This window comes from Mauremys mutica, chromosome 11 (genome assembly GCF_020497125.1).
Source record: "Mauremys mutica isolate MM-2020 ecotype Southern chromosome 11, ASM2049712v1, whole genome shotgun sequence".
NCBI classification, from domain to species: domain Eukaryota; kingdom Metazoa; phylum Chordata; order Testudines; family Geoemydidae; genus Mauremys; species Mauremys mutica.
The window spans coordinates 47156665-47299880 of record NC_059082.1 but is presented as its reverse complement, the minus strand read 5'-3'; the positions used below and the strand labels follow the sequence as shown (position 1 = coordinate 47299880).

The 143216-nt window shown below is 51.6% G+C and overlaps 1 protein-coding gene across 1 annotated transcript; it reads left to right on the top strand.

Annotated features, from left to right (window-relative positions):
* Nucleotides 1-23226: 23226 nt before the first annotated feature.
* Nucleotides 23227-116554, top strand: FBXL16 (F-box and leucine rich repeat protein 16). The gene is made up of 6 exons (XM_044980418.1): nucleotides 23227-23317; nucleotides 89998-90716; nucleotides 100100-100608; nucleotides 110245-110329; nucleotides 110938-111001; nucleotides 114374-116554. Exons 2-6 carry the CDS (start codon nucleotides 90012-90014, stop codon nucleotides 114520-114522), a joined length of 1512 nt encoding a protein of 503 aa, XP_044836353.1. The 5' UTR covers nucleotides 23227-23317; nucleotides 89998-90011; the 3' UTR covers nucleotides 114523-116554.
* The last annotated feature ends 26662 nt before the right edge of the window (nucleotides 116555-143216 follow it).

Sequence of the window (143216 nt, the reverse complement as noted above, 5' to 3'; positions counted from 1 at the left end):
TTGACGAAAATGATGCAGAAATCCAGGCCTTACTTGCTGAGAAGCACCGCCTGCATCGTGCATATCAGAACGACCCATCCTCAGTGGCAAAGAAGACCACCTTTATCAACACTCGCAGAACAGTACAGAACTGACTGCGCAAAATGCGAGACTTGTGGCTGAGCACCAAAGCAGATGAAATACAGGCGTATGCGGACAGGAACGACTATAAGCAGTTCTATGAAGCCCTCAACACACTCTATGGTCCACAGTCTTCTGGGAGCTTTTCCCTCCTGAACTCTGATGGCACTGTGCTCCTTACAGAGAAGACGCAGATTCTCCAGAGATGGGCTGAACATTTTGAAACAGTTCTCAACTGCCCCTCAGTCATCAATGATGAGGCCATTGACAAGATGCCCCAGGTTGCAGTCAATGACTCCATGGATGCTTCACCAGAAGAGGACCAAGTGAAGAAAGCCATCAACCAGCTGTCAAGTGGCAAAGCCCCAGGGTCAGATGCCATACCAGCAGAGGTGTACAAAGTCGGTGGACCCATGCTGCTACGGAAACTCACTGAGCTGTTTCAATCCTTCTGGAAGCAGGGATCCATTCCACAGGAATTTAGAGACACGTCCATCGTGCCAGGTATGCGACAATCACCGTGGAATCTTGCTGCTCTCTACAGCGGGGAAAGTTGAACCGATTGATCACTCACCTGGAGCAGGGCTTACTGCCAGAATCACAGTGCGGCTTCCGCAAGGGACGTGGGACTATTGACATGATCTTCGCAGCGCGTCAGCTACAGGAGAAATGTCAAGAGCAGAATCGTGAACTCTACACAACTTTTGTGGACCTCACAAAAGCGTTCGACTCTGTCAGTCGCCAGGGCCTGTGGAGGATCATGTCGAAATTCAGCTGTCCAGACAGATTCATATGAATGGTACGTCAATTTCATCACGGTATGATGGCTCATGTCCTGGATAACGGTGAAACATCTGAGGCCTTCTCAGTCACCAACGGCGTCAAGCAAGGGTGTGTTTTAGCACCCACTTTGTTCAGCATGATATTCTCTGCCACTCTGACTGATGCCTTTCAACACTGCACTGAAGGAGTAGGCCTGAAGTACAGAACTGACGGGAAACTATTCAATCTGAGGCGACTGCGTGCCATCACCAAGGTGAAGGAAACTGTACTTTGAGACTTTCTCTTTGCCGATGATTGTGCTCTGAATGCTAGTACAGAGCCAGAAATGCAAGCCAGTATGGACAAGTTTTCATCTGCATGTTAATGGTCTCACCATTAACATCAAGAAGACTGAGGTCATGCACCAGCCAGCTCCCCACGCTCCATACTCAGAACCGTCCATCACTGTAAATGGACAGAGACTTCAGGCAGTGGACCACTTCACATACCTGAGCAGTACCCTTTCCCGAGCAGTGTCAATTGATGATGAAGTAAACTGCAGAATTGCTAAAGCCAGCTCTGCATTTGGCCGATTGCGCTCCAACGTCTGGGAACGCCAAGGGATCAGCCTACCAACGAAGCTGAAGGTTTACCGAGCAGTGGTGCTTCCAACTCTGCTGTATGCCTGCGAGACATGGACTGTCTATCGGAGTCATGCACGAAGGCTCAATCACTTCCACATTTCCTGTCTGCGAAAGCGTCTAAAAATCAGATGGCAGGACAAAGTGCCCGATACTGAAGTCCTTACCAGAGCCAGTCTGCCGTCAGTTCACACACTGCTGATGAGAGCCCAGACCAGATGGGCCGGACATGTCGTGAGAATATCAGACGAGCGCATTCCTAAACAGCTCTTCTATGAAGAACTCACCCAGGGAAAGTGCTCCCATGGAGGACAAAAGAAGCGGTTCAAGGACATGCTGAAGACCTCTCTGAAGTCCCTCGAGATCAACATCGCCACATGGGAAACCCTCGCACTGAACCGTCCAGCATGGCGCAGCCTCATTCACACAGGCAGTAATACCTTTGAGGCGAGGCGTACTGCTGAGGCTGAAAGAAAGCGTGAGCTGCGCAAGTCCAGAGCTGCCCGCACATCATCGACAGTGCCATCACATGTCTGCCCGACTTGTGACAGGACGTTCCACGCCCGAATCGGACTGATCAGTCATCTTCGGATGCACAGAGCCCGGTCATCGAACGAATGAGTTGTTGAGGTCTTCATCGATAACGATGGACGAACATCATCAATGTAAGAGAGCAGTATGATTGTTCAGAGCTCCAATATGAAACTGGAGAAAAGCCTGTTGATAGTTTAGAGGTGAGAGCAACAAGGATGGTGTCGTGGTGGGCGTCTGCTATAGACCACCAGACTAGGAGAATGAGGTAGACAAGGCTTTCTTTGGACAACTAACAGAAGTTTCCAGATCACAGGCCCTGGTTCTCATGGGGGACTTCAAGCACCCTGACATCTGCTGGGAGAACAATACAGCAGTGCGCAGACAATCCAGGAAGTTTTTGGAGAATGTTGGGGACAACTTCCTGGTGCAAGTGCTGGAGAAACCAACTAGGGGCCGAGCTCCTTTAGACCTGCTGCTCACAAACAGGGAAGAACTGGTAGGGGAAGTAGAAGTGGGGGGCAACTTGGGCAGCAGTGACCATGAGATGGTCAAGTTCGGGATCCTGACAAAAGGAAGAAAGGAGAGCAGCAGAAGACAGACCCTGGACTTCAGAAAAGCAGATTTGACTCTCTCGGGGAACTGATGGCAGGATCCCCTGGGAGGCTAATATGAGGGGGAAAGGAGTCCAGGAGAGCTGGCTGTATTTTAAAACCTTATTGAGGGCACAAGAAAAAACCATCCTGATGTTCAGAAAGAATAGCAAATATGCCAGGCACCCAGTTTGGCTTAACAGAGAAATATTCTGTGAGCTTAATCACAAAAAGGACACTTACATGAAGTGGAAACTTGGACAGATGACTAGGGAGGAGTATAAAAATATTGCTCGAGCATGCAGAGATGTAATCAGGAAGACCAAAGCACAATTGGAGTTGCAGCTAGTAAGGGATGTGAAGGGTAACAAGAAGGGTTTCTACAGATATGTTAGCAACAAGAAGATGGTCAGGGAAAGAGTGGGACACTTACTGAATGGGGGAGGCAACTTAGTGACAGATGATGTGGAAAAAGCTGATGTACTCAATGCTTTTTTTGCCTCGGTCTTCACAGACAAGGTCAGCTCTCAGACTGCTGCACTGGGCAGCACAGTATGGGGAGGAGGTGAGCAGCCCTCAGTGATGAAAGAACAGCTTAAGGACTATTTAGAAAAGCTGGACATACACAAGTCCATGGAACCGGATGCAATGCAGTCGAGGGTGCTGAGGGAGTTGGCTGATGTGGTTGCAGAGCCATTGGCCATTATTTTTGAAAACTCGTGGTGATCGATTTTGAAGCACTTGGAGGAGAGGAAGATGATCAGGAACAGTCAACATGGATTCACCAAGGGCAAGTCATGCCTGGCCAACCTGATTGCCTTCTATGATGAGATAACGGGCTCTGTGAATATGGAGAAAGCGATAGACGTGATATACCTTGACTTTAGCAAAGCTTTTGATACGGTCTCCCACAGTATTCTTGCCAGCAAGTTAAAAAAAGTATGGATTGGATGAATGCAGGGCCGCCCAGAGGGGGGGGCAAAGGGGGCAATTTGCCCCGGGCCCCGCGCTCCGCAGGGGCCCCCAAGAGAACAGCGGAGGCTCCCGCCTCCGCCCCTCTCCTGGAGCCTCAGCGCATCAAGCGCCGAGTCTCCGCCGGGGCCCCTGAGCCCCGCCCCGCTCCGAGCCCCGCGGTGAGGGGGCGGGGCTGGGAGCTCCGGGCTGATCTCAGCTCCCTCTGCTCGGCGTGGAACTCCCAGCCCCGCCCCCTCCCCACGCGGCTCTGAGCGGGACTGAGCTCAGGCCCCGCCGGCCACACGCTGCGGCTGTTCCGGCGAGGCGCTGAGACTCCGGGTGAGGAGGGAGCTGGGGGTAAGAGGCTGGGGCTGGGGCTGGGGCCGGGGTGGGGGGGAAGCGGGACCCGCCGCCGAAGCACAGCCCGGTCTTCGGCGGCAGGGGGCCCCTTCCGTTCCGGGACCCGCCACCGAAGTGCCCCGAAGACCCACGGCGGGGACCCCCCTCCGCCGAATTACCGCCGAAGACTGGGCTGCACTTCAGCGGCGGGTCCCGCTTCGGCGGTAATTCGGCGGCGGGGGGCTCCCGCCGCGGGTCTTCGGGGCACTTCGGCGGCGGGTCCCGGAACAGAAGGGCCCCCCGCCGCCGAAGACCCCGGGCCCCTGGAATCCTCTGGGCGGCCCTGGATGAATGGACTATTAGATGGATAGAAAGCTGTCTAGATCATCAGGCTCAATGGGTAGTGATTAACAGCTCGATGTCTAGTTGGCAGCCGGTATCAAGCAGAGTGCCCGGGGTTGATCCTGGGACCAGTTTTCTTCAACATCTTCATTAATGATCTGGATGATGGGATGGATTGCACCCTCAGCAAGTTCGCAGTTGACACTAAGCTGGTAGGAGAGGTAGATAGGCTGGAGGGTAGGGATAGGGTCCAGAGTGACCTAGACAAATTGGAGGATTGGGCCAAATGAAATCTGATGAGGTTCAACAAGGACAAGTGCAGAGTCCTGCACTTAGGATGGAAGAATCCCATGCACTGTTACAGGGACCAACTGGCTAAGCGGCAGTTCTGCAGAAAAGGCTCTGGGGATTACAGTGGAGGAGAAGCTGGATATGAGTCAACAGTGTGCCCTTGTTGCCAAGAAGGCTAACGGCATATTGGGCTGCATTAGTAGGAGCATTGCCAGCAGATAGAGGAAAGTGATTATTCCCCTCTATTCAGCACTGGTGAGGCCACATCTGGAGTATTGCGTCCAGTTTGGGACCCCCACTACAGAAAGGATGTGGAAAAATTGGAAAGAGTCCAGTGGAGGGCAACGGAAATGATTAGGGGCCTGGGGCACATGACTTATGAGGAGAAGCTGAGGGAAATGGGGTTATTTAGTCAGCAGAAGAGAAGAGTGATGGGGGATTTGATAGCAGCCTTCAACTATCTGAATGGGGGTTCCAAAGAGGATGGAGCTCGGCTGTTCTCAGTGGTGACAGATGACAGAACAAGGAGTAATGGTCTCAAATTGCAGTGGGGGAGGTTTAGGTTGGATATTAGGAAAAACTATTTCACTAGGAGTGTGGTGAAGCTCTGGAATGGGTTACCTAGGGAGGTGGTGAAATCTCCATCCTTACAGGTTTTTAAGGCTTGGCTTGACAAAGCCCTGGCTGGGATGATTTAGTTGGTGTTGGTCCTACTTTGAGCAGGGGGTTGGACTAGATGACCTTCTGAGGTCTCTTCCAACCCTAATCTTCTATGATTCATCGTTTCTACACAGCACACCACTGGCAAAAATGAGTTGTTTCTGCTAAGGAAAAGTGTGGCACTGGAAGAATAGGAGTGGCTGCAAGTCAGCCTTGAGAGGCATTGTCAGAGCTGCATGTGGGGAACCCAGGACTGTAACAGTATAGGATACTGCAGGTCAGAACTCAGAGCTATGTGTAGGGAAAAGCAGGGGTGTTGTAGGGCTTGATTTGGAGGGTTAGCAGAGACTTAGACCAGATCAGTATAGTAGAATTTTATACAGCTGTAAGTGACTACACCATGTAGTGGAATGGACAGTCTGTCCCTGTATATTTGTTCTTTCCTGATTTGTTGGTTGGTTTCTATAATCTGAAATAAATCGACCAGCCAGAGAAATGCACACTTTGCTCTTTGTGTTTGAGGAAACATAACATTTTCCACTCTTTGGGCCAGATTGTCAGTGAAGTGACACTGATTTATACCAGATGAGGATCTGGCCCTATATGCTGTGAATTCCTTAGTTTATCTTTCCCGAACCACTGAAGCCAATGGGAGCATTGCCATTGACTTCAGTAGGTGTAGAATCAATCCTTAAACAATGAAGTAAGTTTCACTTTCATTTCTAGTCAATTTCACTTCTGGTTCTTAGTGTTGCAGTGATTGGGTTGTAAACACTATTTGTTTGACATTATTAATTATTATTATTATTATTATTAATCACCTGTTTGTACAGCACCTAGCACCATGCAGTTATGGTCCTTGGCTTGCCTGTCAGGTGCTACTGCAATACAAATAATATCGTATAACAATAACATGAATTAAAAATCAATGGAAAACATTTCTATTGGTTTTAGGTGTTGTAAATACTTGTTGTTTTAACTAAATCTACACTTTTTGGCCATTTTGTTTGATGAGAGTCCCTTAATATTAATGGGTCTTTAAAACAAATTGCTGTTGTTTCACACATGCAAAAGACCTCCGCAGAATCCAGATGCTGGTACTATATATAAGCGTGCGCATAGCATTCTTTTTAAAGTGTTATCCTAGAGCACCACTCACATTGTCAGAGTGAGGCCCTGCCAGCCCCTCTGTATGTTGGGATGGCAAAGCTGAGCCATTCTGACTGCCAATGCCCTCAGAAATTCCAGCTCAGACAGCAGTAGAGCTTCCCCATATTAACTTTACTGAGCGACAGGGGCTCAATTCAGATATCTCACATGGGTATTCATAGAATCATAGAATCCAAGATCAGAAGGGACCAATATGATCATCTAGTCTGACCTCCTGCAAGATGCAGGCCACATTAGCCGATCCCCCCACTCCTTTAGCAAGCGACCCCTGCCCCATGCTTCGGAGGAAGGCGAAAAACCTCCAGGGCCACAGCCAATCTACCCTGGAGGAAAATTCCTTCCCGACCCCAAATATGGCGGTCAGCTGAACCCCGAGCATGCGGGCAAGACTCTCCAGCCATACCCTCTGGAAAAAGGTTAAGAATATCATATCATTGACCCATTGTACTATTTACCAGTGTGGCACTTAATTAACCTATTGAGTAAGCCCGGTATCCTATCATACCATCTCCTCCATAAACTTATCTAGCTTAGTCTTGAAGTCATGGAGGTCCTTTGCCCCCACTGTTTCCCTCGGTAGGCTGTTCCAGTATTGCACTCCCCTGATAGTTAGAAACCTTCGTCTAATTTCAAGCCTAAATTTCCTAACTGACAATTTATATCCGTTTGTCCTCGTGTCCACATTAGCACTGAGCTGAAATAATTCCTCTCCTTCCCTGGTATTTATCCCTCTGATATATTTAAAGAGTGCAATCATATCTCCTCTTATCCTTCTTTTGGTTAGGGAAAACAAACCGAGCTCCTCAAGTCTCCTTTCATACGACAGGCTTTCCATTCCTCGGACCATTCTAGTGGCCCTTCTTTGTACCTGTTCCAGTTTGAATTCATCCTTCTTAAACATGGGAGACCAAAACTGCACACAATACTCCAGATGAGGTCTCACCAACGCCTTATATAACGGGACTAGCACCTCCTTATCCCTACTAGAAATACCTCGCCTAATGCATCCCAAGACCGCATTTGCTTTCTTAACGGGTTTCTATTCCAACGAGTCCCACAGTGACTACTAATTTACATTGGTGTCAGTGAGAGGAGAGTTGGGCTAACGATTGCCACATTGTACAATCACAGCCTTGTCCCTACCACTGGGCCTGATTCTGCTCTTACTTCAGATTTACACCAGTGTAAGCAGGGGCGGCTCGAGACATTTCGCCGCCCCAAGCACGGTGGCATGCCGCAGGGGGCGCTCTGCCGGTCGCCGGTCCCGTGGCTTCGGTGGACCTCCCGCAGGCGTGCCTGCGGAGGGTCCACTGGTCCCGTGGTCCACTGGTCCCGCAGCTTTGGTTGCTTACACTGATGTAAATCTGAAGTAAGAGCAGAATCAGGCCCAGTGGTAGGGACAAGGCTGTGATTGTACAATGTGGCAATCGTTAGCCCAACTCTCCTCTGAGTGTAAGTCAATTGAAGTCAGTGGAGTTGCACCAGGTTCTATAGCAATGTACCATCAAATAAGATCAGAATCAGGCCTTCTGCCTTCATCACTCCCTGTTCAACCCTTCCAGTCAGCTGGCTCTGGACAGCTCCCTCCATCCATCTCCTCACTGGTGGGGGCAGAACTTTGTTATTTTGTCCTGAATCCAGATCTCACTTGATACTATTGTTGACCTGTTTGAATCCTGCCTAAAAAATTGACTCCTCCCACTTGCTTGTGCTCAGTGCTATCAGCTCCCTCTTCGCCCCCATCTTATCTAACCAGTGCTCCAAGCATGGCCCTGCTATCTGAGCTCTCATCTAGATTATTGGGGGATAGCTCAGTGGTGTGAACATTGGCCTGCTACACTCAGGGTTGTGAGTTCAATCCTTGAGGGGGCCGGGAACTAGGGCAGAAATCTGTCTGGAGGTTGGTCCTGCTTTGAGCAGGGGATTGGACTAGATGACCTCCTGAGGTCCCTTCCAACCCTGAGATTTAGTTTTCATCTCAGATCATACTGCATTTTCTGTTAAATCCTCTCTTGTGCAGGTGATCACATGCACACTCCCATTGGGCCAAGTTCTGCTCTGTTACCATGGTGTAAATCCAACACAACACACTGACTGCAGAAAGCTTCAGCCCTTTTGCTGGATATATTACACTGTAAGTTTGTGTCAAATGTGCTGTCCATTCTCCTCCCCACAGCCTTGTCCATTCTGGCATTTTTGTTAAAACTTCCTGCTGTGGGCCCATCCCCCCAGTGCAGAGTTACAGATGTTGGGGGCTCCTGCCTTGAATGGGGTAAGATCACAGGAGGCCAGATCTTTGGGTCTGGGTTTGTAAGCTGCCAGGATGTGGGCAGCCTACCTAGTGGATGGAGCAGGACCTTGTCTGGTGGTTGTGGTGGCAGTTCAGGGTAGTGGTGAGCATAGATCGAGGAATCAGGCACCAGACTGAGGGTGAAGCTGGAGTCAGAGTGGAGGAGCCAAGCCAAAGGTCAAAACCAGAGCCAGGAGCAGGCCAGGGAGGCAAGACCAGACTGGAGTGGACAGGAGTCAAGGCTATAAAGGGGCTGGAACAAGGGCTGGAGGCAGGAGCAGGGCAAGCATAGCTGTGGGCATGGTATGCGTTGAGTGGCTGCTGTGCCGCTGCAAGGCTCAAGAAGCAGCCCACAGACTCTCTTGTCCATGCAGGAAGTATTGCAGTTTGAAGAAGGCTCGATGGACCCAGCTGAGCTTGCTAGGTTGCCTAGCAAGTAGGCTGAGAGACAGATGTGCTCCTGACATGGGTAAACTCCCTTGTCATCATATAGCTCTGCCAGTGGACCTCACTCCTGCCTTTCAGTCCCACTGCAATTCCAGTCCTGCCTCCAGCCCCATCCATAGGTCTGCTGATCACCTCAGTCCTGACCTGCAGCTCCTGTTATTGGAACAGGGCCACATGGAATGGGTGAGCAGCAACTCAGGCTGCCCTGACCCTCCATAGCAGCTAGGTAGTGGTTTCACTTCCACTCCTTGACCTGGGGAGAAGGTCTGGCTCAGTCATTGTGGCAGGGCCACCTGGGGAGGGGGGAAAGTGGGGCAATTTGCCCCAGGCCCCAAGCCCCGCAGGGGCCCCGTGAGCCCTGGCCGAGAATCATAGAATCATAGAATCTCAGGGTTGGAAGGGACCTCAGGAGGTCATCTAGTCCAACCCCCTGCTCAAAGCAGGACCAAACCCAACTAAATCATCCCAGCCAGGGCTTTGTCAAGCCTGACCTTAAAAACCTCTAAGGAAGGAGATTCCACCACCTCCCTAGGTAACCCATTCCAGTTCTTCACCACCCTACTAGTGAAAAAGTTTTTCCTAATGTCCAACCTAAACCTCCCCCTCTGCAACTTGAGACCATTACTCCTTGTTCTGTCATCTTCTACCACTGAGAACAGTCTAGATCCATCCTCTTTGGAACCCCCTTTCAGGTAGTTGAAAGCAGCTATCAAATCCCCCCTCATTCTTCTCTTCTGTAGGCTAAACAATCTCAGTTCCCTCAGCCTCTCCTCATAAGTCATGTGCTCCAGCCCCCTAATCATTTTTGCTGCCCTCCGCTGGACTCTCTCCAATTTATCCACATCCTTCTTGTAGTGTGGGGCCCAAAACTGGACACAGTACTCCAAATGAGGCCTCACCAGTGCTGAATAGAGGGGAATGATCACGTCCCTTGATCTGCTGGAAATGCCCCTACTTATACAACCCAAAATGCCATTAGCCTTCTTGGCAACAAGGGCACACTGTTGACTCATATTCAGCTTTTCGTCCACTGTAACCCCTAGGTCCTTTTCTGCAGAACTGCTGCCCAGCCATTCGGTCCCTAGTCTGTAGCAGTGCATGGGATTCTTCCGTCCTAAGTGCAGGACTCTGCACTTGTCCTTGTTGAACCTCATCATATTTCTTTTGGCCCAATCCTCTAATTTGTCTAGGTCCCTCTGTATCCTATCCCTACCCTCCAGCGTATCAACCACTCCTCCCAGTTTAGTGTCATCTGCAAACTTGCTAAGGGTGCAGTCCATACCATCCTCCAAATCGTTAATGAAGATATTGAACAAAACCGGCCCCAGCACCCCTTCGGGCACTCCACTTGATACCCGCTGCCAACTAGACATGGAACCATTGATCACTACCCGTTGAGCCCGACCATCTAGCCAGTTTTCTATCCACCTTACCGTCCATTCATCCAGCCCATACTTCTTTAACTTGCTGGCAAGAATACTGTGGGAGACTGTATCAAAAGCTTTGCTAAAGTCCAGAAATAGCACATCCACTGCTTTCCCCTCATCCACAGAGCCGGTTATCTCATCATAGAAGGCAATTAGGTTAGTCAGGCATGACTTGCCCTTGGTGAATCCATGCTGACTGTTCCTGATCACTTTCCCCTCCTTTAAGTGGTTCAGAATTGATTCCTTGAGGACCTGTTCCATGATTTTTCCAGGGACTGAGGTGAGACTGACTGGCCTGTAGTTCCCTGGATCTTCCTTCTTCCCTTTTTTAAAGATGGGCACTACGTTAGCTTTTTTCCAGTCATCCGGGACCTCCCGCGATCGCCATGATTTTTCAAAGATTATGGCCAATGGCTCTTTCCCTGGCCTTTTTAATTTTTACTCACCCGGCGGTGGCGGGCCCTTCAGACGCAGAGCGAGTGAAGGACCCACCGCCACCACCACCAAAGACTCAGAGCGCCACCCGGTGAGTACAAGCGCCGCAGCGGGTGGCACCCATTTTTATGTCCGCTCCCCCGCTTTGCCCCAAGCCCCCGGAATCCTCTGGGCGGCCCTGCATGGTGGGAATTCCCAGCAGGCTGCTCAGTTACTCACGCTGTGTTTTGGGTGAGCTACCTGAAGTCCAATGCCTGGGTTCTTTCCACCATTTGTGAAGCAGGCTTGCAAAGCAAGATGAGTCTTACGTTTCACCTGGTCTACCAGATGATAGACTAGAGTGAATTCCATAGCTCAGGGCTTCCCCTTCCCACCCCAGAGTGTTCAAAGTTGGCCCCCCTCAGCTGCAGCACTCCTATAGAAGGCAGCTATGGCAGAGGCCTGAAGAACTGCAAATAGAATAGCATAGCCCCACTCATGCAATGTGTGACCCCTTTACCTGGAGGGACAGGCATCCTCTGGTGTGTGAGGTCTGCTCTCTTCTAGCCCAAAGCTTAAACAGTCCAGGTCACCTGCCCTGTGCTCGCTGCTCTTACCACCTACATTACCACATTCACAGAGCTTAGTGAATGATAGGGAATTGGCTTAGTCATGTACCATTGCTTTCTACTGGATGCAATCGGAACTGCTCAACTGTGTGTAATGAGCCCTTTATTGCCAACAATTAAAGGCAATCCTTCCTTCAAGAGCTTTTGGAGCAGGAGGGTCTGGGTTGTATCCACTTGGCTACCTCAAAGCTCCAAGTGGCCACTGTTTCCAGTGTAGTGACATTGGCCACCAATTTGTTACTCCCTCTTTCTACTAACCCTGATTAATTTTCTTTTCTTAATGTGAATTGTAAGCATCATCAGCCTAGAGAGAGAGAGATCCTGCTGTGAGCTGTGCAGATTCACACAACCGAACTGAGAGTTAGCAAGAGAGTTTGTCATCCAAACATTTATTTTTACCTGGTCTGACAAAAAAACCAAACAAATGACCAAACACAAACCAAAACAAACAGCTGCCAAACAAGCATCCTCTCCAATGGCAAATGGAGCTGCCTATTGATTTGCAGCAGGGCTAAAAATAACTTTAAACTCTTCATCCAGAGCTGTGAAAAATATTCTATTGCTAGGAGACCATGGTTACCGGGAGACAGACATTGCTAGGCTACACTGGTTGCCTTGGTGACAGCTGGGGGCCTGAGTCATCTGCAGTGCAGTCTATCTTTGGCAAAGGCTGGTCAAATAGTGATGGGGTTCCAGCTGACAGCTCAGCTCCATGTTCTATTGATATTTGTTGCTGGTTGAGAAGGGGAGTGGGGGAGGGAGCTCCAGGGAGAATAAGTACAAATAAATGTACCAAATAAAGCAGTCACTAAGGAGAGAAATGAGGCTGCTTTTGCTTTCAAATGCTCCAAGTATGTTTGTGACTGCTGGGAGGAAAGTATTGAGGGTCAATTAAATGCCAGTAATTATAAAGTAGATTTGTGTGTCCTCCAAGATCCAAGCACATTGATTGAGAGGAAGAGACTCACCCATTCGCTGGCATGTTAAATCCTCTTCCTTCCCTCTCCCACTCTGGGATTACAGCTGTAGTAGATGTAGTACCTAGACAGACAGCTAGCCCTAGTGTCAGTATTACAGGACCCAGTCAGGATTTGGCCTACAGACTCAGTTCTGCATAAGTTAATGGGATCATTACCACTGACTTTGGGAGAAGGATGAAGCCTTAAATGAGTTGTTGCGCTGCATTTGAAGCTGTGCAGGGGGTTGAAATCTCCATTATGATGCATTAGTCCTGAAAGTGACTTCATTTAGCAGTAGATAGAAATTACCCATGCTCACTCAATCTTAGCAGGGCTCCCTCCTGAAGTGAACAATCCAGTCTCTGCCTCAGATTTGCTGGCCTTGATTTTCAGGGCTCTACACACCATGCCCCAACTCACTGGTGATATTGGTGGGCCTTGGAAGGAAAGGGGGCTTTATGGTTAAGATAAAGTAAGCAGGGCCAGCTTTAGGAAGTGCAGGGCCCAATTCGAACATTTTCGGCAGGGCCCCGGCAGGGATGACTTAAAAAAAAACATGTAAAAAAAAGCCTTTCATTTCTTAGCAACCAGTTCCCTATAAAAAGTTCTGATTTAAGGGATGTGCCATAGTATGTTTTTTTTGTACCAATAGGGTTACCATATGTCCATATTTTCCTCCTGGATGGCAATTTAAGAACCAAAAAGACTGACATGTCCAGGAAAATACAGATGTATGTTAACCCTACCTAAAGTTCTTTTTTAAAAAGATGGGCCTGAACTAGAAATGAGCTCCGTTTCACAGGTGTGAGTCCCCACCACTCCCTGAGGGTGTGCTAGGGTGACCAGATGTCCCAATTTTATAGGGACAGTCCCAATTTTTGGGTCTTTTTCTTATATAGGATCCTATTACCCCCACCCCCTATCCTGATTTTTCACACTTGCTGTCTGGTCACCCTAGGGTGTGCACATGTGTGGGTCCCAGCTGCTCCCTGCCCCCCTCATTGAAGCAGGTGTGCAGGGTTACTGCCATGGGAACTGCAGGGCACCAGTGGACATGAGGCTGGCTGGAGGCAGGGCAGGGGCTGACTGGAGGTAGGGTCTGGCTGCAGCCAAGGCAAGGGGTGCAGGGCTGGCTGGAGACAGGGGTGTGTGGGGTGGGCTGGTTGGCTTCAGGCAGGGCCACAGGGAGGTGCGGCATGGGTTGGCAGGGCTGGAGGCAGAGGAGTGCGGGACTGGCTGGCTTCAGGCAGGGGGGTGTGGCAGGGGTTGGCTGGAGACAGGGCAGGGGGTGCAGTGTTGGTGTGGGCAGAGCAGGGGGTGCGGCAGGGGCTGGCTGGAGACAGGCTGGCTGCAGGCAGGGCAGGGTGTACGGGGCTGGAGGCAGGGCAGAGGGTGCGGGGCTGGGTGGAGACGGGCAGGCTGCAGGCAGGGGGTGCAGGGCTGGCTGCAGACAGGGGCTGGTGCAGGCAGGGGGTATGGGTACAGGGGGTACAGCCCACCCTGTACGATGAGTGCCTCCTCCTCCTCACTCCCCCACCGGGGTAGCGGGGGCTATTTAAAGGGCCCTGGGCTCCCCTGCTTCTACTGCCCCGGCCCTTTAAATAGCCAAGGGAGCCCTGGAGAAGCAGCAGGGCTCTGGGGGCTATTTAAAGGACCAGGGCGGCAGAGGCAGCTGGAGTCCCCCCACTATCTCAGGGCTCTGGGGGCTATTTAAAGGGCCCGGGGCTCCCCTGCTTCTACTGCCCCTGGGGAAGCGGCAGGGCTCCAGCGGCTATTTAAAGGGCCGGGGCAGTAGAAGCAACAGGAGCCCCGGGCCCTTTAAATTGCCCCCTGGGGAAGCCAGGCCACCCCGGTACAGCGCACTGGCTCTTGCCAGTACACCATACTGGGGCTTGGGCGCAGGGCCCTCTTAGGGGTGTGGCCCGATTCAGGGGAATTGGTTGAATTGGCCTAAAGCTGGCCCTGAAAGTAAGGGGCTGGTAGGCACTGGGAGATCAGGGTTCTAATTTTGGCACTGTGGGACAGGGAGATAAATCACTTCCCTTTGCTGTGCCTCAGTTCCCCTATCTGCAAAGTGGTAATGAGGGGTTTGTAAAGGTGAGTTCAAAAGCACAGCAAAGAACACTAACCTGTGGCTTTTTTTATTTGCTTCTTTATGATATATGAAGAAAGGGCCTTATTCTCTTTTCACTTACACCGTGTATATCTCCACCATGAGCTCAGACTCTGGGCTTGCGGTGGCCCTGCAGCAGTGGGACATATCCTCTCCTACAGCCCTCACCATGTGGTCTCTTCTACAGTGCACTCCCATCGGCCAAGGTGAGGAGACTTGGCTGCAGGAAATCAGGGGTGGGATTTCCTGCCAGATCTCTAAACCAACCAAGACTATGGAGGGGTGGGGAGGCCAGCTCCTCCTCTGCCCATCAGGGCTCTGGGAGCTGGCCTTCACAGCACTGCTGTTGATCTGTGGAGTCAGAGAATGCCTTCAGCAACACAGAAATCTCATCACTGCCTTAGAGCGCTATCCTGGAGGGAAGAGTGCTGCCAACTGGTTCATCATCACTGCTCTTGCTCCTCTGAGCTGCTTCAAGTGAGCAGTGAAGGTAGTGGAGCCTGTTTATTTTGTGCTGCAAACCGCTAGGTGGTAGGGCATTAGGGTGATCAGAATGGAAGAAGGACTATAGAAGAGCAAGATCTCAAAATACTCTTGGAGCCCAATCTACCGCTCTTTTCATTGACTTCAGTGCAGGCTGGATGGGCCATTGCTAATTAGCAAATACAATTATTATCAGCAGTTAAGGTAGAAATGCCTATAGTTGAGGTTGCCTGACTTTCCATTGTAAGATTCTGTTTTCATTTGCTTATCACTTTGCCAAACTAACTGTTCAGAATGAAATTTTCCATGCTAGATATTGGCCTCAAGTTGAATTGGTTTGGAAAGTTTCAGCAAAAATGGTCTAGCCATGTCCAAGAACAAGATTAGGGAAAATTTGATTGTATTACCAAAGTTACAAATTGTAAGAATTTTTTAAAGAAGCTTTAGTGCCTCCGTGCTGTGGAGCAGGGACTTGACATCTGGTAGGAGGCTGCTGTGGAAAAAGGAGTTTGTGATCATGTAATTAAAGACTATCATAATCCATATGATCAAAGTGGGATGAATTAAAGTTGCACAAGCAACCTTAGTTCTGGCATTTCCTAACTTTTGAGGGCTTGACTTTGCAACCGTAATGTTTTTTTAATGCAGGTTTCTAGAGAGAGAGAGAGAGAGAGAGAAAAATGGCTTTCTCTTTGATGGATTTGGAAGTTCACTCAAGTGTATGATTCCCCTTTTAAAGACTAGTGAATTTGCAAACTTTTCAGTCATCCTCATCTGATAATGATGATACACCTTGTCCGTAGCAGAGATTACATCATACTGACCTCATGCAAAGTGTTGCAGCTTGGAAGTATCCAGTGCATTACAGGGCCCCTGAGACTATGATAGCATAAAACTGGCAGTGTCATTTTTTGATGCTAACTAGCTAAAGCAAAGGAAGAAAGGCTAATACCTTGGGATAACCAGTGACATGATCCAGTCAGATGCACCATAAATGTTGTGTATTAACTGTTTCCACTACAGAAGCTGAGGGGAGATTAAATGGAGGTGATGATAAATCCTGGGCTGTCCCAGGTTGGGAGAGATGATGGAGCCTGATAGAATTAAAAAGGGTTATGAAGATCTGTATCTCTGTATGACGTGGAAGAACTCACAGCCTCCTTCAGCCCTCTCTCTCATCAGGAATATGGGCTTGATTCTAATCACGACTGGGGCAGATACATCCCAACACTGGTCAGAGACTCAGAGGAAGTAGTTTTGCTTCCCCTTATATGAGGCCTGCTCAAGCTCAGGGAGCCTGAGGGCTGCACTGACTTGCACTCCTTGCTGCCATAGCACTGATGGGGCTTGCAAGAGCAGAGAATCACCAGGGCACAGAACTGTCCCTGCCACGCCTCTCCCCTTTTCCAGCCAACCCCTAACATTCGACCATCCTGGAGTGCCCCCTGCACCAGGGGCTCCTGAGGGGATAGTATAAAGCTGGCTCAGTGCCTAGCGAAGACCCCCTATACCAGCCTGGGGGCTGCCTGCTGTGCCAGTGCAGCTGGGGCTAAGGAGCTGGGCGGGGATGGTGTCCCTAGCCTCTGTTTGCCAGAAGCTAGAAATGGGCAACAGGGGATGGATCACTTGATGATTAACTGTTCTGTTCTTTCCCTCTGAAGCACCTGAAATTGGCCATTGTTGGAAGACAGTATATTGGGCTAGATGGACCTTTGGTCTGATCCAGTATGGCCGTTCTTATGCAGGGCAATATTGAATCTGGCCCATTCACCTTGCTGCAGTTAGTCCAGATTTACACCAGTGGGGGTGGAAGCAGAATCTGCCCCCAGGGAGTGATTTCTCTTCTTTCCTCCTGCAAATTGTTCATTTCATGCATCCTTCATTGTTGTCCAGAAGGGGGTGCAGTCTGGGCTGATAGGGAGCTTCAGGCAAGTTTCCAGGCCTGATTGGCTTCTATTTTCCCTTCGGCACATTTTCCCTTCTTGCTGGCTTGGAAGAAACTTTGGGCCATATGAAACACTGAGGCTCGAAGGATTAGAAAGAGTGAGGGGAATGCATCTGAGTAAGTGATGTCCATTTCCAGGATGCAAAGGTGAATGCTCACAGGACAGCTGGGCCAAGCTGGCTGAGAAAGGAATAGCAGCACTGATATATATGAATGAAGGATATCCAGAAGGATTAAGAAAGACAGGAACAAAAGCACTGTGCTGCTCAGAAGCATTTTAAAAACTATGGCTCCCAACATTTCTGGAAGTTTTGCATGGGCTCAAGGGCCCATCCACACAGAGCTCCTTATAGGATTGTAGCTTATGCAGAGGAATCACTTCACTCACCACTGAAATGCAGCCACCTCTAGTGTGGATGCAGCAGCTGATCAGCAATGCATAGCAGCACTGCGCAACAGTTGAAGGCAAGGAGTGAAGACTGCTGCATCCACCTGAAACTTCAGGGTAGAATTTAGGGAGCAGAATGTAATTACCCTGATTTCAAATTGGACACTGGACAGCATTTGAACAAAGTGCAGTGGAATCTGTAATAGCCATAGAGGGATGAGGAGCTCATAAGAGATGGCACGTCTAACTCTACAGAGCTGCCTAATGTCCTGGATACCTCAAGATTACTGCTCGCACAGCAGGTCACTTTCCATGAGGCCTGACCTTTGTGGCCATTAGAACACTGTGCCTCCTACACCTTCACCTTTAAAAGATTGGTGTGTGTTGATTCCAACACTACTGATAATGACTTTTTTTCCAAAGGACAGACAGATGATGTTCTTTGGAGCTAAGGGACAAATCTTGTCCTTTAGAATCCAATGGGAGTTTTTCAGCTGGCATAATTTATACCAGGCTTTTTGCACAGGGTGATTGAAATAGAATTATTTCATGGAAGGGGGCTTTGCAATGATCTCTTATCCCTACCTCGTAGAATATTTTGACTGTGACTTTGTAAGTGCATTATTTCTCACTGGATAATAGTGATACAGGTTGGAACGATTGGCAAACTCTGCCCACAGCTGCAATGGGGCCCTTATCCTGTTTTTGGATCCATGTGTATGGACCCTTGCACCTCTCTGGGGCCCTGTTGACTTCATTGTCTGCATGAATCTGATTGTAGGATCGGGACTGTAGATGCTGTGCAAAGGAATGGTCTGATTTTACCCACCGTGAGCAATCTCATTGGCTTCAGCACTGTGCCCACTAGTGTTTGTAGGACTGGACCCTAGAGCTGTGTTGTACACGCCACTCACACCAGAGAATTAGACAGTGAGGATAAAATTCAGTGTTCAGCTGCACTGATGCAACTCTGCTGAGCCAGCTGCTGATCTCAGTGTTCTTTGTTTTTATGTTCTGTGTTTTTGTACCTGACATCAGTAGAGCTCTTCTGGATTTACACCTGGATTTACACTGAGATTGAGCCCCGAGGATTCCCAAATACTCACCCCAGAGTTCAGACACAGTCCTAGCAGGTATTTCCCCTTGTTCTTAGTCATGTATATCAATGAAACAGGACCAAGTGGTTTCATAGCCCTAAGCTCTCTTGGTAAGGTGGGAGGTAATTTTCTGTGAATTGGCTGGTCACTCAGACCAGCATTGCCATCTTGCAATATTACGAGGTCTTTTAGCTCTTCTCCAGTTCTTGACAGTTAATCTATTTACAATCATGCTGGATTTCCGTTAGAACCTCTCGTATGGCTCATTAACATTTCATAGCTCTTCCTTTTAATGGGGATGCATCACATATACTAAATATTGCTGCAGTGGAATTGTTTGTATTTCAAATGGCCTATTCAATTGCCTATCGAAGGCCAGCTTGCAAAGCTGACCTGCTGCCCACATGTCTGTTACATCTGGCTCTATGCCAACAGGCTGGAGCCTTCTCAGGTAGGGAAAATTGGTTAAGGGAAGAAATCTCAGGCCTTAGATAGCATGGGATCTGTGCTGCATGTATGTTCCCCTGATATAGACACATCCCTGCATCACAGTGACAGGTCGTTATTTAATTACAGGCATTTCTGTGGTGGTCCTCACTGTAGTGTCTAAGCACTTCACAGGAATGAGTGACTGAATCTCCACAATGTCCCTGCCACATAGGGCAGTATTATTCTCCCTTCCATGTCCCTACAGCTGGGAAAGCTGAGGCACTAAGCAATTAAACAACATGTTCATAGCTTGTGCCAGCGCTGTGACTAGAACCCAGATCTCTTCAGTCTCAGTCTGCTGCCTTAATCACAAAAGCAAACCAAAATCCTCTCTTGCTGAGCATAGACCCAAACTGTCTTTTGAGACTGCTTAAGGCCAATCAGCCAGTAGGGTTCATAGTGGAGGAACACAAGGCTGATCCTTGGATGAACTTCAGCAATTCTCAGTTCAGTCGGCTCCGAAAAGAAAGACAGAGGGTTTGGTTTTTCTCCTTGGCCTGCCCCTGTGAGGTGCTGAGTATTGCCTGCAGTGACATGTGGGTGCTCAGCACCTCTCAAGCTGAGCAAATAGTCACACGCCTGCAGCCAGATCAACGTTGGTGCAGCTGCACAAGTAGCAGAGAACAGAGGCCAGAATTTCACATCAACCATGCTGATTGGCAAGACATGGTGCTGTCTTTGGGCAATCAGAACTGCCTTACAGCCACCATTAAGAATGATTTGCCCTTGCCATCCTGTGTGGTTTCTTTGCCACCTCCCCAGCCTTGGGGTTTAATGTAGGATAGTGGTTTCCTTTGTGGGATTGTCAGGGAAGTGAGCAGTTTTGCAGCAATGATGCAGCGAGCATAAACAAGAGGCAAATCTACACTCTGCCAGGTGTGTAAAACCTGAGTCGGGAAGCAGAAAAGTGGTGCTTCTGTAGTGCTACCGCTCCACTGTGGTTCAGACTCTGGACACTGAGGGCTGTGTCTGTGTATCTGTGTTTCAGAGCTGCATGCTATTTTCCCCTGGGGTGCTCCTCTGGAAATCTGTCGCACCTCCCCTATTGTACTTCCCTTTGAGGAAGATTTAGATCAGACCCTTTAACCAGGTCACTGCTGAGCAGAGCAAGACACTTTCTTTCCTGCCACAGGCTCTGTGTGTTACCAGGACAGTGTCCCTACCCCAGCCCCAAAATTGGCATGCCAGGAACTGAACTTGGCTCTCCCACTTTGCTGCTGAAATATGACCATGTGTCTGTGTGCGCCTATGTGCCCAATCCTGCAGACTCTGACTTGCATGCTTAGCCCAACATGTGGGAGTGGGTGCTACATGCAGGAGGAAGGGTTTGCAGGATTGGGATCCTTATGGGTCTGTGTTAATGAGTGTTTGTGTTTGGGTGTTCCTGTACATTTATGTGTGTACAAAAAGCGCTGGTTCTGAATGGTGCAGAAATCTGGCAGGAGCAGCTGTTCCCATGAGACTTCAGCCAAGATGATAGAAATCACTGCAGGTGAGCTAACCTAGTGAGATCTCCATCAGACAAAAGGCTGGAAACTGTCAACAGCAGTGCTTTTATTATGATTAGTGTATCACCTATAGGCCCCAACCAAGATCAGGACCCCATTGTGCTAGGCACTGTACAGACATACCTAGTAAGAGAGAGTCCCTGCCCCAAACAACTGATAGCCTAAATAGAAAAGACAGACAAAGTGTGGGAGGGGAAATTGAGGCACAAGCAGGTGAAATGACTTGCCTAAGGTCACCAGCAAGTCAGCAGCAGATCTGGGTTACTCTCGAGAGATCACTTCTGCCATTCAGGGCCAAAATCTGCAGCTTGTGGGAGTTCATGGCTACCATCCTGAACTTTGCTTTAACCTCAGGCCTGAAACCTGACCCCAGCTAGCCTGATCCTGATTTGAACAGTAACTCCAAAGCCCCTCTTCAGAGGGTGAATGGGCATTTGTCTGCCTGTGTCATAAACCTTGTTTGCCTCAGTTGTGGTGTCGTGCATGCTTCTGTGTATGGGTGTGGTCTCTGGGCCAGTGCCCCCTGTCAGTGAACATTGGAATAATCTCATTGGCTTCAATGGAGAGACCTCAATTTACACTAGCTGAGGATCTGGCCCATTGATTTCAATGAAGCTATGCTGATTTACACCAGCTGAGGATCTGGCCCCCTCTCTGGATTTGCCCAGGCAGTTGTGTTTGTGTGATCTGAATGTGGAACTCATTCCTGATGCAGGGATGGAGCGCAAACAATCAGTACAATGGGCTGATTGCATCCTGACCCTAGTGTATCTCCAGCTGCATCTGGGATGAGCATGGCCCACTGTGACCACACTTCCTGCTGGAGCAGAATCTGTGGAGCCCTGGGAGCTTGCTGTGTCTATCTCCAGGAAGCTTCCCAGGTCTGCAAGGGCCCCTTGCACTGGAAAGTATGGTACCAGGGAAACCAGGTCATCTTTAAGCAAAGCACAATAGGGAGAGAGGGGGACAGAAGTGGGGAATGGAGAGGCTGGGGGGACCTTATAGACAGAGAGAGCAAGTGTGTGTGGGGGGGGGGGGGTGAGTGAAAGAGAGAGAGGGATGTTTCTATTTTAAGACCTCTGGTCTATTCTCCACCCCTCCCCCACACAACACATTACATGCCTGCCAGATTGAGAAACCTGACCTGCCTTTTAAATAATCAAGAAGGGAGCAAGGCAGCCAGGCCTCTGCAGGGCTGGGGAAGGCGGGGGAGGCAGGTTTCAGTGGCAGCTGGGGTGGGGAACCTTTAATGAGTGTCCCTGGCTTGAGTGTGAGGGGGGGTTGCCCCCATGCTCGCTGACCGTTCCCTTCCCCCAGGTTTAGTAGGGACACTGGCTGAGTGGCATGTGTGTCCAAGAAAGCTTGTGGGGTGAGGGAGTTGGCATGCTCAGTGTGTTAAGGGACAGCTAGTGGGGTTCAGAGCTCCAGCTCTGGCCTTGCTAACCCTCTGAGTCTGGGGAAGTTTGCTGTCCCTTGGGCAACATATCAGAAGAGTGGTCCATGCAGGCCCCCAGCCTATGAACACAGACGACCACTGGAGCATGTGGGAATGAGGGCGTTTGCTTCCCTTCCCAGTGCCCGGGGTAGGAATTCAGCTGGTTCTCCCATCTCCCTGACTTGAAAGCTCATCTGTAGATGGACCCAGATGGCCTGGAAAGCTAGCTAGCAGGTGTGTTACTCAGCCTGATGGTCATACCCACTGGCTCTGTGGCAGGAATGTGGATCAGGGGTGAAAGGCACAGCTGGGCACGTCATGCCAGTGACAACCCGGAAGGACTCATCGGGAGCAGCAATATCTCATACATTTCATGTGAGTCACAACAGCTCAGCTACTCGCCACTAACCCTGCTCTGTACGGGAGCTCGTGACAAGCTGCCTGTTTCATTACCCGAAGAAGGGTTACAGTGAAACGACAGCGCTGGTGAACACTACAGTGCTGGTGAACACCGGTGCCCCGAAAGGAGAGAGGGGAGTACCAGGTGCTTTGTGTCCAAAACCAAATATTCAGAGTTAAAATATCTATCTATCTATCTATCTATCTATCACCTTAGTATTCTCCTATCTAGCTGTTTTGTCTTTTTGCAAATGTAAGGCCGTATGATTGACCTCAAGAGGGCAATAAGGGAAGTTGGGGGGAAGCCAATAAAAATCCTAATCCTGGATGTTTCCCACAGTGAATGGTTGTAATCTCTGAGGATCCTAGCCAGGAGGTGGGGAGACTAGCCAGCCTGCAGTCATGCATTAATGATAATAATGGCTGTGTCTCTTTAACTGGGTTTGGTCTACGACACTCTGTGTGTGTGTGTGTGTGTGCACGCATGCCAGCGTGTGCGTGTGAGACAGCTTGCATCTTTCAGATCGTGCTCTCTGGATACCAGCTCCGGGTTTGTTGGGGAGGAGGGGAAGTATATTTCAGTCCCCTGAGATTGCTGTCTTGCTTGCTTGCTTGCTTTTTTTTTTTTTTTTTTTTTTTTTTGGTGAGACAAATTCTCTCCCACCCTTATTTTGCAAAACATCAGAGTGGTGGGTTCTTCTCTGAAAGACTTGATCTAACGACGCTGTGTGGGAGGATCTAGCTCCCCAGTCCTGTATCTGACCCCGGCTGGGGGCTGGTTTATATCAGAGTGGGTGATTTGTTCTGTTTCTTCTCCTGATGCTGTTCTGCACATGAAAGGAGGAGCAGCTCCCGAAGAGGCATGGCATGAGCTGGAAGCAGCCGCTGGAGGTAAGGGCTGTATCTCGCTGCAGATCCTTTGGCGTACAAAGCTCCTTATGTCAGTTTGTATTGATGTCCCTAGGAAAACATCCCACCCAGAGGGATGCAGCTCGGTGCTACAATGAGAACCAGGGAAGATACAAGGGCTGTAATTATAGCCTTCCTTGATGATCATTGCCTAGTAGAGCTTGGGTTCTATAATGGCAGGCAAGCATCACCTTTCCAGTAGAACTAGGCTCCATTCATTTCCATCCAATGCAGTGTTCTTTGCTCTGCCCCGTGCTGCTTCTCTGACTGGCTGGGGGAAATGCTTTGGTGTCAGCCTCTTTTTTCTCTGCATTGAATAGAAATGGTGGAAGCTGAATTCCCAGATGCCAGTGGTTTGCGGTTGATTTATTTATTTATTTATTTATTCACTCCATAGACCTGAGGCCAATGCTGTGATTCGTGTGGTTGGCAATGTGCTGAATGCTTTGCTTTCTCAGCCCCCCAAGAGCATTTGGGTTAGCATCCTTTGGGGTGGAGTAGCTGGCTGGGCCAGTGGCTCAGAGCATGCTAGCGGGAGGGGGTTTCTCTTGCTCCTCAGCACTGTTCAGGATCATTGTCCATTGTGCTGTTCCCTTTGGCCATGCTCTGGCTCTGAATTGATGTGGCAATCACTCAAGCCAGTGAACCAGAGAGAGTGGCAGCGAATCAACCTCCTGGCTGACTGTTATGGACCCCACTACCTCACCCTGCCCACTGGTGTCAGGGAGGAGGAGTGGGAGGTGTGATGGCCGAAGAGAAATCTGGGCCCAGAGGGAAGGCTGGGGCATTGCTGCTGGCTTTAGGCTGGAGGCCGTCTGGCTTGTGTAACTTCTGTAGGTGGAACAGGCTTGTCAGGCCATAGAAATTTTGGGAAGTCGGTGTCTGTGCAGCTGGCCCATTGAAGCACCAGAAAGTTTTGATTGTGGGGAGGGGGCACTGGAACAAACTCTGCGGAGGAGTGTAAGAGCAGAGAGATTGCTCAGGGACTCAGCCCCCTGCCTGGCTGTAGCACACTGAGTCAGAGGCTCACCAACTGGCAGCATGGGAAGATGGAACCTTTCCTTCCTCTACTGGCAGCTGCAGCAGGAGCTTTTATGCCATTGGCCTGGGCATAACTTTTCACACTGAAAGGGTGGTGGAGAGAGGGAGAGAGAAAGAGAAAGACATAAGAACGGCCATATTGGATCAGACCAAAGGTCCATCTAGCCCAGTATCCTGTCTACTGACAGTGGCCAATGCCAGGTGATTCAGAGGGAATGAACACAACATGTAATCATCAAGTGATCCATCCCCTGTCACCCATTCCTAAAGTCTGGCCAACAGAGGCAGGGCCGGCTCTAGGATTTTTGCCACCCCAAGCAAAACATTTTTTGGCCGCCCCCCCTTTTTTTTTTGTGCCTCCCTGCCACCGGCCCCGCCCCAACTCCACCCCTTCTGAACTCCTTCCTCAAATCCCCAGCCCCTCTTCCTCCCCGGGCATGCCGCATTTCCCCCCCCCTCCCATTGCTTCCTTGGGGCCCCCCGCGACCTCCCGCCATAGCTCACCTCTGCTCCACCTGCTCCCCCCGGTGCGCCGCTGCTCTGCTTCTTCCCCTCCCTCTCAGGCGAGGGAGGATGGAGAAGCGGAGCAGCAGCGCATTCAGGGGAGCCAGGCGAAGCAGAGGCGAGCTAGGGTGGTGGGGTGCAGGAAGTAACGGGGGGTAGAGGAACCGCTCCCCGCTCCAGCTCACCTCCGCTCCACCACTGCTGCCTCCCCCAAGCATCCACCGCTCGGCTTCTCCTCCCTCCCAGGCTTGCCGCGCGCGAAACAGCTGTTTCGTGCAGCAAGGCTGGGAGGGAGGGGGGAGAAGCGGAGTGCCGGCGCATTCAGGGGAACAGGCAGAGCGGACGTGAGCTGGGGGGGCGCAGGAAGTAACAGAGGGTAGAGGAACCACTCTCCGCTCCAACTCAACTCCGCTCCACCACCGCCACCTCCCCCGAGTGCCCCACCACTTGGCTTCTCCTCCCTCCCAGACTTGCTGCGCGAAACAGCTGTTTCGCACACAGCAAGCCTGGGAGGGAGGGGGGAGAAGCGGAGTGGTGGCGGCTCACTCAGGGGATCAAGCGGAGGTGGAGCAGAGGTGAGCTGGGGCAGCGGGGGCACTTTTTCCCCATGCCCCATAGTCGGCATGATGGCTGGCACCAGAATGCCACCCCTAGAAATGTGCCGCCCCAAGCACTTGATTGTTTTGCTGGTGCCTGGAGCCAGCCCTGAACAGAGGCCAGGGACACCATCCTGGCTAATAGCCATTGATGGACCTATCCTCCATTAATTTATTTAGTTCTTTTTTTGAACCCTGTTATAGTCTTAGCCTTCACAACATCCTCTGGCAAAGAGTTCTACAGATTGACCTTCATCCCCACGGCTCAAAGCTTGAGCCAACCTTTCTTGCTAATTCATCTCTGGACCCTTCCTGTGAGTGCAGCTGGTTACTGCAGATTCATCCCATTCAAGGTGCTGGGTTTAACCCCCACAGGGATCCCAGTGGCTTGGCCTTTCCACCCAGCTCCCCTGTCCTCCCCGCTCTTGGAGAGCACATTGCTTTAGATGCATAATTGCAGGTTAGGTGTAGGACAACTCCGCTCTCAGTAACCTCTGGGCGAGCCCAGTCAAACCCAAGTAGTTGCAATTGGTGTAACTAGGCCACTGTGTATGGAGGGGTGTAGTGGGGGGAGCAGAAGTGATTGATAAAGCAGTGGCCTTTTCTGTAACCATCCTACTTCCATAGATCCAGGGCTGCTTACATTCAGTGTCGTGTCTGCTGTATCTATTTGCTTGAGGCCATCATCCAGGACCATGACATCAGGGACCCTTTCTTCTGGTCCTGACCTAAAGGGAAATCCACCTTCTGGGAGCTCAGGGCAGATGCTGAATAGAGCAGGAGCAGCTGAGGCATGGAAGGGAAGGCAGAGGAAAGGTAAAAGAGAGGGAAAGATGGCAGCAAGGTGACAGGAAGAGAGAGAGAGAGAATTCTGCTCTCTGGAATGATGTTCACATTGTCCCCAGCTGCCCTGTGTCCATGGTGTTTTCAGCCCTGTTATGCCCAGCTCTGCTGTCCCCACTGGAGCCCAACCCTGGACAGCAAAGGTGAAAACCCATTGAAAGGGTCAGGGCTGGAGAAGGAGGCGGGAGACCTGCAGGCACATTGAAAGCAATGTCAGCAGGATGATTGGCAGTGCCAGCAGTGCTATTATAGGGGCATAGGAAAGTCCCTAACGAAAATCAAGCAGGGTATGCTGGGAGGTCAGGCAAAACAGCAACATTCTGTTAGGCCCAGGACTGGCTTGTGGGGTTGGGCATGTCTTTCTCAAGCAGGAGCACCAAGACATTTATTCTTCAGTTTGTGCCTCTGATTCCCCTACTCCCTGTATATACCTGATGTAATTGCAGGTTACTCCACTTGGCTCTGATGCTAGAGGCAGGAACATTTGGGTGTGTTGGGCTTGTCTTCACTGCAATTTGAGTTATAACTCAAGTGTTGCCCCTACCTCCAGTCCTGTCCACATCACTCAAGTGTGGTGATGGCTGGCCCGTCAGGGGCTGTAGCTAAAGCTCATCAGCAGCTAACACGACCACTTTGCAGTGTGGCTGCAGGGTAGTGCCCCTCAAGGAGTGCATGCCCTCCAGTGCCTTCCCACAGCTCCCCTTCATGTGCCCAGAATGGACACGATTCCACAGAGCAAAGAACTAGGAGGCATGCCCCCGAACTCTTAGCACCACATGTGTGAGTGCAGGGCCAGGGTGGAGAGTTAGTTTGTACTCGAGCTGGGGTAACTGAAGAGGGTAACTCCAGTGAGCTCGGCAGTGTGACTACCCTTTGGGAAGGTCCCGCTAGGAAGGTTGTTGGACTGATACAGTGCTTTGCCCACATGGTTTGCACCCACTTTGATAAGTCCACATGTCTCTAGCCCTCTGTATGATGGTGTCTAAGTGCCCCACTCCTTCCCTGCTCTGACATGTACCTGACACAGTCCAGCTCCACAGCTGGTGTAAATCAGCCCACTGACTTCCACAGAGTGACACCAGTTTATACTAGTTAAGGATTGGGCCCAGAGAGTTTTAGCCTGGAGGGCCTCATACTTCATCTCAGGCAAATCATGCAAGGGACGAGCCACTTTGCTTGGCTAAGTAAGAGACAGGATGGGAGCTCTAGTCACACCAGCCCCTCATTGTCATGAACTTGGAGAGTCACTTCTCTCCCACAGCTGGCTATGCTTGGAGCAGTAGAAAGAGCCAGGGTTGGGGCAGTGGGCTGAGAATAGTGCTGGGGGCCAGGAATTCATGAGTTTGAGTTCCAGGCCAGCCACTGATTTGGTGTGGGACATCAGGCAAGTCACTTCATAATAATAATACCCTGCCCGTTTGAAGATCTTAGAGCACTTTACAAACAGCAGCAAATCCACTTTCCTGTGATGCTGATGAGTGCCACTGAGGCAGTGAGAAGGGAGGTAACTTGGCCCAGGCACCAATGACAGAGTCAGGAACTCAGAGCCCCAGATCATTTCTTCTGTGCTTTAGCAGATTCCGCACTGCGGAATTGGGGTGATGCTAGCTTCTTTCCGCCATGGGTGAGGCTCAATCAGTTCATGCTTGTAAAGTCTTTGGATAACTTGAGAGCCAAGTACTATTATTATTTGACTCTAATTGTTATCAGCAGCATCCTGGGTTGTCTCCCACACCCACACACACACACACACACACCGCCATGGGCGCACAGCTAGCTGTGCAACTTTCTGGTGAAATGTGCATGCAGGTGAGTTAGTGTCTCCCAGACCCCCCTCCCATCCACACCCCAGTGCATCTACCCAGCAAGGAGTGGAGTGAGCCTAAGGGCTTCTCAAATCAACAGGCAGCTCCAGCAGAGACAGCCTGATCTTTCCGTGCCATCCCAGGGACACGCAAACACCCATGTGCTCTGCTGCACTTGGAGCCTGCCAGTGAAAAGCCAGTAATGTTTGGGTCCTGCTCCACTCAGAGAGGATGGCTCTGAGAGGTGGATTCTGCTGGACTCCAATGCTGGCATCTGAGTCCCAGGGATGTTTTTCCCTGCTGTGTAGAACCTGGGTTATGAATCCTGGTATTCTAATCCCCACCTTTGTGGGCCCTGCGCTAGCAGATCCCATGCTTTCCATCTCTACACTGGTGATTTTGCATTGTGCTCAAGGCTGGGCAGTTGAGGTCTGGCAGCTGAGTTTCCCAGGGCTTACATGCAGGAATGTGGTGTGTTGGAGAGGATGAGGCAGTATTCCTTTTGGAACCAATGCAGACTCTGCCAGGGCACTGCTGGGACAGGAGGAAATCTTAGAAACTGCAGCAGGGCACTTTCTGCTGGCAAGAGGTAGCAGACACTGACTGGAGGCTGCTTTGAGAAATCAGCTGATGCTCTTGTCATAGCTCAGGCTGCTGGCATTCTAGTTGCCATGGCAAGGCACTGGTGCTGCTGTGGGGAAGCTCTTGCTGCATCCCAGGACCGGACACTGCTGTGTGGAATCTCCTGCTGCTGGCTTACCAGCTGGGCACACAATGAGCTCTGCTGTGTAGCACTCAGAAGGACTAGCCAAGCTCCCATTCTCGGACTGTTGTAAATCTTTGTACACCCTCAAGGAGGGTGAGGGACGTTGCTTTATAGTGGGTGGGAATTTTGTTAGCATCAATTTTTCATTATTTTCCCTCACAGCTTTCCTCTGACAGCTGGTCACTTAGGGTATGTCTACACTACAGGAGTAGTTCGATTTAACTTAGGTCGAATTTGTGGATTCGACCTGATGAATTCGAATTTGTGTATCCACACCAAGGACACTAATTCGACTTTGTGAGTCCACACTAACGGGGCAAGCGTTGACATTGGAAGCGGTGCATTCTGGGCAGCTATCCCACAGTTCCCGCAGTCCCCGCTTCCCATTGGAATGCTGGGTAGAGCCCCCAATGCCTTCTGGGGGAAAAATGTGTCGAGGGTGGTTTTGGGTAACTGTCATCATTCAACCGTCACTCCCGCCCTCTCTCCTTGAAAGCGCCGGCGGGAACTCTGTTCGCGCACTTTTCTGGTCAGTGACAGCGCGGACGCCACAGCACTGCGAGCATGGAGCCCGCTGCGATCATCGCTGCACTTATGGCCGTTGTCAACTCCTCGCACCTTATCGAACACCTCTTCCACAGTCAGCTGCTGAGAAATCGGGCGAGGAGGCTCCGGCAGCGCGGTGAGGACGTGAAGTGTCAGAGTGGCACAGACCTCTCACAAAGCACGGTACGCCGCGCCGTGGAGATTATGGTGGCAATGGGTCACGTTCATGCTATGGGACGGCGATTCTGGGCCCGGGAAACAAGCACGGACTGGTGGGACCGCATAGTGCTGCAGGTCTGGGATGAATCACAGTGACTGCGAAACTTCAGGATGTGTAAGGGCACTTTCCTTGAACTGTGTGACTTGCTGGCCCCTGCCCTGAAGCGCCAGGACACCTGTATGCGAGCAGCCCTGAGTGTGCAGAAGCGAGTGGCCATAGCCCTCTGGAAACTTGCAACGCCAGACAGCTACCGGTCAGTAGCAAACCACTTTGGCGTGGGCAAATCTACTGTGGGGGTTGCTGTGATGCAAGTAGCCCACGCAATCGTTGACCTACTGCTCTCAAAGGTGGTGACCCTGGGAAACGTCCAGGTCGTCATAGATGGCTTCGCCGCGATGGGATTCCCAAACTGCGGTGGGGCTATAGATGGCACTCACATCCCTATCCTGGGACTGGCCCACCAGGCCAGCCAGTATATTAACCGAAAGGGCTACTTTTCAATGGTGCTGCAAGCACTGGTGGACCATAAGGGACGTTTTACCAACATCTACATCGGGTGGCCGGGCAAGGTTCGTGACGCGCGTGTGTTCAGGAACTCTGGTCTGTTTAGACGCCTGCAGGAAGGTAGTTTCTTCCCGGAACACAAAGTAAGTGTTGGGGATGTGGAGATGCCGACAGTGATCCTCGGGGACCCAGCCTACCCGCTAATGCCCTGGCTCACGAAGCCCTATACAGGCGCCCTGGACAGTGACAAGGAGCTCTTCAACTACCGGCTGAGCAAGTGCAGAATGGTGGTGGAGTGTGCTTTCGGACGTCTCAAGGGGAGATGGAGGAGCTTACTCACTCGCTCGGATCTCAGCTAAACCAATATCCCCATTGTTATTGCAGCTTGCTGTGTGCTCCACAATCTCTGTGAGAGCAAGGGGGAGACCTTTATGGCGGGATGGGAGGTTGAGGCAAATCGCCTGGCTGCTGATTACGCTCAGCCAGACACCCGTGCGATTAGAAGACCCCAGCGGGAAGCGCTGTGCATCCGGGAGGCTTTGAAAGCTAGGTTCCTCAGAGAGCAGGGTAACCTATGACTGTCCAGTCTCTTTACAGAGAAGCTGAACCTGCCCCTGTTTCAGTTACTATTGACTTTTTTCAGCGGTTACATACCCCGTTCACCAGGTTTCCCCCCTTCCAACAGACGTTTAAAAATAAAGTTATTGGAACATTTTTAATTAACAAAGTTTTCTTTACTAACGAATTCTCGTTCAAGGGTTCCAACAGGGATGCAGACTGTGGTGGGTACGGTGTGCAGTGATGTACAGACCGCTTCTACACTCGAGGACTGACAGGCTCCTGCTCCTACAGCGGTCTCTGGGGGGAGGACGGGGGAGGGTGTGCAGGAAGGGGTGGGTTTGCAGGAAAGGGTGAGGGGTGTGTGGGAAGGGTGAGTAGGTGTGGGTGGATGATGGCTCTGGCTGGGGCTCAGGGCATCGGAGAGGTTCATGGCTAGGGTGGAAGGGCATGGTAAGGGCAGCCTGCCTTGCCATTTGTGGATGCCAGGCGCTCGGACCCTGGGGCAACATACACCTCCCAGACTGACCTGGGGCAGCAGACACCTCGCAGAGTGACCCGGGTGCCTAGTGACTGCACTCTGTGTGTGACCTGCTGTTGATCCTGCCCCCATGTCTGTACCCTGTTAATGGTGGCTGTCCTATGCAATTAACAAACCCCTCCCCCACCCTTCACACAAAGTCTTCTGCAAAGAAACATGACGGAAACAGTAATGAACAGCAAACTATTTTTAATACTCAACTACACAGTTGGGGGATGAAACTGGGATTTGGGATCGGGTGAGCCAGGAAGGCAAGCAATTCTCATACTTTAGGGAATGAGAGCTGTTTGGTACATGAGCGCTCTGCTGGGGTGGAGTGACAATTTTCACGGCCCCTAGCGCCCCTCCTTCTTGTGATTTTGGGTGAGGGGGGGACAGGACTTTGTGGCGGGGGAGGGCGGTTGCAGATACAGTTCAGGGGGGCTCTCTGCTCCTGCCTGCGGTCCTGCAGAACATCCACAAGGCGCCGGAGCGTGTCCGTTTGCTCCCTCATTAGTCCAAGCAGCGTTTGAGTCGCCTGCTGGTCTTCCTGCCGCCACCTGTCCTCCCATTCGCTGTGTGAGCGCTGCTGCTGAGAGAGGGTCTCCCTCCACTGGCTCTGCTGGGCCGCCTCGGCTCTGGAGCTGGCCATCAGTTCAGAGAACATCTCGTCCCGAGTCTTTTTCTTTCGCCACCTAATCTGCGCCAGCCTCTGTGAGGGGGATGCCGGGGCAGTTTGGGAAAGAGCCGCAGCTGTGTGATGGGAAAAAGGAAGTGATTTCCTTCCAAAGATACATGTTTGCGAACACTGAACACAGTCTACTCAGTTTCTGTGAACAAGACCATACAGGGAACCTAATCTCAGGACAAGTTCGAATTTTCGGCATTCGCTTTCATTGCCTGGGGTCTTGCACTGGAGATCGGACAAGCGGGGCAGGACAGCAGAATCCGTGTAGCAGCCAGGCCTGGTAAGCCGGAAACTTTAGGCTGCTTAACAGTTAATGGATAGCAGGGCCCTCCTGCTGCAGGCAATCTGGAAAGCATAAAGTCTGACCCTGTTCCAGCCCCTCGCGGCTGTCCCCGGGAAAGATCCCTGTATGCTTTTCCTCTGCAGCCTACAACACGTGGCTGTTAAACGACGGTCATTGTTATGCAAAGGAAAAGTCAAGCATTCACAATAGTAACATTAAAGTAATTCCCCTAATTAGATGCAGCAGTCGCCGAGCGAGATCACCCTGAGGCGGGTCTCCAGGACAAACAGAGAGCGAATGCTGCGTGAATCCCTGCACAGACCAGGGCCCTATGCTTCCATGCTGGTCGAGGCGATGCTACCATTATACCTCCTGATGGCCTGGCGCGGAAGAGTGTGCTTCCACGGAGCACCCAACAAGGCACCTCTCCCCAGGAACCTCCTAAGGAGTCTTTTCGAGTACCTCTCAGAGAGCTTCGTTGAACTGTCCCAAGAGGATTTTTGTTCTATACCTATATGCATTGACCTTCTTTTTATATAGTTTTTATTCCTGTTTTGTTAAGAAATAAATGTTTACATGTTTATAGCACTTACCGACTGATCCTTCCCCTGATTCGGAGTCCGGGTTAACGGCCGGGGAGGGTTGGTAGGGGATCTCTGTGAGGGTGATGAAGAGATCCTGGCTGTCGGGGAAAGCAGTATTGTAACCGCTGTCGCCTGCCTCGTCCTCCACAAACCCTTCCTCATCTTCCCCATCGGCGAACATCGCCGAGAAACTGCCCCTCGACACTATCCCATCCTCAGAGTCCACGGTCACTGGTGGGGCAGTGGTGGCAGACCCACCGAGAATGGCATGCAGTGCCTCGTAGAAGCGGCATGTCTGGGGCTGGGCTCCGGAGCGTCCGTTTGCCGCTTTGATTTTTTGGTAGCCTTGTCTCAGGTCCTTGATTTTCACGCTGCACTGCGTTGCATCCCGGCTGTATCCTCTGAGTGCCATGGCTTTGGAGACCTTCTCGTAGGTCTTTGCATTCCGTTTTTTGGAGCGCAGCTCCGAAAGCACAGACTCATCGCCCCACACAGCGATCAGATCCAAGACTTCCCGGTCAGTCCATGCTGGGGCCCTCTTTCTACTCTGAGATTGCATGGACTCCTCTGCTGGAGAGCTCTGCATCGCTGCCAGTGCTGCTGAGCTCGCCACGACGTCCACACAGGAAATGAGATTCAAACTGGCCAGACAGGAAAAGGAATTCAAATTTTCCCGGGGCTTTTCCTGTATGGCTGATCAGAACATCCGAGCTCGGACTGCTGTCCAGAGCATCAACACAGTGGTGCACTGTGGGATAGCTCCCGGAGCTAGTAAGTTCGATTTGTATCCACACCTAGCCTAATTCGACATAGCCATGTCGAATTTAGCGCTACTCCCCTCGTTGGGGTGGAGTACCGAATTCGAACTAAAGAGCCCTCTAGGTCAAATTAAATGGCTTCCTGGTGTGGACGGGTGCACGGTTAATTCGAATTAACGCTGCTAAATTCTAATTAAAGTCCTAGTGTGGACCAGGCCTTAGTAGTTTGATGGGCTGAAATTTACCCCAACAGTAACTGAAGTCAGAGAAGTTACACCAGGGATGAATTTGGCCTTCTATCTCGAGATTGGCTGTGCTTTCCTTCAGCATCTTGGCCCTCTCGCCTCTGACTATAATCCCTGCCGACTTAGTTGTGGGAAACAATTCATCTTAGTGGGATTCTGTGCCAAGAGAAGGAAAGGGTCTGTATGAGGGATAGGGTGGACAGGCTGATTCTGCATGGTGATGGTAAATTTGGGGCTAGAAGGGCCAGTCCTCCTGTGAGACAGAGAGCTGACTGATGCCAATGTATCTCTGTTGTTCACATAGGGGGAAGCAAGCCCTCAGCGCCTCAATTTCCCCATCAGTAGAATTGAGACAGGGGCTCTGGAACAGTTAACAAATTAATCTTGGCAAAGTTATTATCATTATCTATACTGCCATTGCACCTAAAGGGTCCCATCCACCAGTGACATGCTGACGTATCTGCAATAGAGACACATCAGAAAGGAGAGACTTGCCCAGTTGACCCTGGACTAGAACCCAAGTCTCTGAGATTCCAGTCCAGTGCTTAGCCTCTGGCCCACATGTCTCCTCCCATAGTCTTATTACTGATCCAACTCTTGGCACAATTCAGTTAATGTTCCTCCAATACTCTGAAATGTGTCACCTGTCTGAAGTCACTCACTGCAGACTATCTAGAAATGTCAGCAATATGACAGCTGTGCTCCCTGTTATATTTTGTGAACATTGCTGTCTTGCTAGAGTACCTGTGGGTGGGCCCCAGTCTGCTGACTTCAGTGCTGGAATCTGTAGCACTGCTGGACTTCTGAATGACTACTGTGAAGAGGTAAACTAGCTTTTTCTCTGGAGATCCACAGCAGATTGGAACTGTTTGAGATATTTGAAGTGGAGGCATGAGAAGGACACAGTTCAAAGAATATCAGGGTTGGAAGAGACCTCAAGAGGTCATCTAGTCCAATCCCCTGCTCAAACTAGGACCAACACCAACTAAATTATCCTAGCCAAGGCTTTGTCAAGCTGGACCTTAAAAACCTCTAAGGATAGCGATTCCACCACCTTCCTAGGTAACCCATTCCAGTGCTTCACCACCCTCCTAGTGAAATAGTGTTTCCTAATATCCAGTCTAAACCTCCCGCACTGCAAATTGAGACCATTACCTTGTCCTGTCATCTGCCACCACTGAGAATAGCCTAGCTCCATCCTCTTTGTTCAGAAATACTGGTATCATTCTGTCCTTTCCACCCCCACTTGGGGGAGGGTGAACATTTTGGGAGCTTGAAATTGGATTCAATTTCCAAATGCAGGGCTAGAACCGCAGCTAGTGTAAATCAGTGTAGCTGGATTGACTTCACAAACATGGACTTCAGTGGAGCTATGCCTCTTTAGGTCAGCTGAGGATCTGGCCTAGAATGTTGTTTCCTCTGTCAAATACAAACACATTGACTCACTGCAGGTTTTCTCATGAGTTCAGGGCTCCTGGAACTGCTCTCTCTCGCGCGCGCTCTCTGTAGTAGGAAAAAAGCATTGGTTTTGATTTTAAAAGGTCAGGGAAGAAGGATGATTTTGTGGGGACAGGAGACATTAATTCTATTCCTGGTTCTGATATGGATTCCCTGCTCGGTCACTTAATTGATTTTTTTGCCTTGGTTTTCCCATCTGAAGTATGGGAATAATCCTGCTTCCCCATCTCACAGGAGTGCATGCCTTTGTTCATTAGTGCCTGGGAAAGTGTCGAGTTCCACTAGAGGCAGGTGCTGTGTATGTGCAAAGTATTATTATAAAAGGCAAATATAAATTATTGCATGGAATCCACAAGGAGGCAGAGAGATATGTTATACTTTGGTCCAATCAGCCTTGTCAGTGTCCCTTTAAGACCTCTGATAGACTAATAAGCCATTTGCTTGCCTTAGCCAAAGAAGTAATAGTAGAGGAAAAGGCTGGTGCTGCAGCACCTAGAGGAATGTCAGAGGAGGGGAAAGCCATGGGCATGGATGTTTGTGACTCCCCAAGGTGTGAGGCAGTGGAGGATCAGGCTATGAAGATGCAGTGATTCCTATTAATCTCCGGAAGTTTTATTTACCCATCTGTGGTTTGGGTATTTTGCTGAGCTGAACCAAATCAAGCCACATGGAGTAGCATATTGTAAGGCTTCAAAGAGTGCTTGTGGCTGCCTGCTCTGACTCCGTCCTTTGATCAGGAGACCAGCTTGCTCCTGCCTATGGTAATGGAGCTTTTTGGTTCTAGTGCTGCCTGTGGATTTATTTATTCCTCCCCCTCCCCTGGTGGGAGAAGAAATTGTTTGGGCTCCATGGAAAGTGAATGCGGCAGCCCCTGCTCTGCAAGTAGGCTCCAAGGAACTGGGAAATGCAGAATGTGCTATTTCCGAGGTGACAGGCAGTTCCTATTGAGGCATTCAGAAACCTCAGTGATGGGCACAGTAGAAAATGCACTGTTTGGTTGGAAGGTAGGTAGATAGATAAGAAGCAGCTGAGAAGAGGGCTGTATCTGTATGAAGTGCTGTCTGGCTAGTTTAGACTGTCAGTCTGATCAGTTAGCAGGGGAGTGACTCTTTGCAGGTTCTCCTAAAGCCTTTTTAATCACGTGACTTTTATGGCTGTGAGGAGGACCAGAAGCAAAGAAGTACTTATTCATGTAAATAATGCCAGGGCAGAGAATTTCCCCCTAACCCCCATGTGTGCATGCACCTTCCTCCCACTGCATGTATGCACACACACACACAGAGTGCCTGTACCCGCTGCATGAATACATATACACATCCATCCCTACCCCTTATGCATGCATCCACCTGCATGCAAACACATAGAAAGCACGCCCTATCCCATCTCGCTTCTCCCCATGTACACACACTTCCATGGTGCAGAAACCCTTCCACAGTCTGTGCATACATGCACCTCCATGCACACAGACACACCAACCCATACCTCCCTGTGTATATACACACACTCTAGAGTTGGAGCAGACCGGCAAAGTTCAGATCTGGATCTCCATTTACACAGTGCTTAGGGGTCTGAGTTCACTGACAGACAGACTGAAAACCATGCAGGCAGATCAGGAGTGAGAATGATCTGAACGAGCAACAGGGAGTCAAGTGGAGTAAGGGTGGAGATGGGAGAAGGGGATTTTGGGGGCTAGTTTCAGGTCCTGTGGGAGTGGGTGTGACTCCACTGAAGTCAGTGTCATTCCACACATAGAGCTGGCAGAATTATTCACTTCAAGTACATTATCTGTCAAACATCACCTCTTTTTTCCCTGGGTCTTTGCAAATCATCAGCCAGATTTTCTTCTTCATTCTTCAATAGCATTTGCCAACCATTTTGCATGGATGATTTCTGAGCCTACAAAACTGTTTGCTACTCTCATTGTGCTGTTAGAGTCATGTGGTATCACCTCTGCTACCGGACTGGACATGTGGAATCTTTTTAAATAGGAGAGTGAAGGATCTGAATGATGACTAATGGATAGCGATTACTAATAGCAAAGACTCTTGTTTGCCCACGTATACCCCTGACCCCTTTGCTCATATGAGCCATTCCTCAAGAGGCAAGCGAGCCAGAACCCGCTGGGCAGATCCACATGAACTTGGCTGGTGTTTCTATAGCACCCCACCAGCACTGGCCAGCCTGATCTAATTGCTGGAAATTTCTCTCTTGATGCTCTGTCCTTTCATAACAACCCCTATGGGGAGGGCTCCTAGGGTAGACCTGGGAAGCTGAGTTTTGACTTTACCACTGGGCTGCAGATTAAACCCCTGCTAGTTCCTGGAGTTGCCAGTCCCTCCTGGAGCCCTGTGGATTTGCAGAGGATTCTTCTCCGCCATGGAGGAGTACAAGGTACCTCTAATGAGCTGGTATCCAGGAGGGAAGAGGATGGACTGAGAAGATCTGGGTGGCAGTCACTTGTCCAGTGAAACTATAAAAAAACATCCCCACGAATACAGATGGAGGAGAAGAAAGAGGCGGCTGAATGAATGGACCATTGGGCTTCCTTCTGGAGAAAAGGGAACTGTTTGGAATTACCTCCACTGGAGCACATGGTAAGCCAACTGCCTGTGCCAAATTCTCTGCTGGTGCAAATGGGTGAAGCTCCCATTGTGTTCCCTCCCCTGTGTTCAAGCCAATAGGCAAAACCCTTGTAGGAGGGTTTTTTAAACTGGAAAGAGAAGGTACTGGGGAAGGTCTTGAAAGGGGGATTACACCAGTCATGGGAACAGGGAGGATGGGACAGAATGGTTTATGGGCAGAAGATAAAGGGAAGGAACTGGACAATCAGTGTAGTCTCACTCTTGAAGGTAGACTATCACATGATCCGAAGTGTCCTCATCACAATACGAGAAGCATGGCAGACTTGCAGGGTGAGCTAGAGGTTTTGGTTAATATGGAAGATCACAGCTTAATGCAAGTGTGACTGGCTGTCTGAGTGGTTACGGGAATGGGGCTGGCTGGTTAATGTGGAGGGCTATAATGATAGTGCATTTACAGATCCAAAGGATCCGAGAGTGAGAGAGACACTACACATGGAACTCATTTCTTCCACCAGCAACGTGTGGCCCATCTGCAATGAAGCACAACTGTTTAACAGCACATGGCAATCCCATACAACAGTTTAGGACAGGAAGTGAAGTGGGGTTCTTTATTGAGTTGAGGGAGATTTTGTAGTCTGGACCTCATTTTTCTATGCAGAGGACTGCACTGCTGTCAGCACAGTGCCCCAGCATCACGCTGGCATCACCCTTGTTATGCCTATTTTACTGATAGGTAAACAGAGGCACTAAGTTGGTAAGTGACTTGTGCTGGGTCACCCAGTGAGTCAGTTACTTAGAACCTAGGATTTCTGAGTCACACTTCCTTGATCTAACTACTAGACCATGCTACCTCACACTGTAAGCTTAAGGCAGAAAACAGGGTAAGACTGTGGGGAACAAGAAACATGAATTATCTTTTAAAAAAACTCCCTTCAAATGAGCCATTTGATCTAGTTCATCTGTGCATTGGGCGAGTGAGGGCTGGTCTACACTGCAGGGGTGGGGTCAATGTAAGATACACAACTTCAGCCACGGGAATAGCGTAGCTGAAGTCGACGTACCTTATTTCAACTTACCTCCCATCCTCACGGTGCGGGATTGACGGCCACAGCTCCCCCGTCAGCTCCGCTTCTGCCTCTCGCCCTAGTGGAGTTCCAGAGTCGACAGGAGCACGTTCGGGGATCGATTTATTGCGTCTAGATGAGACGCGATAAATCGATTCCCCCGATAGATTGATCACTACCCGCCGATCCGGCGGGTAGTGTGGACGTACCCTGATTTGTGAATGAGGGCGGAGGAGGAACTGCCTTATTTTCAAGGCATGAATTCAGTTTGGAAGATTTGATTTTCTGGTCAGCCAAATTTCTGCAACTAGCTGTATGAGCTACCAGACATTTTCTGGCCATCGTGCTTTGTCTGGGAATTGTCTACTTTTTATACCCAGCACTCTGAGTCTTGTCAGCTGCCTCTATTACAGTCAGGGGTCCGTCTCGCTGTGCCGTTCCCATGGTGGTCTGCAGGGTGTGAAGTGCAATGCAGGCTAAATAGTCCCCAGTGCAACGATCAGTATGTCTCTAGGAGCTCTCCAGACAGCTGGTTAGCAGATGGCTTTACAGCAGTGGATGCTGAGCCCCAGTACCAGAATAGAGACCCCTGAACTCATAGGACATTCCACTCTGGATTTGGCAGCTTGTTATTATTTGTGCAATAGGCCCAACCTGGACCTTTGTATCCAGAATGCTCTGGAACATTGGGAAGAAGGTTCAGATTCAGACCTGATTCTGGTTTCAAACTTGGCATCTCAGCTCCACCATCCACTGAAAATATTGGGTGTGTTGAACACTTGGGCCCAGATCCTCAGCTGATGTAAAATCAGTACAGTTGCACTAAAGTCAATGGAACTATGTGATTAGCACCAGTGGAGGAGCTAGCCCTTAGTGAGTCTTTGATATTGTGATTCTTACTAAAGTTTTAGACAGGGTTACTATGCTAGTGGGTATGGGGAAGCTGTACACATGATCTGCCTTGATTTTAGGAAGGTTTTTGACACAGTCCCACATGACATTCTCATAAACAAACTAGGGAAATGTGGGCTAGATTAAATTACTATAAGGTGGGTGCACAACTAGTTGAAAGACTATACTCCAGGAGTAATTATCAATGCTTTGCTCTCAAACTGGGGGGATGTATCTAGTGGGGTCCCACACAGGTCAGTCCTGGGTCTGCTACTATTCAATATTTTCATAAATGATTTGGGTAATGGAGTGGAGAGTAGGCTTATAAAATTTCCAGATGACACCAGGCTGGGAGAGGTTGCAAGCACTTTGAAGGACAGGATTAGAATTCAAAATGACCTTGACAATTGGAGGCCTGAAATCAACAAAGAAATTCAGTAAAGACAAATGCAAAGTACTATACTTCAGATGGAAAAATCAAATAAATGCACAAATACACAAATGGGAAATAACTGTGCAGATGGTAGTACTGCTGAAAAGAGTCTGGGAGTTATAGTGGATCACAAATTGAATGAGAGTCAACAGTGTGATGCAGTTGTGAAAAAGGCTAATATTCTGGGGGTTATTAATAAGAGTGTTGTATGCAAATCAAAGAAGGTAATTGTTCTACTCTACTCAGTCCTAGTGAGGCCTCAGTTGGAATACTGTGTCCAGTTTTTGGTAACGTACTTTAGGAACGATGTGAACAAATTGGAGAGAGTCCAGAGGAGAGCAACAAAAATGATAAAAGCTTTAGAAAACCTGGTCTATGAGGAAAGGTCATGTTTAGTCTTGAGAAAAGAAGACTGAGGTGGGACCTGATAACAGTTTTCAAATATGTTCAGGGCTGTTATAAAGAGAACGTTGTGACCAATCGTTCTTCTTGGCCACTGGAGGTAGGACAAGAAGTAATCAGCTTAATCAGTAGCGAGGGAGATTTAGATTAAATATTAGGAAAATATTTCTAACTCTAAGGGTAGTTCCAAGGGCTTCCAAGGGAGGTTGTGGAATCCCAGTCATTAGAGGTGTTTAAGAACAGGCTGGACAAACACCTGTCAGGGATGGTCCAGTTTACTTGGTCTTGCCTCAGCACAGAGACTGGACTAGATGACCTCTCAAGGTCCCTTCCAACCCTACATTTCTATGATCTTTCTCTCCTGTACACTGGCTTTACATCCATGTTGCCCATTGGCTTCAGTAGAGTCACTGCTGATATACATGACCATAACTGATCAGAAAGAAACCCAAGATTTCTGCTTGGCTAGTGTAAACAGATCCTGTACAATCCATACAAACACATGTCCATCAATCAGGCTGTCTGTTATGGGTAGCAGATTGTGGGAATACTACTCAAATACCTAAAAGCATGACATGTTAAATGAAGTCTTCATTCGTATTTAAGGAGAAGAATGATTGCCATCTCTGGATGTGCATCTCTTTGCAGGTAAGCTAGTTAACTAGAGAGGGTCATGATCTAGGACTATAACAGGGTTTAAAAGAGAACTAGATAAATTCATGGAGGTTAAGTCCATTAATGGCTATTACCCAGGATGGGTAAGGAATGGTGTCCCTAGCCTCTGTTTGTCAGAGGGTGGAGATGGATGGCAGGATTACCTGTTAGGTTCACTCCCTCTGGGGCACCTAGTATTGGCCACTGTCAGCAGACAGGATACTGGGCTGGATGGACCTTTTGTCCGACCCAGGATGGCCATACTTATGTTCTGTTCTTAGGGATTTTGTTTTTGCTCTGTTTTTGTACAACACCTAGCACAAAAACAACGAGGAGTCCGGGGTCACCTTAAAGACTAACAGATTTATTTGAGCATAATCTTTCATGGGTAAAAAACCCGCTTCTTCAGATGCATGGAATGAAAATTACAGATACATGCATAAATACATATTGGCACATGAAGAGAAGGGAGTTACCTTACAAGTGGAGAACCAATGTTGAAGGCCAATTTAGTCAGGGTGGGTGTTGTCCACTCCCAATAATTGATGAGGAGGTGTCAATACCAAGAGAGGGAAAATTGCTTTTGTAGTGAGCCAGCCATTCCTAGTCCCTATTCAAGCCCATATTGATGGTGTTAAGTTTGCAAATGAATTGTAGCTCAGCAGTTTCTCTTTGAAGTTTGTTTTTGAAGTTTTTTTGTTGAAGAATGCCTACTTTTAAATCTGTTATTGAGTGTCCAGGGACACTGAAGTGTTCTCCTACTGGTTTTTGAATGTTATAATTCCTGATGTCAGATTTGTGTCCATTTATCCTTTTATGTAGAGACTGCCTGGTTTGGCCAATGTGGGGTATTTGACAGAGGGGCATTGCTGGCACATGATGGCATATATCACATTAAATGTGCACGTGAAAGAGCCTCTGATGGTGTGGCTGGGTCCTATGATGGTGTCGCTAGAATAGATATGGGGACAAAGAAGGCAACGGGGTTTGTTACAGGGATTGGTTAGTGCTTCTGTGGTGTGGGGTGTAGTTGCTGGTGAGTATTTGCTTCAGGTTGGGAGGCTGTCTGTAAGCGAGGATTGGCCTGCCTCCCAAGGCCTGTGAGAGTAGGGGATTGTTTTCCAGGATAGGTTGTAGATCGTTGGTGATGTGCTGGAGGGGTTTTAGCTGGGGGCTGTACATGATGGCCAGTGGTGTTCTGTTATTTTCCTTGTTGGGCCTGTCCTGTAGTAGGTGACTTCTGGGTACCTGTCTCACTCTGTCAATCTCTTTCCTCACTTCCCCAGGTGGGTACTGTAGTTTAAGAATGCTTGATAGAGATCTTGTAGGTGATTGTCTCTGTCTGAGGGATTGGAGCAAATGCAGTTGTATCTCAGGGCTTGGCTGTAGCCAAGGGATTGTGTGATGTGTCCTGGATGGAAGCTGGAGGAATGTAGGTAAACGTAGCGGTCAGTAAGTTTCCGGTATAAGGTGGTGTTTATGTGACCATCACTTATTTGCATTGTAGTGTCCAGGAAGTGGATCTCTTGAGTGGACTGATCCAGGCTGAAGTTGATGGTGGGGTGGAAATTGTTGAAATCCATGTGAAATTCTTCAAGCGCCTCCTTCCCCTGAGTCCATATGATGAAGATGTCATCAATGTAGCGTAAGTAGAGAAGGGGCGCTAGGGGGCGAGAGTTGAGAAAGTGTTGTTCTAAGTCAGCCATAAAAATGTTGGCATACTGTGGGGCCATGTGGGTACCCATAGAAGTGCTGCTGACTTGAAGGTATAAGTTGTTCTCAAATCTGAAATTGTTGTGGGTGAAGACAAAGACACAAAGCTCAGCCACCAGGTGTGCTGTGGCCTCATCAGGGATACTGTTCCTGACAGCTTGTAGTCCATCCTCATGTGGAATATTGGTGTAAAGAGCTTCTACATCCATGGTGGCCAGCATGATGCTTTCAGGAAGATAATCAATGCATTGTAGTTTCCTCAGGAAGTCAGTGGTGTCTCAAAGATAGCTAGGAGTGCTGGTAGTGTAGGGTCTGAGGAGAGAGTCCAGATAGTCAGATAATCCTGCTGTAAGAGTGCCAATGCCTGAGATGATGGGGCGTCCAGGATTTCTGGGTTTATGGATCTTGGGTAGCAGATAGAATACCCCTGGTCAGGGCTCTAGGGGTGTGTCTGTGTAGATTTGTTCCTGTGCTGTAGCAGAGAGTTTCTTGAGCAGATGGTGTAGTTTCTTTTGGTACTCCTCAGTGGGATCAGAGGATAGTGGCCTGTAGAATGTGGTGTTGGAGAATTGTCTGGCAGCCTCCTGTTCATAGTCCGACCTGTTCATGATGACTACAGCACCTCCTTTGTCAGCCCATTTGATTATAATGTCAGAGTTGTTTCTGAGGCTGTGGATGGTGTTGTGTTATGTACAGCTGAGCTTATGGGGCAAGTGATGCTGTTTGTTCACAATTTCAGCCCGTGCACATCTGCGGAAGCACTCTATGTAGAAGTCCAGTCTGTCATTTCGACTGTCAGGAGGAGTCCACGCAGAATTCTTCTTCTTGTAGTGTTGGTAGGAGGGTTCCTGTAGGTCAGTGCTCTGTTCAGTGATGTGTTGAAAATATGCCTTGATTCAGAGACAGCGAAGATCACCACAGAACTGTATCATCTGTGTGGGGGTGGTGGAGCAGAAAGAGAGTCCCCAAGATAGGACAGACTCTTCTGCCGGGCTAAGTGTGTGGTTGGATAGATTAACAATATTGTTGGATGAGTTAAGGGTACCACTGTTGTAGTCCCCTGTGGCATGTAGGAGTTTAGATAATTTACTGTCCTTTTTCCTTGGTAGAGAAGTAAAGTGTGCAATGTAAATGGCTTGTCTTGTTTTTGTAAAGTCCAGCCACGTGGAAGTTTGTGTGGAAGGTTGGTTTTGTATGAGAGTCTCCAGTTTTGTATGAGAGTCTCCAGAAACTGAGGAACCACCTGATCATCATCCTGTACAGCAAACAGGAGAAGATCAAGAATGAGCTCTCAAAACTGGAGACTCTCATACAAAATAGCTTGCCTGAGGCATTCTAGGACTGCATTAGCCTTTTTCACAGCCACATTACATTGGCGGGTCATAGTCATCTTGTGAACAATGAAGAATGAATACACCTGGTCTTTCTCCTCCTCTTTCAACTGATATATCCCCAGTTTAGAGCAGAGATTGTAACTGAGAGCAGAAGTTGGCCCATCTCCTGGCTTTTCCATCAAGGCTGATTCAGTTACAATAAATGTTGTCCTGTCTGTAGAGCAGGCAGTGCTCTCTATACAGAATATGTAACTCCTACCCCTTGCAAAATGAGTAAGAGTACATGAGGGGCTACCCTACAGAGCAAATGGGCCAGATCCTCAGCTGGTGTAAATTGGCATTGGAGGCAATGAAGCTAATGCTGAATTACACCAGCTGGAGATCTGAGATCTGGCCCCAAATGCATCTCCTTATGCAAAGCACCAAATGGTACATTGATCGCTAGATTGTTCCTTGGCGAGGTTCAGTCTGAAGTATCTCCTGTAACCCTTTGGGATTCGTACCCCAGTGAGCTCTGGTGTGAGAACGGGGAAGATCTTAATTCTTCCAACCCACCATCTGGGAGCATGTATAAGCAGCTCTGTGGAGTAATTAGGGTCACCTCTGCTGTCATTGGTAACATCATTGGGACTTCCCTTGTCTTAGCTCTGGGTTTCTGAAGTTGCCCCTTAAAAATGTCATTTGCCTGACTGTGTTCATTGGGCCAAATCCTTTCTCCTGCTGTGGGGAAGTGGGCACCAGGCAGGGCATGAGTCCAACATACCATTCAAGAGTGTGCAAGGAGGGGGCCCTGCTGGGTCCTCTAGTATAATATAGCCCCATGGAGGCTGTGGCTAGGCTTGTGCCAGGACAGGGTAGTAGAAGGGAGAGCAAAGATGCTCGAGATGTAGTGAACAAATATTAATGGCAGCAAGCAGAGAGGAACAATCCTTGATATAACTTTATTAAATGACAAGGAAACATTAAGGTGGGTGAAAGCAGGGGGACCCCTGGGGGCCAGTGACCATAAGGCATAATGAGAAGAGAGGAAAGGAACTAGTGATGAGCATCCTTTGTAAAGAACTATGGCTGGCAGGGTGAGAAAAACAAGAGGAGCTGGTAACCACATGCCTCAGGTGATGATCTATGGAAAGGGGTGGGCTGGGAGGTAGCACCTAATGTCCAGCACATCCGCATCCCTGCTGGAGGTAAGTGCCAAAGGAAAGGATGTGGGGAGAGCAGCAGAAAGCAGAGGCGGTGGAGTGAAGTGGATCTCAAGGGGGAGGGCAAGTGGAGTGCTATACAGAAACACATGGTAGAGGAGGGGGAAAAACAAGGGCTGACATGTTTCCTCTGGCACAGCAAGAAGTGGTGTAGACACTGCACTGCTCAAGGACTAGCCCTGGGGACATTGTCCCTCCCCTGCTTCCTCCTGACTCAGTTGGGGCAGGCTTAGTAATGTGCTGTGGCTCTATACCAGCAGGGAATTATAACACACCCATGCACCAGCTGTGTGGCCAGCAAAAGAGGGGTGGAGTCAAGGCTCTGTCTATTTGGAGCCCAAAGTGCAGGTCTGGGATCTTGGCTCAGAACTGCCAAGGGGGAGGAGGAGAAACAACAGGTTGATTTAAGGCTGAAACTGGCCCTGGCAAAGAGGAGGATGATAAAATAGTTGTAGGGGGGACTCAGTCAAGGCTTTGTGGATGTATGTATGGCATGAGGCAACATTCAAATAATGTCATGCTGAGGTCTGGGAAGTCAGGGTACAATCTGGGTCATAGCAGACGTGGAACTAGCCAGCACTAAAATCACCATGCTCATGGACCCATTCCAGAATTCTCTGGGAATTGAGCAAGGATGCAGCTTTAAGATCTGGTCACAAACCTGGGGCTCTCAGAGCTCTGCACGAGCCATTAGCCAACATTGTTTTGTTTGGCTCTTTGCAAGCAGCATGACTGGGCTGGGAGAATGTGTGGTTATGTAATATCCTGGTCAAATGTGTGTCTTCCCATCTGACTGACAGGGGTGAGCTGCCTGCTACCTCTCCGAGCAAATGGCACTTGTCTACATGCACTGGGGCAACTTGAGGGGTGATTTCAAATTGATTTAGTTAAACTGATGCAAGAGGCTGTGTGGATGCTTTTATTTTGATTTAGCCTAAGTCAGTTGGGAACAGGGTTAAGCAAAACTGAAGCAAGCCACTCTTGAACCACAAGAGGTTTGCCCAGGGAGAACAAAATCACTGCAAGTTTGTGCCTAGTGAAAGACATAAGCCCTTTAGCTAAGTGTATTTTGTAGTTAGCCATCTCAGATTCAACCCCTGCTGCTGACACAGCCAGGGGGATGTTACAGCTGGAGTCTGTCTGTGAGTCTGGCCTGAGTCTTCCATTACTGCTGTTGGGATTTTGGATGGATGTGAGTATCTGTTGTGGTGCTGGGCATTGCAGATCTGAAATGTCCCTCCTCTACTTTAGAGGCTGCACTTGTAATGTTGTGAAGCACAAGAATCCCTGGATGGATCCCTATATATGGGGCTGGGCAGCAGAAGGGCCAAAGAGCCCCTTGCAGCCAGTGCTAGTGCAAACCTAGGGCAGGAAGATTATTTTTATTAGTATCTTTATTTTTATTGGCTATTTCTTACCATGGGGCTCAATTCCACAGCCAGCAAACTGAGCCCAGAATGAATGGAGACCACGTCCTGGTCTGCTGGCTGAGTCTTTAACTGGCTGCAAGATGATCCCTGGATTTTCAAATGTGCCTTCTGTGATCTGTATATCCTTCTACTTTAAAATCACATTGCTTAAAGATGATGAGCAGGTCTGTCTTTGAGGGATAAGACAGAAGAACTCTGCCTGCCCTGCTTAACTCCACTGCAGATCAATGGCTCATCAGTCTCCCAGAGGAACAGGCAGAACAAGCACTAAGCACTAAGGCCTGGTCTACACTAGGGGGCAGGGTCGATGTAAGATACGCAACTTCAGCTACGTGAATAGCGTAGCTGAAGTCGAAGTATCTTATTTCAACTTACCTCCCGTCCTCACGGCGCGGGATCGACGGCTGTGGCTTCCCCTGTCAACTCCGCTACCGCCGCTCGCCCTGGTGCAGTTCCGGAGTCGACGGGAGTGCATTCGGGGATCGATATACCGCATCTAGATGAGACGCAATATATCGATTCCCGATAAACCGATTGCTACCTGCCGATCCGGCGGGTAGTGTAGACGTACCCTAAGAGTTCTGACTCCCTGCCTCCCCTAGTGTTTCTGGACTATCTTCCTCTTTTCTTCCTCACTGGAAGCCTGAGAATGAGTCTGAGATAACAGAGGGCTGATCATTCTGAATGCTGGCACACATTTCTCATCTTGCTCTTGGGGGACTGGATGGCTCAAGAGATTTTTACCATGGAGCCTTTCACCTCTAGATCACTGATTTGGAGCCCACCCTAAATGGTAACAACAAGAATCTGGGGATGGATTCATTGAAAAAAATGTCTGTCCAGTGAATGTTGCATTTTTTCCTGTCTATGAGCAGATCACAGTTGTCCAAGACATATTGGATACTTGCATTAATTCACAGAGTAACCCTCAATGTGCAGCTCAAATAGAGCAGGACATTGTTTAGGAAGTACAGTGTCCATAGAAATCTCCACCTAGCCTACTCTGCAGAGCCACCACTCTCCCCACATGCAAATCCCTCCTCAAGTCTCACTTCTTCCATGATGCCAACCAGGGTGAAATCCAGGCCTCACTGAAATCAGTGGGAGCTTTCAACCCAGAAGTGAACCCTGCCAAATGAAACAAATGCCTCCCAGTGATTCTTTCTCTTTGGCCTTCCCCATGCAGCCGCTGCCATCTCTGCTTCTCGCTCTGAGACAGGCACTTAGCAAATAGTAACAATTAGTAAATAACCCACTGGGGCAGCTGTAAATGCAAATGGGTAATAAGGTGCACACCAGCCTGATCAGTGCATGCAGATGCAGAGGTTAGCACCCTGCAGTGAGTGTTCCCTTTCTTTGGAAATTTGTCCAATCTACTTTGCAATCTAAGCCCTTTTCAAAGCAGCTGGTCAATAAGGGATGCATCTTCCAAGGGAAAAAGGGGGCATGGTTGGGGTTCCACTGCATCCAGGGATCACTAGCTACTTCTGGCAGCTGATGTAGGTGTAATATATGCCAGGGGGACTGGATTGGTGTAGAGTTATCCAGGATCAAGGGAGGGCAAAGGGCAGCTATGGGCACCCTTTTTCTTCACCTGTATCAATGGTTGATCAGTTGCAGCTGAGCTCTGGTCTCTCAGCTTTGCCTTGCTTTTTCTTATTCCAATGATCTGCCAGTTATGTAACAGCAGGAGACAATTATCCTGTGACTAAGTTCTAGCCCATTAATATTCTCCTCCCTAAGTAGCAGCCATCCATCAGGCTCAGCTGGGAACTATGCAATGCTTTTTTTTTTTTTACATCAAATTATTGTGAAACTAATTGTTCCTGTTGGGGGCACTGAGCTTGAATCAGGTGGGTTATCCAACATGTTGCAGGTGGATGATGGGACACTGGAATGCAGTAATCCTTGTGTATGACCTTTTAGAGAACCAGTGTGGTCTATTGGCTAGAGCACAAACCTGGGAGTCCAGAAACCTCTGCTTCTATTCCTGACTCACAACCTTAGACAACTCACTTCCCCTTCTCCTTCCCTTTGTCTGAAAGCTCTTTGGGGTGAGGATTTGTCTCTCAGTATGTGTCTGTGCAGTGCCTAACACTGGAGTGCTCTGACCTCAGGTGGGACTCTCAGGTGCTCCTGCAGTACAAATAAATCATATAAATTACCAAATATTTTAGACCTAAAATCAGAGCTAACCTTTCTGTCCCAGCTCCAGCAGTCAGATAATCTGTTTCATCCCTCATGCACCCTTCCCTAGAACTCTAGCTGGTGGACCCCTGCTGACATCCATTCTCTGACTCTTAGAGCAGGCCTACACAGCCCTGGACCAAAGCTATGCCAGGAAGCTATGCAAATAATAGAAATGGTGTTGAAATCAGTTGTTTCTCCCCACCTTTATAGTGGCTTGGTTCTATTTATTGAATGCAAAGCAAGAAGTCGATACTGAGCAGGGAAATAAGGGCAGGATGACACTAATGCTGCTGATTCCTGTAATCTGTTGGCATCTCAATGAATGGTGGAGATGGTAGCACCTAAGAAATGGGTTTCCTTGCCACCTATATCTCTGATTACTAAAATGATTCCATCATCCAAATGATGGGCAAACCTCAGCTGGTGCTGTCATTTGCAGTTTGGATTAATGACTTAGCGTGCTCTGGGGAGATACACCACAGAGTATTTTAGTGGCTGAACTTTTAGGTTCTTAATCATTTGAGTTTTGTGTGTATGTGGATAGACGAATAGATGGATGGCTAAATGTTGTGAACACACATGTGTCTACACACACCTGCACCAATATATAGTGTGTTCAAAACAACTTTCTTGTCTAATCTAATCTAATCTAATCACTATCTGTATAAACACACACACATAAATTGATCTACCTGTCCATCCAGATATTTTATACATCTCTTATCATCACCATAATATCTGATGTGGGCTTTGTCATTTAAATTGACAATAATGTGTTGATCTGGCTAAATACACACACAAGCAGAGGTTAGCCTGATGAAATCAAGATGTGGACCCAGTTTTCAGAATACTAAGTGCTGTTTGCAGAAGGTATACTCCATTATTTATTGTGGAGTGTCTTTATTATTACCATATGCCTAGTTATAAAGGTTCAACACTCAAAGCAAGCTGAATGTGTATTCTATTAAATCCATAGAATATAAACTAAGAAGTTCAATGGACCCTTTATCCCCAAGACTTTAGGAGAAAGCCTTTGTTTATTCCCTATTACACAGGGGCTCTTCTAGGTTCCCTTTCACCTATTTAGAGCAACTTGATTTGCTTACATTAGCAAAAATGGCTTGTATGATGAATTTAGTGGATGTGACTCTGTGGGGGTGGGGTGTATTTCAGTGCATAGAAACATTAATGTATGTGGCAGCTGAAATAGATCCAAAGGACTGATATTGGGTATGTGTATGCATCAAATAATGACTAGTTTTTTATTTACACGAAGCCCCTTTTATACCAATCTGATGATGTAAAGGGGCTTTAAAGTGAATGTAAATGTATGCCTATAGTGTAAAGGAGCCTTCATGTAAAGGAGAATCTGGTTCTCAGTATCCAGAGACAGCTTCTGGTGCTTTCCAAGCAATAGATCTTTCCTGTGCGCCCCAGACAGAGTTTATCCTCTCTGATCCTGCTGATTTCTTTCCCGGAATCGGAGACTCACTGAGCTGTAATTGAGTCTGAAGTTGTTTCTGACCCACTGCGCTGATGCGGAGCCTTCAGCAACTTCCTGGGTTGCTCTCCAAGGTGCTGATTCTCTCTGTGTTGTTCAGTGTGCCAAAGCCACGTCTGGGGTGTTGAATCTTTGCCTTCCTCACGTTGCTTAAAATTCATGTGCATGTGAACACAAGAACTGTCAGATTGTATCATCCCAGGGGTCCATCCAGGATCCTGTCTTGATCAGTGGCCAGTAACAGATGCTTCAGGGAAAGGTATAAGAAACCCTGCAGGAGGCAGCTGTGGGATAAAGATCAAGTAATCATGCATTAGCTAGATGAAGTGCCTGGGATTTGGGACGGTGAAATTCAGCCCCTAACTCAAGGCCAGGGCCTGTACTACATCCCACTATGGCTCCTATTCTAGCATATGGGATGACTGGATCTAAATAATAATAGATCCCTTGAACCTGCCCTTGGCCTATCCCCATTGTTACCCTCTGTGAGACCAGCAGAGAGCCTCCTTCTGCAGCACTTGGCATTGTTGAGGCCCTCTGCCAGAGGTGGCATTTGGATAGGATGAGAGCAGTTCTGTGCTTCATACTAAGTGTTTCTGAAGAGAGAAATAAACCCCATAGGTGTAAGACTGGACTCCTCACAGAGGAAGGAGCTGGGAGATCCTGGCTGGTGTTGGTGGCAGGAGGGGCAATGGGTCTGGAGAACCACCAGCTCCTTGAGCTACAGTGACTCTGACTCTGATGGAGTCTTGACATGCAGCAGGAGCCCCCCGCCCCTTCAACAGTGGAACCTAAACACATTTGAGGATCTGGACACAAGTGACTTGCCCAAGCTCACCCAGCAGGTGAGTAGCAGAGCTGGAACTAGTACTCCTGGCTCCCAGTCCTGTGCTCTAGGCCGTTGTCACGGACTCACAGATCGTGCCCACTCTTGGCCCTGTGCGGTCCGTGGGGGGTGCCCCTTTCACTGAGACAGCCCCTCTCGGGGGTCCACTCTCTCTCGGGGTCAGGCCCCTCCACCTCCTGGAGCCGCACCTCTCTGAGCCTCAGCACGTCTGTCTCTCGCCGTGGGCCCCCTCAGGGAGTCCCCACGCTCTGGACCCCCCGAGCCTCCTCACTCCCGAAGGGGTTGATGCAACCCTGTTCTCTAGACCAGAGTGACTCTCAGCCAGCATAAAACAGGAGGGTTTATTGAGAGTTGAACACAGCACAGGAAACTCTCAGGGCCTCAGACCTGGCCTCCCTCAGCACAGCATATCCCAGTCCCCCTGCATCCAGATGGGCTCTGCCTGCTTCCCCTCGCCAGCCCCGAGCCCCCCTGCTTCCCAGCTGGGCCTCTGATATCCCCGGCCTCAAGCCCCGCCTCTGTCCATTGGCTTCTCTCCAGGTAAACAGGGTCATAAACAGGAAGGCCTGGGTCTCCTCTCCTCTCAGCTCTCCTCTGGCTGGAACTGGCTGGTCAGGTCACTGGGATCCTCTCTCTGCAGCCCATTGTCCTCCCACTGGCCAGAACCGGCTGTGTCTCCTGAGCTGGGTCTCCGGGTCACCAGGTCACCAGTCACCGGGGTCTCCATCCTCCAGGCCCTCGGCTGGGGTCCCGAGTCCCTCTCCGGTCCTCTGTAACAACAAACTCCCTCTCCCCTCACCTCGTTAAACCAGTAACACCCAGGGACATTGAGTCCCACCCCCTGTGCATGCATGCCACTGGAAAACACAGAAAACCCCAAGAAAACCCCCCACTTCGTCACATCTCTCCCCATGGCTGAACGGAGCAAGGTCACTTAGCCAGTGACCTGGGGAAGTTCAGGGCCCCCACCCCGTGATAAAGCATCAGCTATAACATTGGCACTCCCCCTCACATGAATCACCTCCATGTTGTACCCCTGGAGGAGCAGGCTCCATCTCAGCAGCTTGGCATTAGCCTCTTTCATTTGATGTAGCCACATCAGGGGCGAATGGTCCGTGTACACGGTGAAGTGCCGCCCAAATAGATATGGCTGCAGTTTTTTGAGGGCCCACACCATGGCCAGGCATTCCTTCTCGATGGCCACATAGTGCTGCTCCCAGGGCAGCAGCTTCTTGCTCAGGTACACAATGGGGTGTCTCTCCCGCTTAGTATCAGTTTGCATCAGCACTGCCCCGAGCCCTGTGTCCGAGGCATCGGTGAACACCAGGAACGGTTTGCTAAAATCCGGGTTTACCAGCACCGGGCCCTGGATAAGTGCCCCCTTTAGCGCACAGAGAGCCCTCTGGCACTGCTCGGTCCAGACCACCTTGTCTGGCTTCCCTTTCCTACACAGCTCCATGAGGGGAGCTGCCAGGGAGCTAAAGTGGGGCACAAACCTCCGGTAGTACCCTGCCATCCCAATGAAAGCCTGGACCTGCTTCTTAGACTGGGGAGCAGGCCAGTCCTGGATTGCCTCCACCTTGGCTGGCTCTGGCTTCAGATGGCCGCCCCCCACCTTGTGGCCCAGGTATGAAACCTCTGCCATTCCCACCTTGCACTTTTCAGCTTTTATAGTCAGTCCTGCATCCTGGAGGCTACCCAGCAACCTCTTCACCTGGGACACATGGTCTTCCCAGGTCTGGCTAAAGACACAGATATCATCAATATATGCCAGAGCAAAGTCCTCCATCCCCCTTAGCAACTGATCCACCAGGCGCTGGAAGGTGGCAGGTGCCCCCTTGAGACCAAAAGGCAGGACCAGGAACTTGAAGAGCCCTATTGGGGTGGTGAAGGCAGACTTCATCCTGGCCTCTGGGTCCAAAGGCACCTGCCAGTAGCCTTTGGTAAGATCCATGGTAGTGAGGTACCGGGCGCCCCCCAACTTGTCTAGGATCTCATTGGTCCTAGGCATGGGGTAGGCATCGGACACGGTGATGGCGTTGAGCTTCCGATAGTCCACACAGAACCGGATCGACCCGTCCTTCTTGGGAACCAGCGAGGCCCAGGGGCTGGAGGACGGCTGGATCACCCCTAAAGCTAGCATATCCCTGATCTCTCTTTCCAGGTCCTGGGCTGTTTTCCCAGTGACCCTGAATGGGGAACACCTGATGGGAAGGTTGGTTCCCGTCTCCACCCGGTGGACAGCCAGGTTAGTGAGCCCAGGCTGGTTGGAGAACAGCTGCCGGTATGAATGCAGCACCTCGCTGATCTCTGCCTGCTGGGCAGGGGTTAGCTGGTCAGAGAGGGGAATTGATTTCAGCGGGGGGTTAGCTCCTGCCTCAGGGAGGAGTCCCACCAGGGGATCCTCTCCCTTCTCCTCCCACTGCCCACACACAGCCAGCACCAACTTCTCCCTGTCCCAGTACGGTTTCATCATGTTGACATGATACACCAGGTGGCTGTGTGCCCGGTTGGACAGTTCCACCACACAGTTCACTTCATTTACCTGTCTGATGACCTTAAAGGGGCCATCCCAGGCAGCTTGCAGCTTGTTCTTCCTCATGAGGATGAGAAGCATCACCTGGTCCCCGGTAGCATAGGAGCAGGCCCATGCTGAGCGGTCGTACCAGACCTTCTGCTTCCTCTGGGCCCTTGCTAGGTTTCCCCTGGCCAAGCCCATGAGCTCCACGAGCTTTTCCTGGAAAGCCAGTACATACTCCACCACTGATTCTTCATTGGGAGAGGCCTTTCCCTCCCACTCGGCCCTCATCAAGTCCATGGGTCCTCTCACCTTCCTCCCGTACAGCAACTCGAATGGGGAGAACCCTGTGGATTCCTGGGGCACTTCCCTATATGCAAACAGCAGGTGGGGTAAATACTTGTCCCAGTCCTGCGGATGCTGGTCTTTAGGGTCCCATTGAATCTCTCCACCAGCCCATTGGACTGAGGGTGGTAGGCTGAGGTCCAGGTGTGTCGGACCCCACACTTCTCCCACAAGCACTGGAGCAGGGTTGACATGAAGTTAGACCCCTGGTCTGTAAGGACCTCCTTGGGGAACCCCACTCTGCTGAAGATGGTCAGCAGTGCGCATAGGCGGCAGGTTTGTATAATTTTTGGTGGGGCCCAAAATGGTGGTGCCCCCCCGCTCCCGCCCTGTAAGCCGATATAACATGAAGCTACAACGCGTCAGTGCCACAAGATTACAAGGGTCAATTAAAAATGGAAAGTCAGAAGCAGCACTTGCCTACTTCAGTATACAGTATTATATTTTGTTGCACCTGTTGTGATGAAGTGGGAATGTTCTTAATATTTTCTCTGAATACTGTGTGGGTGCCTCAGTTTCCCCTGCAAGATGCCAACTGAAGGTGTTGGGGACAAAGAGATCAGGTGGCCTCCCTGTCCGGAAGAGACACAGAGGCCAGAGGAGGGAGTGTCAGTTTGGAGCTGGCTGGGGAAATGGGGAAAGACCCAGAACTTGGTTCTGGGCTCCCCACCCCCCAAGATGGACCTGACAGAGGGGTTCTGTTTTCTGTACCAACAAGCTCTGTTTAAACTGTGTTCCCGTCATCTAATAAACCTTCTGTTTTACTGTCTGGCTGAGAGTCACATCTGACTGCGGAGTTGGGGTGCAGGGACCTCTGGTTGCCCCAGGACCAGCCTGGGCAGACTCGCTGTGGAAAGTGCATGATGTGGAAGGGCATGCTGAATGCTCCGAGGTCAGACCCAGGAAGGTGTAAGCTTCTTGCCCTAGAGACAGTATGCTCCAAGAGAGGAGGCTCCCCCAGAGTCCTGACTGGCTTTGTATGGAGTTGTTCCAAAGCATCACAGCATCCCCTTCCACACCGTGCACTTCCCAGAAGTCCACACAGGCACTGACACTCCCTCCTCCGGCCTTTGTCTCTTTTCCAAGCATTAGGAGGCCACCCGATCTCTCTGTTCTCCAACACCTTCAGTTGGCACCTTGCAGGGGAAACTGATTTGGGAGAAATGAAGTAAAAGCTGCCCAAACCGAGCTTGAGCACTCCTGAATTTTGAGGTGTTCAAATCTGGAAGGCAGGTGCTGGGGGTGGGAGAGGGCTGTGGGCTCCATGGGGGAGCATGGCAGCAACTGTCTGGGGCTGCACGGAGCCAGACACGCTGGTCTGAGTGGCACAGTAAGCGGTTTGGGGGTTGGAGAAGGGGTAGGAGGTTCCGGGGGGCAGTCAAGGGACAAGGAGCAGGGGGGGTTGGATGGGGCAGAGGTTTGGAGGGGCAATCAGGGGACAGGCAGCAATTGGATAGGCATGGGAGTCCAGGAGGTTTATCAGGGGACAGGTAGGAGGGTCCTGGGGGGAAGTTGGGTGGGGTCTCAGGAGGGGGCAGTTGGGGACAAGGAGAAGGGAGGCTTAGATAGGGGCTGAGGTCCCAAGGGGCAGTTAGGGGAGGGGTCTCAGGAGGGGGTAATCGGGAGACAAGGACCAGTGGTGCTTAGATAGGGGGTGGAGGTCCTGGGGAGCAGTTGGGGCAGGGGTCTGGGGAGGGGGCAATCAGCGGCCAGGAGCTGGGATTCAAAGGGCTCTGGGCTGCTGGCAGCCGCGGGGAGCCCAGAGCCCTTTAAATCCCAGCCACGGCTGGGAGTCAGAGGGCTCTGGGCTGCCTGCAACCGCGGGGAGCCCAGAGCCTTTTAAATCCCAGCCGCATCCGGGAATCAGAGGGCTCTGCGCTGCCCGCTGCAGCGGGGAGCCCAGAGCCCTTGAAATCTCAGCCGCGGCTGGGATTTAAAGGGCTCTGGGCTGCCTGAAACCGCGGGGAGCCCAGAGCCTTTTAAATCCCAGCGGCGGCCCGGAGTCAGAGGGCTCTGGGCTGCCTGCAACCGCGGGGAGCCCAGAGCCTTTTAAATCCCAGCCGCGGCCGGGAGTCAGAGGGCTCTGGGCTGCCTACAGCCGCGGGGAGCCCAGAGCCTTTTAAATCCCAGCTGCGGCCGGGAATCAGAGGGCTCTGGGCTGCCCGCTGCGGTGGGGAACCCAGAGCCTTTTAAATCTCAGCCGCGGCTGGGATTTAAAGGGCTCTGGGCTGCCTGAAACTGCAGGGAGCCCAGAGCCTTTTAAATCCCAGCCGCGGCTGGGAGTCAGAGGGCTCTGGGCTGCCTGCAACCGCGGGGAGCCCAGAGCCTTTTAAATCCCAGCGCGGCCGGGAGTCAGAGGGCTCTGGGCTGCCTGCAACTGCGGGGAGCCCAGAGCCTTTTAAATCCCAGCCGCGGCTGAGATTTAAAGGGCTCTGGGCTCCCCACCGCAGCAGGCAGCCCAGAGCCCTCTGATTCCCAGCTGCGGCTGGGATTTAAAAGGCTCTGGGCTCCCCGCCGCAGCGGGCAGCTCAGAGCCCTCTGATTCCCCGCCGCGGCTGAGATTTAAAGGGCTCTTGGCTCCCCGCCGCAGCCGGCAGCCCAGAGCCCTCTGATTCCCGGCCGCGGCTGGGATTTCAAGGGCTCTGGGCTCCCCGCCGCAGCCGGCAGCCCAGAGCCCTCTGATTCCCGGCCGCGGCTGGGATTTAAAGGGCTCTGGGCTCCCCACCGCAGCGGGCAGCCCAGAGCCCTCTGATTCCCAGCCGCGGCTGGGATTTAAAAGGCTCTGGGCTGCCGGCAGCCCAGAGCGGGGGAGAAACCTAGCTCCAAATATTGCTGGAGCAGAGCCCCTGACTGTGAATATTCCTGGGGCTAAAGCCCCAGGAGCCCATATAAGTTGGCGCCCATGGCAGTGCGTCTGCCACAGTGTCTGCCTCGATAGATGACAAGGCCACCGCCTCGGGGTAGCGTGTAGCGAAATCCACTACCACCAGAATGTATTTCTTCCCTGCCCGGGTCACCCTGCTGAGGGGCCCCACTATGTCTATGGCCACCTTCTGGAAAGGCTCCTCTATGATGGGCAAAGGTCTCAGTGGTGCTTTACCTTTGTCCCGGGCCTTCCCCACCCTCTGGCAGGAGTCACAGGACCTGCAATACTGTCGGACAGCATCAAACACCCCAGGCCAGTAAAAGTGCTGCAGCAGCCTTTGCCTGGTGCACCGGATGCCCTGATGCCCTGACAGGGGAATATCATGGGCCAAGTACAACAGTCTGCAGCGGTACCTCTGGGGAACCACCAACTGCCTCCCACCTGTCCAAGGTTCAGTTTGCCCTGAACCAGCCCATTCCCAGTACAGGAATCCCTTCTCCCACAGGAATCGCTCCCGGCGGTCCTCCCCCTGGGACCCTGCCCCGCTGTGACCTGCCAGGGCCCTCAGTTTCTCCAAGGAGGGATCCACCTGCAGCTCCGTTTGGAATTCAGCGGTTGGGTTTGAGGACACAGCCCTGGCTGGTGGTGCCTCAGTTTCCCCACCCTGAGACGGAGGCGCCGGCCCAGCCCTGTCAAGCCCTACCCTCGGTGCTTCGGTCTCCCCCCTCGGGAGGTCCCGCGACCCTCGCTGGCTCTGGCTCCAGCTCCGGCTCCGGCTCCGGGTAAGGACCAGGGCGCTCTGAGTGCCATCCGGCCAGTTCTCCAAGTCATTACCCATTAGCACCTCGGTAGGCAGGTGATCGTGCACCCCGACCTCTTTGGGTCCCTCCTTAGCCCCCCATTTCAGGTGTATCCTCGCTACAGGCACCTTGACGGGGGGCCCGAACACTCCCCTCAGGGTCATGTAGGCATCAGGCACTAGCTGGTCTGGGTCCACCACCTCAGACCGCGCCAGCGTCACCTCTGCACCCGTGTCCCAGAACCTCTGGACGCTCATTCTCCCCACCTCAATGGGGATGATGTGACGATTGTCCCCCGGGGCCTGTCCCACGCTCACCCGGCGGATGGAGTACGGCCGCTCTGGACCTGGGGCCCCGCCTTCTCCTGCTGGCCTGGTCTGGCGGTCCCCTCCCTCTAGCACAGCCCTCTCGACTGTGGCCCCCTGGCCCGGCAGTGCCCCCTGTCGATGGGCTTCCACCCAGTTAACTCCCCGCGGGTTCTGCTTGGCTGCCATTTCCTTCATCTTCAGGCACTGGGCCACCTTGTGCCCCTTTTGGCCACAGGTCCCTCAAGTCCCATGCATTCCCGGCCACCCCTGAGCTGGGCTTCCTGGAGTCCCACCTTTGAGAGGTCTCTGGGTGACTCCCCTTCTTACCTCCCGGCAGGCCCTCTTGGCCCGCCGTTCCTCCATCGCCAACTCGTGTTTCCTCTGTTCTACACGATCCTCTCGTTCTCTCTCTTTGTCCACCAGCCTCCGTTCCTCCAACGCCAGCTTCTTCGCTTTTAGCTCCAGCTCTAGTTTCCGCAGCTCCTCGAGGGAGGAACTTGACTGGGGTCTCCCTGTGCTGACTGGGGAGTCGGGTCTGACACCCTCCCGGTCGCTACACAGACTGCCCCCACGGCTACTCCCCAGCTCACCGGGCACCCCGGGAGCCCCCCTGGGGTCTGGAGTCTGTTCCTCAGACTGGTCATTCTCTACAAGCTGAGCAATCAGCCGCTCCTTAGGGAGTCTCCCCACACTCAGCCCCCTCTCCCTGCACAGACGTGCCAGCTTGCTCTTACGGAGCTGGTTATAGGCCATTTCCAGGCTGGTTCCGTTCAATACCCTCGTTCTATCGCTGGCAGCCACTCACTGCAAAGCGCCTGCGCCCGCAGCCAAACGTTCACAGGGTGCATCCACGAACCATCCTCTGCTACACGTTGTCACGGACTCACAGATCGTGCCCACTCTTGGCCCTGTGCGGTCTGTAGGGGGTGCCCCTTTCAGTGAGACAGCCCTTCTCAGCGGTCCACTCTCTCTCGGGGTCAGGCCCCTCCACCTCCTGGAGCCGCACCTCTCTGAGCCTCAGCACGTCTGTCTCTTGTCGTGGGCCCCCTCAGGGAGTCCACGCGCTCTGGACCCCCCAGGCCTCCTCACCCCCGAAGGGGTTGATGCAACCCTGTTCTCTAGACCGGAGTGACTCTCAGCCAGCATAAAACAGGAGGGTTTATTGAGAGTTGAACACAGCACAGGAAACTCTCATGGCCTCAGGCCTGGCCTCCCTCAGCACAGCATATCCCAGTCCCCCTGCATCCAGGTGGGCTCTGCCTGCTTCCCCTCGCCAGCCCCGAGCCCCCCTGCTTCCCAGAGCCCCGCCTCTGTCCATTGGCTTCTCTCCAGGTAAACAGGGTCGTAAACAGGAAGGCCTGGGTCTCCTCTCCTCTCAGCTCTCCTCTGGCTGGAACCGGCTGGTCAGGTCCTCTCTCTGCAGCCCATTGTCCTCCCACTGGCCAGAACCGGCTGTGTCTCCTGAGCTGGGTTTCCGGGTCACCAGGTCACCAGTCACTGGGGTCTCCATCCTCCAGGCCCTCGGCTGGGGTCCCGAGTCCCTCTGTAACAACACACTCCCTCTCCCCTCACCTCGTTAAACCAGTAACACCCAGGGACATTGAGTCCCACCCCCTGTGCATGCACACCACTGGAAAACACAGAAAACCCCAAGAAACCCCCCCACTTCGTCACAGCCACACTTGATTGAATCATATTTGGTCTGCCTCAGTAAGATGAAGGGCTGGGCAGCTGAGCGTCAAACCTGGGCTCTTTGTAACCTCATGTGTGGATCACTAAACCATTGCCATTGGTCCTTCCCATTGCCTAAGTTGGTTTTGGGATGGCAGCTTTGGAGGCATGTTCCAGAGCTGGTAGAACAATGACTCACAAGTGTTTATTCTGAGCTCCCATTTTGATTGCCAGTTGACATGTATTTAATGACTTTCCAAGAGCTGTGAACCTTCTCTCATTAACACACCTAGCAGCAGCGGTTTGCGTGGGAATGTTTTGTGTTCCTATATGCAGGTCAATTAGTTCCTAATTATGTGTGAGCACACAATGTTTACCTATGTGCCTGATCCCCTATTTCCTGGCACCTTGTTCAGCACATTTTCACACTGCTGTATCATTCCCATCTTAGAGGGTGTCAGGGTTCCTTCCCCACTCTGAACTCTAGAGTACAGATGTGGGGACCTGCATGAAACCCCCCTAAGCTTATTTCTACAAGCTTGGCTTAAAACCTGGTATGTTGCCACCACCAAGGGATTTAACAAGAAACAGGGAAAGGACCACTTGGAGTTCCTCTTCCCCCAAAATATCCCCCCAAGCCCTTACACCCCCTTCCCTGGGGAGGCTTGAGAATAATATCCTAACCAATTGGTTACAAAAGTGATCAAAGACCCAAACCCCTGGGTCTTTGGACAATGGAAAAATCAGTCAGGTTCTTAAAAGAAGGATTTTATTAAAAAGAAAATGTAAAAATCATCTCTGTAAAATCAGGATGGAAGACAACTTTACAGGGTAATCAGATTCAAAGAGCCCAGAGGAACCCCCTCTAGCCTTAGTTTCAAAGTTACAACAAAACAGGGATAAACTTCCCTCTAGCAAAGGTAAAATTAACAAGTTGAGAAAACAAAGATAAACTAATATGCCTTGCCTGGCTGTTACTTACAAGTTTGAAATATGAGAGACTTGTTCAGAAAGATTTGGAGAAAATGGATTGATGTCCGGTCCCTCTTAGTGCCAAGAACGAACACCACCAAACCAAAGAGCATAAACAAAAGCCCCCCGCCCCCAAGATTTGAAAGTATCTTGTCCCCTTATTGGTCCTTTGGGTCAGGTGTCAGCCAGGTTACCTGAGCTTCTTAACCCTTTACAGGTAAAAGGATTTTGGTGCCTCTGGCCAGGAGGGATTTTATAGTATTGTATACAGGAGGGTTGTTACCCTTTCCTTTATAGTTATGACACGCCCCCCAAACCACAGATAGTGTTGGACAGCCGGTTCCACACTGGCTGTTATTTCTTCCTGGAGCTCTAGGAGAAAACAGAATTAATAAGACACATGCACCTTTAGAGATACACTGATTATATAAAAACTAACAATATGTCCCACATTCCAAGAACAATTTTTAACCAGTTGATTCTGGAAAACTTTCATGGGAGAATGCATCAGCCACTTTGTTAGAAGCTCCTGAAATGTGTTGTATTTCAAAATCAAAATCTTGGAGAGCTAAACTCTACCGAAGAATTTTTTTGTTATTTCCCTTGGCGGTATGAAGTCACTTTAGCGCAGCATGGTCGGTTTGTAGTTGGAAACACTGTCCCCAAACATATGAGCGTAACTTTTCCAGTACGTAAACAATGGCATAGCATTCCTTTTCATTGATTGACCAGTGACTTTCCCTTTCAGACAGTTTCTTGCTCAGAAACTCGACAGGATGGAATTCTTGATCCGGTCCTTCCTACATTAAAACTGCTCCCACACCACGCTCGGACGCATCTGTGGTTACTAGGAATGGTTTCTCAAAGTCTGGGGCCTTTAGCACAGGGTCAGACATGAGTGTCACTTTAAGCTGGTTAAAGGCCTTCTGACACTCCTCAGTCCACTGAACTGCATTTGGCTGTTTCTTTTTGGTTAGGTCTGTCAGTGCGGCAGCGATTTGGCTGTAGTGCGGTACAAATCGCCTATAATATCCGGCCAAGCCTAAGAAGGATTGGACCTGTTTCTTTGACTTTGGGACATGCCACTTTTGGATAGCATCCACTTTGGCCTGTAGGGGATTGATATTGATAGTTCTTTGACCCACCTGGTGTCCAAGGTATGTCACTCTGTTTAGGCCTATTTGACACTTTTTAGTCTTAACAGTCAGTCCTGCCTCCCTTATGCGCTCGAAGACTTTTTGCGGATGTTCCAGGTGTTCTTCCCATGAATCAGAAAAGATGGCCACATCATCAAGGTAGGCGACGGCAGATTCTCCCACTCCCGCTAGGAGACCATCTACAAGTTTTTGGAAGGTGGCGGGTGTATTTTGCAGCCCGAAAGGGAGCACATTAATTTCATACAGCCCGACATAGGTGATGAAGGATGACCTTTCCTTGGCGGATTCATCCAGCGCAGTGGTCCCCAACCTTTTTGTGGCCAGTAGCACATTCATGTTTTCAGAAGAGTGTGGTGGTGCTGGCCATGTGTTCTCCACTCTAGAACACACAACACACACAGTCCCTGTCCAAAAGAGCTTGTTACTGAAGTGCCTGGTTTGGCCTCCCTTCTTCATGTGATTTCCCTGGGGCTACTCAACCTGAACGATAACGGCAGGATTGGGCCCTAAAGAGATGAGCTATCCATACCAGTGTATTTCCCAGTATGTCCCATCTCTGGGTGTCGGCCTCTGAGATCATAAGAGCGGACAAGCATGCCTTATATTTGCTGGTACCTAGATGGCAGAGCACAGGATCGATGAAAAACCAATGGTAATGAAGTCTATTATAAACACAGTGCCAGATCCTCAGCTGATGTGAATCATCAGTGGTGCCATTGGTTTTAGTGGAGCTGTGCCATTTTATACCAGCTGAGGATCTTGGCCCTTGGTCTTCAAGCAAGCTGGGTTATATATTAAATACGATGCTGGGCGGCCACAGCTGCATAGATCAGAGCTGCTGATTTTAATAAACATTCGCATTTCAGATGCATTGTGTAGCTCATACATCCCAAGATGTGTATCTCTCCTGCCATCCTGCAGGAGACCATGCCGAACAAGTCCTTTAAAAGCTTAAACAGAGCAGCTAGCAGAGGGGAAGGCATGGGAACCATTGTGAAAGCATGGAGCATGCATCCCCATGGCACAGGAAGCTCCTTTCTCCAGTGAAGGTTTTAGGAAGGCTGGGCTGAGTCACTACTAGTTCACCCTTGTCCTAGAATAGCTGGGCAAGAGCCATTCTAGCCCCCGAGCTGAGGACTGCTGCTGAGTAATCAAAGGACACAGCAGGCAGTTTTTTCCTGACACACAGTCCCAGGGAGCCTGGGGCCAGGGCAAGCTGGTAAATGGCTGAGAGAGCAGGGAGGGTTTCTGTGGGGAAGCATCATGGAGCGGGTACAGCAAGTGCTCCCAGGGAGGAAAAAGGAAGCCACGCTCAGTGGAACAGTTGAGGGATGTGCAGCTGATTAAAGGATCAGTCTCAGCCAGATTCAGGGCTTTGGGGCAGAGGGCACTCAGGAGTACCAGGATGTTGTTGACTGATATTACCCCTTACATTTGAGGAAGCTGTAGATCCCTGGAATCTATCTAAGCTCTGCATGATTTATATCCCACTCATCACCATGGACCTTATCCAAAGTCCATTAGAATCACTGAGAATCTGTCCACAGACTTTAGTGGGCTGCCCATGCACATATGCTTTTAATGTCACACAGGAAAGGCCCCTGGAACTCCAGCCCTATGCTGGTGTTTCGGTGATGTCCACTACCAATGCAGCTAGGGCTTAATTAGCACCTTCCCTTTGAAGGGGGAGCCTAAAGCTTTCACCCAGATAGTGCAAATCCTGGTGATTAATTATCTGCCTTGTGGTCCCCGGAGGAGGCACTAGGACCTGTTCTTTTGGCGCACCAGGAAATTTAAGGCTGGCCATGGTGGAAATTAATTGAGACCTGGACATCTTGGATCAAGATGGGAGCTTGCATGTGTAGGTCATTGGTTAGGGGTGTTTTCTGAATCCTACTCTGAGCCTGAGCCATAGAGGATGGCAATCTGGTACAGATCCCTGAGCTTGGCTCTTTAGCTCAAGCTGTAGCAGCTCATGCTTTTAGCTCTTGGTTGTCCCTGTTTCAGTGACTGGTGTGCTGGCCAAGATGGCAGTCATCATGCACACTAAGACCTGTAGGTGCTTCAGACCACACAGATGTAATGAAGATGAGGGGAGCTGAAATCAACTGCATTTTCGATGCTACCATAAGGGCTCCTGCAAGCTGCCAATATGGCCCTGGGTTGGGCATACTGTGGGTGTTCTAAATCATTTGCAGGACTGATGACTGCTCTTCTTTCAAATAAGCAGTGATGGTCCTAAGACAAAATCCTGTATCCAGGAAAGTTCTGAGCCAGATCCATCTCCATAGCACATCGCTTGAGCCCATTGATATTGCTGTGCCAATGAGCTACCATGCCACCATTGGGTACCGTGCCTGAGCAGAGAGGGCAGAGTTAGCATGTGGACAAGTTCTGCAAGCATCTGATAGAGCATAAAGACCTAGGCAGCTGATTTGTGTTGATTGTCTATGGATGAGGGAACCTCCAATGGCTGGGGGGTTGGGACCCAAAGCTCAGATGGCTGGCTGAAGCAGGGGGGTTGCCTATTAGCCCCCCAGGGGCATCTCACTCAGAGTGTTAATGGCCAGTGTGCAAGGCAGAGACACTAGAGGAGTGTTTCCAGGTCCTACTGCAGAAGAGAGGCAAGTGAGGGAATGGGCCAGCCTAATGCTCTCCAGGAGATGCTTAAGCTGGGATTTAGGAGGAGTTGGCCCATCAGCCCTTTCCCAGGCAGAATAGAGGGAGATTGAACCAGCCAGAAGTGGGTGGAAAGCTGTTGCCTGCCCAGGCCCCTCAAAAAGGCAGCAGAAGGAAAGACCACCTGGGTCTGCTGGGAAGAAGGGTTCCTGTGGGTGATTGTGGGGGTGCGGGGGCAGCAGATCACTGCTTCTGGGACAGCTGAGAGATTGGAAGCATCCTGGGCATTCAGGATCCTGGGAAAGGTTCTGGCCAGGTGCAGATCCTGGGCTCTGGATGAGGGAGGGATATTTGCTTGGAACCTGCTTTGCTATGGAATGGATCAGTACTATTGGGCAGGAGCAAGTTGATGAATGAAGACCTGACAGAGCTATGGTCTGGTGTCCGCTAAGGTGACTCTGCCCCATTCACATGGCTATAGTGACTCTCTGCCAGCCACTCAGGTAGCTGGAGTTCACAAGGCCAATCTGGAAACCTTGCAGCTGCAGGATTTGCTGAGGTGAGAAGCACGCTGCTCAGGGAGGGACAAAGCCGTGAGTGTTTCAGTCAAGCAATGTAAGCACAGGGCTGGGAGTGAGGAATCTTGGGTTTGATCCCTGATTCACTGTCCCAAGGAATTGACACACTAAGTTGAGAAGACAGACAAAGGGTGGGAGGGGAAACAGAGCACAGAATGAGGAAGTCACTTCCCCAAGGTCATCCAGCAAGTCCATGCCAGAGCTGGGGAAAGAAACCAGGTCTCCTGATTCCCAGCCCAGTGCCCCCCCACCCCATTAGAATGCTGACCCAGTACAGCAATGAGCTAGCCTGGCCCTGAATTCCTTTGGAAGAGGGACATTGGTCCTTGTTTTAGCCCCAACCAGCTAATCTCCATGTGAGTGAGGTGTGGAGGCTTCATGGGGCCCGTCCCACTCCCCATGAGGCTTCAGGATAACACAGAGTAAGCCCCATGGGAAGCAGCCATGTACACCAGACTCCTCCTTCCATTAGGGACTCGGACATCTCCATCACAAATCAAGTGGATAAAATGTTTGACTCGACTCGCTCCCTACTTTTATCTCCAGCCCAGGGGAATTGGGCTGCTGAAAGCATGCTCAGGGCCCAATATATGCTGCTGCTCCCAAATTAACAGGCCAGCTAGAAGCACGCTGACTTATTTATTTACTGTTTGTAGTTGCCCTGGACCACCTAGGGGGATGATGTACCATGCCCCCATCTGCTCTAGCCCAAGCTGGCTTCCTCCTGAGCACTCCTTTAATCATGGAAAGTCCCCAGTTGTGCCCCTCATGGAGATTGAACTGTCCAAATTGCCAGCTGAAGCTTGTGTACAGCTGATACCCCCTCTCCCCTTCTCCTGCTTCAGCACTCCCTGTGCCACTGAAATCTCACTGCAAGCAGCACACCGCACTGGGTCACCCAGCTGCCTGGGTCCTTTGCAGATTGTTTTCAGTCAGGAGAAGAAACAGGGCCCATCTCGTTCCTCACATGCTGGCTCCCACTGAAACTGGTCAGAAGGCTGCAGTCACCAGGACAATATGTTCTGATGGCAGAGAGTGGTGCCATTAGGCCTATACAGCTGAGTGAGATCCTTCCCTTTCCTCCACCATGCCACAATTCCCGCTGCCTGGCCGTTTCTGACTCAGGCACCAGTAGGCCTAATGGAGAGTGATTAACTGTCCCCCTGTTGCTTTCCTTTCCTGGCCTCCCCCACCATGAGTGTGGTCACCACTGGCCTCCTGAGCAGCTGAGGGAGGAGAAGTGGCTCAGCTGGAGGGAGGTCAGAGACAAGTGAGGTGGCTGGTTGGGAGAGATGGGGTTCCTAAAAGGTGAAAAGGGAGCTAGCTGGGGCTCTCACACATGTGACTTTGCAGAACCTAGGACTGCGCCTTGCCTGACAGCTTCCTGCAGCTCAGACTGCAATCCTAGCTGCTCTGTATTCAATACAAAGGAAAGGGGAGTGCAGGGGTATAGGAGGCTCAAGTCAGACTGAGGGGCATAGGCAGAGCTGTGTGGCAGCCTGGTAGTGAACTAGCAGGTTTACTCCTAGATTTGGCTCCTGTTGCTGTGAACCCATGGCCCATTCTGCTGCTGTTCTCTGGGTTTAGACAGAGGTGCTGTACCCTGGCCATTCTGAGTGGCAAGCTTGCAGGGTCCCAGTCACTCATCTTCTCTCTTGTAAGGCTTCCCCCACCCCACTCCAAACAGCCTATGTATGTGTGCACCAAGGATGCACTGTTTCCCTGCCAGAGGTCCTCTTGTGGCTGGGTAATGAAGGCTCTTTAGACAAGTGTTGTGTTTGCTGGCAGGGAGGAGAAGCCACTGCTGGGTGCATGGTGTTCAGGGGTGACTCTAGGTATTTTGCCACCCCAAGCACGGCAGACAGGCTGCCTTCGGTGGCTTGCCTGCGGGAGGTCCCCGGTCCCGCGGATTCGGCAGCACGCCTGCAGGAGGTCCGCCAAAGCCGCGGGACCAGCGGACCCTCCACAGGCATGCTGCCGAAGGCAACCTGCCTGCTGCCCTCGCGGCGACCGGCAGAGCACCCCCCATGGCTTGCCGCCCAGGGCACGCGCTTGGCGTGGTGGTGCCTGGAGCCACCCCTGATGGTGTTTCTCCCAGCCAGCTGGCACTGTGGAACCAGTCATCTGTGCTGGCAAGTGACCCTCCTCAGCACTAGCCCAGAAATCAGACAGAAGCTCCCTACTCTCCACCTCATTTCAACATGTCTGAGTGTGCGGATTTCCTGGGATACAGCTCTCTGTGCATTCAGGAGGCTGCCTGCCACACAGGAGATGGCTCACAGGTGACATGGAGCCTACGAGCTGCACTGCAGCAGGGAGAAGTCTAAGGAGAGACAGAGGCTCAGGCAATTTAGAGGCTCAAAACAGACTATCAATTATTCATGGCCATATTTATAGAAGAAAATGCACTTAAATAATACATCTCAGAAAGGGAGGGGGATGGGAGCATGGTTCTCTGAAACATGGAATATTTATTGGCCTGTTTCATTTTCACTCCTTGCTGTCACTTCTCATCAGTGTGCTCTGGGCTTTTGGGTGATTCTAAGTCAGGCCCAGGCCTCATGCCTGGCATGAGGTTCTGCTCTCTATTGCTATATAAATCTGTATATCCCATATGTACAGCTCTTTCTCTCTCTTTGTCCTTCATCTTTCTATCATCTGTCTCTTTATCTCCATGCTTTATCTAGCTCTGTATCTCTCTCCCATGCATACCCTATCTCCCTCTTTCATCTCATTATCATCACATATACAAGTACCTATACAGGGGAGAAATTTCTGAAAGCAGGTGGTTCTTCTTCTAGTGATTGTTCATGTCCATTCCAAGCAGGTGTGTGCACACTGCGTGCACACCAGCCAGAAGATTTTCCCCTAGCAGCGCCATAGGGTCAGCCTGTGCACCCCCTGGAGTGGCGCCTCCATGGTGCCTCATATAGGGGCCCGCCAACCCTCCACCTCCTCAGTTCCTTCTTACCGCCGGTGACAGCTAGCTGGAACTTTGCTCGCTCTTGCAGCAAGCCTAGCAGTGTCTCTATTAAGTGTATATAGTTCGTTTTTTCTTATAGTTTAGAGTTAGTGTTAGTTGTAAGATAGTTAATAGCTGTTGGGGGGCTTCCCCCCCACCGTAATCGTCGCCCCATCTGGGGCATGCCCAGGTCCCCAGGGTTTAAACTCTGCGCAGACTGCGGGCAGTTTATCCTGAAGAGTGACCCCCACTCTTCCTGCTTGAGTGCCACCAAAGAGACCGGTGCAGTATCTGCAAGGGGTTTCATCCCAGGACTCTTAAGGACTGAGAGCAGAGACTTAGAGTGCTCCTTATGGAGGCGGCCTTATGGCCACACTTGGACCCCGAGCCTGCCTACCCGGCGCCCAGCACCTCATCCTCGGTGCTTAGTGCTCCAGCACCATTAGCAAGAGAGGAGGCCCAGTCTAAGAACTCTAAGTCCCAGCACCGGAGAAAATCGGGACATAGAAAATTGGCCTCCATGTGGCACCGATCACCATCACCGGTGCCCGTGAAAAAAAGGAGGCCGGTGAGGGGCCCCCTAGGGTGACCAGACGTCCTGATAAAATCAGGACTGTCCCGATATTTGGGTGGTTGTCCCGATATTTCTCTCCGCCGGCTGCACTCGGCTTTTTTTTTTTGCTCCACCGGCAGACCCTCCTCCCCCATGTGTCCCGATATTTTCTTCATCTCATCTGGTCACCCTAATCACCCCACCAAGACCTTAAAAGTCCGGCGGCATCCACAAGTGTAGTGGGACAAGCTGTGCCACAGCTGCATCCTCTCAAGGTCCCGTTGACTCCTGCCCTCGTGGGGCTGCAGTCGAGTCTGGACTGGTTTAGGTCCCCGGACCTCAGCAAGGAGGTGCACCTCCCATCGACGCCTGACTTATTAAGCCTCCCGGTGCCGGCCTCCCCATGCCGGAGGGAAGAGTCACCAGGGACAGCCCGACCCCTGATCCAAGGGGCAAGCTGGCCATGATAATGCCACAGTCCCCACCCCGCACCGCTCCGGCAGTACCGGTGCAAAGAGAGCGTTCCCTTGCCTCACGGCACCACTCGCCGGCGACAGAGGGTATGGCCCCTCCTCGGTCTTCATATTCGGAAACCTCGGAGGCAGAGGCGGAATCCTACCGCTCCAGTAGATCAAGGAGCAGGAGGTCAGTTTCACAGGCAAGCCAACGACCTTACCTGTGCCGTGCCGTGGCAGCAGCAGTGGCAACCGCCCTCCCAGTGGCCGTTCTGGACTCCCTGGGCTTACCATCAGACCCCGGGACAGGTGCACGGTCTGCGCTCCAGGAGTGTGCCACCACAGAATCCAGCACCGCTTAATCAGACACCAGCTCCAATGTGGGCCATGTTTTCGATGCCGCAGGCACCACCCAGCGCACTTCGTCGTTCGGCGTCGACCCTGGTACTGGTCGCGGTGCCACATCCTACATCCACACTGGCCAAAGAACCAGAGTACCATGTGCCGCAGGACCCTGCGGAGGCTGAGGGTAGCAAGGAAGGTCCCATGCAAGTGATGTCCTCCTCTTCCTCGCTGGATGAGGCGGTTGCAGGAACTTCAGCGGCACTGGCTCTAGAGGACAACCAGGTGCTTCAGCAGCTACTTAAACATGCTGCATAGAGCCTGGCGATCCAGGCGGAAGAGGTTGAGGTGGACGTAGATCTGGTAGTGGACATCCTTGCTCCCTCGGGCCCGTCTAGGGTCACCCTACCGTTGATCAAAACGATAGTGACACGTCCCTTACCCTTTGGCAGACACCAGCTTCTTTGGCCCCTACAGCCAAAAGGCCAGAGAGGCGCTACTTTGTACCCTCCAAGGGCCATGAGCACCTATATGCTCACCCTCCTCCAGACTCTCTGGTTGTGGATGCGGTCAACCAAAGGGAGCATCAGGAGTTTCAAGGGTCTACACCAAAGAACAGGGAAGCCAAGAAGTTGGACCTCTTTGGTAGAAAGGTGTACTCAACAGGTGGTCTGAAACTACGCATAGCCAACCAACAGGCTATAGTGAGCCGGTATGGCCATAACACATGCTCGGCCTTGTCCAAGTTCGCTGAACTCCCTCCCCAGGAATCACAAACGGAATTCTCCGCTGTGGTGGAGGAGGGGAAGCTGATTTAGTGTGCATCCCTCCAAGCGGCCCTGGGTGCGGCAGATGCAGCCTCCCGCACGCTGGCCACTGGGCTGGTGATGCGGTGGGGGTCCTGGCTTCAGGTCTTGGGCCTTCCACATGAAGTCCAGCAGACCATCGAGGACCTCCCCTTTGAGGGGCCCACGCTGTTTTCCGAGAAACTGGACAAAAGGCTCCATAGCCTAAAGGACTCAAGGGCTACCTTACGCTCGCTGGGCCTGCACACTACAGCCACCCAGCTCAGGCAATTCAGGCCGCAGCTGGCCCTGCAGCCGTACCAGCCCCAGAACCTCCCGGAGCCCTCGCGTAGGTGGAGCAGAAGTGGCAGGAGGAGGCAACAACAGCCCTCTGGACAGTCGTCTGGACAGCCGCGGCCTCCGTCGGGGCCTACACCCCAAATTTGATGGTGCAGTCAAGGACGACCTACCTGTCAGGACTTTGGATCCTACCAATCCTACCTTTTTGTCACATCTGTCCCCCTTCTATCGTGCCTGGTCCCTAATCACATCGGACAGTTGGGTGCTCCGCATGGTAGAGAGGGCCAATTCTCCTCCCTCCCGCCCCACCAGCCCCCCTCCCCATCCCTCTTCAGGGACCCCTCTCACGAGCAGCTTCTAATTCAGGAAGTGCTCCTTGTTGTAGGGGCAGTGGAGGAAGTTCCTCAGGAACTCAGGGGCAGGGGGTTCTACTCCCGGTATTTCCTAATACTGAAGGGGAAAGGGGACCTCATAACTATTTTGGACTTGCAGCATCTGAACAAGTTTGTGAAGAAGCTCAAGTTCCGTATGGTCTCCCTGTCCTTCATCATTCCCTCCATGGATCCAGGAGACTGGTATTTCCATATCGCGATAATCCCTCAACACAGACGTTACCTCCGATTCGTAGTGGGCAACACCCATCTCCAGTTCGCAGTCCTGCCTTTCAGCCTGTCAACAGCCCCGAGGGTCTTCACAAAGTGCATAGCAGTCGTAGCAGCCTTCCTGTGCAAGCACGAAATTCAAGTGTTTCCCTACCTGGATGATTGGCTCATCAAGGGCCGCTCCCAGGCACAGGTGGAGGCTCAGGTGGCCTTTATCAGACAGACCTTCCTCGAGCTCAGCATCCTGCTGAACAAGGCCAAGTCTACCCTGTCTCCCATCCAGCGGATAGAGTTCATAGGGGCAGTTCTGGACTCGACGCAAGCCAGAGCGTACCTACCGGAGTCCAGGCTTCGGTCCATGTCCGACATAATTCTCGGTCTCCAACATGCTGACCACCACAGCAAGGAACTGCCTCAAGTTGCTGGGGCATATGGCTGCGTGCATCTATGTGGTGAGCCACACCAGGCTCAGGCTGCACCTTCTTCAGTCCTGGTTAGTGACTGTGTACCAACCAGCCAGGCTCGGTGGTGATGCTTCCCCAAATGGTGCTAGATTCCCTCCAGTGGTGGCTCGACCCACGGGAGGTCTGCATGGGAGTAAGTTCGCCAGCCCCCAGCCAGCCCTATCCTTGGTAACAGATGCGTCTGATCTGGGGTGGGGGGCACATCTGGGTAATCTCAGGACCCAAGGCCTTTGGTCCCCAGGGGACCTCACCTTGCACATCAATGTCAGGGAGATACGGGCAGTGCATCTCGCTTGCCTGACCTTCAAATCTCACTTGGCAGGCAAGCGTGTTGCAGTCCTCATGGACAATACTTCACCAATGTTCTATATCAACAAACAGGGGGGTGCACACTCCTCTCCCCTGTGCCGAGAAGCCCTCGCGTTATGGGACTTTTGCATACAGAATGCAATTCACCTAATGGCATCCTACCTCCCGGGGCTGCAGAACGACCTAGTGGACGCCCTCAGCCGCTCGTTCCATGGTCAGGAGTGCTCCCTTCGCTGGGATGTGGCACGTTCAATCTTCTGTCTCTGGGGCTATCCCCAGATAGACCTGTTTGCCTTGCAGGACAACAGGAAGTGTCAACGGTTCTGCTCCCTCATGGGGCGCAGTCCAGGGTCTCTCACAGATGCCTTCCTCCTCTTGTGGGAAGGTGGCCTGCTTTATGCCTTCCCTTCAATTCCGGTGGTCCACAGGGTACGCCTCAAGATTCGCAGGGATCATGCTTGAGTCATACTGATAGCTCTGGCGTGGCCGCACCAGCATTAGTTCACGTCACTACTGCAGATGTCTGTACAGGCGCCCCTCGTGTTGCCCCTGCTCCTGGACCTGCTCACACAGGATCGAGGCCACCTCCATCACCCGAACCTGGAGCCGCTCCACCTCACAGCCTGGATGCTCTATGGCTAAACCCGGTAGAAATGCAATGCTCACAGCAGGTTAGACAAGTCCTCCTTGGTAGCAGGAAACCCTCCACCAGGGCCACATACACGGCCCAGTGGAAACGGTTTTCCACCTGGGAAGAACAGCAGGGACAGGCTCCATTGCTCGCCCCGATCCCACTCATCGTTGACTACCTACTTCATCTGAAACAGCAGGGTCTTTCCTTCTCTTTGGTTCAGGTCCACTTGGCGGCCATCTCCACGTTCCACCTAGGAGCTGACAGTAGTTCAGTCTTTGCAAACCCATAGAATCATAGAATCATAGAATATCAGGGTTGGAAGGGACCTCAGGAGGTCATCTAGTCCAACCCCCTGCTCAAAGCAGGACTAATTCCCAACTAAATCATCCCAGCCAGGGCTTTGTCAAGCCTGCCCTTAAAAACCTCTAAGGAAGGAGATTCCACCACCTCCCTAGGTAATCCATTCCAGTGTTTCACCACTCTCTGAGTGAAAAAGTTTTTCCTAATATCCAACATAAACCTCCCCCACTGCAACTTGAGACCATTACTCCTTTTTCTGTCATTGGGTACCACTGAGAACAGTCTAGATCCATCCTCTTTGGAACCCCCTTTCAGGTAGTTGAAAGCAGCTATCAAATCCCCCCTCATTCTTCTCTTCTGCAGGCTAAACAATCCCAGTTCCCTCAGCCTCTCCTCATAAGTCATGTGTTCCAGCCCCCTAATCATTTTTGTTGCCCTCTGCTGGACTCTTTCCAATTTTTCCACATCCTTCTTGTAGTGTGGGGCCCAAAACTGGACACAGTACTCCAGATGAGGCCTCAGCAATGTCGAATAGAGGGGAATGATCACATCCCTCGATCTGCTGGCAATGCCCCTACTTATACAGCCCAAAATGCCGTTAGCCTTCTTGGCAACAAGGGCACACTGTTGACTCATATCCAGCTTCTCGTCCACTGTAACCCCGAGGTCCTTTTCTGCAGAACTGCTTCCTAGCCATTCGGTCCCTAGTGTGTAGCAGTGCATGGGATTCTTCCATCCTAAGTGCAGGACTCTGCACTTGTCCTTGTTGAACCTCATCAGGTTTCTTTTGGCCCAGTCCTCTAATTTGTCTAGGTCCCTCTGTATCCTATCCCTATCCTCCAGCGTATCTACCACTCCTCCAAGTTTAGTGTCATCTGCAAACTTGCTGAGGGTGCAGTCCACGCCATCCTCCAGATCATTAATGAAGATATTGAACAAAACCGGCCCCAGGACTGACCCTTGGGGCACTCCACTTGAAACCGGCTGCCAACTAGACATGGAGCTGTTGATCACTACCCATTGAGCCTGACGATCTAGCCAGCTTTCTAATCACCTTATAGTCCAATCATCCAGCCCATACTTCTTTAACTTGCTGGCAAGAATACTGTGGGAGACCGTAACAAAAGCTTTGCTAAAGTCAAAGAATAACACATCCACTGCTTTCCCCTCATCCACATACCCAGTTATCTCCTCATAGAAGGCAATTAGGTTAGTCAGGCATGACTTGCCCTTGGTGAATCCATGCTGACTGTTCCTGATCACTTTCCTCTCCTCTAAGTGCTTCAGAATTGATTCCTTGAGGACAGCGCGGGCGCCACAGCACTTTGAGCACGGATCCAGCTGCAGTTATGGCCGTTGTCAACTCCTCGCACCTTATCGTCCACCTCTTCCACGGTCAGCTGCTGAGAAATAGGGCTACTTTTCAATGGTGCTGCGAGCACTGGTGGACCATGGGGGACGTTTTACCAACATCAACGTCGGGTGGCCAGGCAAAGTTCATGACGTGCGTGTTTTCAGGAACTCTGGTCTGTTTAGACGCCTGCAGGAAGGTAGTTTCTTCCTGGACCACAAAATAAGTCTTGGGGATGTGCAGATGCCTATAGTGATCGTCGGGGACCCAGCCTACCCGCTAATGCCCTGGCTCGTGAAGCTCTGTGCAGGCGCCTTTCACAGCGACAAGGAACTCTTCAAGTACCAGCGAGCAGCGAGCAGCGTGACCTGTGACTGTTCAGTTTCTTTACAGAGAAGCTGAAGCTGCCCCTGTTCCTTTACCAAGTGACTGTTGACTAGCATCTGCAGTTACATACCCCGCCCACCCCGCTTCCCCAACTTCCAACACACGTTTAAAAATAAAATACATGTTCCACTGTAACTTTACAAAGGTTTCTTTATTGATGACTTTGCGTTACAGGGTTGAAACTGGGACACGGACTGTGCTGGGTAGGGTGTGCAGTGATGTAAAGACCGCCTGTAAACTCGAGGAATGACAGGCTCCTGCTCCCAGAGCGGTCTGCAGTGCCGGACTGGATGTTTCAACGGAGCCTGCCATCCCTCCTTTTTGGGACTCTGTGTGCGGGGGCTATGTGGCCTTTTGGCGGGGGAGGATGGATACAGATTCCTCTGCTGCGTGGCTCTGTGGTCCAGGACAGGGACCGTTGCATGAGATCTGTAACCCCCCTCCCCCCCTACAAAGTCACGTACCCCCCCACCCACACAGAACCTGCAAACCACCTCCCATACCGACCAGGGTGCGTACTGACTGCAGTGTGTGTGTGACCTGCTGCTGATCCTGCCCCCATGTCTGTACCCTGGTAAAGGTGATTGTCCTGTCAAATTACCAACCCCCTTCCCCCCCTTCAAACACAGTCTCCTCTAAAAGAACATGACGGAAACAGTAATTAACAGAAAAGTATTTTTTATTATCAACTAGACAGTTAGGGGATGAAACTGGGATGGGGGCTTGGGTGAGGCGGGAAGGAAAGGACTTTTCAAAATGTAGGGTATGAGAGCTTTTGGGTACTTGAGCACTCTGCTGGGGTGCAGTGACAGTTTACACGGCCTCTGGCGCCCCTCCTTCTGGTTATTTTGGGTGAGGGGGGTATGGGACTTTGTGGTGGGGGAGGGCGGTTGCAGATACACTGCAGGGGGGCTCTGTCCTCCTGCCGGAGGTCCTGCAGAACATGCACAAGGCGCAGGAGCATGTCCGTTTGCTCTCTCATTAGTCCAAGCAGCGTTTGAGTCGCCTGCTTATCTTCCTCACGCCACCTCTCCTCCCGTTCGCTGAGTGAGCGCTGGTACAGAGAGATGGTCTCCCTCCACTGGCTCTGCTGGTCCACGTCGTCTCGGAAGCACCCCATAAGTTCAACGAACATCTCGTCCCGTGTCTTTTTATTTCGCCGCCTAATCTTTGCCAGCCTCTGTGAGGGGGATGCTGTGGCGGGTCTGGAGACAGTCCAAGCTGTGTGATGGGAAAAAGGGAGTGAATTCGTTGCCAAGATAAATTTTTGCGAAGAATGAACACAGTCTAATCTGTCTCTGTGAATTCTGGGTTGAGATCCCAGTGCCTGATGGGGCAAAAACCATTTTCGCTGGTGGTTCTGGGTAAATGTCATCAGTCATCCCTTCCTCCGGGAAAGCTACAGCAGACAATCATTTCAAACCCGTTTTCCCTGGATTGCCCTGGCAGACGCCACAGCGTGGAAACATGGAGCCTGTTTTGCCTTTTGTGCCTGTCACCATATGTGTACTAGATGCCGCTGACAGAGGCGGTTCAGCAGCGCTACACAGCAGCATGCTTTTGCTTTTGCATGACAGCAGAGATGGTTACCAGCCATATTGTACCATCTACCACACCATAAATTGGTAATAAGATGGGCATGGTTAGCAGTCCTTTTGCACTGCACCATTTGCTGCTGTCATAAGTGCCCCTGGCTGCTCTTAGCCAGGGGCGCAAAAGCCAAAATTGGGAATGACTTCCTGAGTCAATCCCTCCTTTTTGGTATCTAAAAATAGAATCAGTCCTGCCTAGAATATGGGCAAGTGTACTAGAGAACCACTGTATCAGAGAACCAGAGAGCACAGCTGCTCTGTGTCAGATCCTGCATAGATTATGAGCTGTATGCTATTCACAGGGGGTGCTCCTGCAACAACCCCACCTGTTCATTCCATTCTTCCCCAGCCTTCCTGGGCTACCATAGCATTGTCCCCCACTTGTGTGATGAAGTAATAAAGAATGCAGGAATAAGACACAGTGACTTGTTAGTGAGAAATGAGTGGAAGGCAGCCTCCAGCTGCTATGATAGTCCAGATAGGACATTAAGGAGTGTGGAGGAGAGGAGCCCAGCATCCTGCTGCTAGTCCAGGGGCAATTGAATCTTTTCTTTACACATGAAGGGTTGGGGGCTGATGAAGCTCAGCCCCCTGTGGCGATGATGACGATGGTTATCAGCCATATTGTACCATCTACCAGGAAAAATTAGGGCCAGGCGCCCTTGATTGACCTAACGGATGGTAGTCTGCATGATTACCAGTCCTTTTGCACTGCCCCATGTGCTAATAGGCTGATGATGACGACGACGGATACCAGTCGTATTGTACCATCAGCCATCCATAGCGTGGGGGGAGCAAGGATGTTGGTGTTGAGTGCTGCACCATCGCGTCTATCTGCAGCATTCAGTAAAGATAGGGTGACATGTAAAAGAGTCAAGAGAGGATTGTTTTCCCTTTCACTTCTGGGGGTGGTTGGGGGGCTGCGTAAATTGCCAAGCTATGCCCTGACCCACCGCGGACACTGTTTTTGACCCTAGAAGCATTTGGAGCTCAGCCAAGAATGCAAATCCTTTTCGGAGACAGCAGGAACTGTGGGATACCTTGCGTCCTCAGTCCCCCCTCCTTCCATGAGTGTCCATTTGATTCTTTGGCTTTCCGTTACGCTCGTCACACAGCAGCGTGCTGAGTCTCTGCTATGCCGTCTGTCCGGAGATTTTTTAAAAATACTTTGGACCAGGCGTAACATTACAGTAATTCCCCTAATTACATGCAGGAGTCTCCGAGCGAGATCACCCTGAGGACGGTCACTGAAGGAGATAGAGAGCGCATGCTGCGTGAAAGCCAGCACAAACCAGGGCCCTACGCAGCTGTGCTCGGGGAGGCAATGCTCCCTGAGTACCTCATGAAAGCCTGGCGCGGAAAAGTGTGCTACCACGGAGCACCCAATAAGGCAGCTCTCCCCAGGAACCTCCTGCGGAGGCTTTTCGATTACCTCCAGGAGAGGTTCGTGGAGATCTCCCAGGAGGATTTCTGTTCTATCCCCATATATAGAGAGACCTCCTTTTCACATACTTCAGATTCCTGTTATATTAAGAATAAAAGTTTACATGGTTAAAGCACTTACCGACTGCTCCTTCCCCTGATTCAGGATCCGGGTTAATGGCCGGGGAGGGTTGGTAGGGGATCTCCGTGACGGTAATGAAGAGATCCTGGCTGTCGGGGAAACCAGCGTTGTAAGCGCTGTCGCCTGCCTCGTCCTCCAGAAACTCTTCTTCATCTTCCCCATCCGCGAACATCGCCGAGGAATTGTCCGTTGACACTGTCCCATCGTCAGAGTCCATGGTCACTGGTGGGGCAGTGGTGGCAGGCTCCGTAGCGTCCGTTTGCCGCTTTGTTTTTTTGGTAGCCTTGTCTGGGGTCCTTGATTTTCACGCGGCGCTGCGTTGCATCCCGGCTGTATCCTCTGTCTCTCATGGCTTTGGAGACCTTCTCGTAGGTCTTTGCATTCCGTTATTTGGAGCGCAGCTCCGAAAGCAGAGACTCCTCGCCCCTCACTCCGATCAGATCCAAGAGTTCCCGGTCAGTCTATGCTGGGTCCCTCTTTCTATTCAGAGATTACATGAACTCCTCTGCTGGAGAGCTCTGCATCGCTGCCGGTGCTGCTGAGCTCGCCCCGATGTCCAACCACGAAATGAGATTCTAACTGTCCAGACAGGAAAAGGAATTCAGATTTTCCCGGGACTTTTCCTGTGTGGCTGGTCAGAGCATCCGAGCTCGGACTGCTGTCCAGAGCGTCAACAGAGTGGTGCAGTGTGGGATAGCTCCCGGAGCTAGTAAGTTCGATTTGCATCCACATCTAGCCTAATTCGACATAGCCATGTCGAATTTAGCGCTACTCCCCTCGTCGGGGTGGAGTACCGAATTCGAACTAAAGAGCCCTCTAGGTCGAACTAAATGGCTTCCTGGTGTGGACGGGTGCACGGTTATTTCGAATTAACGCTGCTAAATTCGAATTAAAGTCCTAGTGTAGACCAGGCCCAAGTTTCCACTTCCTGTAAGCTTCCTTTTTGTGTTTAAGCTCACCGAAGATTTCTCTGTTAAGCCAAGCTGGGCGCCTGCCATATTTACTATTCTTTTTGCACATCAGGATGGTTTGTTCCTGCACCTTCAATAAGGCTTCTTTGAAATACGGCCAGCTCTCCTGGATTCCTTTCCCCCTTATATTAGCCTCCCAGGGGATCCTGCCCATCAGTTCCCTGAGGGAGTCAGAGTCTGCTTTTCTGAAGTCCAGGGTCTGTATTCTGCTGCTCTCCTTTCTTCCTTTTGTCAGGATCCCGAACTCGACCATCTCATTGTCACTGCTGCCCAGGTTGCCACCCACTTCTACTTCCCCTACCAATTCTTCCCTGTTTGTGAGCAGCAGGTCAAGAGGCCCCTAGTTGGTTCCTCCAGCACTTGCATCAGGAAGTTGTCCCCAACACTCTCCAAAAACTTCCTGGATTGTCTGTGCACTGCTTTATTGCTCTCCCAGCAGATGTCAGGGTGATTGAAGTCCCCAATGAGAACCAGGGCCTGTGATCTGGAAACTTCTGTTAGTTGTCTGAAGAAAGCCTCGTCTACCTCATCCTCCGGGTCTGGTGGTCTATAGCAGACGCCCACCATGACATCACCCTTGTTACTCTCGCTTCTAAACTTAATCCAAAGGCACTCAACAGGCACCCAGGGCTGGCTCCAGACACCAGCCTACCAAGCACGTGCTTGGGGCAGCACCTTGGGACAGGGCGTTGCTGGGGGAGGTTGGAGGGGGACTTGGGCAGCGCGACACTCGGCGGGCGGCGGGCTTCAGCGGCACGGCGCTCGGGGGAGCGGGGACATGGGTGGTGTGACGCAACGCTCGAGGGGCCAGGGACTTGGGCGGCATGACGCGACGCTCGGGGGGACAGTGACTTGGGTGGCATGACGCGATGCTCGGAGGGGCAGGGACTTGGGCGGCACGACGCGATGCTCGGGGGGGTGGGGACTTGGGCGGCGTGACGCGACGCTCGGGGGGGCAGGGACTTGGGCGGTGCGACGCAATGCTCGGGGGCGCGGAGACTTGGGCGATGCGACGCGATGCTCGGGGGGGTAGGGACTTGGGCAGCACGACGCGACGCCGGGGGGGCGGGGACTTGGGCAGCACGACGCGACGCTCGGGGGGGCGGAGACTTGGGCGATGCGACGCTCGGGAGGGCGGGGACTTGGGCGGCGCGACGCTCAGGGGGGCGGGGACTTGGGCGGAGCGACGCTCAGGGGGGCGGGGGCTTGGGCGGCGCGACACAACGTTCGGGGGCGGGGACTTGGGCGGCGCGACGCAACGCTTGGGGGGCGGGGACTTGGGCGGCGCAATGCTCAGGGGGGTGGGGTCTTGGGCAGCGCAACACTCGGGGTGGCGGGGACTTGGGCGGCGCGACGCTCGGGAAGGGGGGGGCTTAGGCGGCACGGTGCTCAGGGGGGCGTGGACTTGGGCGACGCAACGCTCGGGGAGGGGTTTGGCAACGCGGCACTCGCGGGGGCGGCGCGCCGCTCACGGACGTGGGGCGGTGCTCTTTTTTTTTGCTTGGGGCAGCAAAAATGTTAGAGCCGGCCCTGCAGGCACCTAAAGCTCTTCTCCAGTTTCATACTGGAGCTCTGAGCAATCATACGGCTCTCTTACATACAACGCAACTCCCCCACCTTTTCTGCCCTGTCTATCCTTCCTGAACAGTTTATTCCCATCCATGACAATGCTCCAGTCATGTGAGTTACCCCACCAAGTCTCTGTTATTCCAGTTACATCATAGTTCCTTGACTGTGCCAAGACTTCCAATTCTTCCTGCTTGTTTCCCAGGCTTCTTGTGTTCATGTACAGGCACCTAAGATAACTAGCCAATTGCCCTATTTTCTCAGTATGAATCAGGAGGCCTCCCCTGTTGCACCGTCCTCCTTGTGTTTTCTCCCCACTTCCCCACTTCCCTCAGGGCTTAGATCTCCATCCCCCGGCGAACCTAGTTTAAAGCCCTCCTCACTAAGTTAGCAAGCCTGCCTGTGAAGATGCTCTTCCCTCTCTTCGTTAGGTGGATCCCATCTCTTCCTAGCAATCCTTCTTCCTGTAACAACATTTCATGGTGGAAGAATTTAAAGCCCTCTCTCCAACACCACCTGCGTAACCATGCATTTACTTCCACAATTCGATGGTCCCTACCTGGGCCTTTTCCTTCAACAGGGAGGGTGGATGAGAAGCATCTCCCTTCCCCCCAGGTTAACCTAACAAATCACTGTCCCACCACTGGGCTGACATGCTCCATTGCACACCTCTTGGACGCAGCTTGCCAGCCTGTTGATGGCACTGTTTCACAGAGACATTGGGACTGAGTGTGATCTCACTCCCACTAGATTTATACAGGTAAGCTCCTTAACTTCAGTGGAGTTACTCCTGATTTATCCCAATGTAGGTGAGATCAGTCTCAGGCCTTGTGTATAAGGCAGTAAAAACCTGAGGATGGCAGGAGCCACTAGGATGCTGCTCAGTCATTTGCCATGTAGCCCCTCTGGTCTTGAACCAACGAACCAGTCCTGTTGGCAACTGGGCAGAACACAAGTGCTGAATCAGATGGAGCCTTTTCCATCACGTTCAGAAAACAGCAGGTCATGAACCATCAGGGACCATGTCTTAGTGTTCCATTCACAAAGGCAGATGACAATATTTACCATGTGCTGAACAGTGTGTGACCCAGGCCATTCCCTTTTCTGTGATGGGCAGTGCCCTCTGTCAATCTATCCTCTACACAAAGAGCAGCCAGACTTTGTTCAATGGAGGTCCATGGCAGCAGCTTGCCAGGAGCCCAAGAACCACAGTTAGTGTGTGTGGAATGAAGCAGCTCACAGTTGCCCTAAGCTGCATTCTCCCAGGCTCCATCTTGAGCCAGGCTGAGCCCAAATACCAGTGCCTGCAGAGGGGTGGTTTCTGCAGCAGGAGACAGGTCCATACACAAGGATGGGGGCAGCTGGGGGCTGACCTAAGAACTCCATAGTCTGGGGCAAGTCCTACCCTACAGTTTCTCCTCAGCCTCTTCCCTTCAGGAATCATTAAGAAAGGTATAGATAATAAGACATAAAATATCATATTGCCTCTATATAAATCCATGGTACAACCACATCTTGAATACTGCATGCAGATGTGGTCGCTCCATCTCAAAAAAGATATATTGGAATTGGAAAAGGACAACAAAAATTATTAGAGATATGGAACAGGTTCCATATGAGGAACAATTAATAAGACTGGGACTTTTCAGCTTGGAAAAGAGACGACTAAGGGGGGATATGATAGAGGTCTATAAAATCATGACTGGTGTAGAGAAAGTAAATAAGGAAGTGTTATTTACTCCTCCTTATAACACAGGAACTAGGGGTCCAAATGAAATTAATAGGCAGCAGGTTTAAAACAAACAAAAGGAAGTATTTTTTCACACAACATGTGGTCAACCTGTGGAACTCCTTGACAGAGGATGTTGTGAAGGCCAAGACTATAATGGGGTTCAGAAAAGAACTAGATAAGTTCATGGAGGATAGATCCATCAATGGCTATTAGCCAGGATGGGCAGGGATGGTGTCCCTAGCCTCTGTTTGCCAGAAGCTGGGAATGGGCAACAGGGGATGGATCACTTGATGATTGCCTGTTCTGTTCCTTCTGGGGCACCTGGCATTTGCCACTGTTGGAAGACAGGATACTGAGCTAGATGGACCTTTGGTCTGACCCAGTATGGCCGTTCTTATGAGCCACAGGGAGGGATGACTTACTCAACACTGTATGGAGCGCCATGTGGAGCACTGTGCCTTTAAGAGGCTCTGGGAAGAGCTAGTTGAAACTGGTGATGACTGAACACCACAGGCCAGGATTAGGCCTAGGCAGCTCTTGGCTTCCAGATGCCTCTTCCATCACCTGGATCATGCTGCCTAACAAATACAGCCATACTAATCATAATGGAACAGGAGGTGAAGCCAGGGGATGAAAAGCTGGAGGGAGGCACGTCCTGTGAATGGGAAGCGAGGTGGGGCCACGCCCAATGCGGGGAGCAGGTTGCCCTGGCCAACCTCATTATTAAGATGGGGGTCACACAAGAACATGTTGAGAACCTCTGATTTATTCCACAAAGTGTCCATTAGCAGATCCCGATTGTCTTTAGTCTAACCAGTCTCCAGCACTGCTCACTAATACCTGTTGCCAACTCTTGGTCCATGGTTCATTGGTGAGTGCTTCAGTGCATGTCTGCAATTCCAAGCTGGGTGGAGCTGGAGCTCCCACTGAATGGCCCTGCTCCCTGAATGGATGAGCCTAAAATAGTCTGGGATCACAAATTCTAGATGCGCTCGTCTCACAGTGGTGCCAACTGCCCTGCTTCTGTGTTCGTTTATGCTAGTAACCTTAGAATCATAGAAGATTAGGGTTGGAAGAGACCTCAGGAAGTCATCTAGTCCAACCCCCTGCTCAAAGGAGAACCAACCCCAACTAAATCATCCCAGCCAAGGCTTTGTCAAGCCAGGCCTTAAAAACCTCTAATGATAGAGATTCCACCACCTCCCTAGGTAACCCATTCCAGTGCTTCACCACCCTCCTAGTGAAATAGTGTTTCCTAATATCCAACCTAGACCTCCCTCACTGCACTTGAGACCATTGCTCCTTGTTCTGTCATCTGCCACCACTGAGAACAGCCTTGCTCCATCCTCTTTGAACCTTGTTTACTACAAAATCCATCTGAAGCTAAATGAATTAAAAAGGGGCATGAACACAGCAGGTGGGGTGAGCTACTGAGCTTGTTTATCCATATAGGGCCTGATCCTGCTCTCACTTAAGTCAGTAGCAAAATTCCCATTGGCCTGATCCATCTATACCTGTGCACTGTAGGTGTAAAATATTAGGGGCGAAATCTTGGCTGTATTGAACACAATAGGAGCTTTGTCATTGGCTTAATGGGGCCAGAATTTCACCCTCTGTCCTGAATTATCATCTGAACCAAGGCCCTTTGTACCACTCTGGACAGTGACCTTAACATGGGTGTGAATGGAATTGAGCCCACTTTGCCCCTCCAGAATTGTGTCAAGGGGCCTAAGGCCTTGTCTACACTGCAGAGTTTTGTTGGCAAAAGGCAGCTTTTGGTGGCAAAACAGTGGAGGTGTACATACTGCAATGCCAGTTTTGGTGAAAAAAACTCTTCAACGCTGGCCCCTCTTAGGCGTGGGGCCCGATTCCGAGGAATCGGGGGAATCAGCCTAAAGCTGGCCCTAGCTCTGGGGTCTGAGACTGGAAAGCTGGAGGTTATTTTTGGCTGTAGCTTCTCTATTGTTGGTTCACTTGCAGTGGCTGGTCAGAGAGCCTGCATGTAACTGCAGCTGGGTGTGTCCCTACCTGTGTGTATGCTGGTGAAAGTGTAAGACTAGGAATGTGTCTACAGCTTGTCATAGCAGCACAGTGGGAGAGGGAGCCCAGGCTACTGGGTCAGAGGGCTCAGCGGTACCCCAGTTCCAGGTGGCACCGGGGGGGGGGACTTGTCACATGTCCCTCTTTTAAAACTCTGGGAATTTTTGACATTCCTCAGCACGGAGGGCTCACAGAGCTGCTGAGGATGCCGCTCCCAGCAGTTGAAGAGGCTGTGGGAGAACTCGGAGGGAATCACAGAACATGGGCGGCGAGTTCCATAGCCACGTGGTGCTCGGGCACCAGCAATATTTAGAGCCCAGGGGCCCAGCTCCACCAATATTTGGGGCCGGGTGTCCTCCACGGCCCCCCTCCCCCCGTGCCTCCCCTGTCCCCCTCTTGCCTTCCCGGGGCTCCGGAGCATGGCTGCTACTCTGAAAACTGACACACTGTCTCTTCCCTGCAGCTCCATGTTGCCTCCCTGCAGAAACTGCTGCCTCGGGGTCCTAGTGCCCCCCATCTCCACTGCCATGGCAGACTGACTCTGAGCCTGCCCTTCCCCCTCAGACCCTTCCCTTTTCCGGCAGGACCCTCCAGCAGCATAGGTGTCGTCCGTCCCCCCGCCCGCAGTCACTGCTCCTGCCCCATGCTGGGCAAGGAGGCAGCACCACCCCTCACCCCCCAGTGAAGCTACAGCCAAAGGCAACAGCAGGGGAGGAGGCATACGCAGCAACCCCCGGCACCCACCACGGGGGAGGCGAGGGACATTCCTGGACCTGAGAGGGGCCCTAGGAGCACATGCAGTGACCGTGTGTTGCTGGGGGGGGCAGGAAAGGAGGGGCTCCTCCCCCAGAGCTCACTGCTGCCAGCAGGGAAAGGGCTGGGGGGAGTCCTCCTCTCTAGCCCCTGTCCCGGAGCAGCCTGCCTGCACCTCAAACTCATCCCCAGCCCTGCCCCACCCCAGAGCCCACACCCCCAGCCAGAGCTTTCACCCCCCACCACACCCTCAACCCTCCGCCCGAGCCCTGAGCCCCTCCAGCACCCCAAACACCTTATCCCCAGTGTCAGCCAGAGCCCTCATCCCCCTGCACCCCAACCCTCTGCCTGAGCCCCTCCAGCACCCCAAACACCTTATACCCAGTCCCAGCCGGAGCCCTCATCCCCCTGCACCCCAAGCCCCTGCCCGAGCGCTGAGCCTCTCCAAACACCCCAAACACCTGATTCCCAGCCCCAGACAGAGCCCTCACCCCCTACACCCCAACCCTCTGCCCAAGCCCTGAGCCCCTTCCACACCCCACACCTCTGCACCCCATCCTATCCCCAAACTTCCTCCCAGAGCCTGCACGCTGCACCCCAATCCCCTACCCCAGCCTAGGGCCTACACCCCAGACCTCCTCCCCCACCCAAACTCCCTCCCAGAGCCTTGGGCAGGTGGGGGGCGGAGTTTGGGTGGGGGCAGGTTCTGGGCACCACCAAAATTTCTACAAACCTGCCACCCCTGTCACAAAACCATATGCAGGCAGAGTAGGCTGCTGCTGAAGGGGGTGGGGGAGGAAGGAAGGAAGGGGAGAGAAACTGCTGTGCTGTGCAGAGCCAGGGGCTGATGTGCGGGGGGGGGGGGGTGTCCCCTCCCCCAGAGTTGGTTGCTCAGGCTTCTATCTGAACTTAAAGAGACAGCATGCCGACACACTCTCCCTCAGTACACAGACTTCCCCAACACACATTCTTTTTCTGTCTCTTCCCCTCCACACTTCCTGTCACACCCTCCCTCCCCCTCCCTACACACACTTTAGTTGAAAGGTGGCTGACAATTTAGTAGACAACCCATGGAATGATGGGTTTGAGAAATCTGCATCATGTTACACTGTACTGCCCCATGAGGCATTGCAAACCCTTCCCAAATTACCCTGTGACCAGTTGCACAGTGGGATAGCTACCTACCCACAGTGCACTGCTCTCTGTGTTGATACAAGAGCTGCTAGTGTGGATGTGCTCTGCTGACACAAGGAGCACAGTGTGGGCAGGCAGCAGTGGTTTAATTAAAGCAGCATAACTTTTTGTCTACTCTGCAGTGTACAAGGCTTTAGTGTAGATGAGAAGTGGGCCATACTCTTCTAATTTCATAGCATTTTACACCTATCTTCAGGGCTGGCTCCAGGGTTTTTGCTGCCCCAAGCAGCAAAAAGGAAAAAAGAAAAAAAAAGGCCGCGATCACGATCTGCAGCTTTACCGCCACCGCTTCAGTCTTCGGCGGCAATTCGGCGGCCGGTCCTTCGCTCCAAGAGGGAGTGAGGGACCTGCTGCCGAAGAGCCGGACATGCCGCCCTGCTCCGTTGGCCGTCCCAAGCACCTGCTTGCTGGGCTGGTACCTGGAGCCGGCCCTGCCTATCTTACAATGATATCAATGCCTGCCCCAGGTGCATGGCAATGACTATTGACATAGGAATGTTCATAGTTGTATTAGCCGCAATGAAAATGTGTATGGGCTATGAACCATCATGATTCAGTGCACCAGCCAACAGCCTGGGGTCAGGAAGGAAATTCCCTCCTGGCCATATTAATGCACTGGGGACAAATTCATGTAAGATTTTGCCTGGAAACAAGCAACAGTTTTTAGTAACAAACTGTAGTTGACATGTTGTCCTTACCCCTCCCCCCGCAAGCACTGTCTGGTGCTGTAGCCATGCAATCCCCATTACAGTGATTTTTAAACAAAATACCTGTTTATTCATTTGTAATGCACACAGGATGATTGATATGCAGAATAACACTCTGCAAACCTTACAGGCAGTGAACTCCGGGCTCCACTGCCGCTTTTAGCCACCCACGGCAATGGGCAGGCATGATGCCTCCAGGTGCTAGGAGCACATGCAGCAACAGTCACTCTCATACCTCTTAACAAGGTACAGTTTGCAGTCCTCCCTCACCAGCTGCTACCCACTGGCTGGTTCAGATAGGGAGTCAGGTGTTGGCCCTGCCCTTCACCTTACTTAGCTGCCCCACTTGAGAATCCAGCTCTGAGAGCAGCACTATACTGCCCCTGGTTCTTGCTCCTGTTCTCCTGCGACACACACATTCCTAGAACGAAGAAGGGTGGGATCAGCATCCAGCCCCCCCATCCTGCGCCCAGTGAAGAAAGGTCTTGTCATAACAGATCAAACCAAATATCCACTGTCTTTGATAGTGGCCAATACCAGCTGCCCCCAGAAAGGTGCAAGAAAGCTCTTGATGGACAGCTATGCATTAACATGGCTGGCACTCAGCTGGTGCCCGGAATCATGATGGCTCATAGCCCATATATATTTTCATTGTGGCTAATACAACTATGAACATTCCTATGTCAATGGTCCCAGTTCTCCATTGCCCCACACCTGGGGCAGGCATTTATATCATTGTAAGATAGGTGTAAAATGCTACCAAATTAGAAGGGTAGGGCCAGTGTCTCATCTACACTAAAGCCCCTTGACACTGCTCTAGAGGGGCAAAGTGGGGTCACTTCCATTCACACCCATGTTAAGGTCACTGTCCAGAGTGGTACAACGCAGGGCTGCCCAGAGGGGGGCAAGAGGGGCAATTTGCCCCAGGCCCCGAGCCCCACAGGGGCCCCCACGAGAGTTTTTCGGGGCCCCTGGAGCAGGGTCCCTCACTCGCTCCGGGGGGCCCGGAAAACTCTTGCGGGGCCCGGGCGCAGGAGCTTCTTCGCTCCCGGTCTTCGCCGGCGGGGGGTCCTTCCGCTCTGGGGCGGAAGGACCCCCCCGCTGGTGAATTACCGCCGAAGACTGAGCGGGACCCGCCGCCGAAGTTCAGCTCGGTCTTCGGCGGTAATTCGGCGGCGGGGGGCCCTTCCGTTCTGGGACCTGCTGGCGAAGTGCCCTGAAGACCCGCGGCGGGGAGCCCCCCGCCGCCAAATTACCGCCGAAGACCGGGCTGCACTTCGGTGGCGGGTCCCGCTTCGGCGGTAATTCGGCAGCGGGGGGGCCCCCGCTGCGGGTCTTCGGGGCACTTCGGTGGCGGGTCCCGGAACGGAAGGGCCCCCCGCCACCGAAGACCCCGGGCCCCCGGAATCCTCTGGGCGGCCCTGGTACAAAGAGTCTTGGGTTAAATAATAATTCAGGATAGTGGGTGAAATCCCAGACCATTATGTCAATGGCATAGCTCCTATTGACATCAGTGGGATCAGGATTTCATCTCTAGTGTTTTACACCTAGTGTGCACTGGTATAGATGAATCAGGCCCAATGGAAGTTTTGCCAATGTCTCCAGTTGGAGCAGGATCAGAACCCAGTTAAACAGCCCACCCAACACCCTCCTGAGCATCAAACTGTGCTAACCTTATCCCTATTCCTCTACAGGTTTATTTTGCACCAGGAATGAAGTCTTCAGAACATTATTATTTATTGTGTGGATTACGGTATCCTTAGCACTGGTATGCAAGACACTGTACAAACATATAACAAAGAGACATGGGTGTTGCTTTCCAACCCAAGGAGATAAAAGGCCATGTTTAAGTGCTGCCTTCCACTGATTGTAAAGAGGAAGGAAAGACTGTTTGATTTAGTCCAGATTCTGCCCTGAGCTCCCCCCTTGAGGGATCCCATTGAGCCAGTGAGATTGCATGAGGGTGGCAAAGGGAGGAGTGCCCCCCCAGCATTACACCCCATTGTGCCGTGGTGGTGCTGGTGCAGGGCCAAAGAGCCCTGTGGTCTCATCAAGGTGAGTTGAGAATGGCGTGGCAAGCATTCTTTTGAACATCATGGCTTTTGCCAGCAAAAAAAAGTCTGCTCCTGAGTTTCCAGTATGCAGGTCCCAGATATGACAGTGAGAAGGGGGGAGAGAGAGAGAGACAGAGAGAGAGAGGCCTTTCAGAGCTCCACACACCCCCTGCCCTCACCCCTTCCACTACAAACACATCAGATTTAGAGATTCCTGTTATTGTCCCATCCTTGCCTTTTGAATTGCACTGGGTCTACTTATATATGGAGGAGAATGGCGGCCTCTAGTGGCACATGCTGGGATAAACATTTGACACAGGAAGAGAAGATTGGCTTGTCTGGAGACCCAGGATTGCTGCAATTTGAAAGTAAAACTGCAAGACGGATTGTCCCATTCCCACTCAGCTCCCCTTATCTGTGGAAATAGAAAAAGGCATCAGGTTTCCTCCCAGAGTATCCCTACACTGTGCAGTTACAGTCATGGAATCCCAATTCCTTTTGTTGCAGAGTTGTGACTCACATTGTAGGGCTGATGGTCAAGTGAGTGATTCAGCTGGGAAGGGACAGAAAGAAAATGTTCCTTCTTGATGGATGGGCCTCCTGCAATGAGTTTTCAGAATTCCAGACTCTCAGCCATAGCCTTTACCTATAAAACCATTCCCCCTTGGGCATCAGTTGCATGTTCAGGCCATTTTTTTAACTAAGAGCTTCAGCCAGGTAACTGCAGTCCTGGAGCATTAATATCCCAACTGCCCTTGAGGGGCAGGTCCACTGAACGACATTGCCCCCTGGGCCAGAGCCCCACCATGTGCAGACCAGGTGGAGCATTTAAGGCCATAGTCAGTGGAAGTCTCTGGAGATGTAACACACACAGGGAAGGGGCAGGACAAAGTGAGATTCTTAGAGCACCTCTAGATTCAGTTGGCCTCGCATCTCGGCTTTGCCCTGGGTTTCCATGTACATCTCAGGCTCCTCCCTTTCCCAACAGGTCTCCAGACAGGCAGCCGGGAGGGAGAACTGCCCTCTAACCTCTCCCCATTGTGTTCCAGAGTGACCGTAGAAGATGTCGAACCAGAGTACTGGTGACACCAAGCCCCCATGTTTACCCCGGAATGGATTGGTGAAGATCCCCAACCAGCCCAATGGACTTGGCTCTGCCAGCATCACCAAAGGGACACCAGCAGTGAAAAACCGGCTGTGCCAGCCTTCTTCCGTGCCTGCTATCATCAGCCCAGCCTTATCCAATCACAGTGACCTTCCCATACCCAGTCTGGCATCACCGCTGTCCTTGGCAACTCTGGCAGGGGTGCCGTCCCCTTCCAGCACCTCCATGGTGGGACTGAACTTGAGTGAGGCCTCCCCGACAAATGAGCACCCCTCCCCAGAGAGGCACCCTGGCTCCCCCACAGAAAGGCAGCTTGCTGTGGATGAGAAGATCCTCAACCGCTTGTTCTGGTACTTTTCAGCCTGTGAGAAATGTGTCCTGGCCCAGGTGTGTAAGGTGTGGAGGCGGGTCCTGTACCAGTCCAAGTTCTGGGTAGGCCTGACACCAGTGCTGCACACCAAAGAGCTCTACAACACCCTGCCCAGCAGTGAGAAGGAGTTTGTTAACCTCCAGGGCTTTGCTGTACGGGGCTTTGACAGCTTTTGTCTGGTGGGGGTCTCGGACCTGGACATTTGTGAGTTCATTGACAACTACCCCCTGTCCAAGAAAGGGGTGAAGTCCATGAGCCTTAAGAGATCGACCATCACGGACGCAGGGCTCGAGGTAGGTCTCCTGCCCCCAGTCTGGCTACCGGGAACCACCGAGATGCGGCTGAGTGATGGAAGACTTCTGTTCACTGCAGTCCAGCTCCCGGGAGCAAGGCAGGGTTCTTCCTGGTCACATGTTTTCTAGCCTTCTCTCCAGTCTGGTTTGAAATGTCTCAAATGATGGTACTCCCAGCACTTCCTGGGAAGTCTTTTCCACAGCCCCATAGAACTCACTTAATTTGCCATTGCTGAATTCCATCCCATTATTCCTTATGACCCCGAAACAATCCTGCCTCTCTTTGGGGTCTGAATTCCATCCAATCTCTGTCTCTAGTGAGCCATGCCTGCTATTTCTGGGTCAATCACACCACAGCTGGACTGTTATTACAGAAGTAGCACCTCAGGTCCCAATTGTGAGCAGGGCCTCATTGTGGTAGGTGCTGTATAGACACACCATCACTGCCCCAAAGATCTCAGAGTCTCAGGCAAGAGACAGGAAGGAAGTGTTGTTATGTCCATTGTATGTATGGGCAGCTGAGGCCCAGAGGGATTTTAAGTGAACTATCCAAGATCACATAGGAAGGTTGTGGTAGAGCAAGGAATTGAATCCACCAGACCTAAGGTTTAGGCCAGTGCCTTAGCCACAAGATCAGCCTAACACCTCTCTGATTGCTGGTGTGAGCCTCTCCCTAAGTGCCCAGACTCTCACTTGCCATAGTGCAGTGCAGTGCAAGAGAAAACACACTCCTTTAATTCTGTAGCCACAGTACAGAGAGAATGCTTTGTATCCAAATATATTGGCTACAAATTCCCATGATTCCTCCCTTCCCTGGGAGGCTGGGAGCTAGTTAAACAGATCTGTGTCAGCTAAACAGATTGCTTCCTTCTGACACCCCCATAGTTCCACCTCACTATCTTCCCTCGGAGTTGGAATACAGTAACTCCCCATTTAACATTCTCTCGCTTAACGTTGTTTCGATCTTACAGCCCTGATCAATTACAGAACATGCTCCATTTAAAATTGTACAATGCTTCGCTATAACATTATTTGGCTGCCTGCTTTGTCCACAGCTGGCAGCCCCCCTATCAGCTCTCCTATGCCCCCCACACACACACAGCGCCTCCTGCCCTCCAGCAGACCCCACGGATCAGCGCCTTCCCCCTCCTCCCCCCACCTCCTGCCCATGGCAATCAGCTGGCTTGCGGCGTTCAGGAGGCAGGGGAGGGAGGGGGAGCCTGCGTGCTGTGTTCGCACTCCTCCCCCCTCCCTCCTGCCTCCTGAACACTGCAAGCCAGCTGATTGCCTTGGGCAGGAGGCAGGGGAGGGAGGGGGGAGAAGCGAGGACGTGGTGTGCAGAGTAAGGGGGGGAGAAGAGGCGTGTTAAGGGTGGGGACTTGGGGGAAGGGGTGGTGTGTGCGGGCCAAGGGTTGAGCCCCCCATCCTTGGTGCTTGCAGAATAGAGGAAGCTACCACTGCTGCTATGCAACATGCTTTTCCTAGCCTATAGCACCTTCAGCCTCCTTGCCTGCCTCATTGTCTCCAGTGCCAGTGGGCTGTGCCTGTGTGGGGTAAGGCGGGGGCACCTCCCAACTATAGTACTGTACTATATGGCAAAAAAAAAATTCTCTGGAACCTAACCCTTCCCATTTACATTCATTCTTATGGGGAAATTGGATTCACTTAACATCGTTTCACTTAAAGTCACATTTTTCAAGATCATAACCACAATGTTAAGTGACAAGTATCAGAGGGGTCGCCGTGTTAGTCTGGATCTGTAAAAAGCAGCAAAGAGTCCTATGGCACCTTATAGACTAACAGACGTATTGGAGCATAAGCCACTTCGTCAGATGCATGTCAGATGCAATATTAAGTGAGGAGTTACTGTACTAGATTCACTGCCCCCTCCTGGTACCTGAAGGAGTGAGCACCTGACGTCTGGGATCAAGCTGAGAAAGCCTGCATGGTATGACATAACACTCATCCCCAGGCAACTGAGTCAGCCTGAGTGGATCATTATGGACAGGGCACAGTCTCATCACTCCTTAGTCTCTGTACTCAGCAGCACTTTTGCATTATGAAGGTGAGCAAGGCCCCCATGCTCAGCTCCCCTCATTCTCCCCAGGGGGCAGGACTCAACAGCTCTGGGACTCACTTCTGTTTTTTTGCTTATCTTCCTGAAAGCTAATGCATCAGGGTTTTAGCCAGGCACCTGCAGGGGTGAGGAAGGATTTTTTTCCCTTCCAATGTATGCTGAGGTGGGGAGTTGATCTTCCTCAGAAGAATCATTGATGGCCACAGCTGGAGATGGGTCACTGAGTTGGGTGGCAGGGCTCTGAGATGGCACCAAGAATTATTTCACTCAGGTGTGTGGCTGGCTGGTTCTTGTTCATGTGCTCAGGGTCTAGCTGATCACCCTGTGTGTGCTTGGGAAGGAATTTCCCACAGGTCAGACTGGCAGTGCCTTCCTCTGGCTTGCCTTCCTTTGCAGCATGTGGGTGAAGGTCACTTTCTAGGATTATCTGGGTGCATCTCACTTAATCATTTCTCTGCCATTCCATTTGCCTTGGGCATTGGTACACATCAGTCCCTCCTTTTCGCTGCCTGTGACACATATTCCTTTAGTCTCCCATGGGCTGTAATCCTTTGGGCTGAGTTCAATTGTTGGGTTTAGTGTGCAGGTGCTAGGTGATGTCAGTGGACTTATGGACAGGAGGTCAGATTGTCACGAGATGGTCTGGTGGTTTCTTCTGGCCTTAAATTCTATGACTCCCCATCTTCTCCTCCACTTCCTTGCCGCATTCCAAGTGAAATCTGTCCCCGGACACAAACCTTTGATAGGGCAGAATAAAAGCCCTTTACTCCATTGCCCTTTACAACAATCTGGCCATAATAATATTGCTACCTAGCTTTTCTGTAGGACTTTTCATCCACAGATCCCACAGTATTGTACAAAGGAGGCAAGTATTATTCTCCCCATTTTATACATGGGGAAACTGAGACACAGAAAGGTTAAGTGACTTGCCCAAGGTTCATCCAAAAGGCCAAGGGCTGACCTGGGAATAGAACCCAGGTTTCCAGAGTCTTAGACCAATACCTGCACTACTGGACCAAGTTTTCAATATCCCAGGATTGTTATGTCTTTTGCTCTTTACACAACAAGAATAATATAAAGAAATCACAAGATATACAAGCATGCCAGGCCTAACTATGTCCATCCTGCTGCTCTGGCTGGTTTCCGGTGGCATCTAAAATGGAGAGCACAGTGAGTGCCACAAGAAGGCTCACAACTATTTAAAGGGATACTAACATCTTCCTATACACTGCTGTTACACACACAGGAAAGGTGTAGTTACATTTCCAAGGCTAGACTTAACTCAGCCCCATATTTCCCCTGCCCTTCCAGCAAGGAGACTCCTCATCAATGCTCCATAAGCAGAAAGTCCACCCTGCTGTGTGTATCCATTCCAGCAGAGCCCTCCATAGCTGTGTGCTGGTAAAGCCCATTCCCAGTCTTCCAGCCTTCATCAGCTACAGGGCAGGGAATCTCTGCCACCCATCAGGAGTGTTTCAGAGCCCTTGGGATGTGAGTGCCATCGCCATGCTGGAAAGAATCCCCCAGATTTGTAAACTGGTATCTCCTAATGCCAGGGTGGCTGCTGCCAGAGCAGTGTGCAGGCCCCAGGCAGAGGAAGGGGAGATGCTTTGGCTGCATCTTGGCTCCCTAAGCCTACATCATGTGACTTGGTGACTAACCCAAAGGGAGGGGATACAGGAAGAAGGTGGACATTAAAATGGCATCTTGCTGGAAGTCCCAAGAAGGGCTTCCCCCCCGCTCCCTCCCTCCCTCCCTCCCTCAGGCACATGGGATTGGCTGCAGAGCAGAGATGGTGGGCCAGGTAGGGCAGGGTGTGACCACTGGTAAGGTCAAGGTGTGACAAGGCTTCACATCAGGTCTGTAGCAGGCTGGAGAGAGATGATGCTGGTCAGAATGTAGTGTCTGGATGGGGATGGTGGTGAGCTAGAGACCACAGGGGAAATGTGAATGAAGAGGACTGTGATGTCTAGGTGGAGTGTGGGCGGGGACCCAGGAGCAGAGTTAATGTTATTTTGGAGGCTCAGCTGTGTACATCAAGCATTTGTGTTTTACGTGTTGTTTTGAAGGCAATATATTCCTGACAGTGTCTCTGCCTTAACAGAGAGCTTTAGTCTGGGGCAGTGGTTCTCAATTTATTACACATTGTGGGCGGCATATGTGGCTCACAATGTGTTACCTGGGCCACAGAGGCCGGGTGGTAGGGCAGCAGCAGGCTGCCTGCTCTGGACCCCCACTGCATGGCTGCCCCAGACTCCAGAGGTTGCAGGGCCAGGTGGCTGCCCCGGATCCCATGGGGTGGACCAGCTGCCCTGACCCTGGACCTCTGCCACATGAGGTGGGCTGGACCCCCATCCTGGAACTTCACTACACAGCTGCCCTGGACTGGGGCCCAGGCAGCTGCCCCGGGCCCTTTAACTCATGGGGATAGGCGGCTGCCCGGACCCAATGGGCGGACCAGCAGCCCCAGACCCCCACCACAAGGGGCAGACTGGCTGCCCTGACCCTGGATCCCCACCCCAGGACCTCACTGCACAGCTTCCCCAGACTGGGGCCAGGCAGCTGCCCTGGAGCTCACAGGTCTGGGCGGCTGCCCCAGACCCCGGGCCCCCGACCACATGGGACCAGCAGCGTCAGACCCCCAACCCCACAGGGCCAGCCAGCTGCCCTGACCCCGGACCTCCACCATGTGGCTGCCCCAGACCCCAGAGCTTGCGGGGCTGGGCGGCTGCCCCAGACCTCAGGCCCAAAACCCCATGAGGCTGGCCAGCAGTCCCGGATAGTTCTCAGCTGAAGTGAATTCTATGTCCATGTCTACACTATGGGGACAATAGTGGCATAGTTATGTCACTGTAGCTATGCCAGTATAACCCTGTAATGTAGACATCGCCACAGAGCTCACTGTAGCTGAGAGACATCTGTGAGCATGTGAGCATTACCAACATACTCTCTCACTTTAACAAACTTCTGTTGAGATGGAGGGGGATTTTTTGCTGAAGAAACACCACTTCCCCAAGCAACACTAGTTAGGTCAACAGAAGCATTCTTCCATTGACCTAGTGTAGAAGGGCAGTCACCCCGCTCCAGTGTGCAAGGGGTTAAAAACAGCCCTGGGAAAGGGTTGCCCTGGGGAGCCAATCAGGAGGTGGCTTGAGGCAGCCAATCAGGGCCTGGCTGGGAGTATAAGAAGCCCTAAGGGAGGAGCTGGGACAGAGTCTCTCTCTAGCTTTAGAGAGAGATGGACCTAGCTGCCTGAAGGAGCAAAGGGTACCTTGAACAGAGCAGCGCTGTGGGGGATGGCAAGAGGAGCTGGGGAGCTCCAGCCTGGCAACTCCCCAAGCTGAGGCCTTGATCAAGGCCAACACAGGTACTGGGGCTGGGAGGTGCAGCCTAGGAATAGGTAATGGCAGCTGATCCGACCCCCTTGCCAATGATGAGTGGCCATTATGGCCACTCATGCTCCAGTGAGGGGGGCTAGGTGATGACTGGTAATAGCCCCTGAGGCAAGGTGAGTATAGAGGGTTGTGGGTTCCCCTGGGAGGGGAGACTCAGAGTATGGAGGTACTGCTGGGGAAGAACTCTAAGGTAAAGGGTCACTGGGATCTGGGTGGGACACGGGGGCCTGAGGCAGGTGAGCCACCAGACAGCAGAGGGTGCTCCAAGGCTGGAAAACAGCTAATTCCCAGGATGAACAGCAGGAGGCGCTGCACTGGTGAGTCTTGACCTTGCTACACTTGGTGAAGAATGTGGGCATAAATGGTCACCCCAATACAAGGGGAAGGGACAGGACTGGGACTATTGCCAGACAGAGGAAGGGATGATGGATCCCGGCTATACTGGGGTTTTCTTGGTGGAGGCCCCAGGTGCTATCCTTGGTTGGGGATAGGCGTCAGCGCCCTGGTGAAAAGGGGCTGATGAACCACAGAGGCGAAAGGGATCCCTGCTGCAAGGGATCTGGAACTCCCAAGAGAGACTCTGGGAGGTGCAGTGGGCCCTCCATGAACAGTTGGGGCAGCTGGCAGAGGAGCAGCGGGCCCTGATAAAACTCCTTCGGAGGGAGTTTCAGAGGAGCTGCTGAGAGTGTGATGGAAAGCCAAGTGCCAGGGCCAGGAGGCCTGAGGCAGAGTGCAGGGCTTGTTATGTCTGCGGGAGGCAGGGACATTTGAGAAGGGATTGTCCCTACTGGGTTGGGGGCAAGGAGCCTCACCCAGAACAGGGGAAGGGACAAGACCCTGGGAAGCGCTGTTGGGTGAAGAAACCCAAGAGGGGATCGACATGTTATGCGACGGCACCTATGGAGGGATTGCCCAGGCCCAGGGACTGGAAAAGGCCCAAGGTTGGGAGGAGGCAAGGAGTTGCTTCTTGTGCCAGGAGAGGGGCCATATTAGGAGACACTGCCCATTCAAGGGATGAGGGGTGCAGGATGAGATACCTAAGGACCCCGGGAGGGTGAAGGCTGTCAGGGTTGATGCTGCAGTGAGGGCAGTAGACCTACGAGGGGGCCAGGCCCAGTGGAAGGTATCTGATAAAGGTACTGTGATAGAGTGGGCCCAGCAGGAAGCAGGGACCCAGACTGACGGAGAGCAGGTTACAGTGGGAACCCAGGCCCTGAAGCTAGAGGACCTGGGGGATGTTAGCCTAGGTACGCGGCTGACGGCAGCGGAACAGGCCTGCTGGATGGCGGAGATGGATCTGCAAAAAGCCCACAAGGAAGACCTGGCCTTAAAACTGAAGGAGAGTGAAGAAAAGCAAGTGTGACTGGAGGGACATCTCTGGGTCACACAGGCGAGAGGAAACACACACACCCCATCCCCGGGCATGGAATTTTGAAGTGGGGGGTGTAGCGTGGCAGTCACTCCAGTGTGGAAGGGGTTAAAAACAGCCCTGGGGAGCCAATCAGGAGCCAGTTTGAAGCAGCCAATCAGGGCTGGGCTGGGAGTATAAGAAGGCCTAAGGGAGGAGCTGGGCCAGAGTCTCTTTCTAGCTTTGGAGAGAGATGGACCTAGTTGCCTGAAAGAGAAAAGGGTATCTTGGACACAGCAGTGCTGGGGGAAGAGCAAGAGGAGCTGGGGAACTCCAGCCTGGCAACTCCCCAAGCTGAGGCCTTGATCAAGGCTGACGCAGGTATTTGGGCTAGGAGTTGCAGCCCGGGAATAGGTAGGGGCAGCTGGTCCGATGCCAATGATGAGTGGCCATTACGGACTGCAGTTTTCCCCAGTGAGAGGGGGCTAGATGATGACTGGCAGTAGCCGCTGAGGTGAGGTGGGTATAGAGGGTTGTGAGTTCCCCCAGGAGGGAAGACCCAGAGTGTGGGGGTACTGCTGGGGCAGAACCCCAAGGTAAAGAGGCACCGGGGTCCGGGTGGGACATGGGGGCCTGAGGCAGGTGAGCCACCAGCCAGCAGAGGGTGCTCCAAGGCTGGAAAAGAGCTAATTCCCAGGATGACCAGCAGGAGTCACCACACCAGTGAGTCTCGACCTTGCTACACCTAGAATAGCTGTGTGTACACCAGGAGTTAGGTAGGCATAGCTACCGCACTGAGAGGCATTGATTTTTTTTCATACCCTTGAGGGCCATAGCTATATTGGCCTACATTTTAAGTGGAAACCAGGGTTTTTTTTTGTCAGCTGCACTCATGGAAATTGAAAGTTCCACATGCTGTGCTGGGTGCTTCCAACACCCACTGTGCCTCACGTGCAGTCCTCACAGGACTCAGGCATGTCTCTGGTGTAAAACAGCCTGGGTTAGAGTGCCACAAGAGGTTATAAGCTTCACTGGTATAGTCTCCTGAGCTTGTATGCACCATGAGCCCCACCAAACAGGCCTTCCTAAAGTTAGGTGTTACAAGTTCCACCAGGATGTGCTGAGGGGGCGTATCACTTTCCAGCAGAGCTTAGGTCTCAAGGATTTCACAGGGGTCAGAACCCAGAACTGCTGGCAGGGTCCATTGTGAATCTGCTGTGCCTAATGTCTCCAGCAGAGCAGAGGCTCTGAGAGAGGGTAGCCCCCTGAGTCCTGGGGGAAATATTTGCATTGGTTCAGTGGGGCTCATTTACACTCAGTTTCACTGTATGTGCCATTTTAATGGAAAAGGACACATAACATGGCAGGCCTGGCTCCATGGCCAAACAGCAGGTGATGCAGGAATTGAGCATGGAAGGGTGGCGGAAGGGAAGAAGGTGGGCTGGAGACTAATCAAGGAGAAGCTAGCTAGAAGCTAGGGAGACATCTTCACATTGCCGCATATAACAGATTCAGGGCCACTCAGGAGAAATCTCATACTTGAGGCCTTCAGCCAGTCACCTGCAGGGGTCAGAAAGGATTTGTAGCTTGATGAACAATTGTCCAGGTGTGTTCTGGGTTTTGGGGGGTGTCTGTTTGTTTTTCCTTCCTCTGAAGCAGCAGGGATTGGCCACAGGCGGAGATGGGACAGCCATGTGGCTTGGAAGGGTGCTCTGAGGTGGTACAGAAAATTGTCTCTCTTGGAGGCTGTCTGGTGTATCTCACTCACATTCTCAGGGTTGGGGTCAAGAAGGAATTTTCTCCCTTGGGGGTTTTCACCTTCCTCTGCAGCATGGGACATGTATTGCTTTCTAGTATCATCCAGGAATATCACACCTAATCAGTTCCCTGCCATTACTGGGGCCTTGGGCACTGGTGCACCTGTGGCACACAGTCAGGGGCGGCTCTAGACCCCAGCGCGCCAAGCAGGCGCGTGGGGCGGCCCTTTCCCGGGGGGGCGGCATTTGGCTCCGGTGGACCTGCCGCAGGCATGCCTGTGGCAGGTCCACCGGAGCCCGGGACGAGCGGACCTGCCGCAGGCATGACTGCGGCGGGTCCCCTGTTCCCGCGGCTCCGGTTGAGCTCCCGCAGGCATGCCTGCGGCAGGTCAACCGGAGCCGTGGGACCACGGCACCCGCCGCAGTCATGCCTGCGGCAGGTCCGCTCGTCCCGGGCTCCGGTGGACCTGCCGCAGGCACGCCTGCGGGAGCTCAACCGGAACCGCGGGAAGAGGGGACCCGCCGCGGGACCAGGGAAGGGCGGCGCAGCGCACCGCGCTGCTTGGGGCAGCCTGATTTCTAGAGCCGCCCCTGCACACAGTAGTTTAGTCTCCTAAGAACTGAAAAGCTTTAGTCTAACCCCAGTTATTGTTCTGAACACATGGGTAGAATGTAGTAACCTGTGAAGTACAGGAGGTCAGGCTAGATGATGTAATGGTCCCTCTGGCCTTAAACTCCATGAATCTATGAAGTTTGGCAGAGGGATTTTCCAGGGCCCATGGGCTTGACAGCATGTCTCTTGGCAGGTTATGCTGGAGCAGATGCAGGGCGTGGTGCGCCTGGAGCTCTCTGGCTGCAATGACTTCACAGAAGCCGGCCTGTGGTCAAGCCTGAATGCTCGCATCACCTCCTTGAGTGTCAGCGACTGCATCAATGTGGCTGACGATGCCATAGCTGCCATCTCCCAGCTGCTGCCCAACCTGACTGAGCTCAATCTGCAGGCCTACCATGTGACAGACACGGCCTTGGCCTACTTCACTGCCAAGCAGGGCTACACCACCCACACCCTGCGCCTCAGCTCCTGCTGGGAGATCACCAACCATGGAGTGGTCAACATGGTGCACAGCCTGCCCAACCTGAGTGTGCTGAGCCTCTCTGGCTGTTCCAAGGTGACTGATGATGGGGTGGAGCTCGTGGCTGAGAACCTGCGGAAGCTGAGGAGCTTGGACCTGTCATGGTGCCCTCGGATCACTGACATGGCCCTGGAGTATATCGCCTGTGACCTGCATAAACTGGAGGAGCTCGTGCTTGACAGGTAGGTGGGTAACTAAACCCTCTGCAGGATCCATCCAGGGAGGGGGTATGTGGGAGCTTTGATAACCCCTAATGTGGCGAGCTGAGACAGGAGCATCTGGGAGTACAACTAGCATTGCTCACTGTTCCCTCCCTGCTGTGAGAGGCTGGGATTAGAATAGCTGTCAGCTCCCCTATAGCACCTCCTTCTAGGAGAAGTGAGGACAATACCACTCAAGATCCTGCTCCATTCCCTACAGCACCTCCTCATGCGAGAGGCTGGGGCTGGAGTGGCAGCGAGCTGCCTCTCACTGACTGCTGAGCAGCAAGAATTGTTGGGAGAAATTGCCAATCAACAGCTTGTGACGTTCCCCTCTGGTGTTATCTGGACTAGTGATCTGCTATACTCGACTCAGATGGGTTGGGCATAGAGCCTGAACTTCAAGCCCATGTCTAAGGGGTGTCGGTGACATTCCCCTGGTGTTATCTGGACCAGTGATCTGATGGGTCACTCCAATCCTTGACTCTGGGAGCCAGCCTTACACTGCTGTGCTGTGAGAACCCCCCCACTCCTGGGCTGTTCATGCACACCCTCTGGCATGTAAAGCTGCTCCTTGGATTGTGCAACTCCTTAGGGGGCTGGAGCACATGACTTACGAGGAGAGGCTGAGGGAACTGAGATTGTTTAGCCTGCAGAAGAGAAGAATGAGGGGGGATTTGATAGCTGCTTTCAACTACCTGAAAGGGGGTTCCAAAGAGGATGGATCTAGACTGTTCTCAGTGGTAGAAGATGACAGAACAAGGAGTAATGGTCTCAAGTTGCAGAGGGGGAGGTTTAGGTTGGACATTAGGAAAAACTTTTTCACTAGTAGGGTGGTGAAACACTGGAATGGGTTACCTAGGGAGGTGGTGGAATCTCCTTCCTTAGAGGTTTTTAAGGTCAGGCTTGACAAAGCCCTGGCTGGGATGATTTAGTTGGGTTTGATCCTGCTTTGAGCAGGGGGTTGGACTAGATGACCTCCTGAGGTCCCTTCCAACCCTGAGATTCTATGAACTGAATGACACTAGCCAATATCTCTGGTCCCAGACACAACCCTAGGAACCTCAGTCTTGCAGTGTCCAGTTATGCCCGTTAAACACTGCAAGCTTATATGAGTCTGTCAATTTAACAAAGAAATTTATATATGTACCAGGCTTGTTATCCCCAGGGGTGTCTGACATGCTTCAAATCAAACACACTGTTTCAGGTAGAATAAGCAAACAGATGAACTACAAAGATAGCTTTTAAGTGATTATAAGTCCAAGCATAACAAGTCGGATTTGGTCAAATGAAATACAAGCAAAATGCATTCTAAGCTGATCTTAACACTATTAGTGCCCTTACAAACTTAAATGCTTCTCACCACAGGCTGGCTGGTTGCTCTTCAGCCAGGCTCTCCCCTTTGATCAGTGCTTCAGTCGCTTGGTGTGGTGTCTGTAGATGGAGGTGGAAGAGAAAGGAAGAGCATAACAACAAATGTCTCTCCCTTTTATCTTCCCTCTTGGCTTTGCTCCCCCTACAGAGTCAGGTGAGCATTCTCATAGTAGTCCCAAACTGACCAAAGGAAGGGGGGTGACTCACTTGAGAGTCCAACAGATCCTTTTTTGTTGCCTAGGCCTCCTTTTGTTCTGTGAGGCTGGACTGGGTTTGTCCCTTACATGCCATGATGAGGTGTGAACTGCCCCTCTGCTTCTGGAGAGTTTTTGCCTGAGCTTGCTTTAAGCCATGAGGACATATTTTCAGCCTCAAATACATACATGAAATTACAACCTGTACATTAGAAGCAAGAGGAAGACCAAGGACAGGGTAGGCCCACTGCTCAGTGAGGAGGAAGAAACAGTACCAGGAAACTTGGAAATGGCAGAGATGCTTAATGACTTCTTTGTTTCGGTCTTCACCAAGAAGTCTGAAGGAATGCCTAACATAGTGAATGCTAATGGGAAGGGGGTAGGTTTAGAAGATAAAATAAAAAAAGAACTAGTTAAAAATCACTTAGAAAAGTTAGATGCCTGCAAGTCACCAGGGCCTGATGAAATGCATCCTAGAATACTCAAGGAGCTAATAGAGGAGGTATCTGAGCCTCTAGCTATTATCTTTGGAAAATCATGGGAGACAAGAGAGATTCCAGAAGACTGGAAAAGGACAAATATAGTGCCCATCTATAAAAGGGAAATAAAAATAGCCCGGGAAACTACAGACCACTTAGTTTAACTTCTGTGTCAGGGAAGATAATGGAGCAAGTAATTAAGGAAATCATCTGCAAACACTTGGAAGGTGGTAAGGTGATAGGGAATAGCCAGCCTGGATTTGTAAAGAACAAATCATGTCAAACCAATCTGATAGCTTTCTTAGATAGGATAATGAGCCTTGTGGATAAGGGAGAAGCGGTGGATGTGGTATACCTAGACTAGTAAGGCATTTGATATGGTCTCGCATGATATTCTTATCAATAAACTAGGCAAATACAACTTAGATGGGGCTACTATAAGACGGGTGCATAACTGGCTGGATAACCGTACTCAGAGAGTAGTTATTAATGGTTCCCAATCCTGCTGGAAAGGTATAACAAGTGGGGTTCCGCAGGGGTCTATTTTGGGACTGGCTCTGTTCAATATCTTCATCAATGACTTAGATATTGGCATAGAAAGTACGCTTATTAAATTTGCAGATGATACCAAACTGGGAGGGATTGCAACTGGTTTGGAGGATAGGGTCATAATTCAAAATGATCTGGACAAATTGGAGAAATGGTCTGAGGTAAACAGAATGAAGTTTAACAAAAACAAATGCAAAGTGCTCCACTTAGAAAGGAACAATCAGTTTCACACATACAGAATGGGAAGAGACTCTCTAGAAAGGAGTATGGCAGAAAGGGATCTAGGGCAGGGGTAGGCAACCTATGGCACGCATGCCGAAGGCGGCATGCAAGCTGATTTTCAGCGGCACTCGCACTGCCCGGGTCCTGGCCACCGGTCTGGGGGGCTCTGCATTTTAATTTTTAAATGAAGCTTCTTAAACTTTTTAAAAACCTTATTTACTTTACATACAAAAATAGTTTAGTTATATATTATAGACTTTTAGAGAGAGACCTTCTAAAAATGTTAAAATGTATTACTGGCATGCGAAACCTTAAATTAGAGTGAATAAATGAAGACTCGGCACACCACTTCTGAAAAGCTGCCGACCCCTGATCTAGGGGTTATAGTGGACCACGAGCTAAATATGAGTCAACAGTGTGATGCTGTTGCAAAAAATGCAAACATAATTCTGGGATGCATTAACAGATGTGTTGTGAGTAAGACATGAGAAGCCATTCTTCCGCTTTACTCTGCGCTGGTTAGGCCTCAACGGGAGTATTGTGTCCAATTCTGGGCACTGCATTTCAAGAAAGATGTGGAGAAATTGGAGAGGGTCCAGAGAGGGGAACAAGAATAATTAAAGGTCTTGAGAACATGATCTATGAAGGAAGGCTGAAAGAAGGTTTGTTTAGTTTGGAAAAGAGAAGACTGAAAGGGGACATGATAGCAGTTTCCAGGTATCTAAAAGGGTGTCATAAGGAGGAGAGAGAGAAAACTTGTTAACCTTAGCCTCTAAGGATAGAACAAGAAGCAATGGGCTTAAACTGCAGCAAGGGAGGTTTAGGTTGGACATTAGGAAAAAGTTCCTAACTGTCAGGGTGGTTAAACACTGGAATAAATTGCCTCGGGAGGTTGTGGAATCTTCATCTCTGGAGATATTTAAGAGTAGGTTAGATAAATGTCTATCCGGGATGGTCTAGACAGTATTTGGTCCTGCCATGAGGGCAGGGGACTGGACTCAATGACTTCCCAAGGTCCCTTCCAGTCCTTGAATCTATATCTCAGTGCATCATGAGCCTTCTGAAGACAACCGACATGACAAACTTTGCATTAGATACCACACAATCGTATTATAAGGATGAACATGGGAGTGCTGGATGTTCCCCCCGAGGTACAGAACATCACACAGCTGTGGTCCGAAATGCTACTGTGCTCCTTTCCCACCTAGAGCACCATGAGTAGGGCCCCATGAAATTCATGACTGTGAAAAATGCATCACAGACTGTGAAAGCTGGTCTCCCTCTCCCACTCCGAAATCTGGTGTGCCTTTACCCTATACTATACAGATTTCATGGAGGGAGACCAGCGTTTCTCTAATTGGGGGTCCTGACCCAAAAGTAAGTTGCCGGGGGAATCACAAGGTTATTTTAGGGGGGTTGTGGTATTGCCCCTCTTACTTCTGTGCTGCCTTCAGAACTGGGCTGCTGGAGAGCGGCAGCTATTGGCCAGATGCCCAGCTCTGAAGGCAGTGCCCCACCAGCAGCACACAAGGGTGGCAATACCATACCATGCCATTCTTTCTTCTGTACTGCTGCTGGCAGTGGCTCTGCCTTCAGAGTTGGGCATCTGCCAGCAGCCACCACTCTCCAGCTACCCAGGTCTGAAGGCAGCACCACCAGCAGCAGCGCAGAAGTAAGGATAGCAGTACCGCTATCCCCCTACAATAACCTTGTGACCCTCCCTCCCCCCCCTCCACACACACAATTCCTTTTTGGGTCAGGATCTCTACAATTACACCACCATGAAATTTCAGATTTAAATAGCTGAAATCAGAAATTTACAATTTTTAAAATCCTATGACTGAGAAATTGACCAAAGTGGACTGTGAATTTGGTAGGCCCCTAACCATAAGGAAATGTCACTGGTGTGTTTGGGTCATGGATACCCCTCAGTCCCCACCAGAGGGCGAGGGTGGCACATGGAAAAGCATTTGGAAAATTGTGAACTAAAACTGGCATTAAGTCTCCAAACATGGTTTCTGCTCATAATGGAACAGCCTTCCCCCTGGGCAATGTATGAAATGGAGAGAAAGGGCAAATAGAGAAGGGTGAGGAAAAGAGAGAGAAGGGAAGGAGGGGTATTCTACCTTCCAGTCTTTAGGGGAAGATACATCCTGCTTCTGGGCCTGAGGCTGGAGATGGGCCTGAACCAAATTCCCAGATCCAAGCTCTTGCACCTCCCCCCCCCTCCCCCCCGATTTTGGAAAATCTGGATCAGAACTCTGCTCTTCAGACTCATCTCTACTCATGATGAGAACACCCTCTAGGATTCAGTTCAGAGGAATCCCACCCCACCCACGTGTGAAGGCTCAACCCTCACTTCTCTGAACTGCCTCTGGAGTCAGCAGACCTGGAACAGAAAACTTAAAAAAAGCACAGGCCTCTTCACTAGCTATCTTGCTCTCAGACCAGAAGTATCCAAAGGGCCTTCCTCGTGGTTGTCCTGTGCATCAGCTCATGCCGATGCACAGAGCATGATGAAAAAGCGGTGGGATGGGGAGGGGGAATGAACCAAACTTGTTGAACCTCCTGGGTTTGTTTGGAGTCATGCATTGGCCTATCTCTGCTAAACAGATTGTGCATGATGCTGAGAGCACTATGCAGTGCCTTGCATAATGTCAACCCCATTGATCCTTGGAGCCCCCGGGCCAGATCCACAGCTGCTGTAAGCTATCAGAGCTCTTCAGTGGAGCCTTGTTGATTTACAGCAGCTGAGGATCTGGACTTAAGGTTGCTAAGGTGAAGGATGGCCCATCCTGGATGGGAGCCAAGTTTACCTGTGCTGGGCAATCGTCTTCCTCCCTTCCTCCTCTTCCATCCTCCCTCTTATGTCATGTCAAAGGCCTCCAGCAGGCACCTTACTGCATGCTCCCTCAAACCACACCTATCCTGCCAGCCTCTTCTTCCACATGCAACATCTCCCATGCTCCCTATCCCTCACAGTCTCTGCTGCTCTGAGCCACCCATCCCCTGCTGCTTTCTTGTGTGACATAGGGAAAAAGGGGGTAGGTCTCCAAGGCAGGAAGGAGGTCCCTGCTGGGGAGTGAAAGCAGGATGATTTAGTTTTGTCCCCATTCTGGAGGCCCAACCTGACCTGATTCCTCCTCCCACTAGCCACAGGACTCCCTTGCATGGTGGTGCTTCCTGGAGACATCTTCCTAAAGCCAGGAAATGGGCCAGTCCTGACGGTATAAAGCCAGTATCTCAAAGAAGGAAAAGATATTGAATGGAGGCCTTCTAGCAGCTCATCTCCAAAGAGAGATGCAGGTGACAGTAGGCAGAGAAGAGTGTGGTGACCAATAAGTATAGTGGAAGGAAGTTCAAGTAAAGAATGCCAGAGTATCGTAGAACGTGGCTACTCCAAAATGCCACCTGCTACTTAGTGTGGCACTGCCGGCACTCCCTGCCTCAGTTTCCTTCCCCCAAGATAGGTCTTCTCACCTCTTCATGCACTGATCTGTGCTGGGGATGTGCCTTAGCTCTCTGGCCAAGTCCCAGACAAACTTAATCCCTGCTGAAATAGCAAAAGTCTAAATGAAAAAGTACCAACAAACAAAAGGACCTTCTGCTCATTGGGGCTTCTCATCAACCCACCCTCTGAGTTACCTTTGCGAGTCTTTCTGGCTCTGGGAGAGAGCACTAGGCACACAGGCTGGTTCCCTTGGAGTACCATCCTCAGATCCTGGCTCAAGGGGACCTCTGTTTACTCCCTGTGGTTTCAGCTCCCAAACTGATCTCTCTCAGTCCTTTTATAAGGCCCAGGTGTCCCATAAACTACCATCTGACCCTTCATAGGTCCTGCCCACTCAGGCTGAGAAGCAGCTAGTTAATGACAGCCCTTAAAGCCACCAGTCATCCTGCAACAATGAGCACCTGCTGTGGTTGCCTGGTTGGACCTGATTTGGGTCATAGTCTCTCCAACAACCTCTCCAAGCCAGATCCTCAGATGGTGTAAACTGGCATAGCACCAGTGAGGTCAGAGGGCTATACTGACTTTTATACCTCCTGGGGATCTAGCCCTTCCTCTACAGTCATGGTCATTCTTCCTGGGGTGGGTGTGTGTGTTGCCCTCAAGTGCCAGTGGATATGTCACCATAGAATCCTGCTTTTCCCCAGCATTGGAGAAGTAGAATTCAGGTAGTTCCTTATGTGGAGACTATAGAGAGCCAACCAGTACTGAGGTCGCTATTCATAGAATCATAGAATCTCAGGGTTGGAAGGGACTTCAGGAGGTCATCTAGTCCAACCCCCTGCTCAAAGCAGGACCAAACCCAACTAAAACATCCCAGCCAGGGCTTTGTCAAGCCTGACCTTAAAAACCTCTAAGGAAGGAGATTCCACCACCTCCCTAGGTAACCCATTCCAGTGCTTCACCACCCTACTAGTGAAAAAGTTTTTCCTAATGTCCAACCTAAACCTCCCCCTCTGCAACTTGAGACCATTACTCCTTGTTCTGTCATCTTCTACCACTGAGAAAAGTCTAGATCCATCCTCTTTGGAACCCCCTTTTCAGGTAGTTGAAAGCAGCTATCAAATCCCCCCTCATTCTTCTCTTCTGCAGGCTAAACAATCTCAGTTCCCTCAGCCTCTCCTCGTAAGTCATGTGCTCCAGCCCCCTAATCATTTTTGTTCCCCTCCACTGGACTCTCTCCAATATATCCACATCCCTCTTGTAGTGTGGGGCCCAAAACTGGACACAGTACTCCAAATGAGGCCTCACCAGTGCTGAATAGAGGGGAATGATCACATCCCTCCATCTGCTGGAAATGCCCCTACTTATACAACCCAAAATGCCCTTAGCCTTCTTGGCAACAAGGGCACACTGTTGACTCATATTCAGCTTTTCGTCCACTGTAACCCCTAGGTCCCTTTCTGCAGAACTGCTGCCCAGCCATTCGGTCCCTAGTCTATAGCAGTGCATGGGATTCTTCCGTCCTAAATGCAGGACTCTGCACTTGTCCTTGTTGAACCTCATCATATTTCTTTTGGCCCAATCCTCTAATTTGTCTAGGTCCCTCTGTATCCTATCCCTACGCTCCAGTGTATCAACCACTCCTCCCAGTTTAGTGTCATCTGCAAACTTGCTAAGGGTGCAGTCCACACCATCCTCCAGATCATTAATGAAGATAGTGAACAAAACCGGCCCCAGCACCGACCCTTGGGGCACTCCACTTGATACCGGCTGCCAACTAGACATGGAACCATTGATCACTACCCGTTGAGCCCGACCATCTAGCCAGTTTTCTATCCACCTTACCGTCCATTCATCCAGCCCAGACTTCTTTAACTTGCTGGCAAGAATACTGTGGGAGACTGTATCAAAAGCTTTGCTAAAGTCCAGAAATAGCACATAGCACATTGACTAGTGATGTTTTGGTTTTTTTTAGTGAGCCTAGTGCTGATGAAAGATTTTGGATTGACAGCCCTGGGAATGAATTCTCTGTTTCCCCACAGATTGGGAAGGGCATGCGCAGCATCACTACAACCTTCCCTGGACACTGCCTGGTCACCGCTCTGTAGACACTGTGGCATTCTGTGTCTCAGGGGAACACCTTGCACCCCCCCATGGTCATCCTTATAATATGATTGTGTGGTATCCAATGCAAAGTTTATGATGGGTGTCTTTGGAAGGCTCATGATGCACTGAGCATTGTTGTTATAGTAATGTTATAGATTGTAATTTAATGTGTATATAGTTATGGGGCTGAAAATGTGTCCTCATGGCTTAAAACAAGCCCAGGCAAAACTCTCCAGGAGCAGAGGGGCAGTTCATACCTCATCAGGGCATGTATGGGACAAACCCAGCCCAGCCTCACAGGAACAAAGGACGCTGGCCTAGGCAGCAACAAAGAATCTGTTAGACTCTGAGTGAGTCATCCCCCTTCCTTTGGTCAGTTTGGGACTACGATGAGGTAATGCTCACCTGACTCTGAAGGTGGGAGGCAGGGCAAAGCCAAGAGGGAAGAAAGGAAATGATAAAAGGGAGAAACGTTTGTTATGCTTAGAATGTGTTTTGCTTTTATTTCATTTGACCAAATCTGACTTCTTGTGTTTGATTTATAACCACTTAATATCTAATCTTTTGTCATTAATAAATTTATTTGTTTATTCTACCTGAAGCAGTGTGTTTGGCTTGAAGCATGTCAGAGACTCCCCTTGGGATAACAAGCCTGATACATATAAATTTGTTAAATTGATGAACACATATAAGCTTGCAGCATCCAGCGGGCATAACTGGACATTGCAAGACTGAGGTTCCTAGGGTTGGGTCTGGGACCGAAGATATTGGCTAATGTCATTCAGTTGCACAATCCAAGCAGTGGCTGGCCACAAGTGCTCACTCATGTAGCTGGGAGCAGCTTACATGCTACAGGCTATGCATGAACAGCCCAGGAGTGGGAGGGTTCTCACAGCACAGCAGGGTAAGGCTGGCTCCCAGAGTCAAGGATTGGAGTGACCCATCAGATCACTGGTCCAGATAACACCAGGGGAACGTCACCGACACCCCTTAGACATGGGCTTGAAGTTCAGGCTCTATGTCCAGCCCATCTGAGCTACTCTTACGAGACAGCCAAAGAAGCTGACAATTGTGGTGGTAGCTTTTGTGATGTGGACACCTCTGTGTGAGACTCACTTTACCCAGGGCCACCAAACAGTCATCTACGACCGGTATTGCAGATGATGTTATCTTTGAGGCAAAAAGGATTCAGCCTTCCTTCCCTACTGGCATCTTTCTTGTGACATTGTGCTTCTGTCCACAGGTGTGTACGGATTACAGACACTGGACTCAGTTACTTATCCACCATGTCATCCCTTAGGAGCCTGTACCTCCGCTGGTGCTGCCAGGTAGGTGAACAGAAAAGGACAATGCAAGCCATGCCCCTTGCTAGGGTTAGATCTCCTTCGACACATCTCACCAGTAAGGAGCGACTAACACACTGGAATGGCTGCCTCAGCACTGTGCTTTGAGATCAATGAATTGAAAAATGCTGTGTCAGTGATAAGTAACATGATTGTGATGATAATAGCGACTTGCCTGGGGCACTATTATTAAATGTGGATAAAGCTACCCAAAACATCTCCAGGGGATGCATGTGGAGCCTGCAGAATATATGACATTTGATGCAGAGCAAAATGGCTCATTGCAAGTAGATGCTCAGTAAGTTAGCAAGTAGCGAGCATTGGTGTCTATTGATTAGAGCAGTGAACTGGGAGTCAGGGGATGTGGGGTCTGTCTCCGCTCTGACTTTGGTCAAGACATACAACCTCTCTGCCTAATTTTCCCCTTCAGTCAAAGGGGAATGATAGCTACATACCAGTGGAGAGGTGAGGCTGAATTTATTGGTGTGTGTTTAGAGATCTTCCAGTTGAAGCTGCTAGTGAAAAGCAGAGTTCATTCTTTTAGTTCTGTATTGACAGTCCGGGATCCCTTCCTCCCTCTTCTGTCGTTTTAGGTACAAGACTTCGGCCTGAAGCATCTCCTGGGCATGAGAAGTTTGCGCCTGTTATCTCTTGCTGGTGAGATCCAAACAGTGGTTTATTCTTGAGATGATAGACTGGTTTCTGGAGACGGGGAAGCCTCAGCTTAGGGACAGGGCCACGACACAAGGGGTAATCCTAGCCGTGTCACAGTCTCGTGAACCATCACTAGAATGTCATAGGAGAATGTTGCTGGGCCATAACACAATGGTGGGCTGGCCAGATGATCTTCCAGCCTGGAATTACCCTTTGTGGAGGGTAAAATTGGCCAGTGAGAGGCAAATGCAGGAGGTAGGTCAGCCCCTGTAAAAAGCAGAGGGGCAAGGAGAAGACCCATCCTCCTCCTTTCTGTTGAGGAAGAGAGACAGTGGAGGAACCAGTCCAGACAGCTGGAGGATTTCCTTCACCCAGACATTCCATGCTGTCACACACTGGCTGTGTCAATTGCTGTCATCCCACTCACTTTATCTAGTGTCCTGTTTGGTCTTTCCCTGGGGTATTCCAGCTAGAGCCTATCTCCCACTCTGGACAGCAGCACTCCCAAGTTCTCTCTGAACTTATAGGGCCTGGTTGTCAGAAGTGCTGAGCTTCTGAAAAGTCAGACTGAAGTCAAGTGAAGAAGTGCTCAACACTTCTGAAAATCAGACCCAGAGGGCCAAATTCCACCCTAGGGTCCGCAGAGCTCCCAGTCACTACTATTCATGACAGCTCCACACAGGGCAGAGAATGAGCCAGCGAGTTTCATTTCTTGCTACCCACCCAAGCTTCAAGGCATGACTTTTACTGCCACCTTTCCAAGCAGTTTGAATCGGAGTCCTGTTTCTTTAAAGGAGTTCTGAGTTGCGTGAAAGTGTTTGACTGAAATGGATGTGTGTCACGGAGTCACCAGGCAATGCTCTGGAACTGCTCCCCACAAAGCCAGTCAGGACTTTGGGGAGCCTCCTCTCCCTTGGAGCAGACTGTCTTCAGGGCAAGAAGCTCACACTGCTTCACCTTCCTGGGTCTGACCTTGGAGCATTCAGCATATGTCCCTCCGTGCTCTTCCCACAGCTAGTCCAACCAGGTGGGGTCCTGGGGAAGCCAGAGGGTCCTGCACCCCCACTTTGCAGTCAGACATGACTCTTAGCCAGCCAGTAAAACAGAGGTTTATTAGATGTCAGGAACACGGTCTAAAACAGATCTTGTAGGTACAGAGAACCGGACCCCTCAGCCGGGTCCATTCTGGGGCCCAGCGAGCCAGACAACCCCATCTGCCCTCACTTCCTGTCCCCAGCCAGCTCCCACTGAAACCCCCGCCAGCCCCTCCTTCTCTGCTGAGTTCCTTTCCCAGGCCAGGAGGTCACCTGACCTCTTTGTTCTCCCACACCTTTAGCATCCCCTTGCAGGGGGGAAGGGCCCGGGCCATTAGTTGCCAGGAGACAGTGTCGGCCAGAAACTGAGGCACCCACACAGTATCCAGAGGAAACATTAAGAACAGTCCCACTTTGTCACAATGTGCCAATGTGAATTAATTGTGTTTCCCCTGCTCCTTCACATGACCTTTCCTTCATTCCCAAGGAAAGCCTGATGGAGAAACTTGAGCTTCATTCTCCTCTCTCTGAGACTGGTGCACATGTCAGAGCAGATCCCATGGATTCTAAGGATTCTCATAGGCCACAAGTCAATGGAGAATCCTAGAAAAGTAGGGCTAGCAGGGCCCCCAAGAGGTCATCTAGTCCATCCCCCTGGTGCTAACTCACTAGTGCAGCCTCATGCAATCTTGTCCCTGACCCCGTGCCCTAGTGAGCATCACCTCAATGTGACATTTTGTGTCAACAGCACCCTGCAGTGATCTGCCCTCCCATCTGTTCATGGTTTATGCCACTCAAGCCCATTCACTGGATTTATGTCCTCATTTGCTCTGCTGTGCTAACAGAGCTATTGCTCAACCTGCCCAAGACCCAGATGCGGAGGATGGCATAAATTAAAGACTCATGCTGAGATAATAGTGCTAGGAACAAACTCAGGTCAGTTTCTTTGGCACAACAATAATTGCTTGTATCTCACCTTCATGAGTCAGCTTTTCTGACATAAATTACTTACAATAACCATTGTGAGATGAGATCAGCTGTTTAGTTGTGAGATGATGGTAGATTTGGCCTTTGTCAAGAGGGCATTTGCGAGGTATGATCATGGAGCCATTGTTATGCTCTCAACAGAGCTATTCATACTCCATGGCTCACCCGACTCCTTCCTCTGCTGGTTTCTGCGAAGAGAAAAACATGTTTCCTTCTGAATCAAAACAGCAGCAGCACTTTTGAGCATCACTCAAAACCTGATGACTGAATAAGAAAATAGCACAAAAGGTTTCCTGTTAGTCACTTTAAATTTACTGGCTTTCTGAATGAGGCTTGGGGACAAATGGTCTCTGCGCTACTTACAGTGGTGTAAATCAGGAGTGACTCCATTAATCTCCACAGAGTTATGCCAGCATAAAGGAGATCAGATCCAGGCCTTATGTCCTGTAGTGGATGGATGCAGTGCTGCTGAGGAGGTCTAATTGGGTGGATTGGTCCTGCTACCTGCAAATGGGAGAGCATGCTACAGCAGTCCTCCCCAGCCCCAGAGAGACACAGGCGGTCTCCCCACCCACCGACATATCTGCTGTCTTACAGTATGTCTACACCATATTTAAAAAATAAAATCTGCAGCAGCAAGTCTCAGAAGCTGGGTCAGCTGACTTGGGCTCACAGGACTTGCACCGTGGGGCTCAAAATAGCTGTATAGACATTCAGGCTGTAGGGTCTGAAACCCAGCAAGAGTGGAGGGTCTTGAAGCCCAGTCTCTATCCCAAGCCCAAATGTCCACACTGCTATTTTTAGCTGTGTAGCACGAGCACTGCAAGCCCGAGTCAGTTGACCCAAGCTCTGAGACTCACTGCCGTGGGGGGTTTTTGCAGTGTAGACGTACTCCCTAGAGTTTAAGGCCAGAAGGGACCTCCAGATCATTTTGTCCCACCTTCCAGTCTTTCACAGGCCACCAACACCCTCCAGCACCTGCACACCAATCTGAGCAACCAGCATTAGATCAAATCATTGGAGCCCTCAGGAGCCTGAACTATTGTGTGCCAAGTCGGAGAATAGGAAGGACTGAGGTTCACCATTGCCTGAAGCCACTGTGATGGCAGGAAATTAATTTAGTGAGATACACCTAGATGATCCTAACAGAGCCGACATGCAGGTGACACGTGATGGAGCCTGATGGCATTGCTCTCCCTTTTGCAGCTGGTATTTAGAGATGGACTTGACTGATAGCAATCCAACCCTCCTCCCCCCACAAAGCAGAGGGATGGCTAAGCTCTTCCATGTCTACCCCAGATGGTAGTACCTCATAGCTTCTCACTCACTGGGCATTTCCACCTTCTGGTTTCAGGCTGCCCGCTGCTCACCACCACTGGGCTCTCAGGCCTTGTCCAACTTCAAGACCTGGAGGAGCTGGAGCTGACCAACTGTCCTGGCGCCACACCCGAGCTGTTCAAGTATTTCTCCCAGCACCTGCCGCACTGCATGGTCATCGAATAAGCAGCCCCAGAGATTGGCCAACCTTTGGAGCTGTCCCCTTCAATCCCAACCCAACACTGATCAACCAACCAGAGTTATCATTTCGTTTTAATTTTATGTTTTGGGACAGATGTTGATTTAAACCATCCACCATGTGTACAGCAATCAGGAGTTAGTTAATCACATCAACGCATTGGATGAGGACACCTAGAGAGAGGGATATATGCTGTCTCCATAGAGATGGGCATCCACCTGTTCCATAAGACACAATCTCCTGCAAGAATCTCTCTGAAAAGTTTGTAAATTTTCCACACCATCACTCATCTTCTTTGTAATGGTCTGTCCTGAAAAAAAAATTATTTAAAAATCACAGCTAAACAAAATACCAACGAAAAACAAGCAAACAAAACAAAGTGAATAAATGACCACGATTGGAGAGTTGGGGCAGGTTGGCACAGTTTCATGTCCTGCGTGGTGTCCCCCCTCAATGCTGGATCCCATGTGGTTTCTGCCCAATGTCTCACGTCACAGCAGTTAGAAGTTCCTTCTGAGACCCCCACATTTCTGTGAGGCTTGGCGTTGAGTCTGAGGGAGGGGCCTAATTGGAGCCCCTCCCCATTCTGGATGGTTGAAACCAGTGTTTCCATCATGGCATATGCTGGCAGGAGCTGAGCCAGAAAGCTAAGAAGAGAAGAGGAGAATCCTGAGGGACAGAGAGACTTGAAGGAGAAAGGATGAAATTACTGATGCCGTGTGCTTGCTCTGTCTCTTAATTACTTCAGCGGGACACTGCAGAGTCTGCCACGCTGGAGACATTTTAAAAAATAAACTGACCAACGCTGTGAAAGAGAAGCACGGGGCCTGTTCTGAGGCTTTTGGCAGGCCGGGTGCCTTCTGCTTCAGAAGATGGAGCTGATATGTTGACCGTGATTGTATTGTTTTCACTGAAAGTACAGATCCGTGAGCAAATTTCTTGAGACACAAACAAACCCACCTCCCCACTAAATCCTCTGAAAACCCAGTAACCCCAAGGTCACATGATCTTGGGTAGACGGTTGCCTACTGCTGTTTTCATTTTGTTAATAAGATGTTCTTCTCAGAACAGCCTGCAGCCTTCGCATGCTAGCTTGCTTCAGTCTTGTGGTAAGGTAGGTTCTGGAATGTGCAGGGGCTGGGAAGGCCTATGGAGCAGCCCTCTGCCCAGCTCCAGTTCTCTTCCAGTGTGAAGCTGGTGTGGCTTTGTATCCAATCCACATACATTTATTGGAGTACAGGTTTAACTGTGGTAGCTGGGAGCCTAGAGTAGCTCCCCACTCCTCCACCAGCCTGAGCCTCCTTCAACTATCCCCCTTCTAGAGCTGGAGGCTGGAGGCTCTAGAAGGGGTGAGGAAAGCTATGGCGTCCTACTGGGCTTGATTTGTGTGGCAATATGCCTTATGCCTGGCAGCATCTTTCCCCAGGCCCAGCTTGAGGCCAGCTCACTTCTAGGACAGAGGGAAGGCTGGCAGCATGTCAATCAGACCAGTCTGGGATCCTACTAGGGCAGTGGGCCCTAAACTGTGGGGTATGCCCCCCGGGGGGGTGCATAGGAACATCTGGGGGACGCGGCAGGGCCACTTAGCTCTGCTCTGGCCCCAGCTCATCTCTGGCCCTACCCAACCCCAGCCCCAGTTGCAGCCCCCAGCCCCAGCTTAGGGTTGCCAGGATATTCACAGTAACCAGCCTCTGCCACTGGGGGGGACAGGAAGAGCAGCAGCTACTGCTGGAGTCTGGAGGAGCACTCAGCAACTGCTCCAGCCAAGAGAGGTTCACCCTTGGAGCGTGGCTTCCCCTCCTCTGTCCTGCCCCACTCACCCCTCCACCCATGGAGCGTGGCTCTCTCTCCTCTGTCCTGCCCCACTCATTCCCCACCCGTGGAACATCACTCCTTCTCCCACGTCCTGTCTCACTCACCCCATCTCTGGGGGCACTGGACCGAGTAAGGAGGAGGAGGTGCTTTAAAAAAGTTTCGGGACCACTGTACTAGGATCACCACCTTTTCAAAATGCAAAAATGGAACACATGCAGGAGTCATGACCTCTTCAGTGGCCCCAGCCCCTGCTCCTCCTCTTCCCGCTGAGGCCCCATCCCCTGGGCAGGCCAGAAGCCAGAGCCAGGCAGGGGTAAGAAGAGACACCCAGGGAACCAGGGCTGCTGTGGGGAGCTCTGGGCCTGTGTCCCCACCCCCTTGGGGCATGCAGTCCAGGGCAGGTAGAGGGTCTGGGGCTCCCTACAGCAGCTCAGACTCCCCGGCTGGCTCTTACTACTGCCCATCCTGGCCAGCAGTAGAGCCTTGGGGGGGAAGAGGAGGAGCAGGAGCAGGATCTCATGGTGGGGTGGGGCTAAGGCCCATCTCAGCCCCCTGGGAAGAGGCTGGCTCTGCCCCTTGAACCTCAGGCAAGGGCAGAGCAGCACAGCTGGGAATCCAGGACAAATGTTGTCCTGGAGTCATTCAGCCCAGTACTGAGTCTTGAACTCCGCATTTCAGGGCTGTACTGCCCAATTCAGGACAGGGGGGTCACCCTAGATCCTGGCTTTCCTCTTCTTGCTACTCTGCCTTCCAGACCACTTGTGGTTCCAAAGAGGAGGCTTTCCCATGCTGTTCTCAGGCAGCTACCACTTTGACCAGCTGGGCCTTGGCTCCAAGGAGCCCTTTACATCTCCCTGTAGCCTACCCACCGTCATAAGCTGCCAGCAGGTTCCCCTGCCCCCGATCCATCAGGAGGCGCCCAGGGCTCCAGTGCCTGAGCAGCACCTGAGTGCTTGGACAGTGTCCCTGTGCTGCAGTCAGGTCCCAATCCAGGAGGGGCTGGGGGACCTGAGAGAGGAAAGAGTGGCTGAGCTGTACTGTCTGCAGCCCAAACCAGCTCTCATCAGCTGGGCTCTTTAGTCTTCTGGGGATGAAATCTCTTTTGTTTGGGGGGAAGTGAGGGCCAAGGAGAGCCATCAGCTTGTGGGGAGCCAGGCTCTCTTCCCATCACTGCTCATTCCATTGCCAGTGCATTTCTGCTCCAGTTGCTGCTTGCAGTGAGGTTGGAGGAAGCCTGCTCCCAGCTTCACGTACTTGCACACATCCCATCCTATGCATGTCCCCCAACAGATTGAGTTTATGGTTTTGGAGGGATGCCCCCCCTCCATGATCAGTTACTGTCTGGGCCTCCCCTCTCCTCCAGGAAGGAAGTCGATGGCAATGCAGCCAGCTGGGTGGAGCTCCTGGGCTAGAGAGAGGAGCAGGTTGTTTTCTAGGGGTGGGTGAGGGAGCGTGTGATGAAGAGATTGGGATTCTGTAGGGGTGGTGTCAGGAGAGTCACTCATTCATACCCTGTGGCTGACTCACAGTCCATGGGTGCCTTGACAGTCTCCTGTCCCATTGTAATCAAAAGCCAGAGCACATCCATCTCCATTGCAAATAGAGTTTGCAATGCAGGAGAAGCAGCCCCAGGACCTAATGCCAGTGTAGCTATTCCAGCACCTAAAGCCATCTCCCAGACACCAGCACAAAAAGGCCAGGCAGTGACTGCTCTGTGTCTCTTCTCCCAAGTCCTCCCAGCATTGTCAGCACTTTCTACACTGCTTCATGCCTGACCTCAGCCAGGAGTGGCCTGAAGGAAAGAGGGTGCTGACCACAGCAGTTGTTTGAAAGGTTCCCGTGGTAAGACACTGTCAATTCTAAGCTCAGTTGCTTCTTCTCAGGCTGGCAGGACCAGGAGCTCTGTAGGAGGCAGCACACACAGCCTAAGAAGGGAAGAAGTGCCTTGCATTGCTCAGCAACAATCTTACCTGTTGCTGTTAGAAGCTCTTGTATTGCACCATAAATGGAAATGGCACTTGCAAACTAGACCGGGTTCCTGCCCTAAGGTCCTTACAGTCTAGCAGTTAATAGGTGCCCTGGTTTGAGTATGGGGCAGTAGGTAACAGCTGCTGATTAGATGAAGCCAGGATATAAGTGGAAGGGGTTGTCATGGAGTCTTTATTATTAGCTGGGATTAGTGCCCCTGGACTCTATGCTGTCTCTATGACATCCACTGCCACTCTCAACATGCATTTGGTACCAGAAACTGCAGCAGGCAGGGTGGCCTGGATCCCAGACCACTGGGCTTTCTCATGTGCTGAACAAAGCCAGGAGACTCTCTGCAAATGCCAAAAAGGTTAGGGACCCCCTTCCCAATTCTGAAATACTCCCCTTCCATCTCTCCCATAGCCTCCATCCAGCCCCTAGCTCCTGACCAGCTCTTTTCCAGCCCAACCCAGCCCCAATCCAGCCCCCTACCATCCAGCTCCTGCCTAGCTCTCCCTTAACCCCAATCTAGCCCTCCTACCCCCCAACTTCCTCATGGTCCCTTACAGGCCCCCAGCTCCCTCCACGGTCCCCCTCATTCCCCTCCATACTGATCCAACCCCACCAGTTCTTCCTCCATCCTCCTTCAGTCCAGCCCTCAGTTTCCCCAGCTCTGATCCAATGACTCCTCCAGGCCCTTTTAGCTTCCCTGCTGCCCCCCACTTCCATGATCTGCCCCCACAAGCCCCCCCCAGCTCCTCTCTTGGTCCCCTCCAGCTCTGTTCCAACCCCCCTCCATCCCCCAGCTCTGAGCCAGATCCCCCAAGCTCCATTCTGACACCCCCCCTTTTCAACAGTTGCAATCCAGCCCCCTAGCTCCACCCAGTTCCTACACAGCCCTTTTAGCTCCCCCTCCCCAGTTCCCCCCAACTTTCCAGCCCTATGCAAAACAGCTGATGCTTTTACCTTGTGCAGCATGGAGAGTAGGGACAGTGCATTACCCATCTCCGTCCCTCACACTGCAATTCCCTCATGTCTTCTCCACACATCCTTCCTGGCTGCTCCCACCTGGAACCCAGGGTTGTTCTGGCTGGAGGGGCTACCCCCTTTCCCCGGGTAGGAGGCAGCAGCCCCACTCTGTCCCAGCAGCCCCTTTACTTGTGGCCACGTAATCTTTTGGGCCCTGGTGCAACTGCATGACTTGCACCATTGTATTTACTCAACTGTTCTGCAGGTGGCCCTAGAAAAATGTGTTGGAAAGCTAAAGAAACACTTGCCTGGTGTGGATGTGATGGTGTGAGGAGAGGAGCTTGCCACAAAGCTGGACAAGGTACAGCTGGCCCTGAATAGAGCTGAGCAAATGCTGCAAAACTTTTCCATTCCAATTAGCTTTGATTGTATTGGCATCTTTCTCATGATCGCTCCTGGTGTACTCAGGTTTTGGAAGCATGGATGCTTGTGAAAAGGGCGCCTTAAGCTCACATATTCCAACATTTGCAAAAACACATCTTCAAGTCACTTTCTGCAAGCATTTGCACTAGAGAGCTGATAAGATTATGCTTATCCAATCAGGGAATATAAACAATACCATGTAGTTTATTTGACCAAGCACCAGGCTTCTAAGTAATAGATTTTCAAAAGAGATTTCTTGTGGCATAATGAATATATCTGGGGAACTTGCGATCAGTGAGCTGAAAAATGCAGTCAAATAAATTAGCACTAAGCTTATTGAATAAATTCTCTGTTACAAATGATTCGCTCAGCTCTGGTCCCGAGTAAGAGCCCAGCTTCTCCACAGTCCTTCCACAGAGGGGAGATGAGCCACAACAGCTCGGACTACAGCTCAGCTGCTCAGTAATGAACTGGTTTAATAGTTTCTAATGAATATGTATGGACACAGCTTTCTTAATTTGTAATGGACAAGAATGAACTGATTTAATAACCACTTTTTTTTATTACAAACTTTTGTTGCCATAAAGATTTGTAAGCTTTAAATTATCTACCTTTAGGATGACATTTTGCAACTTCCTGCTCCATTGGCCTCTCCTTCCCTCCCACCCCCCTCTCAGTTACTGCATGATTTCTGGGAGGGGGTGAGGGGCATGATGGGGGAGCTGCTATCTTGGCTAAGCTGTAGCTTTGGTTGGTAATTGCACTATTGGCAGGTCCCTTGCTCAACTTGCCAAAACCACTGGTTGGACAGCCAGAGCTTTGTTCATTTGACATTTTCAGTCTTTCCAATAGGGACACTGGAAAATTCTGACTATTCGCAGGAAATCCACAGGAACTAACAGCTATGCCAGCCCACCCACTCGCAAGGCCTCTGAAGAGGAGCAGTTGTGGGCATAGGCTACACAAGTCTAAGGTGCTGCTGGGCTAGGCCTGGAACCTCAGGGATCACCCCAAGAGGCTGGTTTCTCACAGTGGTCTTCTCTAGCTGAGGAATTCCTAGAGCTACTTCTGCTCAGTTGCATGGTGATGGCTACCCTCTGTTTCTTACACGAGGCCTGGAAGCTCCAGATCCTCCTCAGAAATAACACTGCAGCCAAGTGCAAAGGGTCCTGAGGCATGTTTGGAAACAAAGAGGGCCTAGTGCAGATGAATGAGCAAGAAAAGAGAGACTGCATTGGAGAAAGGTGAGCTATAGAGCTGGATTGGCAGGAGGGAGGAAGGGAGCAGAAAGACATTAGGGAGGCTTCTCTTGCTTAGGTGCCAATATTTCTAGAGCTGCCCCTGCAGTCACCTGCAGATTGAACTCACTGTGCAACTATGGACCATGTGAATCCATGCGTCCCCCACCACTCCACCCCAATTACATTTTCCCTACTAAGCTGCTGCTGCTAGGACAGGGATGTCAACAGTACCTGGAATCTCACGGCTGCTCAGTTAACAAGCCATCAGATCACACAGATTGATGCAGGCAGTCTCCCACACTGAGCTATGAGTGGTTCTGTGTACTTGGTCAAGCAGGAATCCAGAGGTCACCCGCAGAGTTCACTTGTCCATAGAGATGTCTAAAGGAGTTCCCTGCCCTTTGAACAATTTCCCACTCCTCAAAGTCACTTCAGTGCAGGTTCTTTTCAGACAGACTTGTCTGCCCTGGGACACTTATGATGTGATCTATATTTAACTCTCTTCCCTTCTGAGTTCAGATATGGATTGGTAAACTGGAGCAGTCCAGAGGCCCCCACTTTACAATCCATGGGTTTTTCCCTTCTTGCTTAAACTTTGTCCCAGACCCAGTTGGTAAATTTTGCACATGTAAAATTGAGATCTGTTGGCCTAAGGATAGGCAAGAGGAGAAAGATTAAGCATTATTATGGAGTTGATCCTGTCAAGTGTTGAGCCCCTGCGAATCCAATTGTCTTCAATGTTTGTAGAGAGCTTTGTGTGTTACCTTATTCACCATAAGTAAGCAGGCACCCCACAAAGGTGACAACCCAATCTCTGCCACAAGGAGTATTACTGGTATTGCCTTAACATGCTAGATTCTGTATATTGTAAACAGACAGTCCCTCCCCAAAAGAGTTTATAATCTAAATAGACAAGGCAGGCAAAGGAGAAATTGAGGCACAGAGTGGTGAAGTGATTTGCCCTAGGACACAAAGCAGATTGGTGGCAGAGAATAGAACCCAGGTCTCCTGAATCTGCAGCCTGTACTCTACCCACTGGATGACACTCCCTCTTCAAGGAGGTTGCAGTTAACCACATATCTGAACTCAGGATTTGCCATACTCAGTCAGACCATTATTCTGTCCAATTATCAAGTCCAATATTCTGCATCTGACAGCAACTAAAACCTGATGCTTCAAAGAAGGGGACTCCATAATGTGCCTGGGTAACTGTGCAATGCTGCCTGTGAAGGTGGGCAAGGGTAAACCCCTTCCTGAACCAGAAGGCCATCAGTTTGAGAGTTGGCTGTCCTTCTCTGGATTTGTAAATTGTTATAAGTAGTAGTGGCATAATTTTCTCCAGCCCATTCCCAGATTAGTTTAACATTAGCTGTCTTTCCACTGCGAGCTCTTACAATGCTCAATTTGGCCATGTGGTCTTACTGAAATATATTTTGGTGTGGGCTAGGTCCCTGATCCTTAAAATTCTATAGTTATTTGAGCAGAGCTGTTAACTTCAATTGCAGTTGAGGACAGTTGGCACTTTGGTAGATCAGGCTGGTTCCTTTTGGGGACTGAGCCAGCAATTGCTTCTCCGTATTGAGATGATTAAGCCTCATATTTGTGTAGGACCATGTATGCGTTAGTGCCATTATCCTGGAGTTCAAGAGTTTTACTGGGAATGGCTGAGCATGAGGTCATGGTTGAGGACTAAGAAGAGCCAAATGAAGGGCCTGTCCATCTGGAAAAGTGATTTAGAAATTGATCAGTGCGGGAACTTAGTGCTAATCTTTCAAAATCATTTGCTTTTAATCACATTACCTGTATGTACCAGATTAATCCCTAGTGCAACACCATTGACATCAGTGTCTGAATTTGGCCCCTGGTCTATACAGAGCTGTAACATGGTGCTACCATGCCTTGGTCGATCTGTGCAGGCAAGACCAAACCATGTTATAACATGGTCAAGAGGCTACTGGGGCATAGATTCCATGGCACCAATCTGACATTGCAGATGGTGATACTGCTACAGGGACCAGATAGAATACAGCCTCATGCACAGGGGTTTCAAATGAAACTCTGAGAACGGAACTCTCCCACCCCTTACACCCAAAAGCTAGTCCTGTTCGTAAATCTGATGCATCAGGTGGTCCAGAGTATTCCATCTGCCCGCTGGCGCTCTCGACAATGGGAAGGGGTTGTGAAGAAGGCTTGGGAGTGCCGGAGAAGCCAGCAAGCAGCACGTGCCTTCAGAAAGAAATGGTGCATTTTTAATTCTAAGGGAAAGGGAGCTCACGAGGTTGGCTCTTGGACCTGAGTGTGACAGAACCTTCCTTATGTTGTGGAGCAGAATCAGGACAGGATCTTGGAACTTCTACAGTACGGATGTCAGCCAGTCTCCACCTGCTATCCTGTGTTAGGGGATGGGATGGATCAACTACTAGGTCTCTTCTACCTCTAACCCTTATGATCATTCTGTTTAGTAACTATACTTATTTGCCTGACACTATGCTTCTCTCCTTTCCATACTCATTTCATAGTGCCTCCCAGAAGGTGATCCATTTTACTGCCCTTAAAACTTATCCTGGGGAACTTCGGCTGAGATGGAAAATAAAGTGTCAGATTTAAATATGTGGCACTTCTTTACCCTCCTGCTGGTGGCTAAGGTGCTGACAAAGTGACCTTGCGTGGCGGCCCAGCATCGGAGTGAAGCAAACAGTATGGTTGCTGCTTCCACCATGGCTTTACAATCAGGAGAACTTTGCCAGTGGCTGGGCCTCCAAACTATGAGTGTCACAAAAGAAGTTAGTATTCTGCAGGGGGACCCTGAAAAGGCACAGAGATGCAGATTCCCAAAGTGAAAAGCCTTTCTTTGCAGTCAGGATACAGCAGATACACAAGAGTTCTGTTACATGAGGCACTGAGCAGAATGAGAGTGGCTTGCTTCTAAAGGGACACAACTTTTTACATTTTATTTTAAAAAAGAGGGGAGAGGATAATTATACAACTATATGGGCTACCCTGTGCGTTTAAGGAAACCTCTGACTTGGAGCTATGCGGTGGTGCACCTACAGTGCAGGAGCTGCCAGAAGCCTTGAGTCTTAATCAGGCACCATGCCTATTAGAGCTCTGGGAAGCACAACTGTTGTGGCACAATGTGGTCAGCAGTGCAGTAGGAAGAGGTATAATAAGACTCCCCACTTACCCCACTTTGCCTTCTTTGGAGTGACTAGGACCAGTGTCAGCACCTAGCAGAGTCCATGCACTCATGGGAGCACAAGAAACCAATTGAAGGGGTGGACCAAGGTGGGGCAGCTTGGGATTTAAACTGTCTCCTGCAGTGTTGAAAGACTCAACACAAGAGCATTGTACTGAGGCAGGAGAACCTGAGAGTGAAACTGACTTTAAACAGAAAGGGAAACCAGTTCAATTGGATTGTCCAAGCAGTGTGAGAAGCAAAAACCAGGAAGCATTCAGCAGTGGAAAGTACTTTTGATTTTTAAATAATTTAAAGAAATATATTATATGTATTATGTTATGCACATGTTATGTGACCAGATCCCTAATTAGTGTAAATTGGCATAGCATCATGGACTTACTGATTTATATCAGGTGATGAGTTGGAGAAATGTCCCAAGATTATTCCCAACAGTATGACCCTTTACAGTTTTGTTTTGTTTTTAATTCTGAACTTTCTAAGGAGATATTATGCCCCCAGGCAAAGCAGCTGTGATGTTTTAGTTGGGTGACCTTTAAAAAAAGCTGTGAGGTCAGAGAACGTGTGTGAAGCCAACCAAGGCTTTCTTATGATCCCGACCACAGTGCTGAGGCAATGAGGGAGTTCAAGAGAAAAGCAACTAGTTTCTAATTGGAACAATAAGTTTGAAAAGGAAAAATATAATATTTAAAAGAATCAGGGGAGGAAACATTGATGGGCCAGGACCTCAGCTGGTGTAAATTGGCAATGAAGCTATGCAGATTTATACCAGCTGAGGATCTATCCCAATGTTCCTAAACTGGCTGACACAAATGATCCCAATCCTTGCAGGGTTTTGTCACTGGCTTGGTTCTGATTCAATCTCCTTAGCACCCCAATTAGGTGTCCACTGGGCCAAAGTATTACTAAAGCTACTGACGTAATATTTCAAATTACTATAGATGGGGAGAGAAAAAAATCTGAAAATCATTTTCTTACTGTACATATGACCTCATTCTCCTGTATATTCTGAAGATATAATCTTATATTTGGTATGTGTTTCTTGTGCTATTTTATCACGTGACTTGTTTATAAAAATATATATTAAAAATTTAAAAAAATACAAGGCTTGGTTAATATTCCTGTCTCTGGCATAATTTTTAATATAAATCTTTGAACTCTCTTTCATAGTCAAGTGTACAACACAAGAAGGTATTATCCAGTGAAGTCAATGCACTATACCAAAATATTATTCCTATGGAGGGGCCCCATTATGCTAGGTGCTGTACAAACATAGTAAGAATTAAACCAGGGATGGCCAAACCTACTGACCCTCCAAGCCACATATGATAATCGTCAGAAGTTCAAGAGCCAGGTGCAACTGCCAGGGCTCGGGGCTTCAGCCCCACAGGAGGCACCTGCTGGGGCTGAAGCCCCAAGCCTTGGCAGACATGCCCTGCCGGGCAGAAGCCCCGAGCTCCCCTCTCACCCAGTCTGGTAGGCAATCAGGGGAGAGGCATGAGGGGCTCCACGAGCCACACTTTAAATGTAAAAGAGCCGCATGCAGCTCACGAGCCGCAGTTTGGCCACCCCTGAAATAGACACTGCCCTTGGTAACCCTAGTTCAGGGAGACCTAGTGATCCCAGTCATACGTGGATTCCCCTTAGTAATCCTAATCCTTCTTTGAGGAGCCCTACTGGCTACAGGCCTAATCCTAGCCCAGGAATCCCTACCCTAAATCTAGTCAGGGATGTCCTAGCCTTAGTAACCCTAGCCTGGGGACCCTTACCTTTAGAAACTGTAGTTGGGGGACCCCCAACAGGCATCAGGCCAAACCTGGGAAAGGACAGTTACCTGTTCCGTAGCAGGCATTCCTCGAGATGTGTTGCTCAGGTGTATTCCACAGTGGGTGTGCGTGCTCGCCATGTGCACCGGTGCCGGAAGTTTTTCCCTTAGCAGTATCCGTACTGGGGGAGCACCGCGGCGACCCCTGGAGTAGCGCCTCCCCCCACCCTCGGTTCCTTCTTGCTGGACAACTCCGACAGAGGGGAAGGAGGGCGGGGTGTTGAATAGACAGGAGCAACACATCTCGAAGAACGCTAGTTACGGAACAGGTAACTGTCCTTTCACCTTCGAGTGATTGCTCCTGTGTATTCCACAGCAGGTGATTCCAAGCAATATCTGTTGGAAGTGGGTAGGAGTTCACAGTGGCTCGGGACGAAGTACCACCCTACCAAACCCAGCGTCATCCCTAGATTGGGTGACGATTGCGTAATGCAAAGTAAATGTGTGAACTGAGGCCCACGTGGCCGCCCTACAAATGTCCTGGATGGGGACATGGGCGACATAGGCAGCTTATGAGGCCTGAGCCCTCGTAGAGTCTACCCTAACAATATGTGGCAGGGGAATCCCTGCCAAATCATAACACATGTGAATGCACGAGGTGATCCAGCCTCTGAGTGGAGATGGGTTGCCCCCCAGCCCGCTCGTCCGAGGCAATAAAGAGTTGAGAGGATTTCCGAAATGGCTTAGTCTGATCCAGGTAAAAAGCCAACATCCTACGCACATCGAGCATGTGGAGGCAGCGTTACTCAGTAGAGGAATGGGGCTTGGGACAGAGCATGGGAAGAAAGATGCTCTGCTCCATATGGAAGGCAGAGACCACCTTCGGGAGGAATGCAGGGTGTGGGCGAAGCTGGACTTTATCCTTATGGAAAACCGTGTAGAGAGGTTCGAGGTCAAGGCCCTGATCTCTGAGACACGCGGGCCCAACCAGCTCAGGAGGAACGCGTTGGAGATCGCGCCTTCTCCTACCCCTCCCCTGGAGCAGAATCGGGGACAGCGCCGGTTCTGACGGGTCGCGAAGATGTTGATTTGGGGAACTCTCCACTCTCGGAAGAGCTGATGAGTGACCTCCGAGTGGAGTACCCACTCGTATTGTGGGGAGAAGACCCTGCTGAGGCAGTCCGCTTGCAAATTGCGGACGCCTGGGAGGTGAGCCGCCCTTAGGGAGATATCGTGGGCTATGCAAAACTCCCATAGGTTCAGGGCTTCCTGGCAGAGGACTAGGAAGCGAGTCCCGCCTTGCCTGTTGATATAGTACATTGCGGCAGTGTTGTCCGTGAGGACTCTGACCACCTTGCCGCGGAGGAACACCAAGCACGCCAGCCGAATGGCCCTGAGCTCCTTGCCGTTTATGTGAAGGGGCAAATCCGGGGCCGACCAGGTTCCCTGGGTTTGTACCTCCCCCGTGTGGGCTCTTCAGCCCAGGTCCGAAGCGTCGGACATCAGGTTTACGGAAGGGATGGTGTCCCTGAAGGGTACCCCTTGCAGCATGTTGCTCGGGCGGGACCACCATTGAAGGGAAGCCAGACTCGGGGGCGGAACTGTGAGAACCTTGCCCAGCCCGTCCAGTGCTTGGGAGAATTGGGAAGCCAGCCATAACTGGAGGGGCCTCATACGGAGCCTGGCATGGCAGACCACGTATGTGCATGCCACCGTATGGCCCAGAATCTGTAGACACGCCCTCGCCATGGTCACCGGGAAGGCCGTGACCGAGGCCATGAGATCCCTTAGGGTCTCGAATCTGTCCCGGGGAAGAGAGGCTGTGGCCTTGGAGGAGTCCAGCAGGGCCCCAATTAATTCTATGTGCTGAACTGGTACTAACGTTGATTTGGTCTCATTCACGACCAGACCCAGCTCTGCGCACGTTGAGAGGAGCAGCTGTATGTGGGACTCTACCTCGTGGCGGGACTCCCCCTTGAGAAGCCAATTGTCCAGGTAGGAGAAGATTTGCATGCTCTCCCACCTGAGGTAGGCCGCTAACACAGACATGCACTTCATGAAAACCCTGGGAAATGTGGAAAGGCCAAAGGGGAGGACCGTGAACTGGTAGTGGTCCACTCCCACCATGAATTGGAGAAAGCGTCTGTGCCCCTCGAAAATATGGACATGAAAGTACGCGTCCTGGAGATCCAGGGTCCCCCGGGTCCAGGGAGGGGATAAGAGAGACCAGGGACACCATGCAGAACTTGGAACGGGCTAGAAACCTGTTCAGGTCGCGCAGGTCCAAAATAGGCCTGAGACCCCCTTTTGCCTTCGGAATGAGGAAGTACCGGGAGTAGAACCCTTTGCCCTGGAATGACACCGAGACCCTTTCTACCACTCCTAGGTGGAGCAACCAGTCCACCTCCTGATGTAGGAGACAGACGTGTTCTGGGTCCCCTGGGGCCATCACGGATGGCAGGTGGTTTGGCGGGGGTGAGGTGAACTGTAACACGTAACCCTTGGAGATGGTACTGAGAACCCATTGGTCCGAAGTTATGCGGGACCATGCCCTGAGGAAGGCAGACAATCGGTAAAACACAAACTTTATTAACCGGGGGGTCTCCCTGGCAACAGGCCGGGCGCCCCCCTGCCGACAGTCAAAACCGCCTCTTCCCCTGCCTCTTTCTCTTAGGGGGCCCAGGCTGCGGGGCGGAGCGGGACTGGCACTGAGACCAACGCTTCTGGTCTCTAGGTCTTTTATAAGGGGGCTCATATCTGCTCCTCGCAGGTTGAACCGCCAGGAGTAATTTGGCCTTGTCCTTAGCCGGAGGTACATAGAGGCCCAGAGTCTGCAGGGTGGTCTGGGAATCCTTCATCCCATGCAGCCTGATGTCCGTCTGATCTGCAAAAAGTGCCTTGCCATCAAACAGGAGGTCCTGCATCAGCGATTGCGCCTCCACGGACAGACTAGATAGCAAGAGCCACAACGCTCATGGAGATCAGGGAGATCGCCGAAGCCATTGAACGGGCCGCCATGTCCATCACATCGGCCACTGCTTGGAGGGCCACCTTTGCCTCTGCTGACCCCCTCTTCCACCAAAGCCTTAAAGTCCTTCCTGTCCCAGTCCAGAAGGAGGGACTCAAATTTAGGCAGGGACTCCCACAGATTGAAGTCATACCTACTAAGTAGGGCCTGGTGGTTGGCTACACCAAGCTGGAAGCTGGCCGACGAATAAATTTTCCTACCAGAAGAGTCCAGCCTCCTGGCATCCTTATTTTTTGGGGTGGGTGCGGGCTGACCTTGGTGCTCTCTGTGGTTTACCAATTCCACAACGAGCAAGTTGGGGGCCAGGTGTGAATACAAGTATTCATGGTCCTTCGCCGGCACAAAGTATTTCCTCTAGGCCTTTTTTGAGATTGGGGCCAGGGAGGCAGGGGTTTGCCACAAAGAGTTTGAAATGTTGGCAATACCTGTCGTGGAAAAATTGACCACACCGTTGACTTTTGGGACAGACACACTGAGGCACCTTTATTATAATACAAATATGCATATAGGGAAGGTCAGCATGGCCCCCAGCAAAAAAAGGGGGGGTGGCTGCCTTACATGGGGTACATTGCTTCAAGCTTATAAAGGTAAAAACCGCAACGCGTAATCACACATTACAAATTTTATCAGCCTCATTTGGTATAATTCTTATCAGCAAGCCAATCAGAGCCCCTCACCATCTAGGGGTTTTCCTGTTATTGTCCCTAGAGGCTTCCGCTTTCGCCACGTCCCTCTTCTTGCGTTACCTTATCTTGCGTTATCTTATTGTGTACTAAATTACCTAATGCAATTATTTTCCAATAGAGTTGTACAGTAAGCACTTTCCTAACTGTATGCCCACCTACTTGCGGTTTTCATTGTACAAGACTCTTCTGCTTTATTAATCTTCCATTGCTAATATGCTGTTATCCTAGGTTAGGTTACCCAGTTACCAGTAGGCGTGGGTTCCCTTTTTCTCCTGTTGGCCTTTTGATTATGTCATACAAGCTCTTGATTATGCCACACAAGCTCTTGCAAATTTTTCCTATGCCTAAATGTCAAGCTGGCCTACAATGGCCTACTGTTGCTAAGTTAGCTTGGGACCAGCTGGACGTTTTGGGGCAAGGCATGCAGGGTCCCTGAAAATCCCCATCATACCCTACTGCAGAGGCAGGGCCACGCGGCCCGGTGCTGTGGGAGACAGGACGTTAAAGAGGGAATTGGACGGGCCCTCCATCTCCTCGGCCTGTAGTTGCAGGTTGGAAGCCACCCGCTTTAGCAGGTCATGGCGCGCCCTGAAGTCCTCCTGCAGGACCAATAGCGGGGGTGCCACTATGGTGTTGTCCGGTGCCGGGAAGAGTGTCGGCGCAGAGCTGGGTGCCTCAGTCGGTGCCGGTGCGTCGGTACCGAGGTCCAGAGTCCAGGCGCAGATCCGCTGACCCATGACCTGCCGTTCTTCTTCGAGTGATTGCTCATATCCATTCCAGTTAGGTGTGTGCGTGCCGCGTGCACTTTCGTCGGAAGACTTTTACCCTAGCAACCCCAGTGGGTCGGCTGAGCGCCCCCTGGAGTGGCGCCATAACGGCACCGCATATATACCTCAGCCGACCCACCCGACCCTCAGTTCCTTCTTACCGCCCGTGTCGGTCGTTGGAACAGCGGAGTGCAGCTTGTCTGACCTCCGCTTCCCTAGCTTCCTCATAGTTTTTCTCTGTAAAAATTTGTACATAGTTCTTATCTTAGCTTAGGTTTTCTTGTTTTGATAGTTTATCAGTTAGTGTTAGATAGTTAGCAGGTTTGGGGGTTAGCTCCACCCGCACCCGGGACCAGAGCGTATGCCCGGCTCCCCGGGTTTCAAGCTGTGCTCGGCCTGCCGCAGGCCTATGCCTACAGGAGATCCTCATAGCTCCTGTTTGAAGTGCTTAGGAGAGTCGCACTTATCTACTAAGTGCCCAATTTGCAAGGCTTTCAAGCCTCGCACTAAGAGGGAAAGAGACAAGAGGCTGAAACAGCTCCTAATGGAGGCAGCCTTAACCCCTCCGGCCGCGGCACCGCCCGCTGCCCCGACGGACTCTCGCAGCACTGCCACGGCGCCGGGCCACTCTGCGGTGCCACCGAAACTGCCATCGGCACCGAAACCAGACCAAACACGCTCTCTCTCGCCGAGGGCGAAGAAAGGAAAGGCCGCTGCCTCCACGGCACCGCCGGCTCCGAAGCCCCAGAGTGTGCCCCGTCCGGACCGCCCGGCACCAAAACCTGCCGCGGCACCGGTTCCTCTGCCGCAGACACTTCTGCCGGCACCGGCGACTCCGGCCCCTGAGAGGCCGTCGAGCCCAACACCTGCAACATCCCCGGCTCCGGCCGCGGTTGAGAGGCCACTGCCATCGACTCCTGAGACCTTCGAGGCGGCACGGGACCTCATTGCACTGACAGAACCGGTTGTGCCACCGCCCCCGGCGCCGCCGGGGAGGGCGCCCCGCTCCATGGGCAAGCCGTCCATGTTTAGGCCACCTGCTGGCACCGACTCTGACCGGCACCGAACCCGTTCCCATTCTCGACGCCGATCCCGCTCCCGTTCTCAGCGCCAATCCCGATCTGGCCGTCGATCGCACCGCCGCTCGCAGTCCCGGCACCGCTCAACCACGCGGCACCGGTCGGACTCGCGGCACCGGTCGTTCTCTCGATCTCCGACCCATCACTCCTGGCACCGATCAAGCTCTCGGTACCGATATGGGCGCCGCTACTCACGGAGTCGCTCCCGGCACCGATCATGGAGATCCCGGTCGACCTCCCGGCACCGCGCCGGTCGCAGGTCCCATTCTCGCTCCTGCTCTCGATACCGAGATGCCTCCCGGCACCGTTCACCACAAAGGTGGGAAATGAGATCTGTGGGCACTTCGGCACAAGGCTTATCTGCTCCTCCTTGGCCCTCTCGACACGCTTCGGCCTCCTCACACGCCGACAGCTACTATGTCGATGACCACGACTCTCAGGTCCCTTCGGGAGTTTTCCGGCAATCCCATCCTGCGGACCAGGACCCAAATCAGTGGGGTTATTGGACCCCTTGGGCCTACCACCAAAGCCAAGGCCCTCCTGTGCCTCCTATGCGCACAGTATCGCATGAGCCACGCGTCCCAGAGGCTACCGTAAGCCGCCCCCCAGTTGACACTGAGGTACCATCCGGTGCAGACGAAGGGGCTCAGCCTGCCCAGGAACCTCTGGGGCAGGAACCTTTACAGGGGCCGGATGCTGACCAAGATGCTATTCTGCCCGGCACTTCTTCCTCCTCCTCTCCCCCAGATGAGGCGGTGGCAGGCTCGTCATCAGCGGGTCCCCCGCCAATTGACTTAAGAGCGCACCAAGAGCTCCTTCGCAGGGTGGCACTGCAAATGGATCTGCAGGCTGAGGAGGTATCGGAAGTCAGTGATCCAATAGTGACCATTTTGTCCACGGACACTCCAACCCGCATAGCTCTCCCCTTCATAAGGACTATCCAGGCGAATGCTGATACCTTGTGGCAGACTCCGTCGTCTATTGTGCCCACAGCCCGAGGGGTGGAACGCAGATACATGGTCCCTTCCAGGGGATACAAACATTTGTATGTCCACCCTGCCCCCTCGTCCTTAGAGGTGCAGTCAGTCAACGACAAGGAGCGCAACGGCCAGCAGGGCCCGGCTTCTAAGTCAAAGGAGGCCAAGCGCATGGACTTGCTTGGTCGCAAGGTCTACTCTGCTGGTGCCCTACAGATCCGTGTGGCTAACCAGCAGGCCTTGCTCAGCCGCTATGGCCATGACACTTGGGCTGAGGTAGAAAAATATAAAGAGCTCCTGCCTCAGGATTCCCGACAGGAGTTTGCAGCCTTTGTAGAAGAAGGCAAAAAGGTAGCACGCACCTCCTTACAGGCCTCCTTAGACGCGGCTGACTCGGTGGCACATACTGTAGCCTCAGGTGTTACCATGCGCTGGATCTCTTGGCTCCAGAGTTCGACGCTTCCTCCTGAGGTTCAATATACCATTTAGGACCTTCCTTTTGATTCGAAGGAGCTCTTTTCAAAAAAGACGGACTCCAAGCTTCAAAATCTAAAGGACAACAGGGTTATCATCCGCACTTTGGGGATGCATAACCCGGCTACCCAGAGGCGTCCGTTCCGTCCCCAGTTTAACCGCCCTTACTATATGCCTCGCTACAGGCAAGACTCTGGTCGGCGGCGGGGTTGTGGCGGCCGTGGGCGACGGCCTGGCAACCAACCGTCCCAAGGGCGAGCCCCCTCTAAACCACCGGGGCCTAAACCATCTTTTTGAAGATGCGCCCGGGGATGACATACCAGCTCTTCCTCCAAATTCCTCCCTGCTTTTTTCCAACCGCCTTTCCTATTTCCTCCCGGCGTGGGCCCGGCTGACCACCGATGCCTGGGTCCTGTGCACTGTGGAACGTGGTTACCAACTCCAATTCGTTTCACCTCCACCTTCCCACCCTCCTTCCCGGTCCCTCTTCAGGGACCCCTCTCACGAGCAACTCCTCTTACCAGAGGTGCACTCGCTCCTAGCCATCGGAGCGGTCGAGAAGGTTCCGGATGTGGAACGGGGCAAGGGGTTTTATTCCCGTTATTTTTTGATCCCCAAGTCCAAAGGAGGCCTTCGACCCATTCTCGACCTGCGAGGACTCAACACATACATGCTCAAGTTGAAGTTCCGCATGGTATCCCTCGGGGTCATTATCCCTACTTTGGATCCAGGAGACTGGTATGCCGCCCTCGATATGAAGGACGCTTATTTTCATATCGCCATCTTCCCACCGCACAGACGCTTCCTCCGTTTCACAATCGCTCACCTACACTTCCAGTTTGCGGTCCTCCCCTTCGGCCTCTCCACGGCCCCAAGGGTGTTCACAAAGTGCATGGCCGTTGTCGCCGCCCACCTCCGTCGACGCGGCATCTCCGTTTTTCCCTACCTGGATGACTGGCTCATCAGGGGGGACTCGCAGGCCACGGTCCAGCAACATGTCACAGAGATCAAGGACTTATTCACGCGCCTAGGCCTACTTCTCAACATAGAGAAGTCCACCTTAGTTCCAACTCAGAGGTTGGATTTTATTGGCACGACCCTGGACTCCTCTCTAGCCAGAGCCTTCCTTCCGCAGGTCCGGTTCCAGGCCCTTACGCAGCTAATCCGCGACCTACAGGCCTCTCGGATGACCTCGGCCCGTGCTTGCCTCCGCCTCCTCGGTCATATGGCAGCTTGCACACACGTCACTCCGTTTGCCAGGCTCCGCCTCCGCCCGCTTCAGCTGTGGCTCCATTCCAGGTACCGCCCACACAGGGACCCCCTGGATACCATACTCACCATCCCAGCGGGTGTCCTTCAATCCCTGGATTGGTGGCTGACCCCGTTCCACATATGTGCGGGGGTCCCATTCCAGGCTCCTCAACCTTCCCTGTCTCTGACAACAGACGCCTCGTTCCCTTGGATGGGGAGCCCATCTCGGCGATCTTCAGACTCAAGGTCTTTGGTCGCTGCAGGAATTGAACATGCACATCAACGTCAGGGAGCTCCGGGCAGCATGCCTGGCCTGCCGAGCGTTCCAGACTCGCCTCCACGGCCGTTGTGTCTCGGTCTTTATGGACAACACAACGGCCATGTACTATATCAACAAGCAAGGCGGGACCCGCTCATCCCCCCTCTGCGACGAGGCGATGCTACTGTGGGAATTCTGCATAGCCCACTCAATACATCTGGTGGCGTCGTTCCTTCCTGGCGTCAAGAACACCATCGTGGATCGCCTGAGCAGGTCCTTTCTCTGCCACGAGTGGTCGCTGAGAGCAGACATCGCTCATGTCATTTTCCGACAGTGGGGATTTCCCCATGTAGACTTGTTTGCGTCCCGATTGAACCGCAAATGCCAGGAGTTTTGCTCCTTTCAAGGCCTGGCACCGGGGTCTCTGTCGGACGCATTTCTCCTTCCATGGACTCGTCACCTGTTCTACGCCTTTCCTCCGTTTCCCCTCATACACAAGGTCCTGCTGAAGCTCCGACGGGACAAGGCACGTCTCATCTTAATTGCGCCAGCGTGGCCCAGGCAACACTGGTTCACCATGCTGCTCCGTCTATCGGTAGCCAGCCCAATTCCTCTACCGCTTCACCCAGATCTTATAATGCAAGATCACGGCACTCTCCGTCACCCGGACCTGCCGGCCCTCCACCTCACGGCGTGGCTCCTCAGTGGCTAGACCAGACGGAGTTGCGCTGCTCTGCTCCCGTGCAGCACGTTTTATTGAGCAGCAGAAAGCCTTCCATTCGATCTACCTACCTGGCCAAGTGGAAGCGCTTCGCTTGCTGGGCTCAAGCGCGAGACGCTATTCCTTCGGAACTTCCGCTTCCGATGGTCCTGGACTATCTCTGGTCGCTAAAACAACAAGGTCTTGCGCTGTCCTCCATCAAAGTGCACTTAGCGGCCATCTCCGCTTTCCACCCCGGTGAGGCGGGATATACGCTGTTCTCTCACCCGCTGACTACTCGCTTCAGAAAGGGCCTTGATTGTCTCTACCCCCAGGTGCGTCATCCGACTCCCACCTGGGACCTCAATCTGGTCCTCAACAGGCTCATGTCTCCGCCCTTCGAGCCGCTGGCTACCTGCTCCTTGCTGTACCTCTCATGGAAGACGTTTTTTCTCGTGGCTATCACATCTGCCAGACGAGTCTCTGAGCTCAAGGCGCTCATGGCGGACCCGCCATACACCGTTTTCCATAAGGACAAGGTACAGCTACGTCCACATCCGGCGTTTCTCCCGAAGGTAGTGTCCGCCTTCCGCAATAACCAGGATATCTTCCTGCCAGTTTTCTTTCCGAAACCTCACGCATCTCCGAGAGAGCAACGACTTCACTCCCTCGATGTTCGCAGGGCGTTGGCTATCTATGTTGATCGGACAAGACCGTTCCGCAAATCTCTGCAACTGTTTGTGGCAATTGCTGACCGGATGCGAGGTATTCCTGTCTCATCGCAGCGAATCTCCTCGTGGCTCACAGAGTGCATTCGCACCTGCTATAACTTGGCTAATGTCCCCTTGGGCCATCTCACCGCCCACTCTACCAGGGCCCAGGCATCCTCTGCTGCCTTTCTGGCGCAAGTACCCATACAAGAGATGTGCAGAGCGGCGACCTGGTCGTCTGTCCATACTTTCGCCTCACACTACACCCTGGTCCAACAGTCGAGAGGTGACGCAGCCTTTGGCTCTGCGGTCCTGCATACCGCCACGTCTCACTCCGACCCCACCGCCTAGGTAAGGCTTGGGAATCACCTAACTGGAATGGATATGAGCAATCACTCGAAGAAGAAAAAACGGTTACTTACCTTTGTAACTGTTGTTCTTCGAGATGTGTTGCTCATATCCATTCCACACCCACCCTCCTTCCCCACTGTCGGAGTAGCCGGCAAGAAGGAACTGAGGGTCGGGTGGGTCGGCTGAGGTATATATGCGGTGCCGTTATGGCGCCACTCCAGGGGGCACTCAGCTGACCCACTGGGGTTGCTAGGGTAAAAGTCTTCCGACGAAAGTGCACGCGGCGCGCTCACACCTAACTGGAATGGATATGAGCAACACATCTCAAAGAACAACAGTTACAAAAGTAAGTAACCATTTTATTTGTCTCATGGGCAGCCGGAGGAGACCGATGGAGCTCGGGATGCTCCGGCAACTGAGCGGATCTCCGCCTGGACTGGTGCCGATGGGTACGGTGCCCACTGGCCTTTGCCACTGGTTCAGCTGAATGTGGGATGGCAATAAGTGTCCCGGTGGCATGGCACGTGCCGAGGGCGGGTGGGTGTGCCTCAAGGCTGAGGTCTCTGAGGAGCGCTTGGTGCCACAGGATCGGTACGAGCAGCGTCTGTGTCATCATCTCCCTCAGGACCGGGCTTTCGACGACGACGAATGGTACCCACGCAACGAACTGCTCCGGTACACAGGACGCTGACGCCCTGCTCGGTGCCGAGACTGGGGATCTTCTTGTGCGGAGCCCAGACGAGCAAGAGTTGGAATGGGAACGATGACGCCTGTCTCGTTGAGAACAACTCCGGTACGCACGTGTGGCAGGAGAACATGCCCGGTGCCTCTCTCTGCGCCTCCGCTCGCTAGCAGGCGGCATGGAGGGTCCCCGCGACTCCCGTTCCGGCGGTGGCCTGGACAGTCTGACCAGCGTCGACAGAGGACGGGAGCTGACAGAAGAATGGCCGCTACGCCCCGAGTGGTGTGGGGAGAGGTCTTCGGAGTGGGAGCTGCAGATGCTCGGAGAGGTCTGGTGGGCACCCAGCGGGGGCTTACCCCGTGACCTAGGGCCCGTGCCCGGCTGAGTACTCAGCCTGCAGCGCCTCCGGCATCGACAGCATCCGCATCCGTGGGGATGCCTGGGTCGACAGCACCGGGCTGCTCCGCTCCACACAGAGCTGGAGCACAAAAGTTCCAAGTACCTTCACTGGCGGGAAGAAGGAACTGAGGGTGTGGGGAGCCCGTGGCTCCCCTTATAGCACGATATACAGGTGCTACTCTAGGGGTCGCTGCGGTGCTCCCCAGTATGGGTACTGCTAAGGGAAAATCTTCCAGCACTGGTGCACATGGCGAGCACGCACACCTACTGTGGAATACACAGGAGCAATCACTTGAAGAAGAATGCCTACTCTTAGTAACCCTAACCCTAGCCCAGGGGACTCATACCCTTTGTTACCTACTGTGGACCCTGCCCATGGGAGGGGAGAGCGTATTCTCAATGTGGGTGGGGACCAACATGTGTGGTGATGAATGTTGGGGTCCCTATTTCTATTGTACTGCGATGAAGGCCCAACAGTGTGATGGACAGTGGGTTCAAGTTTAAAAACTAGGCTGAGTCCATGCCCTGGAGCTGAGAACCCAGGTGGGTGTGGGAGAGAAAGGAGGAGTAAACCAGTTCACTGAGAGAAACGGTCTATATGGAAATGCCAGGTGCTGTGTGGGGATGGAATTAAGACATCTCATTTCCGGGGGGACAATATTGAGGACGCATCTCTTGTTTTCCATTGGATGCTCTTATTTCTGCAGGCCGGGAAGCGGAAGTCACTGGAAGAGGAAGTGGTGCTGGCTGACAGTGAGGGGAAAGGGTGAACTGAGGGGTGGGGACAGCCATTTTGCACATAGCTCTTTTCAGTCCCAATGCATCATGGGAGTTGTTTTCCTTCCCTATCATCCCCCAGCAAGCCCCTCCTTCACTGACCCAATGCATCACGGGAATTGTAGTTTCTAACCTGCTTGACCTCTCCTCCTCCAGGTATTTGCTGCTGCCTCATGCCCGGCCCCACAGCACCTTGCTAGTCCGCCTCAGATCCCTCTCAACCAGCTCCCATACCCCAGTCCCTTCCAATCTCTCCCACCAACCCAAGAGCCCACCATCCACCCTGTGGGGTCCACGGCATGGCACCATGGGAGATGTAGTGTATGCTGCCTCCAGCTCCCGTCGGGGTGGCACTGCCAGCAGCAGAAGGCCCGAAGAGCCACAGAGAGGAGGCGCTGACTTTACTGTGAAGTGGTGCTGCTCATGTGGTAGATGTACTCTCCCTGGTCTCTGCCATTCCGCAGCAGCTCCCAGAAGCTGTTGTGAAGATTCTTCATTTGATACAAAAGAGCAACTCATTACTAATCATTCCGGATGAAAAGGTTCTCAGTCTGCATTGCAAAGCAGTTAGGAATCTCCCGAGACCATTCAGGGGAGATTGCTTAGTAAAAACTCTTCATGGGAACAAATCAAGTCACTCCTACTCATTCGGGGAGAAAAGTTCTGAGAGTAGCTACATTGCAAACCAGCTAGTGATCGCTGTTCACATTTTAGGGCAGAAGTTGTGAAAATTCTTCTTTGCAAACAAAAGAACTAGCTGCTGGTCATTCAGGTTGACAACATTCTCTGAAAAATCTGCATTAGAAACTAATTACAAATCTCTCATGACCATTCAGATGAGTTTAGTTCATAAAAATTCTTCATTGCAGCCAAACAAGAAGTCAGTGCTGATCTTCTAGAGCAAGAAAGGCTGGAGGAGGAGCTGGGGTGTGTGGCTGGGGGAGACTGCTGGAGGAGTTTCAGTTTGGAGTGGGTTGGGGAAACAGAGGGAGGCCCAGAACCAGGGTCTGGGCTCCCTACTCCCCAAGAGGGACCTGACTGAAAGGTTCTGGTTTCCATACCTACAAGCTCTGTTTTAGACTGTGTCCCTGTCATCTAATAAACCTTTCTGTTTTACTGGCTGGCTGAGTGTCATGGTGAATCGCAGAAAGTTGTGTATCCTGAAGGAGACACTCCCTTAGCAATATTGTCTTTCAGTAGCTTCGTTTCGATATGGTGCGATCTGCTGGCCAACCTGCTCTTTCCCAGCCCAATAGAGAGGGACAACTTCAGAGAACATGGATCAGAATCAGCGTACCTCCATGCTCTCAGCACTCATCCTGGAGGAAAGGTGACAGGATAACAGGGCATCTTCTCCCACAAGGGCCCTGATAGGGCAATCGGGTCCAATCACCTTGAAACTGTAGAAGGAACCAGGAAAAATGAAACTGTAGCCAAAGTGGAACTAGGAATATGTCATGGTGATGAAAATGTGAATTTACTGTAATATTTTTATCACCAATGTGTGTCTCCCCATCAGCCTCTGTTTTGTTATCCCCTGAATGCATAGGGGTTAAAATGCCTCTCCAGACAGATGGAAGGCATAAGGTGACTGAAATATGTTGCCTCCTGTTTTCAGAACAGAATAATTAAAATGAACTGAATAGAACCTGCACCTGTCAATGCAGGATCCAGTCTGGAAGAGCTAAGGGAAGAGCCAGTGACTGGGACATTATCACTTAACAGCTGGGTAGTCAATACAGGCTGCATGTATGAACTGAGCATGGTTTGGCAGCAAGAGAACAAGGAATGAGGGGATGTCAGGGAGTCTGTGTTAAGAACAGTGTTCACAGACACACAGGGCCTTTCATTCAGGACTCAGAGATGAAGGGACAGAAAGAGAGCATCCAGATGGAGCCTACAGCAGCTTGGCTTGGTGGAGCCCTGGCTTCAGCCAGTATGAGCCTTGTTTTAACTTGTGATCCTCTGTGCTAACCTAAGGATTTCCCAACATTGTAGTCCAGCTGACTAATAGCCTAATAAACCCTATTCTGTAGTCGCTGGGCAGAGCTCATCAGGAGAGCTGGAGCCCAGAGGCCAGTCTCAGAGGGTCTAGCATGCTGAAGGGGATACTCCCAAGAGACTTTTTAAAGGCCAGGGCAGAGTACAGACACTGTGGGGGCCCTCCCATTGCCTCTGGCCTCCACAGGCTCCCCACCTCCCCATCACCATGGCCCCCACAGGCTGTACGGGTTTCCCCACCCCCACCCAGGGTCCCACCCAGTGCTTAATTTGTATTGAAAGAGGTTTTGGGGCTCAGAATTTAGCACTGTCTGGGGAGTGGCAGGTGCTGGCTGGGCGCCCATTTCTGAAGGCCATGCAGCACAGTAATAAGGGTGGCATGGTATATGGTGTATTGCCAGCCTTACTTTGGTTTCTGCATGCTGCCAGAAATAGAGTAAGGGAAGGAGAGAGCGCAGGCACACAGAGGGGGAGATGGACCCATCTTGTGCTAGTACAGAGAAGCTAAGAGGTGGTACTCACTGATAAAACTGAGGGTGATTTCACACTTTCAGTCTGAGACACGTGTGAAATTATTTGTAAAATACACAACAATAATAACGAAAAACTCTTTCTCCCCTAATCCCTTCTATGCCACTTCTACCCAACTCCTTCTGCTCCCCCATCTCCTCAGCCCCTTTCTAGACCCCCTTCTCCCCTAGTCCCTGAACTACCCTCCTGAACACCTTTCTCCTCTATCCCCCCATACCCCCTTCTTCCCATTCCCTTTCTGTACCCCTTCTCCCCTAATCACTGAACTCTCCTCCTGCAACCTCTTCTCCTCTAACGCCTCCTGTGCCCCTTCTCCCCAACCCCTTCTCCTCCATATCTCCCCTAACCCTCCTGCGCCCCCTTCTTCCCAGCCCCTTTCTGTACCCCTTTCCCTTAACCCCTGAACTCCCCTCCTACAACCCCTTCTCCCCTAACCCATGAACCCTCCCTCCTGCACACCTTCTCCAGTAACCCCTCCTGCACTCCTGCTCCCCAGTCCCTTTCTGTATCCCTTTTCCCCTAACCCCTGAGCTTCCCTCCTCCGGCCTTCTCCCCAACCCCTGAACTCCCCTCCTGAAAACCCTTCTCCCCTAACCCTTGAACTCTCCTCCTACACACCTTCTCCAGTAACCCCTCCTGCACTCCTGCTCCCCAGCCTCTTTCTGTACCACTTTTCCCCTAACCCCTAAACTTCCCTCCTGCACCTCCTTCTCTGCTAACTCCTGAACTCCCCTCCTGCATCCCCTTCTCCCCTAACACCTCCTGCATCCCCTTCTTCCCAGGGGGGAAGGGTCGGGGGGGGAGGGGAACGAACAAACCTGCGAGCGGCCAGCGCAGCGAGTGGGGGGAACAAACAAATCTGTGGGCTGGCCAGAGCAGCGAAGTGGTGGGGGCAAACAAACCTGCGGGCTGGACGGAGCAGCGAATGGGGGGGGGGTGGGACAAACAAACCTGCAGGGTGGCAGATGTGCCCTGGGCAGCCGGGGGAGGGGGAGAGAAGGGGGCAGCCAGGGCTTCCTTCAGTGGGGCGGTCACCACGCTGCCTGCTAGGAGGGCTCCGCGCCACTCCGGTCGGCGGGCAGGGAAGGACGCCGGCTGCCCTGCAGCGCTTGCTACAGACCTGGCACCGCTCCCTGCAGGGCGCTCCTCTCCTTTGCACTGCTGCCCCCTACAGGGCGGCCGGAGCAGTGAACCAAAAAGAAAAAAAACCTGCGGGGGGCGGCCGAAGCAGCGAATGCCGCCCCTTGGACTCTGCCGCCCCAAGCACGAGCTTGCTCGGCTGGTGCCTGGAGCCGGCCCTGGCAGGGAGGGCCCCTTCCCTCCAGGGGGGATTGTGTTACCCCTCCGTGGCTGATTCCACACTTTCCTCCTCTCCTCATTCTCTGATCTGCTGCCTGGACTCTCCTGGGTATCCTACCTCCCACTCATTACAGTTTGGCTGTTCCATAGTCTGCTGGGTACCAGGCCCTGCACAGAGAACTGCTAAGAGCAAGCTTTGAAGAGGCAGCAGGCATCCGGCCATGAACTTTTGCTAAATGTCCCTGGAGTGAGGTCAATGGGAGAGGCCAGGGTGTGCCTTTTGAGTCTTGCCATGGCTCCTGGAGAACCCGCCTAATTGTCCCCTGACTGGTGTAGCCCCATGTCCCATGACTGATGGGTGCTCAATGCTCAGGGCTCTGCTGACAGAGACCCCCCGCCACCTTGGACAAGCTGCAGCACCTCTTGGAGGTGAGTAGAATGGGATGGTCTGGGGTGGAATTTCCCCTTAGCTCCGTGGGAGGGCTGCAAAGGAGAGACTAGAAGAGCCATATTTCCATTAATAGAATCATAGAATATCAGTGTTGGAAGGGACCTCAGAAGGTCATCTAGTCCAACCCCCTGCTCAAAGCAGGACCAATCCCCAGACAGATTTTTTACCCCAGTTCCCTAAGTGACCCCCTCAAGGATTGAGCTCACAACCCTGGGTTTAGCAGACCAATGCCCAAACCACTGAGCTATCCCTCCCGCCAGCTTGGACCCAGCCGGCCACACTTTCCCAGAGCTGTCAGTGCAGGGGGAAGGAGCTGGGACTCTCAGCCAGAGCTCTGCAAGGTTGCACTAAGCACTAACAGAAAAAAACAGGCCTGGCTGGGGACTGAGACCGAAACCCCTGTGAGATGCACAATATGGGCCTCTGAGAAAAGTAATTGGCTCCTTTCTAGGGAGACCCTGAGATACTGAAGGAGCCTCAGGGAATCAGCTCTTCTGTCCTAGGGACACTGGAGTTCCTGGAGGGATTGTCCTCACGGCTACTCCATCCATGCTACCAAGGCCTTTGCAGCTGGGGTCTGGAGGGCATCCTCTACTGGGAGCAGTAGGGTGTCCTTGGTTGTCTGTAAGAGTTGGGTTCCAGAGTGCGCAGACACATTTCCAACATCTCATGACACCTGCGGTGAATCCTCCTCCAGGAAGAGCTGCTATTCGAGGCCTCAGTGCCTGCAAATTCTTACTGAAGGGGGCTCCTTGGTCCATGGGACCCCAAAGGTTGGCTGCCCCAGGACTCTTATCCACCTTGTGAGCCACTAGAGGGATTTGGAGCCTGGTTCTGGACAATTGCTCTGGTGCTGTAGGTTTTAGGTCCACATTGGTTGGA

Bases quoted from the DNA above. Each gene is read 5' to 3' on its own strand.
- FBXL16 (XM_044980418.1), top strand. From the start codon at position 90,012: ATGTCGAACCAGAGTACTGGTGACACCAAGCCCCCATGTTTACCCCGG. The intron at 100,609-110,244 runs GTAGGTGGGTAA...TTCTGTCCACAG, and splicing joins GAGGAGCTCGTGCTTGACAG to GTGTGTACGGATTACAGACA. The intron at 111,002-114,373 runs GTGAGATCCAAA...TTCTGGTTTCAG, and splicing joins GCGCCTGTTATCTCTTGCTG to GCTGCCCGCTGCTCACCACC.